We start from the raw sequence: 121896 nt of genomic DNA, 5'->3' as shown, positions 1-121896 counted from the left end.
CAAAGACTTCTGCTTGAAAAACACTAGCAGTTAAACGAGATAGACAAATTCGCTGATTTAGGGAAAACCCCTGCTCGGACTCCCGATTTCATCTTAGAACTGTCAGTTAAGGCGGAGGTGCAAGCTTCGGTGCAAATTTTCCCCTCGATCCAATCCTGCCTATTTGGAAAGATTGCCCTAACACCGCCCTCAAACTCTAGTTTGCGGCTAGAGAGATCTGTTCGAAGTTCGGTGAACTACGGCGAAATACGGTGTTAAAAATGTTACCATGTCTCTTGAGAAATTGCCTCCAGAGGTCAACCCGTTACTCCTCCTTTAATTGGGGTGTGTTCGCCGCATTCAACAATTACAGAAATATTGCGACCCTTCCACATTTTTGATTGCCTGTTGCTGATACTCAGCTGATTTGCAGAGGTTATTTCGCAATTTAATGTTCTATTTTATGATTATTCTTCTTCTTCTTCCTCCTTGCTTTTATCCCATTTCACTTGGGGTCAGCTCTCCTAGTACGTAATCTTCAGATTTCACGAACCTGGCTCTTCTCGGTGTTTAAGTTCGGGCGTTTCGTATCACTTTCTATTTGCTTTGTGCATGTATGCTGTTGCCAACCTAGCTTCCTTGGCGCAGTAGCGAAGTAAAACACGTGTTTTATCATATCTGATTCAGGCTTCCTCTGGACATGCCCATACCAGCGAAGACGACTTTCTTGTATTTTTTGCTCAATCGACGCGATTTGAAGACTTCCTCGAATTAATCGATTAGGCACTTTGTCAATCATTGTGACCGATGCTGACCATTCCAACATTTTCATTTCTGCCGTTTAGAGTTCTTTCTTTCGTATGACTTTTTTATAGGCCAGCACTCGGCCCCATATAACAAAGTGGGACTTTTTTATATTTGCCTTTTAGGTGAAATGATGTTCCTTTATCACATAGCACCCGGGTTAGAGTTTTCCATTTTAAAAATACCGATTTAAACCTGCACGTCTTTTTTAACTTCTCCAATATTCGTTATTACGAAGCCTAAGTATTTAAACATGAGGACCTCATTTCGTGTAAGTTTTAATGTGCGTCCAACATAATTGGTGTTAAGCTTATTACTGTTGAGTTGGTGGAAAACTCGCAGCGCAAAACCTCTGCCCTTTTCCTGCTTATTTTAAGCCCATTCGGCTCAAGGAATTCAATGAAATATTCCTTCCAATTGTTCCTTTTTCTTATTATTATTATTATATACTTTTAAGCGGTAATCTGTAAAATTGCAATTACTTTCACTTCATCCACAATTTTTTTATTTCAGGGCGTAAGGTCCTTCGCTAAACGAAGAATGTGTGATAAAATTTCATAGCAGAATACAATTTACACAACAACGCAGTTCATACACACTTTTGCTCTTTGTTTTTCAAAATTTACGAACAAATAAACTATAATTTCTGGCTTCCGGTTAATACAAGATTTCTCTAAATTTGCACTCGAGCGGCATCTACGCTTCCAATGCGACAACTAAATATGCTAAATACTTTGCATTTGACAGCCGACGAATAGCAGCCAACTTTCGTGGTCTACGTGGAAACGAATGAATAGCCGAATAGGAAAAACAACGAAAGCAACGATAGTGAGCTGTCATACTCACGGCGAAATCTTTTGGCAAGACTCAATTCGTTCGTTGTGAATCAATTTGACCAGTTGTGAATACGTGTTTTCATAGAAGCTGTTCAAAATTTGTTAAATAATTTGACAAAAAAATGGTAAATTAATAAAAAAAGTGCAATGTGTCTAAATTATTGCTTTACCTATTTGGTTTCTACAATTTCAGCCTGCACCAGCCAGTTCAACGTCCGTGGGCAGTGGCTCACGTTCGCCAACGAAAATGTCGGCGCCCCGCAGTGCTGGCGCTGGAGGTAGCAACCTGAAGCAGCGTAAGACCACAAGTAGCACCACAGCGGCCAGAAGCCGCACCACTGGTGCTGGTACCGGTGGTATGTGGCGTTTCTACACCGACGACTCTCCCGGCATTAAAGTGTAAGTTTTAATGTGCCAACAAAGCATTTTTATTCAGCATAAATGGTGTCACATTAGCAGCATTACCCAATGCATAGACGCGTACTTTCTCTTTTGTGTAATCCAAATGAACGCGTTAAATACTTTATTTTTTGTGTTATGAAATCGTCGTGTGGCTTAATGCTCATGTTAAAAAAAAGATTGTTAGACTATCTTCATTCTCATTCAATATTCAGGAAGCTATGTAAATAACTAATTCAAGTAATACGTCTTTTATTTTGTAGCGCTGAACTTTTTAAGACCTAATAATTGTGTTAGTTCGTTTTTTTTTTACCATTGCCTCTGTTTTACAATGCGAAACAATTCGAATCAAGTTAACTGCCGCCCTTAAAGTGAATACAACCCGAACGTAGTGCCACTTCAGTTCAGAAATTAATCACTCTTTTATAAATATGAAATTGCATCTTTATTATAAATTTATTTTTGTTTTTCTTTTTTTGTATTCCAGTGGTCCTGTGCCCGTGCTAGTGATGTCTCTGCTATTTATCGCCTCCGTATTCATGCTGCACATTTGGGGCAAATACAACCGTTCTTAAGAGAGAAACAGCAGCAAAAGAAAAGTGTGTGCAACGACTACAGCAACAGCAACAGCAACATATAAACAAGACGGCAATGCGTGTACCTGTTGTTATCAGCATTTTTGGGAGCTATGAAAATGTCAACGTCAGCAGTGTACCAAAACAAGATTAATCCTGACCGTAAGAAAAATACTCAGATTAAACGTCAGTTACGGCCGACTGTTGCTTGTTGCGCACCACTATTTGCAATTAATTTCCAATATAAACCTTCGCTTTTAAGTTTAGTAACTAAGTTAATTTTCTACGGATAAACAAAAATTCCATAACATTGCTAATTAGTTACGAATGTTAAATGTCATTACAATTTGATGCCGCCTTAAAGTATGCAAAGAAAGCAAGTTCATTCCACAATTAAAAGTGGTTTTTCTGTGACTCTTCTTTTGGATAAATAACTAAACGGTCGTTTTTTTAATTCCCATTCGTAAGTTTCGGCATTTAATAAAGCAAACCAATGCTTTTTCTTGTGAATCGAACTATTTGGGTGTACATAGTCAGCGATTTGTCTAAAATTTTCAGCACATCTTCAATAACAAAAAAATTTAAGCAGGAAAAATCAAAGTTACATACATACATATGTGCACTTTGAGCCAAAGTAAACATATAATAAAATAATTAAAATAAAATATTGAAAAAAAATTTAATTCGATTTATTTTTTGCAATGAATTTACGAATAACTTAGAGGTCGTATTTCAGAAAGCAAATTCTTAACATTTACCAACAGTTTTGAATCTTTGCAGCGATTGTCCAAAGCAGCGAGATATATGGACATAATAAGTTGATGGAAGTCACTATAGTTCTAATAAAAGATAAATTTCGATGTATGCAGTTTGTAATAATGTGCGGGAGGACTTCAATTAACTATGAAAATTAATTTCAGTTATTAATAAATTTACATACACTCATTTCAACGAAATACAGTGCCGGACAAAAGTGTAGGTACAATAAGCTTTCCTATACATTTAAGGAGTTACAACATTTTCGTAATGTTCTCCGTTTTCGTTTCAATTACATGTTATACATCCTTTAATTCAATTTTTTAACCTTCTTTTATATTTGTTACAAGAAAGGTGCGAGGTGTGGGAAAAATGTGAGTTTTCATGGGGTCAAAAGTATAGGCACAATTTTTCATTCTTTTCCCATTTCTAACACTTTGTGTATAGCTGGCAACTCTTTTTTTTACAAAATATATGTTCTAATATACCGTTACTTAAATTTTACTACTTTTGTGTGCAAGATCAGTGAAAACTAGTGCATTGTGTAAGATTTTTTTACACAATGATTCCAAAAAGAAAGGAAACCACAGGATCACAGCGTGAAATAATAAAGTATTTACATGAAAAAGGAAAGTCGCTTACGGAGATCGCGGAAATGAAGGATCAAAGTCGTTTCACCATTGTTAACCGCTTCAAAGGGAAAACGAATTTCACAAATACGCAGACCAAACCAAAGAACCAAAAGAAATGGGTGGCGCATGCAAAACAATTTGAAAACCACCCTCTTAGCTACTGCGGCAATGTATTATTTGCAGATGAAAGTAAATTTAATATTTTTCGTTCAGACGGTCGCATAACTGTGGCGAAAATGTAACAGCTTGCGCTGTAAAAAATCAAGCACCAAGTGTGAAGTACGGTGGTGTAGGATTGATGGTTTGGGGTTGCAGGTGTGGGGGAGGTTGTATTTATTGAAGGACTAATGGACAAATCAGTATATTTAAACATATTGAAAGAAAATATAATGAAAAAGTGCAGATCAGTTGAATCTACCAAGCTCCTATCCCATGTAGCTTGCCTATCACACGGCTCATGTTCTGCCGCACCACAATCCTATTGAGCACTTGTGAGAGGAATTGGAACGACGAGTCAGAAGATGTGCGATTTCCACGAAGCCTGAATTGAAAGCATCATTAAAAGAAAAATGGCTTAATATTGGCGAAGAATTTACCAAAAAAATAGTGCACTCAATGCCGAATAGATTGAAAGCCGTATTAAAACAAAAGTCATTTCAACAAAGTACTAACTTTTAAGTGTATCTTTAAATTTTTAACATATTAAAGAACTGTGCCTATACTTTTGTCCAGCAAATATTGCTGTACTTTTACTTTTCCTTGAATTTATGGTTTCAGCGCTGTGTATTTTTAAAACCTAAAACTTTATTTTTTAACTAAAATGTATGAGTATGCGTAACTTATGTGGAATAAACAGTTTTTGTTATCGTTAATTAGAAAAACTTGATTGTTATTCCATTGACGTTGTGCCTATACTTATGTCCGTCACTGTAGTTACTTTACATATTTAATTTGTTATGAAAAAAAATTCAATTTATGAAGCCCCTTTTAAATTATTCAAGTTTTGCACTAAGCACCAAGAATATGTTTATACTTACATCTACGTTTCGCCACGTTAAGCTATAGTCCAACAAGAATTCGTCCAAATTATCCGAGCACAACTCTTTTATATCCACAAAGGTGGCATTCTCTGGCGTAATGCGCACACACATTATATTTTCCACTGGCTCACGATGATGTGCAAAGCCTAATACAATATCGCGACGCTGCGCCAAGCGATTCCAATCGGAGCGCACAAATTTCAGAAACAAACAATGCAACGCCATGCAGGCATAGGTGTGCAACTCACAAGCCAAATGTTTCTCGGAAAAGTAACCTCAAAATAAGAAAGGAATGAAGAATTTCTGCCGCAATACGCAAAATTATGTGTACTTACCATTCTCAATATAGAAACGTGCATCGTGGTTGGAAAATATGTTTAAGAAGCGCTCACGAAAACGCTGTGCAAACCGAGAAGATAATCAAATATTAAGTGAGTGTATATCTTCAAAATTAATTCAGTTTTTATCAACCTTTTTCAATTCTTTAAAATCGGTGATTGGCTCTTTGATGTCCAAATAAATTTTTCGATAGCGTACAAATCCTTTCGTCGGCTCCGTCACATAACCACGATAACCCTTGGCTGAAATGTTAAGGACACATTTAACATATTGGGTTGTCAGCGTAAAAATTACTTCGCCTTCGCTATTGAATTTTGTATGAAAAGATGTAATAGTCTTATTACAAATTGAAATTTTGCAATAAATTTACTTTTCCATGTCTGGTTCAAGAGTCCAATCTTTAAACGGAAAATGCTCATATAGCTTGAATGCAAGTCCAATAGTACCTTAAAAGAAATGAATATGTGAAAAATTTAAAATAAGTTACAGCTTCTTTGTAATGTAATGTAGATTTCATATAAATTGAATATCGTCAGCTTAAATTACATCGGGTGTTTTTTTAGCTGCATGATAACTATCCATATTGATAACTTTGGTTTGGCAGCTAAGAATGGCAAACTCTGTTGATATTTCTCTTCAGTAAGGTTTGAAAAGTCAGCATGAATCGTTTAACGATTCTTATTTCTTTCGAAATGAGAAAGAAGCTGCCGTTACAGTGAATGGCGCGGGCTATCGAGCTATGTTGACTGAATTTCCAGATGTTTCCAAAAATTAATTAGCTAAACAGCGACGACATTTGGTTTCAACAAGACGGCACAACGCAATTAACAATCGATTTATTGCAGAATTCAAGCTACCATTGACGCCAACGGCCAGATTTTAGTAAAAAATGGGACTGATTTAATGGGCCATGTAAACATTGCAGGAAATTGTAAGGCGGATGAACTTGCACGAACCGGTACAACGCTCGAGCTCGAACCGGATAAGGCGCTGATACCCATGCCCATAGCCACTTGTAAATTACTTATAGACAGGGAAACCATCAAAAAAGTAAATACAAGCTGGCAAAACCTCACAACATGCGAACTAAGCAGACAGTCATGGCCGAACTGGAACAGCGGTCGATCGAAGATCTTGCTAAGATTCAACAGAGAATCTATAAGAAAAATGATAGGTGTATTAACTGGCCATTGTTTAATAGGCAGCCAGGCTAGAAGGTTAGGACTCCCGGACTTCGATTTCTGTAGAAGCTGCCTTAATACAGAAGAAGAGGAAACAGTCAGACACCTTTTATGTGAGTGTGAAAGCCTAGCTATGAGAAGGCTGCCCACTCTTGATATAGCATTTCTAACCGATGTAGCGGGCATAACCCATCTAAAACTAAAGAAGCTCTGCTCGTTTTTTAAAGCTACCGGATGGTTTGAAAAGGAGCACGTAGAGTAAGGATAAGCTCCAGTGGTATCACAATGGACCTGCGAAAGGTCTAAGAGTGTCTTATGACAACCACCCTACCTACCTACCTAATGGACCATGTAATTAGTAGACTACATGAAATTATTGAGCAGATTATAAAAAAAATGCATTCCAACAATATTTCTGCTTTGTAAAGGGTGGTTAAATTTCAAGGGCCGATGTTGAATGTGAACTACACCTAAACTTCAACGACACCGTTGGACTTCTTTCTTTGGGGATATTTGAAAGAAAAGGTGTACGTCGATAAGCCAGCAACAATTCAAGAGCTAAAGGATGATATAATCGGCACATTAACGGCATAGAACCTCAATTATGCCTCAGCATCATCGAATATTGGACCATCGGATGGAGGTGTGCCGCCGAGGCCGCGGCGGCCATTTGGCCGATATTTTGTTTTTTATGTAATTGAACCATACCAATATTATCATAATAAAGAGAAATGACAACACTTTCTTAAAAAAATTGTACTTTATTCAAAATTAACACCGGCCCTTGAAACTTAACCACACTTTAGATAAGGAACTATTTGCATTTGGTGGTCTTTGGAGGTGTGCCGCCTAGGCCGCGGCGGCCATTTGGCCAATATTTTGTTCCATACGTAATTGAGCTATACCAATATTATCATAATAAAGAGAAATGACAATAATTTATTAACAGAATTGTACTTTATTCAAAATCAACACCGGCCCTTGAAACTTGACCACCCTTTATTATCATTTTAAGCTCTTAAGGAGTTAGGGGTAGTCCGAATTTTCAAAATATTGCATTTTTTTTTTTGCATTTTCTTAAAATATTTGCATTTTTTTTTTTAAGTATAAAATATTTGTGTGAAAATTTGAAGTGAATTCGACAAATACTTTTCGAGTTATTCAACAATTAACAAAGGGCGCTCGGGCACTCCGGAGCGTTCGAGAGCAAGTAGCTGGATGCTGCACATATGAAAGTGGCTAATAAGAATGCTAACGCTAACACTCGAGAAGGTAGAATGCTATATATTTTGGAAGCTGCTATGACGGCTGAAGAACTATTATATGGCCCAGGAATAGATGACACAGTGTAAGTAATTAAATAATTCGATTCAATAAAACTCTACATAAATCGATAGCAAAACTTTAAATGCATTTTTCTCAAAACTATGTTTTTTGAACTGGTGATCACTGTAACTTAAAAACCGCTTTGTAGATTTCAATAAAATTTATACTGCTTTTTGAAAACAAAAAAAAAAACTCGTGCCTGATCGAAAGATTTTTTTTTTCAAAAATTTCGATATTTTCGGTCGGTTTTTTTCTCGAAAGTCTGAAAAATATTTCCTGAGGCCGCCATATTGTTAATTTAAAACAAAAGCTTCGATCAGGTACAAGATTATCTATTAATAAACTAATTTCTCTTGACCGATTGATTTTAGATGAATCTCCAAGGACTTGTGATGATCACCGCAAGGAACTTCTGGAGAACGGGACTCCACACACAAACAGCGATACCTTTTACAATTAGCAATTTTTTTTTTAATTTTGCGAAAGTCAAGTCGAAACATGATGTATTAATGCGATTTTTTGTTTGTTTTGTAAAATAAAGCAATTGACTAGCATACACAATTTTTTAAAATCATAATTTTTTCGGGCCTCTGACTACCCCTAACCCCTTAAGGAAACACATAAACTTATATAATTGGTGGGTATATTCTTTGTTGGATGTTTGACCGAGCTTCTACTCCAATTTGTAGTGTGCGACTTGATTGATGCTGTTCCACAAAGGAAAGATGGTTTTTTATGAGAAGCTTTTTTATAGCAATGGACGACAGCTATTGGAAAAAAACTTTTTCTATCATTTGATACTTGATGCCCACCGTGGACTCCGACACCGAGCCCTACGAATGGTACTCACACACTTACCCATTCGACTACTTTTAAGTTAATTGGTCAATGTGAAGTAAAATACGAGTTCTTCGATAGGGGTACACAAAAATGTGTGTTTTAAATATTTATACATACAAGGCGAAGTCCAAAATAAACAAGACTGACGTCATACAAATATTTTAATGGCTCCATCTTTTTAATGAGTTGGTGCGTTGGAAGTTACCCCTAGTTGACTTCTAGCGAAAGCGTGGTGACATTCGGTTCAGTGGAAGCGAAGCTATTGCAACTTAAGTGTCAGTATGTTTGTGACATCGGTACAAAAATGAGTTTCGCACAAAGAGCTAATATCAAATTTTATTTTAAATTCCGTAAAACGTTTACCGAAACATTTGAATTGATGAAAAAAGTTTATGGCGACGATAGTCTATCTCGTGCCAGAGTTCATGAGTGGTTTACACGTTTCAGAGATAGGTAGGTGTGAGGACATAAATGACAATGAACATACGGGCCCCCCAAAATCGTTGAAATTCATGGAATCGGAGTTGAATATCTCAAAAAAATCGATTTATCGCGTTTTAACTGATCATTTGGGCTTACGACAGGTCTGTGCACGTTTCATTCCACACAAGGACCAACAATTTCTCAGAATTCGAAAGACCTCGAGACGAAAACTTCCTCTACAACATTGTAACTGGTGGCGAAACGTGGTGTTTCCAACATGAACCTGAAACTAAGCGTCAAAGTGCCGAATGGAAGACCCCAGACGAACCACCACCCAAAAATTTGCGTTTGGAAAACTTGTTTTTACATTTCCAAGGGATTTGTTCGCAAGGAGTTCGTGCCATTGAGCCAAATCGCATTCGTCGAACTCGCCCTGAGTACTGTGAAGGAGGAAGCTGGCGCTTATTGCATGATAATGCACCATCTCATCGATCCACTCTTGTGACTGATTTTTTGTCTAGATATCGCATTTTAACCATCAATCACTCACCGTATTCGCCTGATATGGCTCCCTGTGACTTCTACCTATTCGGAAAATTGCATTTGGCCATGAAAGAAAAAGCTTTAAGATTGCGAAGAACAGTGTATCGAGACCAGTGGGGACTATTTTGAATAAAGAAACTCAAAGTTATCAGAACAAAGCTCTTGTCGTTTCTATTTTACCTCAGTCTTGTTTATTTTGGACTTCACCTTGTAGATCAGTTCGAACCTACCCTAGAGCACCAATTATATAATTACTGTAACGACAAATAATAATCTAATATCTGTAGAACGTGGGCAACATATTACAACAACAAAAGCAACTTAGCCCATATCTACCACATTTTGAAGAAGAAAAAAATGGAAGGAAAAGGACGCACTTTATGCATTTCATTCACTTAACCAAATCATTTATTTCTCGCACTCACCCAATCGATCGGTCCAAATGATAATCTTTCTATTTTGTTTCTCGTATTCTGTATTCTTAATGTATTTAGTCGTCCAGTGTGAATAGCGGAATGTTTTCCGTTTATCTTCTACTTCTGGTTCGGGTACGCCCTCTGCAGCGTCTTCGTTCTCTTCCTCCTCCTCCTCCTCCTCTTCTTCTTCCCGCGCTTCCTTCTCGGCTTCCGCTTTCGCCTGAGCCTCAGCCATTTGTTTACGCAACAACTGCACCTCACGTTCCATCTTGTCTCGTTCTTTATCGCGTTCCTTTTGTTCTTTCAGCTTTGCCATGTCTATTTGGCTCATTCTTGAAATTGATTGTTTTTGCTTCATAGATGCATGCTTTATAGCTGGCACACTTGACGTAGATGATGCCCTTACCGTCAGAGTAACATTCGATGAATCAATCGAGGCTGTCGTCTTGACTGCCTTTTTACGCATAATAAAAATATTAGGATCGATTTTCTTATTAGGCACCATAAGTGTATGCTTGTAGCTGTTTTGATAATCAATCTTGATCTTATCTAGGGTTTGCACCAACTCGGCGAAACTTTTCGGATATCTGGTCCCCGTGTGGGCCGCAGACTCTGTATTTTTATCGCGCTTATAATAATCGATACGCATTTTTTCAGGGCTGGCAAATAAGGGGAAAATACGTTCGGGATTATTTTGACCATCGTATTGAAATTCCTTAATTGTTTCATCATTTTGGTCCACCTCGGATTGACGTTTACGTAGCAAAATACCACCTTTTCCTTTGGACTTGCCGCGTTGTTCTTCGGCCGCTTCGTCTTGCAACTCCACAGGAAACTTGAAAGAGGAAATGATGCGTGGCATGCAATGTCGCCGTATATTACATACTTGAACAACAGACAAGGGATAGTCCATTAAAAAATCTTCAACTTCTATTAACTCTGGTACTTGAGCCGATAGAGTTTGTTGTTGTTGTGACATAGAAATGGGTGGAACTAATGATGCATGATAAACATTCAATAATGAACGCCTCAGGCGTACGGACATATTTACTGTGGATTGTCTTGGCGTATAGGAAAGATCTACGGATGCTTTAGACAAAGATTCCCTGCCATTTTTTACCAATAGCTTATTAAGTTCTTCAGTACGTGGTTGTACGTGATCTGGACTAGACACGCTTTCCTCTAAATACCCAATTAAATCATTCTCGAAATGACACGCTACGGGTTCTCCCCATAAGCATAAATAATCAGGTAGTTCCAATGTGACAACGAAGTTCGGGGTATCAAAATATTGCAATATTTCATAGGGTTGACTTTCCGGCTTAGTACTTTGTCGTTTCAAGCTACGCCTCTCCGACATTGTTGATGAGCGTATAAATGACCCAGAGATTATAGACATACCAGAAACTACTGGTAAAACTTCATCCGCAATTACATCTTTTATAATTTTTAGTTCGCCATTATTTTCATGCCATGTCATATTGAAGTCATTGAAATTGTAATGCGTTGGTTTTTTAACGAAATGCAATTGGTAGATTCCACCGAGTATTGCATATCTCTTTAAATTTATCTGAAATGAAAATTTTGTTGGTTGGCTAAATGACAGTCCAGATTATTGTTTACAAGAGCGCGGAAGCATTTTGCCGAGAGTAAACGCAAAAAAAGGATTTCAAACGTAAGAGTGTGATTGCATTCTATTTGGCTGAAAACCCACAACCAGCGATTGTTCGTGAGCTCGAGCACCTTAAAGTAAATAAAGCCTTTGTGTATCGCACCATTACTCATTACAATGATACATATGATACTAGTAACATCGCGAAATATCATAGAGGTGGTCATCAAAAGACTGCAACGTCACGTGAAATGGTTCAAAAAGTGAAGAAGCGACTTAAGCGAAATCCCCGACCTCCACCGAAAATTCCAATGGCGAAAGTGCCAAATGGCGAAAGAACTAAAATATCTGACCGTAGCATCCGCCCCATACTGAAAAACGATCTCAAAGTCAAGCCTTACAAGATCCAAAAGGCGCATGATCTCACACCAAAGCAGCAAGAAGTCAGACTAGAGAGAGCGAAGGAGTTGTTTCGTTTGGCCGAAAGCGGTCAATTTCCGCACATTGTGTTTTCTGCGGAGAAAACTTTTCAAATTGAGCAATTCGTAAACTACCAAAACGATAGGATTTATTTGGCCGACCGTTCATACGGGAATTTGAATCATTGATTGGCTAACAGGAGGCAACACCCTCCCCAGGTAATGATTTGGGCCGCTGTAACCGCAGATGGGCGTTCTGCGTAAAGTATTGTGGAGGTTGCTTTGAAGCCGTGGGCAGACAAATATTTTGGTTGCAGAGAATGGACTCGGCATCGCCTCACAAAGGTCGAGTGAACTAAAAACGGCTAAAAAACATCGTACCGAGCTTCATAACGTCGGCACCATGGCTCTCAAATTTACCAGACGCGAATCCGATGGATTATTCTCTTTGAGCCATATTGGAGAGCAAAGTCCGAACTAAAAGATTCACCTGAAAAAACCCCATTGTCCGCGTGTGGGCCAAAATACCTGCAAGCCACATTCGGGCAGCTTGCAAATCGTTTCTAGACCGTCTCAAGGCCATAGTCAAGGCAACAGGTGGTCATATCGAGTAAAGTAAATTGATTCTTAATTTTGTATTATATATTTTCACACATTTTTTACTTTAAATTGAATAAAAGTGATTTTCCAAACTAAATTTATGGCCTTTTTAATTGGTTACACTTAGAGTCTGGTGGAAAAAGCAACTTATTTGATTTGACAAGAAATACTAATCTTTAATAGAACGTTTTATAAAACAAATAAAATGCTAAAGAACGAGCAGAGCATCCCTTGGGAGGCTGTGGTTCAGAAGTTAAGGGTTTTCCAATAAGAGGTGTTATTTTCATATTCAAAGAAAATTGCTATTTTTTAATATAAATGATCGGATGTTTATTTCATTACAAAGAGGAAGGTATGCCGTTAATAGTGGAAAATAACATCAGGCAAATGACCACTACGACCACGCTTACAGGAAAATATGCTTCTCATGAAATTTTCCAAAACCGAATTGCAAAGTAGCTGCCCTATGTCCCCAATAGCCTCACGAATTCCATTTTTGAGGTATTGAATCGACCCTGGGCTGTTGGCGTAGACCTTCTCTTTCACGTGGCCCTAAAGAAAAAAGTCACAAGGTGTTAAATCATAAGATTTCGGTGGCTAATTGTGATCACCTCTTCGAGAGATAACACGGTCCGGAAACTTTTCCTGTAAAAGATCAATGGTTTCGTTGCTTATTGAAAATAAACGTTGTTCAGACCAAAACCATCCAATTCCGGCCATAAAAAATCGTTAGTCGTCTCTCGATAGCGCAATCCATTCACCTACAACACCTGTTATTGGAAACCCCTTTACATGCCTCTGTTTCATTGGCCGATTCCTATTTTATATATGACTTCAAATTAATTTTCTAAACTTTTTCTAATAAATATTTACTAACATTCTCTATTTTAATCACCGCTTTTATTTAAATTTACAACTTTGTCTCAACTCGTGAATTTTAATTATTGTGTATGTTTCCTACGCGATCAGCTATATTTCTCCATTGCAAATTCTTACAAGTAAAAATTTATCCAGTAAAAACTTCCAACTTCCCCTCAACATAAAATGTCATTTGGTCTCTCACTTTCCCCTACTATGTAAGCTTTTTGAGTACATGAACACTAAAACGGAATAATTTGCTAAAATTGTTACAAACTATATTTGCTCCATGATCAGACCTATTGTGATACCATAAGGCATATGCAATGACGATGGAGACTCACAAACAATTTTTGATCGACCAGTAAACCTACTCAATTACCTCATCTTCCTCCAACTGTAAAGCGTCCGGATGATAGACAAGGTGAATGAAATTATTAAAACGTTCGTTTTCTAATTGTAAAAAATCATCCCAGATATCCGGAAACATGTCGATCGTTACAATAGGGGGTTCCTTAGGCAATTTAATAATTTTCATTTGCTTTTTTTTATTCTCATCCTCATTCAATTTTTTTAAATTTTCCAATTGTTCTGCTTGGGCGCTGGTATGAAAATTTATAAATAAAAAAGCAGTAAAATACATTAATTATAAAAATAAAAACTGAACCTTTGGCAAATTTTTGTTAAAATTCAAGAATTTTTGTAGTCAATTATATTTGTATAAAAAAAGCTTGCTCCTGTTAATTTTTATTTAAGGACTTACATCACTTTGGTTTCATATTCCACACGCCTTTCTATCAATTTGTTGCGCACTTGATTTTGTAAATCACCTTGCAAAAAATGCTCATGGATCAAGCAATCGTATAGATCTTGATATTATCATTAAAGATTAGAAAATAAGTTAAATACATAACAAATAAAAAAATAGTCTCAAAAAAGCAACTCCGTAGAGTGAAGTGGCAAAAAACTACATACAATATTTTTAACTACAACAATTCATTCGAAATCGCTTACCCGGCATACCAGCCGTCAAATCTTCAACATAATGTTTAATTTCTTGCTTATAACTTTTTGCATTCTCACTAAACGGGTCGAAATAGAAATGTATGCCTCTTATGGTAAGGTTTTCTTGTAGAATAGCTATTGGCAATTGAATTGTAACCTTCATTTTATGCAAAGATGCCTCGATGCAGGGTACACTAAACGAATTAAAGAAAAATTACTGTAATCTCACCAATTTAAGCAAAGTTTCTATATAGTAATATGTACATAAATGATAATTAGTAGAAAATACAAAAGAATTGTAAACCATAATTTGAACCTACGATGAAGATACTAAGCGACGCCTTCAAAAAACACAATCTGCCGCATGAAATATGAACACCCTTGCGAGGCAGAATGGTCCAGCAACCGAGCCTCCAAAATATATTTTATGAATTAATTTGAAAAGTATAATTATAACAATAATAATAATAATAATTTGACCTTAGATCTATTCACACATACATGCGCACAAACAATCATATAGCATATGGCGCAAAATTAATCATCCAATTGTGTGTTTGAATAACTTTTTCACCAAATAAGAAGCATTACTTTGAGTAATGGAAATCTTTATTTCAACCTTTACGCGCTCCATTCCTTGAATGTTTGTATAAGGGGTTATATACAGTTGGAACGCCGAAAAAAAGCGGCTTTTCCAGAACTTTTTCTGAGTAAACTTTTAAATTTATTGCTCTAAAAACTTGTGCACATATTATGTTATCTTTTAACTGTATTTTGAGACTTAGTATTAGTAAAAATATTTATTTGGAAAGGAGCTACAAGAGCTGCTCTCCGGGAGTTCCTTTAAAAAAACACGTTTTGCGGCGACGACTATATCTCTGAACTGGATCCTCTGAAATTAAAAAACCAAACAGATTTCGTTAAAGTAATGTTAAATCTAGTAATTAATCGAAGGAATAAGCAAAAAAAATTTTATGACAAAATGGCGGTTTCTCAAAAAAAAAAATCGATTCTTACCAAAATTTCGGCCTTAAATTGTTTATAAAAAAAAATTATGGGTGAGAAAAAATATTCATTCAATTACTAAAAAATATATTTAAGAAGCTCGTGTTAAATTTGAGACTAATCGGTTTAGCCGTTTCGCGTAATGGTGGTCACCGACTTTAAAAACACCATTTCGAGAAAAACGCGTTTAAAGTTTGAAAAGCACTTTACATAGGAGTTGTCTATTCCAGGACCATGTAATACACCCTTCGCCGCTTGGGCAGCTTCTAATAACTCGAGCTGATGTTGTCTGCGGGCCATTCTGCCATCTCAGGTGCTCTCACGCGCTCTGAGATCGGAAAACCTTTCTTTCTTATAAATTCTCACTGCTGAGATCTATATAAATCGGAAGTATACATTAGCAGGGAAAATTTATAATATTCAGGTGCATAAAGGGACAGCGTTCCAGGTAAGCGCTGCTGCTCTGAGCACTTTGAAACGCCTTTTCAAATTTGCGTGTAACTTCGTAAATATTCACCGGGACGATATTAAATTTTCTGTGTGTATTCTTAAATATACATATGTAAGAGTAGGAAAAATAAATAAAAAAATCGATTTTTTCAAAATTCTAACTGTATATAACCCCATAATGCATCTATCTATATATAATAATTCACATGTGTCCAATACGTTTGACGTACGACGCCATTTGCAAAAATTATAAATCTACCCATAGGGCGATTAATATTGCGCCACCTTGTACATACTCACTCTAGAAATCGAAAAAGTATGGGCACATTTTTTAACGTCCACATGTGTATTTCAAAATTTTCACACTCATAAGCATATTCAGCCGTGGTGGCATTTACCGACCTTTATATCGAGATGAATGTAAAATGTACAAACACATGCATATGATTATTATCTACAAATAAGGCCTTACTCCATATAGGAATCTTCAGATGATAATATGCGATAAGCATAACGATCGAAGAATTTGTCTATTTCGCGATAAGCCGCTTTCTTTTGCTATAAAATTGATAATTTTTATACTTTTTTATACAATAATTTACATTTTTGTTTTTCTTTGTACCTCCAATATATCTTCTAAAACACTCGGTTCGGCTCTTAGTGTTTTTTGCTCGTCATCCGCATAATATTCTATACTCTTTACCACCTAGATTAAAGAAATAAATTGGCAGAAATTACTTTAACTCGTTCCACACATCCAAGATGAAGCAGGCATTACCTTTAGCATCAGATCTACATTTTCTTTGTACTCATCGCCGTAATTGGGACGTAGTTCTTTAACTAGTACTCTGCGCGTCTTATCTTTGCTGAATATATCCTGAGTCAAGATACTACGCTCATCCACCGATAACAGCCAATCGATAGTTTTTTCAATATCCAAGCTTTCAAAATGTTTCAATTTTTCAAAAAACAAACGCACATCGGGTGGTATGTAAGGTTTTGGCAGTCCATCGCAACGCAAATAGATATTCCACTATGAGGAAAGAAATTATGCAGGCTTTGCTTTTACGTTAATCCGAAAATATTTGGTATACTAACTCTCTCTAATTTATCTTCCTGGTCTTTTAATTCATCCACGCTTATAAATGCATCTATTGAAAATATTTGTCAAAAATAAATAACAACAAAGTTATATAACTTTTGCATATTTTCGTAATTTGTGGTTGTTGTTACTGGATATTGTGTTGAGAAAAAACTGTGTTAATGGTTTGAGGAGTACTTAATGATTTCAAAACCCTGTACCTAAACTCAACATGTGATAAAATACCACATCCGACTTTGAAGTATGGGTCCCTGTTTTTTATTTTTTATTGGAACATGAAATTTGCGGCGAAAAACTTTCAGCAGTACGTTACTAAGGTCCTTAGCCGCGACACTGATACAGTGTGAAAGGATATCTACATTTTCACTGATAGCCAAGCGGCGATAAAATCCCTCATAAAACAGTCGACAACCTCTAAGGTAGCCATGAAATGCCGCACATCTCTTAACGAGATGGCTGAGACATTTCACCTAAAGGTAACATGGGTTCCTGGCCATCGCGACATTGAGGGTAACTGTAGAGCCGATAAGCTAGCGAGACTCGGCACTAAATTGTCTGATGAGTACATAAGTAGATAATGACATAGGGATACCCTTACAAACATGTAAGCTACTCATCCTTGAAGAAATTTTAAAGAAAGCAAACGAAAAATGGCGTAATGAAGCCACCTGCAAAATCGCCCGTCAACTGTGGCCGACTCTAAATGCTAAACGCACAGAATCTCTGCTAAGCCAAAATAAACACAGTCTTAGCACATTGATCTCAGTCATAACGGGGCACTGCCTAATAGGTAGACACACCCAAAGGATGGGTGTGCAAACACATGACTTCTGTAGAATTTGTCTAGATGAGGACGAGGAAGAGACAATCTCGCACCTACTGTGCCACTGCCCTGCTCTACCCAGACGCAGGTTTACTATTCTGGGTAGACAATTTTTAAATGAGCTAGAAGATCTCAGTTCTACAGAAATCAAAGATATTTTAAAATTTTTGAAAAGCACACACTGGTTTTAGGAGAGATAGGGACAAGCTTCCCACGCGGCATCACAATGGGCTATGAGCCTGAGTGTCTCCCACAGGACAACCACTTCAACCTACCCTAACCTAACCCACTAGGGTCCTTCGCCGGTTATTGATCATTATTATAGTTATAGCGCATGATGTTTCCATCGTAATGAGATGGCGCCTATCGTGGGACCGTTACTTTGCTCTCAGCGAATTTGACAATGAGTGACATCGTATTAGCACCAGTATGACCAGATTACCATTTTCGTAACTTGATTTAGCATTTTTATTATTTACTTATTTTGTCTCGGAATTCTTTCTTCATGACTTTTTCTAGCCTGTTCTAATTAAAATGTAATGTTTATAATTTTTTAGAATATACATTTTTTTAAATTAGTTCAATAATTCACTCAGTTTTATTTAGCTTTACTTTTTTCTAACATCTGGTCACATTGCCCGCGATTGCGGTTATTGTTGGTGTTCTTCTCCTTTCATCAGTCAAATCTCTCTCTCGCTACTGCAAGTTGCCTGGCTTTGGATATAAAAACGTTAGTGCGTGCCCATTTAAAGAAAATAAAACTCCAAATTTTTATTGAATTATTTAAAGAACTTTGTATGCGTGACAAATTGTCTTTAAAATGTGAGTTTTTTTTTAAATAAATGTGTTATCGTTATGTACAATTTAACTTATGAGTTTTTTGTTAAGGGAAACTTTTTTGTTAAGCGAACAACTTTTCTGCTATATTTCAGGTTATGTAACAAACGAAGAGGTACTCTTTTTTTGTAAAAATTTCGTTTTGATTTCTTCAGTATTTTCTGGTATTTTTTTGCTTATTCTTACTATGAATACACCTCTTGATGCCCTATGTCACACTAAGGATTGAGGACCGAAAGAAACGATTGCACCTCTATGGTTTTAATCCGCATTCAGTAAATTCAAACGCCTTTTAAAATGTGTAAAAAGATGGTCAATGTTAAAAAGAGTTGAGAGCAGAAGATTTAATATTCTAACATAACCTTAAAAGATGCAAAAAAATAAATTTGCACTTTCAAAATATCAATTTTTATAAGAGCCAAAAAAATTTTCATTAGCACTAAAATCTTCTCAGAGTGACCTTTTTTAACCTTTTTTTGTTGAATAATGCAGTTTTTTTAACTTTCAGTTTCGGTAGCTTTAAATTGAAGAAAAGAAACAAACACCAAACTTAAAATTTATCGCATTTTGATATGTAAAAAATCAATAAATTTATTGCGAAGAGCAAATGGTTGGTAACACTGCACAACTCAGCCAATGCGACGTCACGCACTCTCTGATGGGCGCAATCTTGTTTCTATCATTCTGGGTTATGGCGTACCGTTGAACAACTTTGCTACCATTGGAATATTCTTCACTTACCATCAATAAAGCTAAGGCACGTTCGCAAATCTACTAAACGCATCGCATATTTAGCATCACGCGCTTGTTGTTCTTCCAAAGTCAATATTTTGTATTCTTTTTCTATTTTTTGTGATTTACTCCCTTTTCCTCCTTTACCTCGTTTTCCTTTTGCCATTTTTCGCACCTTCGTTTATTTTGACTTTTAGTTACAGTTACTTAAAAAATCACGCACTTAAATTTACTTCACTTCAAGTCTTTTGCGTAATATTTTGTCATTAGTTATAAAAAAGTACATCCAATATCGAAATTATATTTAATTATTTGAAGTAATGTTACAAATTCAAATTTTGACAATTATTTGTTTCAAAAGGAAATGATGTTTTCATTAGTAATTTTCTAGCCCAGCAATCACTTGCAATGGCACGCGCAGTATAACAATTTGCCGTGTTGTATTTAAAATAATATATTGTTACGAATTTCATTACGTTTAAATCCAAATAAATCTCTCACAATAATTCCTTTGGCTTCGATCACTTTATTGTCAAATAAAAGTCACAAACTAATGGCAACATTATTTGCTTTACTTTATTTTCAACATTTTACTTTAAATTATACACTTTCAGCTTAAGACGGAATCACTCTATTATAATACATTCACATATAAGTAGATGATCTACTTGTTTGTGCTTAACTCCCGATCAGTAATTAAAAAGCGAGATTACCCATACAAAATTTGTCTCCCGAAATCTGAGACTATAAAATAACCCTAGATTATTACCACACTTTTTTACATACAACCCTGTGTTTTCTGTGTAATCTTCTTCTTCTTAATTGGCGCTATAACCGCTTACGCGATTTTGGCCGAGTTTAACAAAGCGCGCCAGTCGTTTCTTTCTCGTGCTAACCGGCGCCAGTTGGACACACCAAGTGAAGCCAAGTCCTTCTCCACCTGATCTTTCCAACGCAGAGGAGGCCGCCCTCTTCCTCTGCTACCACCAGCTGGTACCGCATCGAATACTTTCAAAGCCGGAGCGTTTGTATCCATTCGGACGACATGACCCAGCCAACGTAGCCGCTGGATCTTTATTCGCTGCGCTATGTCTATGTCGTCGTAAAGCTCATACAGCTCATCGTTCCATCGTCTGCGATATTCGCTGTTGCCAACGTGCAAAGGTCCAAAAATCTTACGCAGAATCTTTCTCTCGAACACTCCAAGCGTCGCTTCATCGGATGTTGTCATCGTCCAAGCTTCTGCGCCATACGTTAGGACGGGCATGATGAGAGTCTTGTAGAGTGTTAGTTTTGTTCGTCGAGAGAGGACTTTACTACTCAATTGCCTACTTAGTCCAAAGTAGCACTTGTTGGCAAGAGAGATTCTACGTTGGATTTCAAGGCTGACATTGTTATCGGTGTTAATGCTGGTTCCTAAATAGACGAAGTCTTTTACAACCTCAAAATTATAACTGTCAACAGTGACGTGGGTGCCGATACGCAAGTGCGCCGACTGTTTGTCTGAAGACAGGAGGTACTTCGTTCTGTCCTCGTTCACCACCAGACCCATTCGCTTTGCCTCTTTATCCAGTTTGGAGAAGGCAGAACTAACAGCGCGGTTGTTAAGGCCGATGATGTCAATATCATCGGCATACGCCAGCAATTGTACGCTCTTATAAAAAATTGTGCCTGAGCGATTAAGTTCTGCGGCTCGCACGATGCTCTCCAACATCAGGTTAAAGAAGTCACACGACAGGGAGTCACCCTGTCTGAAACCTCGTTTGGTATCAAACGGCTCGGAGAGGTCCTTTCCAATTCTGACGGCACTGTTGGTGTTGAGCAACGTCATCTTACATAGCCGTATTAGTTTTGGGGGGATACCAAATTCAGACATCGCGGCATACAGGTAACTCCTTTCCGTACGGTCGAATGCAGCTTTGAAGTCGACGAAAAGATGGTGTGTGTCGATTCTCCTTTCATGGGTCTTTTCCAAGATTTGGCGTATTGAGAATATTTGGTCGATGGTAGACTTTCCAGGTCTGAAGCCACACTGATAAGGTCCAATCAGTTGGTTGACGGTGGGCTTCAGCGTTTCACACAATACGCTCGCTAGAACCTTATAGGCGATATTTAGAAGACTAATCCCGCGGTAATTGGCACAAATTGCAGGATCGCCCTTCTTATGGATTGGGCAGAGCACACTTAAATTCCAATCAGCAGGCATGCTTTCATCCGACCATATTTTGCATAGGAGCTGATGCATGCACCTTACCAGCTCCTCGCCGCCATGTTTGAATAGCTCAGCCGGCAGTCCGTCGGCGCCCGCAGCTTTGTTGTTCTTTAGCCGCGTTATCGCTATTCTCACCTCGTCATGATCGGGTAGCGGAACGACAATTCCGTCGTCAACGATTGGGGTATCGGGATCTTCACTTTCTCGGTGACATGCGCAGCTGTCACTGTTTAATAGGTTCGAGAAGTGTTCCCTCCATAATTTAAGATTGCTCTGTACGTCGGTCACCAGTTCGCCGTCTTTGTTCTTACAGGAAAACGCCCCGGTCTTAAAACCTTCTGTAAGCCGCCGAACTTTCTGGTAGAATTTTCGGGCGTTGTTCCTGTTGGCCAGCGTCTCAAGCTCTTCGCACTCACGTATTTCGGCCTCTCGTTTCTTCTGTCGGATAATACGTCTCTCTTCCTTTTTCAGCTCTCTGTAGCGATCCCACATGGCTCGCGTTGCGCCCGATCGCAGCGTGGCTCTATAGGCGGCATCCTTTCTTTCTGCGGCAGCATGACATTCCTCGTCGTACCAATTGTTTTTTCGGGCTCGCCGGAATCCGATTTCTTCTTCGGCGGCGGTACGTAGAGAACGAGAAATGTTGCTCCATTGTTCGTGGATGCCGGTTTGTTGGGCAGTACTCTCTGAGAGCAGGAGTGAGAGTCGAGTGGCGAATCTTCTGGCTGTCTGTTGTGATTGCAGCTTTTCGAGGTCGAACATTCTTTGCGTAGGTAGATGCACGTTTTTTGCTGCACAGAGGCGCGTGCGCAGTTTGGCTGCAACAAGGTAGTGATCCGAGTCAATGTTGGGTCCTCGGATCGTACGTACATCTAATACACTAGAAGCGTGTCTTCCATCTATCACAACATGATCGATCTGGTTTCGCGTTTTTCGATCAGGGGACAGCCAGGTAGCTTGGTGTATCTTTTTATGCTGGAATCTGGTGCTGCAGACTACCATGTTTCGGGCCCCGGCGAAGTCGATCAGCCTCTGTCCGTTACCGGATGTTTCGTTGTGTAGGCTGAATTTTCCGACTGTGGGACCAAAAATTCCCTCCTTGCCCACCCTGGCGTTGAAGTCGCCAAGCACGATTTTTATGTCGTGGCGGGGGCAGCGCTCATAGGAACGTTCCAGGCGCTCATAGAAAGAATCTTTGGTCGCATCGTCCTTCTCTTCCGTCGGGGCGTGGGCGCAAATTAGCGATATGTTAAAAAAACGGGCTTTGATGCGGATTGTTGCGAGACGCTCGTCCACCGGAGTGAACGACAGTACTTGGCGACGAAGTCTCTCTCCCACAACAAATCCGACACCGAATTTGCGCTCCTTTACATGGCAGCTGTAGTAGACGTCGCAAGGTCCTATGGTTTTCTTTCCTTGCCCCGTCCATCGCATCTCTTGGATGGCAGTGATGTCAGCCTTTACTCTCACGAGGACATCAACCAGCCGGGCAGAGGCACCCTCCCCATTAAGGGACCGGACATTCCAGGTGCATGCCCTCAAATCATAGTCCTTAGTTCGTTTGCAGGGGTCGTCATCAGTATAGGGAGGTCTCATCCGAGGCTTTTTTAAAGTTTTCATTGGGGGCGATTTTTAAGTGGTGGGTCCCAAACCCAACGCACAACCAGCTATCCTGGAATGTTTCGCCTTCTCACTTTAGCTCACTCCCGAACGGGTGTTCGAAAGCTACCCAGAGGATACGTGGGCTAATCCCGGCCGTTGTGAGCTGCTTGAACCATATGCAGAAGAATCGTCCTGGCCACTCCCAAGTGAATGGCGATCAGTAACTTTCCCCACTTGCGTGGACTTCTACACATGGAACCATCCTTCTGTGTAATAGATCATTATATTTACGCGTGTAAAGAAAAACGTCAAAGTAAAAAACTAAATAAAATAGACGCCGGCAATGAAAACAAGTTTGTAGATGTAATTCTAATAAAATGTTTGTTAAATATTATTAATTATGCATTCATATTACAGAAAATCTTGTGTTCATAAACGCTTTATCCTCTTATTACTTATTATCAAATGCAATATCGAAATTTGCATGCGTATTGCTGGTATAATTTTTTGAAATCTCAGTAAACGTACTTTACGGATTTCCTCTAAATGTCTATTACTACCAGAAAATTGCGTAATTAAATTAACTATAACTTCTCCTTGCCTTTTCTTCATATCGTCAATAATAATTAAACAAAGCAAAAACTCTAAAATTATCCCACCAAAGTAATTTGAAGAAAAATCTTTCAAAACAGTATTGACGCTGGTTGTCAATTTTGCATATGTGAACGGGCAGATTAATTTCGTCGATTTATTGCTAATTACTGTATATGTGAACATACTTTTACAACCCCGAAATCAACCCATTTTCAATTAGTGTGGCAATTATTTGGATAGTCTTCACCCAAGGCGAATGCATGCAGGGTGACTTCGGTAAGGCAGCTTATTTGATTTTTTCTTGCGATTTGCTTTTTTGAAAGTCGAAGTGGTACTCTGTTATGACATTTTTTGTTTTTTTTAGCGAATACAAAACCACGTAAATTCTATTGTTGCTCTATTCGTTTGTTTCAAAAAGGTAATAAGTAAACAATAAACAACGATCGCGATCTGCAATGCTATGGCCAACTTACTGAGGAAGAAATTATTCAAAGCTTGGAAGTGTTAATTTGCAATTCCATAGAAGAGGAAGAAAGCGATGATAAAAATAATGACGTCACTATTTCTACAAAAATAGAGGTCCTTTGCGCATTGGATGTGCTGCTACGTTACTTTAATGATTATGCAAAATATTATAATTTGCTGTATGAAATTGAAGACGTAATCTTAAAAATGTCTGTAAAAGACTTAAACGAAAGAAACCAAATAAGATTTAACCAAATATTTTTATTTCCACTTATGTTATTACATATATTTTAAATATTGAAATGAATTCTGTTTTGTAACTAACTCTGAATAAATAAAACTGCAATAAATAATAATTTTGACTTGGATTTTATTTTACTATACTTTGATTAAAAAAAAACTTTCTGATAATTGACTTACATATTTGTGCAGGTAAAAAAATCCGGATAATTGCACATTTCTCTTAAGTGCGCAAAAATTCTGGCATCAAAATTCAGTGAAGCTAAGCGAATTTGATTGTATATCATATATACATATGTCAAACTAAATCGCTCACACTCATCAACGTAAACGTACGCCCGTATCAGCTGACACGATTAAAATAATGAAAGCCCCATGTAAATGAATCCTCAACACCGTTCCGTTCCGTAGTATCGTACGTTTACATTGCTGAGTGTGCACATCATTCTGCAATAAACACTTTATATCCTTCGAGGGCCAGCGAATAGGGTTTTGAGTGTCGTTTATGTTGCAATAATCAAAAGTACAATTCGGCCCGAAAAAGTACTTTTTTGAAGACTTAGTACAATTTAAATTTTCAAACATCAACACTGGTTTCGACTGTTTCGAATTAAATTCGCCTTGCTTGAAACTCGTTCATTTCGCTGTCGGATTTTGAACAAACTACATCAAAAACTGCGCTCTTCATTGGCCGCAGTTGGAATAGAAAGTTAGAAAAACTAATTGAATAAGAAATGTGCCAAAATATTGTTAGAAATTCAACCGTCTGAATATTTGGCAGCTAATGATTGTGCGAAAAAGTGAAATCCGAAGAGGATGGCCGTGAAAAGAGCTGATAAAGTTTGGCATCGTAAGTATTTTCGTTGTTTCTTGTCTTTGCTGGATAGAAAATTTGATGATTGTTCTCGTCCTGAAAAAAGTGTTGTACATTTAATGTTATAATTAATTTGTATGAGCTTAAATTTTTTGCGGATAGATAAGAACGGCCAGCTGAAAAATATTTTCTGTAAAGATATATTGTCTTGATTGTGGAATGTATTTAAATTAAATGCACGTTTTACAGATTGGCAAACATGGTGTTACCTTGGTACTTAATATGGAACAGACTTGATCCCCAGAAAACAGGTAAATATCAAAAATGTGTTAGAGAAATTCTTTTAATTTCCATCTTAAAACTGTACAAATGCCCTAAATTATTATTTGGTGTATTTGCACATTTAAGTCCAAGTGATGATAAGTTTAATCATAAGTTAAATAAATTGCTGATTCACAACTTAAAATTAAACCAAAAGGATTCTGAAATGTATATTAAGTAGCACATTATTTGAAACATTTTTAAAACGCTGCTACAAGGGTTCGTCTTTCCTTATTTTACAGATCTCGTTATCTGGTTGTGAGGAAGTCGAAATGTAAGATGGCTGACGTTCCCATATCAGTCGGTGCTACATAACCTGAACGACGCGGATTTATGTTCGGACAGGGACTTTCTCCTTAACCGCATTCCCCTTATGTGAATGAGGAATGTCTATGTTGCTACAACAACAGCATGCCTGTCAGTAAATTGGCTTCATGCTTATAAAGGTTTGTATAGTAACTATTTTCATTTACATTATTTCTCTATCTGATGAAAATATTAAGCTGATTTGAAATCATGCTGATAATCACAATTAAACCAAAAGGATGCTGAAGAAAAATAAAAACAGCAAGCATTTTTAATTGCATTATTCTGTATATTAATATCGCTTCCCTTTTATTCCTACAGCTGCAACGTTCTCGCTATGATCAAGTCTACGCATTCGAAAATTCTTTACGAGTTTGTCAATTTTGGACTAATTTTGAATCCACTATGACGCTGAATCTTATGCTGTTAAACTTTGGACTGGACTCGTACATGAAAGGTTAGTATATATACGCAAATTGAGAAGTAATGCAAACATGATGACTCATATAGTATAGTTCATTTGAAACATACATGTAACAAATTTTATAACTGAAGTTTATAGAACAGACAAATCCTTTCTCATTAGCTCCGCTCAAGCTTTAATATTCCAATTAATCTTTTCTTTTTTAGGTTTTCTGATTGAAAATATTGCAGATCTTGCTACAATTGCACAGTTAAATTCTTCAATGGCGGAAAAGGTATGTGTAATTCGGGTCACCGGTTATATTAACGCTGCATTGATGATTTATCCTAACTCAGGATCCCTCTACTGAGTCGAACCCTAATTAAAAATCATGCTGTCGTCTACTAACTGATTTCATATGTCGTGTACATTTAGAATTTGCCTTCGGTATGTTTTTTTAACATATGATTTTCTTCATCATTACAGGCAAAAGTCGTTGGGAGCTTGGTGTATTATTTATTCGTATTCAATTAAGGTGAGTTATAATATTTAATAAAAAATGTCAGAATTTTAAATGATGATTTATCCTAACTCAGGATCCCTCTTCTGAGTCGAACCCTTTACAAAACCATGCTGTTCAATTTTTAACTGATGCATTATTTAAAATGCATTGGTGATGACTTAAATTCTCAAAATATTAATTTCCTCTATTTTGTTTTGCAGGTGTATGCAAGTCACGTTGCATTCTGATGTTCTATTTAAAATCAATTCGGGGAAAATAAAGAACTCTAAAACTGTAAGCCTCCAGCAGCTAGAAGAGGTTATATTTGAAGAGGGCACCACATTTACCACCAAAATCGGCTGTCTTGTATCAAAACAACCCATCAATACTTATATTTTGCTGTAATCCAAGTCAAATAAAATAAAAAATGAGATTTTAAATAAATTTTCTGTGTTTATTTCAATTCTCCACATGAGTAAATCACAATTTTCTGTGTTGTTGCGCCAGATTTGCTGCCGCAGCGTTCCATCTTTCGCACTACGTCGGCGCCGCTGATTACATGGCCGAAGACGACATGTTTATTGTCCAACCAATCAGTTCTACAGAAAATATAGCACATTACAGAAACATTAGTAATTTTAATCCGCAAGTATCTTACTTCGTCGTGCAGATGAAGAATTGTGAACCGTTAGTGTTGGGCCCTGAATTAGCCATTGATAAAGTACCAAAACCATTGTGCTTGAGCGTAAAATTTTCATCGGCGAACTTCTTGCCATATATAGACTTTCCGCCAGTACCATTGTTATTTGTAAAATCGCCACCTTGACACATCTACCAGGAAATATTTGTATGTTTTAAAGTCTTAAAGGGAAAATTATTTAGTTTAGTTTACATACGAATTCTGTTATGACTCGATGAAAAGTGCTGCCCTTGTAGCCGAAGCCCTGCTCATGGGTGCACAGCGCGCGAAAATTTTCCGCCGTTTTTGGCACCACATCTGCACGCAGCAGCATTATAATGCGTCCGACATCATGACCACCGATACGTATATCAAAGAAGACTTGCGGGTTGCGTTGTTCCGCTTTTTCGATAACCGCCGGCCCGCTCGGTTTGCTGAAAGTTTCCTCTCCACCCTCTGCATTAGCACCGCTTTCAGGTATTTCTGCTTCATCTCCTTTTAATGTTGCGCCGGCATGTTTTTGCAACCAATCATCGTCCGCCCAAACAGGTTTGAAACTGCCCTCCTTAATGCGCACCGGCTTAGCCAGATTTACACGTATCGTGCGGCCGCAAAGCTCCGAGTCGTTCTATGAAAAGCTTATATTTTTGACTATCCTTATTTCGATATTCAATGTATAACCTACCATATTGTCTATCGCTGCAGCCGCATCCTCGGACATTTCATATTCGATGAAGGCGAATCCACGATGCTTTTGTGATTCATAGTCCACAGGCATTTGTATGTCGGCAATATCGCCGAAAGGAATGAATGCATCGTTCAATAGCTTCTCAGTTACTTCATCGGCTAATGCACCTACGTAGATAGTGCGTTTATCATTGGACATTGTGCAAAATATAAATAATTTCACTTAAAAAACATTGAGTATGAACGTAAACAAAACTAAGTGAAATAGAAGCAGTTAGAAGTGTCAAACAGTTGTCACTTTTATTTCGAGACTCGAATTACCGCTGATCGGTGCTGCCACCATTTTATTTAATTACCGGAACGACCCGAACTTATGCATATCTTCAAAAATTGATCGGAAGTGTTAAATGACGTTACACCCAGAACAAATTTTTTTTAAAATGGCCATTTTGGGCGACAGCAAATATGTGAAGACATTTCTTTCGTCACATTACTTTTTCTCCAAAATTCTTGCTCCAGTAAAAATATATTTAGGACAATAAATTTGCATGATTCAATTATACAAGGTTAAGTAAAGTTTGACAACTGATTTCGGATGCTACTTAATCCATTGATGCAATTTGGAAGCAAGGGGAAAAGGGCATAAGTTTATCCCCTTTCTGAAAATGTAGTAAAAAATTTAAAAAGGTCGTTGTAAGCCATAGAATAATTTTATGTTATTTTATAACTGGTACTTAATTATTTATATTTTTTACTTAACTATTCCCATGGATTTGTGTCATATATATACAATATGTATTTTGACCATGCATCGGATTGGAATCTATATGTGCCACTTGTAAACCTACACTGAAGTAATAAATAAAACAAATAGTGGAAACTCTTAACAAGGAAAAACCACTTTTATTTCGTCACGTCCGCTAATCATACATTTGATTTTTTAACGAGATTACCTGCAAAGTTACAAGTATAAAATCTGTGTTAAAAAAGATAAATTTATATATACGCAGAAACACAAGTAGACGCCCAAACAATAAAAGGGTAGCTCCAATTATAATCAAATTGAGCTCTGCTGCAGATCGCTCTCAACTGCTGAAAGCTGTAGCTAAATACTGCAAAGATAAGAGACGAGCACTTTCTCTTAGTGATGTCGGCGTCAGTATTGAAGGGAAGCTATTTATCCACGAATGTCTTGCAAGAAAAAATCGCGAACTAATGCGTTTGGCTATGCAGTATAAAAAGCAAAAGCGTCTAACGTCAGTTTTCTCAGTTCGTGAGCAAGTGTTTGTTAGAGCTCGACCCCAAACTGATGCTGTAATTATAACTGAAAAAACGAGTATAGAGAGCATGGCAACTGCTAATATGTAAAAACAAAAACATTTATGCGTTATATTATTAATGTTATGTCTGCGTTAAATTTTATTCTCTTATTTATCATTTATGTTTTTCAAACTCTTTGCTTTGCATTGTAATCATTTTTATTTTAGTATCATTTCTATTTCGTTCATCTCATTGTTACTTTTCATATTCTTGGCTTTACAATGTAATCTTTTTTATTTTGATCTCATTCCTATCTATCTCATTATCCCCTTGCTTTATTTAAACTCCTTCACCGATTTAAATGTAGACCTTCTTTGTGATAATTTTTCTTCGAGGTGTTTGATAAATCGTTTCCAATCATTAGGAATTTCCTTAATCAATGAATATGCTACTCGCTTTGCACCCCACTTCAAACCAAGTCTTTTGGATGTATTTTGCGTCAGTGACAGAGATTACGTCAGTCATATTGATCAGCTTCCTATGGCTGGAGTTTCCGACCACGAGTTGATATTCTTATCTTACAACATCCAGTTCAATAGACACAATCAAGTAAAGGAGATATTTTTTAGAGACTTTAAGCTTATTCAGCATGATCTCTTAAATAAGGAGGCTGCCGAGCTTAATTGGAATATGTGTCGGTTATTCACAACAGTGGATGAAAAACTGCATGTTGATCAATGCTTTAGTCAGCTATCTATTTGATAGGTTTGTTCCGTTGCGTAAAGTTAAATTAAAACTTGTTAGATCACTCATTGTTCCTCATGTATCATACGCTGAATTAGTATATTGCAGGCTTGATAATAATTCGAAGCAAACATTGCAAATCGCTTTAAATAATGCAGCGCGTTTCGTGTTTGAAAAAAAAAATCAAATAAATTGAAATTGAAATTGAAAGATGCGAAAGTCTAAGCAAAATGGAATAGGCAAAACAATATTGCCTGCTAACTTTTTCAGCAAAAGTTTTAATTTCTACGCTTTTGAGTACTTTTTCTTTAGAATTTGCTCTGAAATAAAAAGTAGCTTTTCCAAGAGGACAACACGGATTTATTAAGTAGCTTCAAGATGGCTAACACAGGGTGAAATTAGGCTACTTACATCACCTTTAATTATTGCTTCATGATAAATTTGTATTGTTGTTGTTTTTGGGAAATAATTTTTATACAAAAAGAAAACTTAAGCATTTAATTTTTTTTAATGTGTATTTGCAAAACACTTAGAAGCAAAACACGACTTAATAGTAGAAAATGAAGTATAAATAATATTTACCAATGTAATAATACAATAATTAAACTAAGTACTAACTATTTTACTAAAAGCTATATGTTATGATGGTAATTCCTTTCTACGAAATTCTCTCGACTAGTAGACTATTCTGTGGTGAATCCTGCAACCAGTTTCCATATAGCGCGAATGCTACCAGTGTTCTTGTAACTGCAGGTACATAACTAACGATAAAAATGACAATCGTAGCGCCAAGTAGCAGTAGAATATCTATAAGAAAATAAAAATAATAAAAAAAAAATGATTAATGCCCACGTTAAATGAATTTATTTCCGCACGTCATTAAAAAATTGCCATAGTTAAATACATTTTTGTGCTGAAAATGAAACCAAAGACGTGGATGATCTCTAGTTTCATGGCAAATGGTACACCATGCCATATGAGCCACCAAACAATCACTTGCAAGAAAAAAGTAAGAAAGAAAACCCAAAATTGGATATAACCGAAAGACGGGTTTTAAAAAAATGAAAAAATATTAATATAGAAAACTTGAGTTTGTTAATTTTATTTTTATAAGAAGAATTTTGCTGCTAAGTAAAAAAATATATATTGGCATGCCTCATCAAATGATTCAAGTATTTTGGACATGACCATCAATTGTTCCAAAAATTGTTTTGATTGCAAGCTTGAGTATAAAAATAAATTAACTCTTTGAGAACTTTTTTTTTTTTGTGTTAAGAATTTTGTCTACATAAATTTAGATACTCAATATTTAAAATAATGGGATAGATATATTTGAAGTGAAGTATGTTAGGTTCTTTTTAAAATTAAACCTTTTTTTTAATTATTTAGGAAAAAAATACTTATATATTTGAAAAAAAAAAACAATTTTTTTTGGTTTGTTCAAAATTAATTAATTAATTTATTTAAATTAATTTTCCTTTTTGGTAATTTGATAGTTTGTTTCTTTTTTATAGTGAAATATGCTCTGAAATGTCTGTAAGTTTTATATGGAATTCCCATTTTTCGCGCTTATTTAAATACAGGGTGGCTGATGAAAGGCGCTACCAAAAAAAAAAATTGAATAACTTTTTTTCTTTTTAAGTTATCTGTTCCATTTTTATTTTAATTTGCAGATTGATCTTTAAAATTTATTAAAATGGATAACTGGGGCACGCAAACACCGCTATCACGCACTGGAGTCCGTAGTTTTGGTACAGACAGAGTACAGGCGGATGTTTGGCGGCGATCCCCCGAGCAGATGGACCATAATGAGACTGGTGAATAATTTTGCTGAGCAAGGACCAGTCGCAAGAAGGCCTTATCATCGAAACCCACCAGTTCGGACGGAGGAAACGATCGCTGCTGTAGCTGCAGCTATACAAAGCAATCCAAGGGCTTCAACAAGAAGCTTATCTGCTCAACTTGGTGTCCGCCGACAGTCTTTGCAAACAATAATGCACAAAGATTTATACTTATTTCCCTACAAAATTCAAATGGTTAACAAACTGAATGCAGCAGACTTGCCGATTCGCTTGGAATTTTGCCAGAAGATCCTGCAAATGGTGGAAGAAGACCAAAACATGTTAAACTGCCTTTTCATGTCTGATGAGGCCCATTTCGATTTAAACGGCAATGTGAACAAACAAAATTATCGAATATGGAGTACTTCTAACCCACAGAAGTGGGTTCCACGAGACGGAATTGCATCCTCTTCGCGTGACAGTGTGGTGTGCGGTTTCTTCACGCTGTATTGTCGGGCCTTACTTTTTTTGAAGAAAATGGTCACACCGTTACGGTTACTGGAGACCGTTATTTGAAAATGCTGAAAGAATTTTTCTATCCAGAACTACGCCGAAAGAGAATTCCTTTCAACTCTGTGTGGTTTCAACAAGATGGGGCAACGTCTCACATAGCCCAGACTGTTATGACGAGTTGCGACGAAAATTTCCCAATAAACTGATTTCAAGAAACTCCGAATTTCGTTGGCCCCCCAGGTCGCCTGACCTTACTGCACCTGACTTTTTCTTGTGGGGTTTATGTAAACAAGAAGTTTATAAAACAAAGCCAACAAATTTGGATGAACTAAAACAATCCATTCGGGCAACAATTGCGGCTATTCCTGTCGCAACTCTCAAAGCAGCAATGAACAACTTTTTACTAAGATGCCGCACTTGTGTCAACGAGCATGGAGGGCATTTAAATTCAATTATTTTTAAAACTAGTTAAGCTACATTTAATAAAATTTAATGACCTTCAACTTGAAAAAAAAATAAATGAATTCCATACACCAAAAAAAAGTTATTTGAGTTTCTTAATGTAGCAAAATTCATCAGCCACCCTGTATATATGGAGAGTCAGTGAAACAGACCACGCTACCGAAGCGCGAACGTGTCAAATAAAAGCCTTCTGTAAGTCGACGTTGTGTAAACATTCGGGCATCGAATGATTATCGACCGAACAATTTTCCAGAAAGCGCAGAAACTTAGTTTTGGAAAATTAGAAAAATTGAGAAATCTTAAATTTTTACTTGATCTTAAATTGTAAATTTATATTTGCCCCTTTTTTCCGAAAGTTTCAATGGAGTTATCAACTTTATGAATTGAAAGCCATTGATTTTTAAATCTTTGGACTAAAAAATTATTTTTTTAGCCTTGCCTTGTATGTTAAATTCTATGTAAATGGTTACAAAAAACAAAATTATATGACACACAGTACTACTCTGAGTTTCCAAATTTTTTTGCACAATTTTAACAAGCAATAATCAACACGCGATGCAATAAATATATTTCCAACAACACTTTTATACTAAATACAAGAGTTTCTGTGTTTCCTTCAATGCAAACAAGTTTTATGTATTTATTTTTCCAACTTACGCGCAAACACTCGCTCCCATGGCTCACAAATCGAAATTTGTGTATTCAATTCGTAGAGCATAAACAGCCATTTAATGTAGTTAATTACTCTTTGGAAAATATTCTGTGCTTTCAAAAACATTTTTACGCAATTATTTTTTGGTGCGCAGATTTTGATGCGACTCAACAAATATTTTTAATAAAAAATTGCGCCCAAATTTCTTTTGAAAGTGACGCCAAATCACAGAAAATTCTTCAAATAAAAATTAATAACGGAATTTATTGCTTCGGCACTTGGCTAAATTTGCGAACTAAAATTTATTTTATTTTTTCCCATCCGGTGCTCTTCGAGGTTCTTATTGTTTTTTAAACAACCTCAACTGCCAAAGCCCATCACGAATTTCACATTAATGCGTGGGTATAGTTCGCTCGCACCCTTTCAACTGTCTCAACTGATAGCTGATCTGATAACTGTGAAATATTTTATAGCCAAATTGAAAAAAAAAAACACTTTTTTTGATTCTCCGCTTATCAAAACATACCATTTATTGTGCTCTTAAGCGCATGTGCTATCATTACCGGCTTTCTGGTGCACAACGTTCAATTGGCGAAATAAGAATAAAAATAAAAGATAACCAAGCCTGCAACGGTAACGCCATCGGCAAATCAAGGCGGCTTTGTGTTGTCTTCTCACATACACAGGTGCATACGTCGTCTGCATATTAATGTGTGCATTTGTCTTTGGATTAAGCCAAAATGAGGTGTTTCCTGAATCGCTTTAATAGAAAATACCTTATCAGTTTCATTGAACTTTTTGAAGTGAAAACTTCTTTAGCACTAAACCTACCATGGACGGGTCAAATGACCCATTTTAAACTTTTTGTCAGAAGTTCTTAGAAATAACATTATTAAATCGTCATTTGCCTTAACGACTTTTATTAAAAAATACATCGAATGTATTTTTCAAGATTTACTCTTCTCTTGCTAATTGTTTACCGAGAAATATATGTGATCTTAAAAATATATATAATAATTTAAAGACGGGTCATTTGACCCACATTGGTATGAATAGGAATACATAAAATACCGGTAGGTTTAGTGTTAGAATCGTTGGGAGTGATTTGAGAAAAAGTGAAACGAAAAAAGCGACACTCTTGGCTACGAATATTACATATAAACGTAACGACGAACTAAATAACTTTTAGGCCAGCGCCGACAGCATGGGCCGATAGCCGAGCGGCTAGCAATGTGAGCTTCCGATCCAAAATTCTTGGTTCGAATCACAAGAAAAAATTTTTTTTTTTTGAAATTTGCATTGTAGGACATTTCTGATTATTTATTGAAAACAGTTTTTTATTAAAATTTATTATAGAAGAAAATTGAATTTTTTCCAAGGTGAATTCATACACTAAGCTAAGTAAAACGTTTCGTAATTCAATTTTGTGTTGACATCCAAATGTACACGGCGGAAGAAAAAAATAACAAATCAGCTGTGTTATTGCTACCACCTTCAATAGATTCGTCTTGATTTTTCATATAAAAATTATACATATCATCACTTGTGACAACTGTACCCAGTCGGTCGACAGTGTGTGAATCATCTTTACATTCTGCAAGAATACAAACACACTAACGTACATACATACATATATACGCTCGAATCATGATGCAAAGAATAATGAGATGGCGCCCATCGTGGTCCCGTTACTTTGCGCTCAGCGAATTTGACAACTAGTTACGTGATTTTAGCTCCAGTATGGCCAGATTACCATTTTCGTAACTCGATTTATCATTTTTTTTTTTGTTATTTTTATTATTTTGTGTCTCGGAGTTTTAGTTCTTTCTTCATGACATTTTTCTAGTTGTTCTAATTAAAATGTCATGTTTATAATTTTGTAAAATATACATTTTTTAATAATTATTTAAACAATTCACACAGTTTTATTTAGCTTTACTTTTTTTTAACATCTGGGGGCATTGCCCGCGAGTGCAGGTGTTGTTGGTGTTCTTCTGCTTTCGGCAGTCAAATCTCTCTCTCGCTACTGCAGTGTTGCCTAGCTTTGGATATAAAAACGCATTAAAATGCCTATTCAAAGAAAATAAACCAACAAATTTTTATTGAATCACTTAAAGAACTTTGTATGCGAGACAAATTGTCTTTAAAATGTGCGTTTTTTTAAATAAATGTGTCAAGCTTATGTACAATTTAATTTATGAGGTTTTTTTTAAGCGAGACTCTTTTGTTAAGGGAACGACTTTTTTGCTATATTTGAAGTTATGTAACTAGATAAGATACTCTCTTTGTAAAAATGTCAGTATGGTTTCTTTAGTATTTTCTGGTATTTTGTTGTTTATTTTTACAATGAATATAACTCTTAATGCCCTATGTCTCACTAAGGATTGATGACCGGAAGAAACGATTACACCTCTATGGTTTTAATTCGCATTCAATAAATATTCAAAGGCTTTTTAAAATGTGTAAAAAGGCTTTCAATCTTAAGAAGAGTTGAGAGAGGGGCATTTAATATTTTTGCATAACCTTAAATGGAGCCAAACATTAAATTTGCACTTTCAAATTATCAAATTTTATAAGAGTAAAAAAATTTTCATTAGCACTAAAGTCTTCTCAGGGATCTGGTCACATTGCCAATGATTGCGGTTATTGTTGATGTTTATGAATATTCGTTTCTTCTTTGAAATGTGCGTTAATAAGAAGAAACGGTAACAAACGTTTTAGTGAATATTTACGCAAAAATAAGATAATTCGTGAAAGTGTACTCGTATGAGTGAAAAATAAGAAAACATGAAATGTGCAGTGAAAAATTGTGCTAGTAAGAACCTCAGTAAAGCATACATACATATGTTTATAATATTTCATTAAATTAAAGTTAAATGTTTTAAAATATCTATAGGAATAGTAGCTGAGCACCGATCCACGGACTGAGTACACTGCCTCCGCCATCCATCCAGGGGCACCATCCGTTCAAGGCACTTCTCCTGGCGCAACTCCATCAGCACTATTAAAATCCACATTCACACATTGTTCAGTCTTATCAGCGGCTGTGCAACAATATTAGACACTATAAAATGTGCAGATCCACGACTTGGTTGAACAATTTAATATGATTTGCAAAATATTTAAGATTTTCCCCACCATTTTTTCAAAATACTAAATTTTATAAGAATCAACTAATTTTCATTAGCACTAAAACCTTCTCAGAGTGACCTTTTATAACATTCTTTCTTTAATAATACAGTTTTTTTTAACTTACAGTTTCGGTAGCTTTAAATTAAACGCAAAAAGAAACAAACACGAAACTTCAAAATGTTCGCATTTTCGGTATAAAAAAGCACTAAATTTATTGCGAAGAGCAAATGGTTGGCAATACTGCACAACTCAGCAAACGTGACGTCACGTACGCTCTGATGGGCGCAATCTTGTTTCTATCATTCTTGCGCTCGAATACATTTTCTTACTGTGCTCAGCCAAGGCTGGGAGTCATGCACTGTGGCGATATGAACGCACAAATGCACATACACAGGCACGAACATGAAATCAAACAGCTCGCCGTTGCTTGTTGGCTTTTCTATTTTTGGTTTAGATACTGAAAGTCAGTTTAAGTGAATCGGTATAAATATTTCGTACATTAATTTTTGTGAGCGTGTAATTCTCAAAAGGTTTATTAGAAAATGTATTGACAAGGTAGTTTGTTGGTTGTGTATGGTTATCGCCATGATGCAAAGGATAATGAGATGGCGCCCATCGTGGTCCCGTTACTTTGCGCTCAGCGAATTTGACAACTAGTTACGTGATTTTAGCTCCAGTATGGCCAGATTACCATTTTCGTAACTTGATTTAGCATTTTTTTTTTTTGTTATTTTTATTATTTTTTGTCTCGGAGTTTTAGTTCATTCCACATGACATTTTTCTAGCCTATTCTAATTAAAACTAATGTTTATAATTTTGTAAAATATACATATTTTAATAATTATTTAAATAATTCACTCAGTTTTATTTAGCTTTACTTTTTTTTAACATCTGGTGGCATTGCCCGCGATTGCCGATGTTGTTGGTGTTCTTCTGCTTTCGGCAGTCAAATCTCTCTCTCGCTACTGCAGAGTTGCCTAGCTTTGGATATAAAAACGCACTAAATGCCCATTTAAAGAAAATAAAACACGAAATTTTTATTGTGTTACTTAAAGAACTTTGTATGCGTGACAAATTGTCTGTAGAATGTGCGTTTTTTTTTAATAAATGTGTTATGCTTATGTACAATTTAATTTATGAGTTTTTTTTGTTAAGCGAGACTCTTTTATTAAGGGAACGACTTTTTTGCTATATTTGAAGTTATGTAACTAGATAAGGTACTCTTTTTGTAAAAATATCAGTATGGTTTCTTTAGTATTTTCTGGTATTTTGTTGCTTATTTTTACTATGAATACACCTCTTGATGCTCTATGTCTCACTAAGGATTGATGATCGGAAGAAACGATTACACCTCTATGGTTTTAATTCGCATTCAATAAATTCAAAGGCTTTTTAAAATGTGTAAAAAGGTTTTCAATCTTAAGAAGAGTTGAGAGCGGGGCATTTAATATTTTTGCATAGCCTTAAATGGAGCCAAAAATTAAATTTGCACTTTCAAATTATCAAATTTTATAGGAGTAAAAAAATTTTCATTAGCACTAAAATCTTCTCAGAGTGGCCTTTTTTAAACTTCTTTTGTATAATAATACAGTTTTTTTTAACCTAAAGTTTCGTTAGCCTTAAATTAAACACAAAAAGAAACAAACACAAACAAACTTAAAAATTGTCGCATTTTCGGTATAAAAAAGCACTAAATTTATTGCGAAGAGCAAATGGTTGGCAATACTGCACAACTCAGCAAACGTGACGTCACGTACGCTCTGATGGGCGCAATCTTGTTTCTATCATTCTTGGTTATCGCTTCTCGGCCTTATGGCTAAGATCCAAGAATGATAGAAAGAAGATTGCGCCCATCAGAGCGTACGTGACGTCACGTTTGCAGAGTTGTGCAGTATTGCCAACCATTTGCTCTTCGCAATAAATTTAGTGCTTTTTTATACCGAAAATGCGACAATTTTTAAGTTTGGTGTTTGTTTCTTTTTGTTTTTAATTTAAGGCTACCGAGACTTTAGGTTGAAAAAAACTGTATTATTATACAAAAGAAGTTTGAAAAAGGCCACTCTGAGAAGATTTTAGTGCTAATGAAAATTTGTTTACTCTTATAAAATTTGATAATTTGAAAGTGCAAATTTAATTTTTAGCTCCATTTAAGGCTATGCAAAAATATTAAATGCCCCTCTCTCAACTCTTCTTAAGATTAAAAACCTTTTTACACATTTTAAAAAGCCATTGAATTTATTGAATGCGAATTGAAACCATAGAGGTGTAATCGTTTCTTCCGGTCATCAATCCTTAGTGAGACATAGAGCATCAAGAGGTGTATTCATAGTAAAAATAAGCAACAAAATACCAGAAAATACTAAAGAAACCATACTGACATTTTTACAAAAAGACTACCTTATCTAGTTACATAACTTCAAATATAGCAAAAAAGTCGTTCCCTTAACAAAAGAATTTCGCTTAACAAAAAAAACTCATAAATTAAATTGTACATAAGCATAAAACATTTATTTAAAAAAAACGCACATTCTACACACAATTTGTCACGCATACAAAGTTCTTACTTAACACAATAAAAATTTCGTGTTTTATTTTCTTTAAATGGGCATTTAGTGCGTTTTTATATCCAAAGCTAGGCAACTCTGCAGTAGCGAGAGAGAGATTTGACTGCCGAAAGCAGAAGAACACCAACAACACCGGCAATCGCGGGCAATGCCACCAGATGTTAAAAAAAAGTAAAGCTAAATAAAACTGAGTGAATTATTTAAATAATTATTAAAAAATGTATATTTTACAAAATTATAAACATGACATTTTAATTAGAACAGCTAGAAAAATGTCATGAAGAAAGAACTAAAACTCCGAGACAAAAAATAATAAAAATAACAAAAAAAAAAAAGCTAAATCAAGTTACGAAAATGGTAATCTGGCCATACTGGAGCTAAAATCACGTAACTAGTTGTCAAATTCGCTGAGCGCAAAGTAACGGGACCACGATGGGCGCCATCTCATTATTCTTTGCATCATGGCTAAGATCAAAGTGTAGTCCTTATCTGCTTAACATCTGATAGATCCTCCATCGGAGGACAACAAATGTTAAACTGATTTTTGGAAATGGGCGGAGTGTTTTACGGGCCTGCTCCACCTCTGCCACGGGTTGGCCCGGTATTGCAGTACCGCCGGTATTTCGGCCCAAATTATTGAATAAATACAAGAAGAAATATACTAATACATTTAGCTTTGGTGGGAAGAGACATAAATTTTTATATGAATACAAGTAGACGAAAATGGAAGAAATTTGTAAGTTTGTTTCTTCGGTCCGTTTGGGTATTTTTTTTATACAGTTATTTTATTTTATTTTATGATATGTTTATGAGGAGCTTTTTTTCATGGCAGAAATACACTCGGTGTTTTGCCATTGCCTGCTGAGGGGTGAGCGCTATTAGAAAAATAGTTTTCCTTAATTTTGGTGTTTTCACCGAGATTCGAACTGACGTTCTCTCTGTGAATTCTGAATAGTAGTCACGCAGCAACCCATTCGGCTAGGGCGTTTGTTTAATTTTACTGATGCAAAAATGAGGAAAAATATATGAATAAAGTTTGCTTACTGTTTACAAATTTTCCAAAGGTGACGGAGAACCAAAAAAAAAAAAGTAGATTTTCAAACAAATACGAGTGCATATGTATGTGTAATTGTGTTAGAGTTTCGGTCACACCCCAGCAAAACCTGCGTGCATATGTGTTTGTAACATTCAAAACAATGTAATTGTGTTAGAGTTTCGGTCACGCAGGTTTTGCTGGGGACGCTCATAATAGCAACCGCGTGTGTATTTTTATATTCGTAAATATTTTCATTTTTAAATATTTACCGCAATTATGCCGAAAAATAATACAGAAAAGTGTCGTGAGTATCGACAGATAAAAAAATACCAGTCTAACGGTTAGACGCGATAGAAGTGAAACCTTCCGTAAAACAAACTGAGAGAGAATGAGATCAAAAACAACAATTGACGCGGTATTTCAAAGATATGTTGACAACATCGAAACCAAAGCATTTGTCATGATTCAATAATAAAAGGTTTGCTCAGTAAGCAGCTTTCTCATTCCCTCTTGACAAATCGGCTCCCTTAGCAAGACACTGGGTTGCTAGCTCTAGAAATTTTGACTAAAAGTGGAGGAAAAGTAAAATTTGTAGAAAAAACATTTCATTTTCAAAATGGACTGCTTACGAGCAACAACTCGCTCAAGAGTTTTCATCGGTATGTTCAGGACTATGGTAGTATGACATGGAATACATACCGTCATAAGTCAGGACATGATAGAGTATTTGACGCAATCCGAGATCGAGATGGAGAATTTACGAAGCTTTATTTCTTATGAACTCATGTTTTGCAGCTAGCGTTTGCTAAAGAGTTACAGCAGGGAGAATTATTGAATAGTCCCGACGCAATCGATTACATTGCAGACCTCATTATAAAAAAGTTGCCAGAACTTGTTGTATGAAAGGGCTTCTCATAAAAAACCATATACCGGAATCGGCTTAAAACTGTAGGGCCTTCCAATTGTGGAACACGCGCTACAAATAGGAGGAGGATCTCGGCGAAACACCTAACAGAATTGTACGTGCCAATTTTTATTTATTTTTAACAAAATAGTTTCATATTGGCGAAATTTCGCGATTGGTTTTAAATTTAAAAATTAATTCACAAAGTACAATAAAATCTTGGATTATGTGAAATAATTTCTTGTTTCAATATTAGACTTGACAATTTCCGCTAATCACTTCTATCTATACCATTATTTACATTCAAATATTAATTAAAATTTATTTTTTAAACCGTTCGCCGTTTGTTTCCATATAAGTAACAAAATACTATTTTGCTACCATTTTTCCCAAAAAGGATTTAATTTTTTCCTTTTTATGCACCTTCTTAAATACAACTTTTGGAAGGGAGTGTCAAAAATCGAATGTCACTAGTGAGCAAACCTTTAATAATTGAATCATGAGCATTTGTATCATATTTTAGCTATCCTAAGCCACTCGTATCATTTGTTGAAATTGAAAACATTGAGGATGAATAATAATAAAATGAAGAAAATAAAATATGAACTTTATAGCAATATTATAATGAACCTATAATTATCCCGCTCCTAATGCTGCTTTCGTCTCATTCTCTCTCAGTTTGTTTTACGGAAGGTTTCACTTCTATCGCGTCTAACCGTTAGACTGGTATTTTTTGCTTATAAAAAGAGTTTGGCGCACACATTCTTTCTGCCGTAGCCTTTGCTTTTATAATATGGAGTTACTTATTTGGCTTAAGAACGCTTAAAAAATTATAGATAAAGATTGTTTAAGAATGGGAATTGATATGATACTCAACGTTTGGCCATCTGGTTCTTAAAAGTTGCTTCTAACTTTCAATCTACATAGTTTCACTATTCTTCATTGTGACCTCAGTTAAAAAATCTTATTTTTAGCTGAAAATAAGCTCTTAAATATTTAATTACTTGCCTGCGGTAGATTTGAAACATAAACTTTTCTCTTGGTTTAAGTTTTAGTTAAGCCGATTTGGTATTAATGATATGAGAAATATCCACACTGAGAGCACATTGTTGGGGTAGATGTGTATGTGTGTTGCCAAACAAAATTCCACGCGTTTATCCGTATTCAAATGTATGCCAGTTGATTTGATGCGCTCCGAAATGGAAGTTAGATTTGTGTAGGCAAAGTTGAGCGCATAGCCATATATCTGAAAGTAATAAAAGTAAGAGTCAAATTTTTACAGTTTTTTTTTTTTGTAATTGAATGAACTTTGAGTGTGAAAATAATATAAAAGTGTGTGTTAATAGGCATATGTTTTTATAATGCATTTTAAAATGCGTTGGCAGTTCACATTTTCGAGGCCGTATAAAATAAAAATTTAACAGAATTTTTTATATTTTTAGCCCAGTGACGCCGCCTATGTATTTGCAATACAAAAAGAGTAATTAATTAAAAAATAGAAATTAATATTGCAACATGGGTATCAATACAATTGCTTTCAGAAAGCTTTAATAAAAAAACAGTTGTTTTTTAAAACGTTGCCATCTAATTTTTTGTTGAAAACAAAGTTAAGTGAAATGGTTTCAGGCAAAAAACGTTTAAAAACATGTTTTTCAGGGTCGCTGCCACTTAATTTTTATTGAGAAATTCGAACTTATAAGATAACTTAATGAAATTGTTTCAGGGGAAAACGTTTATGACACTTAAATAAAAATATATTTTTCAGTAGCGTTGCCACCTAATTTGTAGTGAAAAATAGGAGATAATTAAATGCAATGGTTTTCTGGCGAAAAGTGTTTTTGACACTTTAATAAAAATATAGTTTTGTATGGTGTAGCCCCCAATTTTTATTATGACATAACTAAACGTAATAGTTCCAGGCGAAAGGTGTTTTTAAGAATATAATAAAAATATACTTTTGAGTGGCGTTGCCACCTAATTTTTCATTGAGAAATAGGAAGTTGTGAGAAAATTAAATGTAATAGTTTCAGGCAAAAAGCGTTTATAAAACTTTAAAAGGGAACGCCACTGTGCGGGGTCAAAAAATAGTCGATTTTTGGGAATTTTTTTTTGTAAGCAGTAATGATTATTCGAGGATCGGACAAAAGGCAAATTATTATATATGTATTAAACTATGTTGATGTAAATTTTCATTAAAAAATATTTAAAATTGACTAATTTATGTAAATAAACGTAACGAGTTAAAAAAATGACGTCATCTGGTGGCAGCGATACAGCAATGAATAATCATCTGAAATCAAAAAACCAAAAATTTTATTAATCTACACAATAGTGGCTATCGTTGTACGTATCGGTTTTTTTTTTTTGTCAAAATGGTGGTGATTTGAATTTCGATGTGTGATTTTCAACAGGCCCAAAAAAATAGTTATTTTCAAAATTTTGAAAATCGGCTACTTACAACGATAGCCAATGCGATAACAAACATTTTGAAAAAAAAAAAAAAATTAAAATCGTTGCCACCGTATCAAAAAAAGTCGTTTCGAGAAAAACGCGTTTGAAATAAAGCATCGTATCTAAGCGCTATGGGGCCGAACCGACGGGCGCTCACTTAAGTGTCCATACCATTACCACATTTTCTTGAGTGGTTATACTAACAATTTATGAAAAAAAAATCAATTTTTTTGAATTTTCACAGTGGCGTTCCCCCTTAATAAAAATATTGTTTTGTATGGCGTTGCCACCTTAATTTTAATTAAGAAATAAAAACTTATGGATAACTAAATGAAATGGTTTCTGCTGATTTAAAAAAAAAATGTAGTAATAATATATTTGATATATTGTACATTTAATAAATATTTTTTGCGGAGTGGCGTTGCCACATAATTTTTAATGGGAAAACATTATATAAAAAAATTACAAAACAGAGTTAAATATAAGAAAGAGTATGAGTATCAAACTAAGGACGTTAATAAGTAATTTTATGGAGGTACCTCTCGCTTGGAAGCTTCCTATTAAGGATGCACTAATCAGTCCTGCAAATCAAAGATGGATTAGGGTCAATACCTGTGAAATTGCTAGGCAAACATGGCCAAAGCTAAATCTACGTCTGTCCAAGAGTATTATAAAATTGAGTAGACTTCAAATTAGGATCTTAGTAGGGGCCCTCACAGCATATTGTCTCATAGGAAATCATGCAAGGAGATTAGGCGCATGATTTCTGTCATAGCTGCAAAAATGAGGAGGAGTTGGAAACAATTCAACACCTTTTTTGCACATGCCCAGCTCTAGCCAGAAGGAGGAACTGATATTTAAGATCCTACTTCTTAACGAATATAGATAATCTATACACTTTAGGTATCAACAACCTTTTACGCTTTGTCAGAAGCTCAGGATGGTTCAATATGGAAAGGGAAATGTAGCCCCCCCCCTTCCGTGGTCTAAGTGGCATCGTTGTCTCTACGTGCGATGCGGCTGCCAAACCTAACCTTACCTAAGGACGTTAAAGAAAGAAATATTTATGAAAGGCGAGTCATCTTACTTTTAATTGAACAAAAAAATAAATACAAATCAAATTAAATATCAAGATATGTGTATCAAGTGAAATGTATTTAAAAAAACGTGGAAATTTTTAGCTTTCAACAATTTTGTATGACGTTTCCACGTAATTTTTACAATGGCAATTCACTACCAAGTTAGCTTAGAAAGTATTAAATTTGCCTTCTAATCTACTTATACAACATATCTACTACATATACACCATATAAGAATATTAAAATATTGCAACCTGAAGCATGAAAAGCTTTTATAAGTAAACAAATATATAAATTAGATCAAAGTTAGCATTCCTGCTCACACGAGGAGTAGAACTGTTTGTTAGCATAACTTCACCATATTTCATTTTTTTTTTTCTTAATGTAAAATAAAGCATATACATATATGTATGTATTTCAGCGATATCGAGCCACGATTATCATTTTTGGCCTGCTCTTACACACTGTGGCTGTATAAAAGTATCATATTACAGAAGTGAATAGGCTGATTTCTAAAGAAATTTCTTTAGTGCTCTTTTTGATTGTTGTTGTTGTAGCAGTATACTTGCTCTTTTTGATGATAAGTTTTTTCGAATTCTATCACTAATAGACCAAGTTAATCTTTAGGCAAATACCGCCATTTCTTTCAATGAGCCTAGATGGTATAAGACTTTAAGATCCTCTGAAAATCTAAGGCGAGCTCTTCGTTAAACCGACGATGCTATTTCTTTCTCCTCTGAAATCATTGTGCCGCATCACGAACAGGGTGGTTATATGATAAATGTTCATTGAGAGAACGCAATACGCATAGTTCTAACGCTCTTAAAAACTTTGATATTCTTCTTCCACATTAAAATCGAGCTATGCGGCAACTTCTTTGTCAGGTCATTTGCAAAACACTACAGTGGCTTGCGAACGTCCTCCAAAATCTATTCTTGATCTAACCGTAAAGGTAATCAGCATCTCATCTACTTTCGGGTGGAAGAATACGCTGGGATTGCGGTTAGAGCATATATTACCATATTTGATAAATTATCGTTCGTTCTAAATTAGAGTTAAGATATGTATTTGATACCCGCAGCCTGTAGGCCGCTTCTGAGTCTAAGGCGCTTAGCCGCAGTTTGCAGACTACTTCAAGTTTTCTATTTCAAATTTTGCAAAATATATTTACCTTATAATTTGGAAACTCGGCTGCTATTTGGTCAGAATATTTGGCTTCGGTTGATGAACCGTTTCCGGAAGTACTTAGTTGCTCCAGGCTTAGAAGAATGCTTTGAAGACGTGGTTGAAAAGCGCTTTAATACGTTAAAGAAATAATTTGAGGTTATGGCAATTAGTACGAGTATTGGTAATAGAAAAGTGGTTTTAAACGTATTCATGTTGTACGGTATTTCCAACGGATATTAACTGAGCAACTGGAAAGCTTTGTTGTGAAACTTAGCTGCAGTTAAGTTTTTCTATTTTATCTGTGGACACAAGCAATAGCCACCTAAGTTGATTTAAGGAAGATTTGAGTTACAAATGCTACCATATTACACCAACAAAAGTCTATATCTTCAAGAAATTCTTACCTCCCTGACATCCTTTTTTTTATTTATTTATTGATAAAGGCATATTGACTTCAGGCATGGGGTTTTGTATAATTTAACTGGAGCCGAATGGTTTGGTGCGGAACTACCGCGACGTAAAATCATAGGTCCCTTCATTTGTGAAGCAACATCAAGACGCACACCACAAATAAGAGGAAGAACTCGTCAAATACCCAAGAAAGTGATTTTTTTCGAGAGTATGACTTTCGTTAGGCGACCGCCGTAGCCGAATGGATTGGTGCGTGACTACTATTCGGAATTCAGAGAGAACGTAGGTTCGAATCTCGGTAAAAGACCAAAATGAGTGTAATTCTGCCATGAAAAAGCTCCTCATAAAAAATATCGATCGTTCGAAGTCGGCTTGAAATTGTAGGTCCCACCATTTGTGGAACAACATCAGGACGCACGCCACAAATAGGAGGAGGAGCTCGGCCAAAAACCCAAAAAGGTTGTAAGCGCCAATTATATGTAAACATTCTGTGTCAGAAAAAAGAACCGCCATTATTCATGAAGTATAAAATACAAAATTACAAAACTACGAGTCGCAATTACTCAATAAGCTGTGTAGTCTCCATCGTTGTCAAGTATAGCCCGGCATCTTCTCGGCATGCTTTGAACCAGCTTTTCTGCGTAGCTCGTCGACCAAGAGGACCAGATTTTGCGAACTCGACGCACGAGCTGCTTTAAATCGTGGACTAGCCTTCTGACAAGATGCGTTTTCACAATTCCGCACACATTTTCAATGTGTTGGCGTTTGGGGACTGGAAGGCCAGTCCATTACTGTGACGTCATTTTCTTGTTTCCATAAAAATACCGCCTCAAAATGCTGCACGCACTTGTCACTCATTTTTGTTTGGTTGCGTTTACGGGAAAGTCTCGAACGACACTAACCTGAGTTAGCACTGGCGTCGTAGCCCTTGAGGGGGACTATTACGCAGCAAAAAGTAAAATGAAATATATTTTGAAGTTACAAAAAAACCGTTTTTTTCGTATGACGCAGACTGTATATATGATTTTCGTTATTGATTGTAACCACAGATATATAACATAGTTAAACAATTTTACTTTTAATTTAAGGAAAAAACTTATTTTAAAGATGAAAAATGTTTAAGTAAAAAAACTCTTACATTTATATAAAGCAATTTTTTTATTACTTAGGAAAAGACTTAATTGTAATTTAAATTAGTTAAACTGTTTTAAGGCGTTTTTCAATAGGTGCGCTTCAACTTTTTTCCGATAGGGAGGGCGAACGAAGCAATATTTTTTTATTTTTCGCTTGTTATTTGTAAACTTCATTAGTGTACATTTCATCATGGAATGCTACACACTTGAGCAACGATTGCAAATCGTGCAAATTTTTTATGAAAATAATCGTTCTGTTGCAGCTACTTTAATCCAGATTTTTTCCAAAAAATCATCTTTAGTGATAAAGCTCCCTTTTGGCTCAATGGCTTTGTCAACAAGCAAAATATGCGTTACTGGGCAGAAAGCAATCCACATGTGATTCATGAGGCACCGTTGCATCCCGAAAAAATCACTGTTTGGTGCGGTTTACATGCCGGCGGCGTAATTGGCCCATATTTTTTCGTTGACGAGAACGATCGCCACGTTACTGTGAATGGAAATCGATACCGCGACATGATAAACAATTATTTTTGGCCGCAATTGAATGGTATGGAGTTAGACGACATGTGGTTTCAACAGGACGGGGCCACAAGCCACACAGCACACGCTACAACTGATTTGTTGAAGAGTAAGTTCGATGAGCGCATTATTTCCAGAAATGGACCGGTCGAATGGCCGCCGCGCTCGTGGGATTTGACGCCTCTAGACTATTTTCTTTGGGGTTATGTGAAGTCATTGGTCTACAGTAACAAGCCGGCGACGATTTGTGAGCTCAGAGCCAATATTGAACGCGAAATTGCTGGAATTTTGGCCGATTTATGCAAAAGAGTGGTCGAAAATTGGGTTCAACGGTTGGACTTCGTAAAACGTGCACGCGGTGGTCATGCAAAAGAAATCGAATTTCATACTTAAATGTACATACATATATGTTCAAACTCGATAATAAAAAAAAAATTAGTTAAAAAGTCAAACCGTTTGTGCTTTATTCAAAAAAAAAGTTGAAGCGCTCTTACTGAAAAACGTTTGTTTGCTAGAGAAAAGTCTAAAATTTGCTATTTTATAAAACCAATTTTTTCTAAATGAATCTTTAAACAATAACGACAGGGACTAGAGGCTCAATTTCCAACTCACCGATTCCAAATGGTTTTACGCATTGTTCGCCACGAATTCACTTTTTTCATTATCTTGCGTTCAATATTTCGCTTCAATTCGAAAGTGTTAAAAGAGAGCTGGTAGTTATAGTTCAATTTTTGTATGCCGCCCAAAGGAGCCGGACTGCGTTTGCTGAAGGCGGGCAGCCAACAGGACGTGTCGTTCAAGTTGAAATTGGTCATTGTTACACGCGATTCCGCCTGAATGTTACAATATAACTGCATATAATTGACAAAAAACAAAAGAAGAAAATTCGTTTTTAGACATAGTTCCGCCTTTTCATATCCGTGTATATGAACACTCACATTGTCCTGCGCCACCACAAGGCAAATCTTATTCAATGGACAGAATACGTCTCGTGTGCCATAACGCTTGCCGTTACAGGGATCGATTAGCTGCAGCTCACCCTCTTCACTTCTATATAATACAAAGGTGCACTCACCATATGGTATGGCGTGACCAAGTACCAACCAACAGTTCATACCAATGCTGAGCAGGAAATTGCATAGCAGCACACCCAAATCTTTTACCGTACCCCAGTTGGTATCCAAAACACTTTGATTATTCAACCAAACGCCTTCGAAGGGCAGGCAGGCATCATAGCCCTTCAGCACATTCAATAGTGAGACGAAACGGCAAGCCAACTCCAATTGCTGTTCGCTCGCCTCCAATGGCAGCGGCACTGGCTCTAAGAGACGCGTCAAACATACACGTTTGCCTTCCGCCGTACAAACCAATGGTTCAATGTAACGTTGGGGACGCAGCTCCTGCACTTGCAAACACCACTGTTGCAGATGATGACGCACTTCCTTCAGTTCAGCACACTCCAGGCAAGTGATATTTATGCGCGGCAGCGTTACAAGCGGCTCAATGCTCATGTAAAACCAAAGACGTACAGTTTCTTTTATTTCTGGGAATTGTTCGATAGTTATATTCACATCGGCTTGAGAGGTGAGGTGCTCCAACGTAGGCTGTTTGTAGCCGAGCAGCACTTTGGGTGTGTTGAGCTCGATGACGCCCTCAAGCTGGAAATTAAGAGAGAATGCAGATAGTTGTTGCATCAATGGCATCTCAGCCTCACACATCCTAGATACCTTTTGTTGCACCAGCAGTGCGTGGATTGGGAAGCGATATTCTCCCAACCAATTTGTTTGTATGCGCTGATAAATATCCACATTCCGGATGCTAAGATCGTCGTTAACATGATTCTCGATTACTTCATCGAAGAGCGAAATCTTGAGATCATCGCGGAGATCAGTTAAGCTACCGCTAATATATTATGCATATAAGATATAAGAGGACGTTGGGTGAAAAAGACAAAAATAAGTTCAAGTGGTCGGTAAACTACCTCAACTGCAAAATGAGCTGCTCATTCCATGTCGGAGTTGAGCCCTCGACGGTAAGTGAGCGGCAAAATTTATCTTTGTAGCTTAAAGCGATGAAAGGACGGACGTTGGAGTATTTATAAACTGAAAGCATAAGATGTACGACTTTTTACTATATTAGAAATTTACAAACCCTAGGTTAGGTTACAACCTAACCTTGTGATGGTTGCCCAGAAAGTGGGTCCACTTGGACGAAGGAAGTTTGGTTCATCCTTTGTGATACCATTGTAAGGGAAAAAAAAGAGGTGAAAACGATAGGACGAAAAGGAGAGGGGTGGGGGGGGGTTGAGTATTTATGGACTATGAACGGTGACTAATTTGCGGCTGTGTTAGCCGTTTTATGCTGCTAATGAAGTTCATCAGATTTTTGATATCAAGACCTGCTATGTCAGCAGGCGTAGAAAAGAAGTGAGAACCAAGATGCTTGAATCTTAGTCCTGCGAGAGCGGGGCAGCTAAAAAGCAGGTGCTGAGATGATTCCACCTCATCCTCTATATACCTGGAGCAAAAAGGACTCGAGTAATTCCGAGTCTCACGGCATGTATGAAACAAAATTTGAGAGCTGAGATTTTGTCATCCTCAGAATATCTATCCCTCGAACGCCTCCGACCCAAATATGGCCAGAAGGATTTGGCGACATTACGCGTTCGTGTACTTGCCCAGCTCTCGCTGAGTTGGTGCAAAGCCCATCCTTCCAGGAGTAGAGCGCAGGTTGTCAAGGGGATACCAGCCCTAGGAAAAATAAACGCCTTTCAAATAGCAGTAGTCAAACCGAACATATCAAAGTCATCGTCTTATTCGGTAGCTGTATCCGTTAATCCAGCAAGCATCGGCTTGCATCATAACAAATTACGGCATTCGCACTCTGTTGGATACCTTTTTTAAAACCTTCGGTTGAGCATCCGGGTCTGGCTTTATTTCTTCCTGTACGAAGATTCTTTTTAATGGATTATATCCATAAAAAGATAGAAAATTGAATTTTAGGAAGCTATATGGAAGCTGAAGCCGTTAGTTAGGTCAAGTCTGGCCAGTCCCGGGTGCCCAACGGAGGTTAACGAGCATCAGTAAGAAAACCGCTGGTGTACAGGGTGGTTCATCTAGCGTTTGGAATTTGAACGATCGACTTTTTTGACTTTGGTAATGAAAAGGAATACTAAGTCTTAGAATGCAGTTAAAAGATAACAGAATATGTGTACAAATTTTTAAATCAATAAATTTAAAAGTTTTCTCAGAAAAAATTCTGGAAAATTCGCCTTTTTCGGCTGCGCAAACGAAATATCCCACCCCGCAAAACTTACGCTGAGTCACGAACATATTTGGGCTCTCGTTGCTGCGCTCTTTACTCTCATTATCCATTGAGCTCGGTATGCGTACTGGTATCCCGGTAGCGCGCACAACGTTCAAGACGATTTTGAAGTTTTGACAAATATCCATATCCAAAGCGAGCGCATGCGCCGTCGGTGACTGATGGCTGAGTGGCGCGCTCAATGAGCGTTTAGGATTAAAAATCAAACTCAAAGCTTGAAAGAATGTGCTGTAATAAAAGTGAAAAGAAAGTTATTTATTTCAAATTTTCATAGAACCCCTTTTTCATAAAGTACCTCCAACTAGCCGGCACATCTCCGATTAGCAGTTGCTCCGTGCTGGCCGCTGCTGTGCTCAAACGGGCACACTGACTTCGTATCGCTTCATAGAGTTGTTTTAGATATTTCTTTCCTTCATGTTTGTGCAGATCTATAGGATCCATCCAGTCGCCCGCTTCGATAACGGCCGCCTCCTTATCGGACCAATCGAATTCAATCTCAGTATCAAGCGCCGCAATAAAGCGCAAATCACGTGTACGCGCATCATTTTTTAAATAACGCGAACGCAACAATTTGAAGCGTCGATTGTGTTCCAACTCTTCGATGGCACAGAATTGCAGCAATTCCTCTTCAAAGGTGCACGTTTGGGGCAATTTCTCTGGGGACGTCTCAGCGGGTTCGGCTGCATCCATTGTCATATCCTCATCAGTGTGCTGCGCATTTTCATCTAAGTGAGCAAGCAATTTCTCCGCATGCCATTCTCGAGCTCTTGCTAGACTTCTGGTTGGGCTTGGAAGTGAAACAGCGGTTCTTGGAACATGCCAGTGAGCACCGAACTGTGTTTGCTCCTCGCAGTGAAATCGTATGGTGAGACGCCCACTGATATTTATCGATTTTTGTGTTTCAAACGCGACGCGTTGCTCCTCGGTGTCGGCAGTTTGTAGCGCGTGCGGTATTGGCACCTGGATGTCGACGACTTTGCGCGCTGCATGCAAGCGAAATTTTTCGTAAAGCTGCGTAAAAAAAAATGCATTAAAAAGTAGAAACATGTATATATATCTAGGCAAGGCCGCCCTTTTTACCGCGACTCGTATATCTTCCGGCATGCGCCGTTCCAAAAATATCCCAAACACTTCGTTCATTGGCAGCCGCAAATCGGGTTCAATCCGATAACTGCCCGTGGCGCCTACAAACTCGCCATCAAAGTAAATTTTCATAAAGAAGCTTTTGAGGCGCCGTAATCCGGGCAAATTGTAGAATTCATCTTCGCACACGCGTTGCAGTTGCACGTCGATCTTCGGCTCATCCGGCGCACCCAAGCATTCGGCCAGCTTTGCGCGCAGCTCCGTGGATAGCTGTGTAATGTCCGGTTTGCGTGGCTTGATCGGCAGCTCCGCTATGTCTGCCTGCCGGTCACGCGTCTTCCACAGTCGTTTTGTACGATAGTAAATCTCCAGTTCCTCACGATAAATCTCATTCAAATCCGTTTCGAAGCGTTCCGCCCAGCGTTGACTTTCCTCCGCCGCGTTGGTCGCATCCTCCACCCTAATGCGCAATTTGAAACGCGTGCACTGATATGCTTGGGTTTTGCGTAATTGCTTCAAACGCATCCAAGTGTCGAGTATTTCTTTGAGTAGCTGCTTGGAATGCGCCTCTTCCTCATAAAGAGTGTCGCGTAGTGCGCGCACACCCAGCAATTGCTGCTCTATATGACGCGCACGTCGCTCCTTTGTTGCCGCCGAATCTAGCTCAGCGTCGCTGTTCGACTCGCGCTGCAACAGTTCATTGACTACACGACGCTCCGTTTGCAGCTGTGCGCGCAATTTCTCACAAATACGTTGCTGTTGTCGCTGTGCATGCTCCGCATAGAGCTCTTCCAATGCATTCGAGAGCTGATGTTCCTCCAGCAGCTGTGGATGCGCGGTGAAGAGTAGCTCTTTCAGGAAAATGCGCACAAATTTACGTGTGGGTATCTCAACTGGTTGCCGCGTCGGTTCGCAGAAGATCGGATGGAATTTATGCGCGCAAAAACTGCGATAAAGTGTACGATCTTTCATGTAAAGTGATCCCATTGATTGTGCGCGCTTGAGCTGTTCTACTAATACTTTGGAAATCGGTTTATCTCGTGCGCGTTGCTCTACCTGATGACGACTCAGCATGCGACAGGTGTTGGCGCGCAAGGGCTGCGGTTTACCGTCTTCTAACGCGTCGCCAACACTACGTGCAAGCAAGGCGACATCCGGCGTCAATTTGGAGGTTGGTTTGAAGAGTAATGCGGTGTCCGGCATGAATTTTTCACCCGCTTGCAGTCGCACCAACACATCGTTATCGATTTGTATATATGTGGAAGCAGTATGCTCGCGTTGCTGCGCAGATGAAGGCGACACAGTTGGTGCGCTGTCACTAGTCGCTTCCTCATCATCGTAATCGGTGCTCGTGAGCTCACCCTGTCGCTGAATGACCTCCTCATCAGCTCCCTCGTCGAAACTGCCGTCCTCAATAAGCGCTTGCTGTTCAACGAGTTCTCTTTTCAAGGCCATCTTACGCATTGAGCTTGCCGAAGGTATCAATTCCTCCTCGCTGGTGCGGCAAAAGAAATCCAAGCTGCGCGTTAACTCATCTGTTTGTCGGGACTGTGGACTGTTGTCGATCGAAAGACTTGTGTTCTCCAAAAGCACCTGCACTTCACGTTCATTATTCTGGTACTCGCGTGTGGGTCGCGATTTGCGGCGCTTCGATTTGGTGCGATTTATATGCGTCTGATTCTTCGGACGATTACCTTTTGGTTTCTTCTTTGTGCGTTGGGAGGGACTACCGCTCATTTTGTTTTTGTTTCGTTTTTATTAGAAATTTATTGTAAATTTAATTTAATTTATTGCACGCGGAAGCTTTCACAATCTTATCTTTGTGTTTGTTGTGTATGGTGAACTGTTTACCGTTTTAGTGGGTTTCCAAGGTAACATTGTTTTATAACTTAACGCAAGTAATCGTAAGGGTTGAGTAATTTTTTCCTAAGGCAGCCTTTTTGAAATTATTCATCAATTTTTGTTTTTGAGGAATTTTACTGTTGTTGTGCAAACCAACTCCCTCCACTACAAGGATCCAGAGCAATCCTGACATTCCCACGAGAGTCGGTGCTATGTTACCGGAATTACCCGGATTTATATCCCGCTAAGGGCTTGTCACTCGGTTGCGGTTGCCGTAGCCGAATGTGTTGGTGCGTGAATACCATTCGTAATTCGGAGGTTCGAATCTCCGTGAAACACCAAAATGAAGAAAAGGTTTTTTTCTAATACCGGTTGCCCCTCGGCAGGCAATGGCAAGCCCCCGAGTGTATTTCTGCCATGAAAAAGTTCCTGATAAAAAAACCATTTTTCGTTCGGAGTCGGCTCAAAGCTGTAGGTTCCTCCATTTGTGAAAACAACATCAAGACGCACGCCTCAAATAGGAGGAGGAGCTCGGCCAAACACCCAAAAAAGGGTATAAGCGCCAAACTTGTCACTCAGACACCATTCCCCGCACACGTGCAACAACAACATTTATACTAATACAATTTATACTACTGCAACAACAACAAGAGCAAGCATAGAATCGTGTATTCGCTTAGATTTTAGAGGTCATAAGGACCTACTGTGTAGTCTTATTTGAAGGATTTCGATTTGCGGTGACATCTCAGACTATATTTGTTCTAAAGAAGGTTGTGTAACGAGTTTGCCCCACAGTTGAGAAAATGAAACAATCTGCCTTTGTACTCCCGGTTGGGCTTTCAATAGACTTCGCTGGACGGTGTTGGCAATTATTAAGTGGAAATGTACCAAGTCAATCTATTGCTTTGTTGGTGAATATACAATTTATTTTTGCTTTAGTAGTTGTTGCTGTTGTAACAGTATACTAAACCCTGTCAGTGCGTTGTGTTCGTCTACCATCAACCTAACGAAGTTACTGCTACAACAACAACAACAACAACACGGCAGATCCGGGGGAAACTTGATGCTTTGACAGGTTGAGTCCAGAGGAAGAGAGGTGTCAGATGGGGCAAGTGAAAATGTGGTTAGTATCGTGCGGGAAGCCTTCCAGTAAACTAGCCTTGTCTAGTGCAGCGTACCTTCTTTGTTTTAGTTCTTGCCAGCTGATGATCTGGGGCATCTACGACATCCACCCGATATAAATCCCTTCGTTCCTGCAACCTAAGCCCTCCCTTCTGACTATTGTGGCAATGAATTGCAAACTGTGGATATACTTTTTTTAAGTTCTAAAATGGAATGGCATGTTACCTTAGCGTTTAAATCAGTAGAATAGCTTTCCGATTTCGTAGGCATTCCAAAAATGTGTAAATTTTGATAAATTTAGTAAATTACAATTAAAAGATTCTTCAAAAAATTTACTTTTTGCGTGTATCACCCTTATTAGGTCTTGTTATTGTTGTAGCAGTAACTTTGGTGTTACAAAAATTTGCTTAACAGTAAAAATAACAAAAAAAAAGTGTGTGTTCGCTCGAAAGTGGAAGGCTTCCAGAGCGCAGAAACTTCGTAATGCTAATGCATCTGGCACAGGTTATTACTTTTATTTATTCCACCTAGACAATCTTATAACATTTTAGTGAAGAATATTTTAATTCTAACTTACATTTATAAAATTTTTAACCTGTTTCAAACACTTACAGAAATCATTCTGCTCATTTCGTATTTCATACCCTTTTTTAAGCAAAAAATTTGCAGTTACTTTCACCTTAACGAATATCAGCAACTCAACTCTCCCTCTACAGTCTCACACTTGCCTTTCGCATTTCGTCTTTCTTCACGCCATTTGCATACTAAATAAAAGATTTACTTTGTTTTGTTTTTTTTTTTCGTTTTTCTTTTGCTTAAGGCATACAAATATAATGCAAATTTATATTTAATTTTGTTAAAAATTATCATAATGAGTACAGCATAACTACAAAGGGAGACATTTACTAGATGTTCTAACATTTTTGAGAAAACTGCATTTATATATATAAGTGTAAATGTATGTATATGTGTACTGATACGATTCATTCGTATTGAAATAAAGTTAATTACAAAGAAGAATAAAATAATAAAATGTGTTTGTATATATATATATTTTTAGTTAAAATGAATTTCAATGCTTTATATTGTAAAAATTACTATACAAAACAGTGTTAAGGAGGGAGCTGCGTAAAAACGCCTGAGAAAATTGCAATTCAATTTTGATAAATATAGTATCGAAAATAGTTTTAAGTGAAAGTATACAAAATGGGACGCAGTTGTTGTTGTACGTAAATGCGCCAGTTACGCGTGCAGCGTTTAAATTGAGTATGCCAAATGCGTCTGAAAGAACTATTTTAGAAGTATAAATAATAAAAACAAGCTCGTTTAGCGTTTATTATCTTTTTTTTTGTTTTGCTAAGTATTGATGGCTTGTTTCGCTCTTACTTTGTTTGTTCAATCAATTTTGATGAATAAATATTGTATTTTATATTTTTGAGCTTAAACACAAGGTTTGTTTTTATGTATACGTAATGGATATTTTTGCCGTTATTGTTGTTGTTCTTTTTGTAAGTCGCTACGCCTTTGTAAGTCAATTGCAAAGGCGTTTGCTTTATTGGAAAACTGCGGAAATATTGTTCGACTACTCGAGCACAGTTACTTCTTCCTTGACTAAAAATTCAACGATCTCCTCATCAACTTCTTCAGTATTTAAATTATCAGTGTCAATATCTGTAAAGAAACAAAACGTATTCAATTGATATAAACGTTGTTGTTTTTTTGTTTTTGCATATGTTTGGCATATTTTATTCTTACGATTTCTGAGCTGCAGGCGGCGGCTCTTTTGCTCCTTCCATTCGGCAATGCGCTTGTTGCGGTATTCCATGAACTGTTCGCGTAATTGTGACCGTTTTTCCAGCAATTCCTTAGATGCGCGTGTAAGGCGTAAGCGATCCTTTTGTTCGAATATTGGATAGTATTTCTTCAAATTTTTCTTGATTTCCTTTTGTTGTGCTTCAGTTAACAATGTGGGCAGGCGTGGACGCCATAAGAATTGCACGAAATTCTTCAGTATTGTACGTCGTATGATACGTCCTTGGAAGGTGTACATGTTGAAGCCAGTATCCTCCTTTACCTTCCACGCCGAAACTCCAGTCACAACATAGCGACCAGTTGGATCCCATTCGACTTCAGATGCGCGGAAATGATCAGGTGATGCAGATATAATGAAATCGTTATTGGTGTCTACAAACTCAAAGGTGCCCATAGAAAGGTTTGCCATTACAATGAATTGGCCTCGTGGTGACCAGAACAAGTGCGTGCATGATTTCTTTTCCAACTTCTTAACAAGTGTTGGCTTCACACCTTTGTTCACCTCATAGAAACTAACGTTTGCGTTACTCTGTTCACCATGGATAATGGAGAATTTATTACCTATAGGCTCCCAAGCAAAGGCGAGAATCAATTCACGAATTTCTACTGAATCAACTGGGATTTCCTTCTCGCGCATGTGGAAAATTTCGAAATTGTAGAACATACCGAGGAATTTCACATCCAATTCTTTCTTATCCTTCTTTAATTTCGAGTAACGATCGACTTTAACGCAAAGATAGTCACCAGATTTCTGCCAATGTAACTTACAGTCAGCCACATGGAAGAGGTTTTTATTTCGTATTTCACGTTTCTTGGGAATCTCCATAAGTGTGACACGGGCGGGTATCTGGTTTTGTTCTTCCACCCAGTATGCGATAACATTGTCCGTTGGGGACCATGAAAAGCCGCGAATTCCAGGAATTTTGATCGACTTAAGGTCGAGTAAGTAAAATGATGGTGTTTCGTAAATGTGAATTGAATTATCACCCAACCGTGCGACGTACCTATCGTCGTGAGACCAGCGGAACATCGATAAAACAGACATGCCATCGGCGACGAATGAACGTTTTTCAACACCGGTACGTATATCCCAAATAATGACCTTTTGACCAGTGGGTGTAGGTCCGTAGGTGACAAGGTAATTCTCACAAGGTGAGAACTCCACAAATTGCGTGTTTGGATGCGGGAATTTCTGAATTTTTTGGAAGCTACTGCCGCCCCAAATAGCCACACCGGGTTTGTGGAATGTGACTACATAGGTTCCAAGTGGCGACCATTTCACAAATGTATCAGTAAAACGTTCACGAGCCTCCAATTCATTGGGCTCAGGAAGAGTGTTTTGCCAGAATGAAACTTGCACGGAGTTTGGAGCTGTTTCAGCGGCTACACTGAATTGATCGTAAGCGTCCGGATCTGTGACGAAATTGTACAAATCATTCTGAACTTTGAAGGGTTGTGGAGTAGGAGGTTCCCACTTTTCGGGGATGTTCTCATACCTAATAAAAAGAAAGTGTACACGTAGCAAATCATTTACAACTTCAGTTCAGTATTTTTTTAACTTACTTCTGAAAATCGGTAAACAAATTAACGGCGAAAGTATGGTTTTTATCAAGGCGATGGTTATTCAAACCTTTTACGGCCTCCTCAGCCATGCTTGCGTTTTTGTATTCCATAAACGCATATCCTTTCGTTTTACCTTCATCGTCAACAGGAAATACAACATTCACTATCTCACCGCACTGTGAGAATAATTTTTGAATAACGGATTTCAATTTTTCCAAACGAGATGGCTCTACTTTTGGAATGTTGTCGACAACAACAACACTTTCAACGCCATCCGTCTCCAAGGGGCGCTGGGCCAACATGTTGGCCAAAAGTTCTGCAAATTAAATAATTTCTTTCTTACAATAATTATAAACAATGAATACCGCAAAATGTCATTTCTTAGTCAAATTTGTTGCACAATTTTCCAAATGATTCAATTTTCTGCGCTCATTGACCATTTTTGAGGTTATGTTGCATATACGGTGCTTGGCGTGCAAATTCATTCATCTGCAGCGGCAAAACGGTGCTGCGCTGGCACTTACCTTCATCAGGGATGTCGTCCACATATCCCTCTGGATCGTCGAAATTTGGCTCCTCTTCATAATCGCCATCATTTCCGTCGGCTCCGTACTCCTCGCTTTTCTTTTTAGCCATATTGAAAACACAAATTTGCAGTTTTTCTAAATTACCGACCGCCTTAAGTCATCAAATGTACGCACATCGAACGAAAAAGAAATTGTTGCTGATAGGTTGGCTGCACTGCAAAATGAAATTCACAAACTGACAGTGGAGTTGTCAAACAGATAAATATGCCTTAAGGGAAACGAAAGAAAAAGCAAGCATAAAAAGAAAAACTGCGATATATACAAGATGGGTGTTGTTTCTTTATTGTCGCTCAAAGTGTTTGAGGTTTGCTACAGATGGTCTGGCAATTAGTTAAAAGTGTTAAGTTTTATAAATCTGATATTAATAATTAGAAAATGCATAGTTTTTCGATGCGAGCATGTATCCTATTAGTGACTGAACGTCAAATTTGCATACTTCGCTTACAAAAACAAAAACAATTTTCATTGAGAAATAGATATGACAGCACATGCGTATTGCTTCAGACTCTCAGTCTCTGTATGCGAAACGATTTTAAAAGGGAATTCATTCAGAAAATGTTTGGGTTTGGGGTAGCCGTGGTTTTGATAGTATTAACAATAAAAAAGTAATATTAAAATTGTATTTTGTGTATATCCTACATATAATAAAAATATAAATTAAGTTACGGTTACTTTTTTTATATTAGCAAACAAATAAAAATCATATGGTTTTTGTTTTTATAAGATTTTAACTTATTACCATTGGCTTTTGATACTCAATGCTCAATAGGATGATAAGTTTCATAAGCCCTAAATTTCGAACGATACCGTTTCAATTCTATTAACATTATTTACATAGGAAAGGTGGTTAAAATAAAACGAATTTGATATACATGTGTTAAGGAATTTTTAAGACAGATTTGATGTATAAAATCGGAAAAACTTTTACCCCATTTGCAACCCTGTATGTTGTGTGCGAATCCAGCGACTAGAATGGAAAACGCAAAAAGCAAAAGCAAACGAAAATATGAGAAATTATCCAATGAGCAACGACGAGTAACGACCGCGACCGCGACAACGAAAACGAAAACGACAAGCAGCGGTGCAGTTACGGCGTTACGTTGCAGTCACAGCGGACAGACGGGACGTATACACGGATCAAGAATAGTAGTGAAGGCGAAAATGTCCAGGAATTTTTTTTTATCAAGGAAAAAATAAATAAATAATGTTAAACTAATAATGTAGAGTACGTCGCATTAATCCTGACGATGAATAAAGTGAATGTTAGGTATGAAAATCGGAATTGAAAATGAAATGAGGTGATTGAAAAATCTGCAGAAGCAGATGAAAATTTGAAGAAGAAGAAGCAGTAGTAGAAGTGGAAAAGTTGGGAAAATTCATCGGTGGTGTCTGTGCAAGTGCAAATACACATATGTAGCTCAAGTGTACGTGTGCGTGTGCGTGCGTGAAAATTTTCAGTGCTCTTCCAAAACCGACAGTTCGCGTTATCCAATATAGAGAAAAAATTCCGATACACGCTAGGGATTGTTGCAGGCGTCGCGCCCAGCAGCAATGGCGTTTTCCTATGTACCACATACTATGTACTTTCAAAGCTATTTGAACAATTAGTTGCAAAAAAAAATCAAATCCTTCAAATAAGATGTTGATAAATAAATGACTTTTAACAATGAATGTATTTACATTTACACTACAATTGGGAAAAACATAGTGTGTACAAACTGAGGAAAATTAAATACTTGAGATAAGTAAATTTATGCCCAGCCCAGAAGTGTGTTACGAAGAATTAAAGGATAGCGATGTCCGAGGTGTACCTAAGAATGAAATTGGTGATGAGGCACAAAAAACAAGCTCGAAAGATATGTAATGGTTAAAGCTTTCTATTATGTAGTTCCGCTTTAAAAGTAATTCAAAAACGTCTTAAAAAATCTTTACTAATGGGCCCTAAAAATTCTTAAATTGTTAAATCTTTTCCACTCAAAATCATTGAAGATTCTTCTTAATAACAACAAAAAAAATATTCAAACGCAAATTGAAAAGGATGAGCCGAATTGCGTGCAAAAAATCGCGCAGAAGTTTTTTGGCCAACGAAGGTTGTAGCAGTAGCGGCAGTAGCATTTGCTCTCTCCTCTGCAAAAACATGCGTAAAAAGAGAGCCAGCAACAAACTTTCTTGTGTGTACATAAATTTCATTGTGAAAAAATTAAGGCAAAACTGCTGAGCACAACGAGAAATTGGAGCGAGCAACAACATTGATAAAAGACACGCAATATAAGTACATATGTAGATATGTACATATTTATATATTTTCAAGCAACTCCAGCAACAGACGCTAAAACATAGCAGAAACAACAAAAAACCTATATCCACGAAATAGCAGTAAAGGCAGAAATAAGAGAAATCGCCCAAAATCTACCTTGTTCTTATTTCTGCTTCTGCTGCTTTACTCTTGTTCATCTTTCATTTTCTGCGCTTTAAAGCGTACAGCAGTACAACACAGCAGCATTATTTTGCACATGTTGATGTGGTTGTTGTTATTACTTTTAGTGCTGCTGTTGCGTGTGTTTTTAGTTGCTGGAGCAACATTTCATTGCTGTATCTACCATTTGCTGTTTGCTGCTTTCTGTTTTCTGTTGGTTGATGGCTGCTGTCGCTGCTGCTGTCTGTCTCAATTGAATATGTGTGTTGGAGTCGTCGGCACAGAACGGTCTGTCTGCCTCTTCGCATTCTGCTTGTTACGAGTATTGATATTGTTGTTGGTATGAATGTAGCACAGAATTTTTGTTTTTTGGCTGTCAATTTTGGTCAAAACCACTTCTGCATCGCCCACAAGTTTGAAGGCGCCGCCAACAACAATTACTGATTACTGCAAAGCAGAATTTTTCAATGAGGTGTTGCGCTGAGTTGTCAAGTGGCAGCACCAGAATTGAAACGAATAGCAAAACTGAGTGTCAATTCAACAAAATTTTAAACAGTTTTATTTTGTGTTCTGAAAAACGATTTTTTAGGCTGAAATGTGAATCATAAATAAGCTTCCATGCAGTGGTTTTATAGAAAGATAAAATCGCAGATGTTCAGTGTGTAAATTATTGTAGTTGCGTACGAACAGTGATAGCGGCGGCCAAAACACCACCTTAGCAGAGGATGTCCAATGTCTTCAACTAATACGTGCCAAAAAAATACATTTTAGTGAACCATTTCATAAAATAATAAAAATATAGAAAAATCAGCGAAGCGCGAATCTCTTCTATCCATCATCACAATCACATCATATCAAATAATTACTGAGCAACATACTTACAACTCTACGTTAGGCGAGGCCAGTCGGTCGGTCACTGGATCCATCGATCGGGCGATCGTTGGTCAGTCACTGGGTTCGTTCGTTAAGTCCTTCGTTTGGTCCGTAGGCAAAATTCCCGCTGTAACTTACTTTCAATTAGTTACATGGTTTTGGGTCTGCAGTGAAGGCGTTCGGTCGGTCCAGTCGGTTGGGTCCAGGCGGTCGGAAGTTTATGCAGTTCTGAATGTCTTTATGCTTTAATCATGGTGAAATTGACCACCGACACAATACGCTACCATATTAGAATCTTTCTGATTACAAATCATGACAGAAGGACATGAAAGGTAATTGTTTACATTCACTTTATTTATTTTGTTGTATGTATTATAGATTTCAAAAACTAACTGTACTTTATAAATTACATGCAATATTTTTATTCCGTATTACTGCAAAAATTTCACTTTAGTATTTTAAATATCTGTGTCCGCAGGCCGAATACCCTTGGCTTGCGCTAAAATACAAAACAAAGGAAATTACATTTCATATTAAATTAATAAGTAAATATTTAAGAGTAAGAAGTAATTTAAGTTAAAAACTGGGAAAATCCCACACTTCATAAAGATGACAAGAGCTACAGAAAAATCTTTAGGTGCTCAAAGAAAATGGGGAAAGTGCCATTAAATAAGCAGTCAATCCAAAAACAGAAGCGTAATTTTTAATACAATATAATAATAATAAAATCAAAGGCAAACCTGTATCACATTAAAAAAGATAGATATGTTGCGACTTCAGCCCTCAAAGAATATTGTTTGGATGTATTTCTGGGACTAGTCGATAGTACAGTACCAGATTAGTTGTTACAGCACCATAATAGGTCGTACTATCAATCACTCCCTACACCTCTAACCTTCGGGCACTAGACAATGCTGGTTGGGGTGCCATAAAGTAGGCAGGTTGTAGTTGAAACCTGACGGGCAGAACAATCCCACGCGCAAGAAGTAATTTAGCTGTGTAATTGGGTAACAGATATAGAACATCATCTCCATAAGCCGGTGAACGACGACACATACTATCTGAAAAGATTTTACACAATCCATGGCCAGTGGCGGTTTCAACCGCGAGCACAAGTATCTAAACCTCAAGTATGGAGAGTACAAAAGTTTCGGCACCTATAGAGCTAGGTTGGGTCATAGCACGAGATTAGATTAGTACAAAATAAAAACTAATTCCTATCCATTGTCTGATAACTTCATGAAAATACTATAAAATTATTCCGGAATAAATAAATGGTAGTGTTTTTTACAGATACATGAATGTACGTTAAATGACAAAGTTGTACTAGCCTCTAACTAGTTTCGCGATTCTTAATGGAAGTATGCCAGGCCACTCTGGAATGAGTGACGTTAACTCTTAAGGGGTTATATACAGTTAGAAGGCCGAATAAAGGCGAATTTTCCAGAATTTGTACACTTATTATTTTATCTTTTAACTGTATTTTAAGACTTAGTATTAGTAAAAATATTTATTTGGAAAAGAGCTACAGCTGAGCTTCTTTAAAAAAACTCGTTTTGCTGGGAACACTATATTTCTGAACTTGTTTCTCTGAAATTAAAAAGGCAAACAGATCTCGTTAAGTAATGTTAAATCTAGTAATTAATCGAAGGAATAAGCAAAATAATTTTTGTTTTGACAAATGGCGGTTTTTCAAAAAAAAAAAAAAACGATTTTTGACCAAAAATTCGGCCTTAAATTTTTAATAAAAAAAAAAAAATTATCGGTGAGAAAAAATATTCGATTAATTACTAAAAAATATATTCAAGAAGCTCGTGTTAAATTTTGAGACAATCAGTTTAGCCGTTTTCGAGTAATGTTGATTACCGGCTTTGAAAACAACATTTTGAGAAAAACGCGTTTAAAGTTTGAAAAACACTTTACATAGGAGTTGTCTATTCCAGGACCATATAATACACCCTTCGCCGCTTTTTTTGGGATTATACAAGAATGGGCCAAAATACCTCAAGATCACATTCGTGCAGCATGCAACTCATTTTTTGACCATTTGAAGGCTATAGTCAAGGCAAAAGGTGCTCATATGGAGCTAAAGTGAATATATGTTGAAATTTTAATCATTTTTGAACAATTTTGTCTTTGAAATCAATAAAAACTAATTTCACACAAAAAAATTATGGTATTTTGAATAGGTACAGGTCGTTCACCCTCTAAATCGGAAGTATACGTTAGCATGGAAAGTTTACAATAGGCTGGTGCATAAAAGGGACAGCTTTCCAGGTAAGCGCTGCTGCTCTGATCACTCTGAACGCATTTTCAAATTTGCGTGGAACTTCGAAAATATTCACCGGAACGATATTAAATTTTCTGTGTGTATTCTTAAATATATGTACACTAGCTTTAACCCGCGGCCCCGCTCGCGTAGGAGTAGTTTTGAGGGATTTAGGATATGTATATAAAAGAATTACAAACAATAATTTCATAGAAAATAATTTTTTATTAATAACCATAATATTACAATACCCGGCATCCGTTGCTATGCCTCGTTGAATTAAATCAAAACAACCAATCAGAAAAATATCAAGCAAAATTATTTTTATTAATTTTCTATCTCAAACCGTTTTTGAACTTTTCATTTGGGTCATAGTTGAACAGCTTATGCGGATTATGAAGTCTAGAGTGTGCTATAAATAGTGGGAAATAGGAAAAACTAAGATTTTTTAGATTAAATTTAAGCAAATATTCGATTATTAGTGACGAATGAGAGTGGTGGCGCGGCCTGGGGGCTGTGGAAAGGAAGTTCCATCATAAAAACATGCCTATAACCTTCATTGGGTGAAAATATGAATGTATAAAATTTTTTACGTCATTTGGTGTTGTCGTTTCGTAGTGATGCGCGGACAACGTACAGACATTCACCTTTATAGTATAGATGAAGAAAAAAAAATTAAAAAAAATATATTTTTTGAAAATTCTAACTGTATATAACCCCTTAAATGCTGAGTAACTGAAAGTATTTGATATTGTTATTAGGTTTTCATTTCCTCAAAATATGCAAAATCTCAAGGGCAAGTAAGGTCACTTTGTAGTCTCTCCTTTTAATTTATCTATTAATGACACCATAAGTACTCAGTTTATTTTTCGATATTTTTAATTTAAAATAATTTGTAGGCATTTGAACGAATAATATAGGTAAAAGCATGGTAGAAAACAACAGACATTAAAAAAATACTTAACTTTTCCAACAAAAAAACATACGCTTTCTTTACGATCAAGAATCGTTGAAAGGGCATCAAACTACTCAAAATGGCCATTCAAATATGCTTACATACATATAGTATGTACGTCTATTTGTATGTGTGCATTAGTGGGCAGTTGGGTTTGTCAGTACGCCTTAGATATCGTGGCGCTTACACGATGTGTCGCCCATCCAAATGAGTCACATTATGCACTATCCATAAACATACTGCGTCGCGGATCGGCTGTGGAAGTGCTGAAGTGTGCCATTGAAATTCAATAGAATGAAATCAAAAGCCACTTCCGCTCTGTATATGCCGATATCGCTTTCATTTTATTTTTATTTTCAACAAATAACGAATTAAAATTCAGAAAACACTTGAAAAGTTCGTTCGTTCGCGTATATTCATTCATGGTTGTTTCGGTCGTTAATCAAATTACGCACAAGTTTACGAAGCCATAAAAAAACAAATCGGCACATTATTGGATTTTCGCCGCCAACGCTATGGAATAGACGACAACGACGCCTAAATTGAAATCGAATTATAGCTTGAATAGGAATATGATAAGCTACAGCAATGTCCGCCAGACAACATGTAAAATAATGCGCGATGGAGATCGCGTCACGCCAGTGCCCATATCCAAGCACTTAAGCTATTACAATTTCAATTTCGATTTTCGGACCGAACGTGATGCACTTTTGCTTGTTTGTGTGGCATGAGGCATTTAAGAAACTGAAAAAAAATTTAGGTTAGCTCCATTTATCAATTTTATGCCGAACTTTTTAGGTAACCCAATAAAAACTGTTTATTGAACAAAACGACAAAACAACTGAGAACTACAAAAGGAGCCATGAGGTCTTTTAAAAAGTTGAATATACCATTGTATTCCGTAACTTTTGAACACTAAAAGAAAAAGAAAAAAAATTGAAAAAAAGAACCAAATGGAAATAGCAGAAAAAGTGGCTATAAAATCATATCATATGTATAGTAATAGCTGTAAAACGAAAAAAATCAAAAAGAGTTTATTTTTCCTCTTCCAGCCATTTAATAATAAGGAGGCATAAAAAGTAGAGGTGAAAGCTAAAAAAAAAAAAATTAAGGAGTGTAGGCAGAGTGTCTGGAAAGAATGCCTATTGTGTGATATGTAACTAAGTATGTATGTGTGTATACATATACCATATACAATCGAAGGCGGTTGCATGAAGTATCAACCATCAACTTGTAATATAAGCTAACCTTTATTTCATAATCTATTGTGCTAGTTAGTACATACTAATTCACATACTGTAATACATAAATACATACATACATACAAATGTATGTATATAGATCATCTATTTGAAGCGAACGCCCTTGTGTTTATTTGATCTATTTGAAAACACATATATTCATATGTATGGATGCATGCATGTAGCATACATATGTGTGCATGTAAGTATGTTTGTTTTATCGCGCGCACACCCACTACCATTCTGAGGTTTTCTCAATCAGCCGCGCGAAGCCAGCCAACTTTGCAAACAATCAGACAGTCAATCAACTTGCCAGTCATTCAATTCATTCTTTTTATGCGTGTTTTTTTTCTTCGTCTTTACAATCATACAGTGACATCATTTCGTCCGTTTGCTTGCCCTCCAATTCATTCAAAAACATTTCTTTACTCTGGTCTTTGTGAAATACAAGCGAATTCCTTTGCTTCCCCAAAGCTTCTGTGCCTATGCCAACACTTAATTTATTGCTATTAAATATTTTATGGTTTGTATAATGAATAGTGTTCGACTTCTGCCATAATCGAAAGTTTCATTCATAAACTTGTTTCCTATTTAAGTTGCGCCAATCTATGCACTCACACATTTTACTATGCATATGCGTTTTAGCAGTTTCAGTTGCAAATGTATTTAATAGTAGGTTTCCAACGCCATTGATTGGAATAGTACTGTAAAAATTAGGGAATTTGTTTTGTATTTTGGGGTTAATTTGAGGAGTTTGAATTGTATATAGCCAAATAAATTCTGAGTAAATATGAGCAGCATTGTACCGCTTTTTACCGCTGAATGTTATTTGTTTATCACTGCGGTAAAGCAATTGCTGCACTTGTCAGCGTAATCATATTTTTACAATACTTGCAGAGCAAAATGCAATGAATGAATCTTCATTTCGTAGGTTGGCGGACCTTTTCAACATTGTGTGTGTGTGTATATGTACATATGCATATGCTTCCTACTCACTCTTAGTGCTTAACAGCACTATAGACTAGTTGATGTTGGCGTTATAAAGACAAAATTTCATTTTCCTTTTTTCACATTGTCATATTTCTTAATAGTGGGTGGCAGCGATAGTATACAAATAAATGTACCTGAAAGTTAATCGTACAAACTATTCAAGCACTGCCGTTTCGCTGTTTTCTTTTCCCTGTTACAAACCCCCTACGCACGTCTTATATTTTCACTATCATTCAACGTCGTGTGTTTGATGGCATTGCTTTTGTACAAAAACTCGATGGACGCGCCATTGTTCTTGTAATCTAAATCCTCGAAACTTGACATACACACATGCATTCACTTGCATATACACACTCGTACACTCAGGTGTTCGTTCATTCATGATTATTGTAAAAGTTTATACAAAATATATGTACATACTGGTACAGATGTGTGTATGTATGTATGTATGTGCGATGAGTGGGTCGGTAAATTCGTGTAGCAATCGGCAAATCGTCTGGGAAATGTTTTGAGGGTTTGTCTTCGTTCGCTCTTAACATCTACACACATTAATTTGTGGATGAATATGTGTGTGAGTAGTGCACTTAGAAAAACTTTCAGAAAAACTTCGACTATGCAGATTTAAAACTGTTTCAATTTTGGTATAATAAAGAGCAAATTCGAAGTGACTCTAAAATCGCGTTATTTTAGAATTTTTTGTTTTTTGCGGGCGGTCGTGTGCATTTTCTCCATATAAAAAAAATTCCAGCCTTTGTGGAAGAAAATGCATAACACTTGAACAAAAAACAAAAAACAGTATGGAAACTCAATGCGAATTTGTAGCCACGTTAACCTAACACAATATTATTCCACAATTCAATGGATTACAAGACTGCATACCTAAAAAAAGACTGCAAACCTCTAAAAACTAACTAAAAAGTTTGAAATTTTGATGAAAATTGTTTGAATTTGTTCACATTATGTATATTACAATGTATAAAGCTTTGACATACTTTGTTGTAGTAAAAAAAAAATAAAATTAAAAATATTAAATAACAAAATATTGTGAACACATATACATACATATACGTGCATACTCCCATGCATACACTATTGTTCAAAAATTAAAAACTTTCTAATATACATATATATATTTTGATAAGTTCTTTTTATTAAATAGATATTTTTAATTATACTACTTAGATAGTTGAAAACTTGGAAACCTCGAAAGCTAATCGCATTTTTCGCAACTTCGTAAACTATTGCGAAATTCAATAATTTGACAGTTCAATCAGCATTACATACATACGAATCAACTCAAACAGACATAACATTAAAAAATATTATTGAATTTATTTTCTAAAATTACCACCTCACTTGTCTTCAACTTCAAAATTAGTTCTGTTTACTATATTTTTTAGTCTAGACCAACAGAGTGGGTATCAGGACAATATGAAAGTAATACAAAATTCTTAATCAACATCAACACATAGCGGTTATTTCTAAATTGAATTCGAATTTAAAAATAAGTGAGTTTGCAAAAGTATTTGTTTAGTCATTAAATCTTCTTTTATCTACATATAATATTTGCCAAAAACTTCTTTTTTGCCAATAACAAAGATAAGAATAAAGAAAAAAATACAAAATATATGCTATAAGGTCGATTTCTTAAGATAATTCGGATATTAAAAAATATGTATTCATATGGATGTATAAATGAAGGTGCTTAGATTTTGGTTAATACTGTGTATATGCGTGTCTACATTCAAGTACCCCACACCTTTGTTCAGCTCGTTTTTTGACACAACACTTCGTTTCGGCTATTTCAACGCTCTCACTGCATTAGTTATTGGCCTAGGTAACCTATCACCCACATCCATTATTTACCACCCACCACCCTTGAACCGAACTGCCACATCGGTTAGGCAGTTGTTGGTTGTGTTTTGCTTTTAAAAGATGGAGTAAAGGAATTTTTTTTGTTGTGTATGGAGCGCGAGAACGTAAGTTTGTGCAAAACGTGCGTTATGAGGAGAGAGCCAATGTGATGGAGAGAGTGTGCGCTGCACATTTTGAATGTAATGAAAAAAGAAGAAAACATATTTATTTGGTGTTTTCTTTTCAACTTCTGTTGGACAGGATTGCTTGTGACACTTGGAAGTGGGCAGGCGAATCTCTCTGCTAGTGCTTTAAGGATGCATGTACATTTTTATAATTGCACTAATTTCAAAATGAGCAGTACAAAAACGGTGAATAATTAATAAAACAGAATTTGAAAAGTGTGTTCAAAATTGATATGAATGAATACGCGCACATGCACAAATATATATGCATTCATGTATGTAAGTATACTTTTGTGCCTGGATTTCGCTCTCCAAAGCCGGGAGAACACGAGATCCCGAAACGAAACGAAAAATGTTCTTGCCCTATTTTCCATATGCATATGCACATATGTAAGTAGAGAGCAAGATTACTCAACAAATTACTCCGTAAAAGAGATCTTTGTACATAAGTATGTATGCCAACTCAATACAAACTCTGGTTTTTTTTTTTTTAAATAAAAAAGGTTTTATTTGTGTTTTCAATTTCAATATATGTATATAAGCCGACGGTTTGTTTTGCTAAAAGGTAGTAAAAGATATCAAGCAATAAAGTTAAAACAACAATGGCGCATATTTTGTTGTTGCTTGATTTTTCTGTAATATAAAATTCGAAATATTCAGTGGCATGTATTTTGTTGTTCCTTGAACTCTCCAGACAACAACAAAGTAAAAAGTAAGCAAAGTTAGACAATTTAGAGAACAAAAAACTATTAAAAATTCGAATCAGTTGGGATCTACTTCTACTATTTTGTGGGTGTGCCTAATGATACATATTTCGGTTCATAAAGTGCGTGCGTTTCTATAGGAAAGAGCAAAACTATTTATTGGGAAAAGTAATCAATGATAAGATTACCTCTTGAAATGCACTTGTTTCCACTTGTTGGGTTTCCAAAAAACCCCACCAAGCATAGTAAAGTCATTATTCTTCGTCGTCTATCTCATCTAACAGTTGGCCCAGAAAACAGGCTGCTTGGACAGGGTGGGTGCAGTTGTTGTTGCATGTGTTACATGCCAGATATTTTATATGTTGAGTAGTGTGTGTGAGTCAATTTTGGATAAGTAGGAGTTCAACCTACTACAAAAGGTAAAGGTGAAAAACAAAATTGCGAGAGTAACTTCGGCTGCCATATCATCGGTAACTCGGTAATGTTTTCTCATACTCCTTCTCCAATCATGCGTTATTCATACGGCACCGAAGTACGATTGAAGGAAGGTGCTGTGATTTTTTTCGTATATTACCAACACATTCTCAGTTATACCAGCCAATCAGCAGATTCTTTCAAATTCACTGAGAGCCGGTTAACGGTCTGATCTTGGCGACACCACTAAAAATCTGTTCACCATTGGTGTAAGTAGTGTGAAGTAAGGTACTTACACTTGATTGGAGAAAAGGGATCTAGGCTGGAGAATTTCTTCAAGTCATCCCCAAAGGGCACGCTAAGGATTCTCAAGCGCCTAGCCGCCAGAGCCGGACATTTGCAGAGAAAATGTCCAACAGTCTCTTTCTCTGTAGGATCCCCACAGCTTCTGTAATAGGGGTTGTACGGAATTCTAAGCTTCTCCGCATGAGCACCGATCACCCAATGACCAGTGAACACCGTAATGAGTTTGGAAATTCAATGGCGGGGGATTCCCATCACCCTAAGCGTTGTGTTTCTATCGTATTGGGGCCATAGTGTTTTCGAAATAGCACACGATGAGACAGACTTCCATCTGTATTGCGCTTTTTTAGAAAGAAATTGTGTAGTTTCCCTTTAACAACTGACAAAGGGACACCGATGTCTGAGAGGGGGGGACAGCTGAAACCGGTTCTGTCGACCCCTTCCTGGCAAGCTCGTCGGCAATTTCATTTCCCTCTATATTTCTGTGCCCAGGAACACAGATAAGGGAGAAGTTTCCTGCTCGATCGAGATGTTTGAGTTCCTCCTTATAGGAGTTAACGAGAAGAGAGCAGCAAAACGGCGACGACAGTGCCTTGATTGCAGCTTGGCTATCGGAAAAAATATGAATGTCTCCCTCCCAACAGCGATCCCGAAGCATTTTGCATGCCTGCAGGATCGCGAAGACTTCTGCTTGTTTCCGGCAGTTTAAAGGAGACCGAAATGCTGGCTGATTTAGAGTAAACCCCCGCTCCCACTCCAGACTCCATTTTGGATCCGTCAGTGAAAACAGAGGCATCTATATCCGTACCGACTCTCCGCTCTTTCCAATCTTGCCTGCTCGGAAAGATAGCCCTAGCACAACCCTCAAAGTAAAGTTTGCGGATGGAGAGGTCGGTGCGAATAACAGAGAAGGAAGGGGAGATCTGCTTCAAGATGCTACTATGTCCTACAGGAAGTTGTCTCCAAAGGCCAATCTCCTTCAGCCTAATAGCACTCTGAGCAGCAATGGATTTAACCTGCAGATCCACAGAAATTAAGTGAAGAATAACGATATTTAAATTAACATCAATAAGTACAGAGTGAAGAGGCGTGACTACGGAAGTACACACGTTTGATTGAAACACCGAAACACCAATTGGTAGAAGGTTGAAGTTATTTCTAATAGCAGTCGTACTTCGGCAGCCCATGGCCCCCAAGCGCAGTTCCACCATGAAAAAGGTCCTCATAAAAAATATCAGCCTTAATGAGTCGGCTTAAAACTGTAGTCCCCTCCATTTGTGGAACAACATCAAGACGCACACCACAAAGAGAAGAAGGAGCTCGGCTAAACACCAATAGAGGGTGAAAGCGCGAATTATATGCCACAAATGGAGGGACCTACAGTTTTAAGCCGACTACGAACGGCACATATTTTTATGAGGAGCTTTTTCATGGCAGAAATACACTCGGAGGTTTGCCATTGCCTGCCGAGGGGCGACCGCTATTAGAAACATGTTTTTCTTAAGCGCGAATTATAAATAAATAAAAATAATTACAGAGTGGGCTGGTCTCTAGGCTTTTGAATTGAATTTAGTTCAACTGTAAATGAAAGATGGAATAATATTTTTAAGATATTTTTTATTGGAATGATTAAATATTTTCATTGAACGCTGAACACGATTTTCTTCAAACAAATGCCCGCGATGGACTATATAGTAGCCCATTCCATCAATACAGTTTTTGAGTATATTTTCGCGGTTTTCTTCACTTATCTCTCTAATGGCAACTTCGATTTCATATTTCAACTCTTGAATCGTCTCTGGACGATTGACGTAACATAAGCTAATGGAAACAATTAAATCACAACTTCATGACGTCGAATTGATATCAACGTTTCGGCTTATTACGCGACTTTCAAATATTTACTAAATTTTCCACCTTTGTTCAAACAAAAGGTGACCCGATTTGTAAATCACTCCGTAGGAATGTTATTTTAGCTGCGAAAGTAAAAACCAAAACGATATTTCCAATCAATAAACATGCAATTATTTTATACATTTTTAAAGTTTTTGCTGCCTTTATTCTCTTCATAATCTATTTTCTTTATTTGTTAAATCGTTCATTGTTTCGTCCACTCACATTACTCAAATTTTTATTCATAAATTTGCACGCTACTCGTGCATTTCGTACATTTGGTTGTATTCTCGTCCGTATCATTCAATAACTTGTTCCATTCATAATACCATACAACAAGCAGGTCACCTAGATTCGTTTATTTGCCGTTGCCTCGGTAGTCATTTTATCAACGACTAATCTACTTGCCATTTTTTCTTCGCTCATCAGTTTGTCCGTCCATTCACACAATTATTTTTATATATTTTGAATAATATTGTACTTCTTTTTTTGTGTTTGTGGTGTAGGTGTGTTCTGTGTGGAAAAGGCTGGGCTGCTGATAGTGGCACTTCATATTACACCTACATACGTATGTATGTATTACCTCGCTGGTTGGTTGGTTGGATGGTTTATTTCTATGGCTGCTGCTGCTGTCGCTGCCGCTGCTGCTCGCTAACTGACTTGCCGCCGCCTTTTCCGCTGCTTACTGACGCTATTACAGCAATCAAGCAGCCGGACGTTGTACATTCATTCAGCCAATTCTTGTGTTTGCTTGTTTATATACATGCATATGTATGTAGTATATATAGCATACTTACACATAAAAAAAATACATATCTAAACTATGTCAACGTTGCCTTACTGTTGCAGCACTGAATGAAGGTCTCCAACGACACACCATTTTACCCCATTCAGGGGAATATTGATATTCTTTGAAGAGCAGGGGTAGTGGTCGGATAAAAGATTTTACTAACTACAAAAATAGCATTATTTAATTATAAATATGAGAATAAATTAGAATATTGATTATAACTCAATATGCTCTGAAAATAAATTTTGATGGCTCTAAAACTAATTTGTTATCTGCCCTGTACCAAGACAATCCAGCTTGCAATTAAAGCTATTTTTAACTATCTATTTATTTTATTTTTAATATTTATGGTGCTCAACAACGTATCGTAGTTCCTTTCCGTTGCCCGTAGGATACACACTTTTTTTAAATTTTTTGTTTTAGTTTTTTCCAGTTTAGTAGGTACATCTGCCAACTTTCGGCACTCAGTAATTTTTATAAAAATGATGGAAATATAAACGTAACATTAAATCATTATTTAAAGTACATTTCTTTTTACAGCATAAGGTTGTTGTTCTTGTTTCCTAATCCTAATTACCGACCAGCACCGTTTTAATACCACTCTTCTCGTGTGATGATGTCTTGCTTTTTTTGTTTTTTGTCAAATCCTTCTTTTAAGTCAGACCCATTTTGTGAGATCCAAGTATAACAGCAAATTCTTTATGTCGATGTCCGAGATCTCATTAATTTGCTGTAGGAACGGCTTACCGAAAGAGCGAAGTCGTGCCCTAGCTAGCCCTGGACATTCACATAAGTAGTGGAAAAGACTTTCCCTTCATCCCTTCCGCTTGACAGCTTTTGCAGATGGGGTTGAAGGGGAAGTTGAGTCTGGCTGCATGATCCCCTACCTTCCAATGACCTGTATGTAAGGGTTGCAGTGATGCGTGAAATGTATGGTCGAGAGCATCCTAACAGATCCTTTGGATTTTGTACGACGGCCATGTGTTTTTTGTTGTAATACATGTAGTTAATTGCTTCCACATTCTTTCGACTAAAGCACAGCAGTGTGAAGCAATGGATGTTTTTATTGTGTTGAGTGGGGTGGAGACTGCCACAGCCTCTGCTATGTCTAGTGTCGAAACTTTTCTTGCTAAGAGGGGTAATGCATATAAGAATTACATGATACAAAACGTAGAACAGCTTGATATTTATTTTAGGGATGAAGTATCTGCTAGGGCTGTCGGAGTTATTCGTTTTAGTCTTCGTTTTTGCAGTTCCGAATGTGGAATTTTCAGCATTTCTTCGTTTGTGTGTGTTAGCAGTCTGTGAATATGATTTGTGCTGCATTCTCGAATGACGTCTTCCATAAATTTAATTTTGAGGTCCCTGTTTATAGTATATCGTCATTGTTTATGTACCAGCCTGCGTTTGTGATAGTCCTTAGGATTTTTGATTGCAGTCGTTGCATTATTTTAAGGTTTGACTTGCCTGCTGTTCCCCATAGTTCGATGCCTTATTTCCAGATTGGAGTTATATGAGTTTTTTACAATAGATTAACAATTTACAATACACAAATAGGCAACACAGGTCTGCGGAAAAAATGAGCATATTTTTGAAAATTTTATTAAGTGGTTGGAGTGAATTTTTTTTTATAATCTGCTCGATAAATTCAAGGCATTTATTTTTTGAATATATTATCCGGCATGTGACCGTCGCGGCTACGAGTTACATGACCCATTCGACCAATCCAATTTTTAACTACTTTTTCCAATAAATCTGGCCGTAGGACGTCAATGGTGGTTTGAATTCTGCAATAAATCGATTGTTAAGCGCGCTGTATGGCAAGTTGCGCCCTCTTGTTGGAAACAAATGTCGTCGATGTTTAGCTGATTAATTTTTGGAAAGAAAAATTCAGACAGCATGGGTCGATAGCGCTCGCCATTGACCGTAGTGGCAGCTTCTTCCTCCTTTCACAAGAAGAAAGGGCCGCGTATAGATTTATTTTTTTCAAAGTAAATTTGCACAATTTGGAAACGTTGTTCTGCAGTTAAACGATTTATGTTTACTTGACAAACCTTACCGAGCAGAAATGCCAACACACTTCGCTTTTCTCTGCTGTAAACAGAATTGTCAAGGACCTCTCCGAGCCGTTTGATACGAGGTTTCAGACAGGGTGACTCGCTGTCGTGTGATTTCTTTAACCTGATGTTGGAGAGCATCGTACAAGCCGCAGAACTTAATCGCTCAGGCACAATATTTTATAAGAGCGTACAATTGTTGGCGTACGCCGATGATATTGACATTATCTGCCTTCTCCAAACTGGATAAAGAGGCAAAGCGAATGGGTCTGGTGGTGAACGAAGACAAAACGAAGTATCTCCTGTCTTCAAACAAACAGTCGGCGCACTCGCGTATCGGCACCCACGTCACTGTTGACAGTTATAATTTTGAGGTTGTAAAATTATTGAAAGTTCTCATGCAGCTGAAAAAAAAACACTCGATAGATGCCATAAACTGTATAACTGTTTCTTTCTAAAAAATATAATTCATTGTTTAATAAAAACCTTATAAATCAAAGTGCTAAACTTTGTACGAAATTCACTAAAATATAACAGATTTCAAAAAATTGCATCAACATTTACAATTTTAAAATTTCTCTTCTTTAGATGAGGTTTATGTGGAATATAATTAAGAATATAATTGCGAGCACATAATTAAAGTCTGACGTAAAAAATGTAGTTTCGAGAAAATATCGCTGTAGAACACGATTTTTGGTGGAAATTATCAAGCGGCGTGAAACATATTTTTATTACATAGAAAAGTGTACATGTCTGTGGCATGGGAATTAATGTAGGATCCTCGTGCTTTCCTTGTCCATTTTTAAGAAAACAATGTGATTGAGGCATATTTTCGTATGTATGAAATTGCTTTGATAGGTGGTATATTTTTTTAATTTTTATTTTTTAAAATTTTTATTATAATTTTTATTTTTTATTTTTTGCTTTTTAATTTTTTTTTATAATATTTAATTTTTTTTTATATTTTTTTATATTTTATTTTATTTTTTTTATTTGTTTATTTATTTGTTTTTTTTTATTTATTTTTTATTTATATTTTATTTATATTTTTTTTTTATTTTTTTTTTTTAATTTTTTTTTTATTTTTTTTTTTTTAATTTTTATTTTTCTTTTTAATTTATATATTTTTTCAATTTTTTTTATATTTTATCTTATTTTCTTATATTTTATTTAATTCTTTTATTTATTTATTTATTTTATTTTTTATTTTTTATTTTATTTTTTATTTATTTATTTTTTATTTACAATTTTTGATTTATTTTAAATTTTTTTAAACAAAAAGTTTTTTGATTTTCATTAATTTGAAGTTCTTTATATTTTGAATTGGAAATTTGTATATTTTTCATGCAATTAGTTTGACTCCCAAAAATGTTTATGGATTTAAATAAACATATACACACAAACATACATACGCAAAACATGCACGATTGCCATACCACACGCTCGCTACTAGTCGGCGCTCACGCTTTTCTTCAACAACCTTTCGCGAAATTCATTCATTCATTTGTTCTGCACAACACAAAGCATATTGTGAATGAATTTCTTCGTCAGAAGTGTTTTGCACAGTTTGTCATTCACGATAGTTGTTTGCGAGCTTGCATACGTTTGTTCTGACCTTCGTTCTTATGTACGGAATGCGATGTTTGTGTGGATATATAGATATGTGCGTAAATTTTGTTCTCACCATCGAGTCGGGCATAGTTGCATAGTTGAGCATAAAAACGACATTGAGCAGCATTTGTTTTATAGGCAGCGTGGCCGAGCGGTCTAAGGCGCTGGTTTTAGGCACCAGTCCGAAAGGGCGTGGGTTCGAATCCCACCGCTGTCAGTGAAATTTTTGTTTTTTTATTTGTCGTATTTTTTGGGAAATAGCATTAAATAAATATATGTGCTATGTCAATAGCATTTCAATGTTAGTTGTGTTTACTATATTTTATATAAATTTGAAAATTTAAAAATGCATATCTACATATCTGTGGTCGTACGGCACAGAGTTGTGAGTCGAAAATGCTTCAATAAACACTCTTTAACATAAATTCTTTCTATTAGTTTTGTATGTAGTTTAGAAATAAAGATAATAAATAGAAAGTTAGAAAATTATGATAACGGTTTTGTATTTAGAACGTTATTATATTAAGAAAACATTTTTTTATCTCAAGTCGACTTAAGCTGCTATCGTATCCGACCACGACAGTCAGTTGTAAAGGGTTTTTCAATAAGGGCGGGTAGATGTTGAAATGGAATAAAATGGCGTTTGCTGTGTGTCACGTAGCGCCGTCCTGCTGGAACCACATGTCGTCTAGGTCCATATGGTTCAATATGGGCCATAAGAAATTGGAAGGGCCACCACGTCTACCGAAAAATGGGCGCAATGCGCGCAACGTTTGCGTTAATGAACACTCATTTTGATAATAAAGTTTTATCATTTGAACGTGCTGTTCAATCGTGTAACTTGCCATGATAATTTGGCATAAACAACTGAATAATAAACAAAAGATTTGACAGATGTCACCAAAACAAAATGACTGCCACAGGGCGCCAAAACCGACCCGCGCCAATTGAAAAACCCTTTACATTATAGTAACGACCCGGATTTATATTTTGGGCCAAGGACTGTTGCTTCAGCAGTATTCCCCGTTCATGTATGGTAAGTGTTTATGCGGCTACAACAACAACAACAACCACATATTATGTGTGTTAAAACGGTAGCCACTTTCGAGAGTTTTCATAAAAATAAATGCAGATTTGGAGTTTCTTTCCTGGGGTACGGTACACTAGAAAGGGCTAGTTAACTGGGGCGGCAGCTCTTCGTCGGGAAAAACCCGAGTCATTCTCGTAACGTAGAACCGGCTGCCATGTTAATGGAGTTTCTTTCCTCTACGTTTCTTCTTCTTTATAATTGAATAATTTTTTATTTATTTTATTTTATTTTCGTTTTACGTTTATTTCATTTTATTTTGGTAAATTTTTTTCGTCTTATTTCGTTATATTTTATTTCATTTCATTCTCTTTTATTCAAAGTTTTTATTTATTTTTCAATAATTTTTTTTATCTCATTTTAAGCTTTATTTACATAAATTAAATTTTATTCTGCTACATATTTATGTATCAAAATATTTATTAGAAATTGCATTACTCTGTACTTGAGATGTGCACATATGTATGTATATTTGCACATACGTACATATGTATTTATAGTTTTGCACATTTTTTCATTCATGCACTTGCGCATCTAAATTTTCATTGATAATTTCCCCCTTTCACAATTCTAGACATGTTTGTACGTACGTATGTATGCGTGTCGATTTGGCAAGGTATATGACCATGAGGCTTTAAGCGGAGCAGCAGCAGCAGGCTAGCCCATTCTGAGCATGGTATATAAATTTATATACATGCACACATGACCATGCACATAGTCAATAATCGAGCAATACATCCACTGGCTGTTCACTTAGCATTGACAATATTATCAGGGGCACACGCCTCTTTTTTTCCACAATAACATACCTGCTATATGTACACTATTGCACGAATATCCCATTGCAAATATCTATAATGCAGAATAAACATTTTTAGGTACAAACAACTGCAATGTAATGTATTTAATTTAGCAAGCAGAGGGTAAAATAACACTGTGCAACAAATTCAGGTTAGCAAAAATTAGGTCCATTCTGAGAGTGGCGGGTGAAAATAGAGGCGAAATTAGAAGACCCGTATCGCGCCGTTTTTTTATGTTAGTTCGAATTTTTTTTTAATCGGCCTTCGAAGTTCGAAATCGGAGCAAAATTGTTTATATGGTTTTTTGGCTATAACTCGTCGACTAATAGATATTTTTTCAATCTGTAAAAGCCAAATTATTGCTAGAGACCTGTGCAACAATTACAATTTTTGAAAAAATTGATTTCGAAAATTTTTGTGGTACTTATGAAACAATATACTGACTGCAAACTTCGAAGGCCGATTAAAAAAAAATTCGAACTAACATAAAAAACCGGCGCGATACGGGTCTTCTAATTTCGCCTCTATTTTCACCCGCCACTCTCAGAATGGACCTAATTTTTGCTAACCTGAATTTGTTCCACAGTGTAATGCAATTAAACACAGTAGATTCTGTTTTTATGCGGTATATATGTACGTTCCGCAAGAAAGAGCATAAAAAAAACAGCTTAAAAAAAGCTACCAGTTCTATAGTAAAACTATAGATACGTTTCAAAAGTGCAAAGAACCGCATAAATCTGAAATAATGTAATAATATCGCATAAAAAAGGGTACTAGTCCCATATTATAACTATAGATACGTTCCATAGACCGCATGAATCTGAAATAATTAAATAAAATCGCATAAACAAAAAATTTGAAAAAAATTTTTGAAAACTATATCTTTATTTAAGAAACGTCAGAATCGAAAAATAAATTTACATCGTCAGAAATAGAATCAAACAATACCCGCATGTTGCGCATTCGTTTGGGATTTGGCGTAAAATCACTTCCGTCACTTGAGGAAATGTACACGTCTGATCTGGATGGTGATGCAGGCCGTTCCATACTTGTAGGGTTAGCATTTTTGATATAATCTGTGATGAGTTTTTGCTTAGCTGGTTTAGAATCTTGTTTATATGTACAATTCCCGATAGGTCGACATGCATTTTTTAATAAAAAAAAAAACCGCATAAAAACAGAATCTACTGTACTTGGTTATATTTTTATTTTTATTTTAGTAAGCAGTCACCTCCTTAATGCCTCTGTTTCAAATAGTGTTGACAGATTGTGGGTAATTTCCCTATTCTAGGACTATTTTGAACCAAAAATTATTAAAAGGGATAAAGGGGCATTTTTTACATTTAAAGAGATTTTCTTCTAACATTTTTATCGATGCACAATTGAACAGAATTCAGCTTCCATAATTAATTGTTCGTTGTGCTCACTCGTACTGTACTATCAATCAATATTTTCATTCGCAATGTACTTCGATGACAATTACTCCTCTATAAATCAATAAAAAATGCATGCGAGAAATATGTTAAAGTTTGATTTTTTACAATTCCTTGGAAATCCGATTAAAAATTTTAGAATGTTTAGCTTATTTGAAAAGGTTTGACTATAATGATAACCAACGTTATGGGTCATGAATGCGAAGAAATCTTGTAAAATTTAAATTTGGAGGATAGATTTTTATTTAAGAAAAGTCTTTCTATTTTTATAAAGATTCTGTTTTTTTTTTATATAATTGCACGTCTGCCTTTTCATGATATTTTCGAAGAATAGAAGAAAGAATAGCGTTAAGGGGTTATACGCAGTTATGAAGCAAATAAAAGACGGGTTGTCAAGGATTTATCCTGAAGAAACTTCAGAATATTTTAATTTGAAAATTTTTGGCGGTTATAAAAGCATCCTTCAAGAACGTAACAAAATTTTTTATTTATGAAAATGTTGATTATAGAGCGCGCTGCAGGCGATTTCTGGAACCTCCTTTAAAAAAAGACGATTTACGGTGTACATCGTAACTCAGGATTGGATTATCTGAAATCAAAAAACCAAACAAATTTTGTTAATATATTAGACGGCATTTTTCAAGTCGGTGTACACGATATCTCGAAAACGGCTTGTTTGATCGGTCAACCGTTTTAACTCGAATCTTTAAAGATACATTTTCTAGTAATTAATCGTTCGGCTAATCAAAATAGTGAATTTTCACAAAATGGCAGCTTTTAAAAGAAATGATTTCGATTTTTACGTTAAAATTTGGCCGTAAATTGATTATAAAATGGAAAATAAGTATCAGATTTACAAAAGGAACGATTAATTACTAGAAAATGTATCTTTAAAGATTGAGTTAAAACGGTTGACCGATCAAACAAGCCGTTTTCGAGATATCGTGTACACCGACTTGAAAAATGCCGTTTTGAAAAAAACACGTTTAAAGTTTCAATACCTACCTTAAAACGTGCCGAGGCATCTCTACATATTTAGGTATAACTCCGAAAGTATTGCTTAGATCTACTTCAAATTTCGTGCGTATACTTTTGAATATATGTACATTACGAAAATGCAATAAAAAAATCGATTTTTTTGAAAGTCATAACTGCGTATAACCCCTTAAGCTTTAGCGATAGTCGTTTGAAGCAAATTTATGTTATGCATTGAATTGTTTAAAGCTGAATATCTAAATTAGTGGCACACGTTAGGTGAAGTGCAGAGAAATTCACATTCTGGAGTTGCCACAGTCATCGATCATGGAGTTGCTAAAGATATCGATCAGATCAACATTGGCTTATTTGAAGTAGACGAAAAAACAGTTCGTTTTCCTAGACACTCAGTCATCAAAATGGTAACTACTTCACTTAAGACGTAAAGAAAGAAATAACGGAATAGGGTTGGCTAAAGGGAACGCGAAATATTATTTGCTTTGTTTCTTCTCGAATCCCCAGTTTTCTTAGATGGCTGTGTTGCATGGATGGAGCATAGAGAATATCGTTTGCTGACAAGAATGACAGATTACCAGACGGCAGTGATGTAAAAATTTGGTAAACAAGAAAGAGAGCAGCGTAGTACGATAAATTCACTCGTTAATAACAATGAGAGTGGCAAACGATACAACAATAAAATAAAAACAAATGCCCAATTAGCTAGCGAAATACAGAATATTTTCTAGGTTGCAGTGCCTCTCTTTTGCTGTGGTATCCAATGTCTTATGTTACTCATCTTTACATAAAACAAATATTAAGGGGTTAGGGGTCGTCAGAATTTTCAAAAAATTGGATTTCTCAAAGTATAATATCTTAAAAATATTGTGTGAACATTTGAAGTGAATTTGACAAATACTTTTCGAGTTATTCAACAATTAATAAAGGGCGCTCCGGAGCGTTCGCATAACTTAAAATGCCTTTTTCTCAAAACTATGTTTGTTGAACTGGTGATACTGTAACTTAAAAACCGCTTGGTAAATTTCAATAAAATTTATACTGCTTTTGAAAAACATAAAAAACTCGTGCCTGATCGAAAGATTTTTTTTTTTTTTTCAAAATTTTGATTTTTTTTTCAACAATTAATTGTAGGTTTTTTGGCCACTCCCAAGTGTATTAATTTTGAAAAAAAAGCTTCGATCTGTCACAAGATTATCTATTAATATGATAAAACTAATTTCTCTTGTCCGATTGATTTTAGATGAATCTCCAACGACTTGTGATGATCACAGCAAGGGGCTTCTGGGGAAACGGGATCCACACCAACAGCGATAACTTATAATTATTAATTTTTTAGTTGAAATTTTGCTAAAGTCAAGTCGAAACATGATGTCATGACACATTATTGCTACGTTTTTATTTTTGGAAATACTTTGCTTTGTGTATTTTTTGTATATTTTGACTGGGAAAAAAAATTATTGAAAATCATAATTTTTTCGGGCCTCTGACTACCCCTAACCCCTTAACAATATATAAAACCAAAAACAAAATGTATCCTCTGTTGATTTCGTTGCTGCAAAGGCTATAACTGCTTGTACAAATTTCGCCGACAGAAAATTAGAGCAAATTTCATTAAATCCATCGATGCAGAAATTTCGTATATGCACATACTATGTACATATGTATATCTGCTTCACTTGCGCCCAGGTTTCCATTCCATCACATTTCTCGCCATTCATAACCACCACTTTCAAATTTCCCATTTCATTCAGCGAACACAGAACATGGCTGCATTGAAGTTACATAGAAACAACGTTATGAAAATCCTTGAAATGGCAGTAAAGAAATGTTGAAAAAGCAGCAGTAGCAGCAGCAGCAGCAGCAGCAGCAGCGCCATAAGGGGTAGAGGAAGACTTTCAAGCGCTGAGCTAGCCAAATGCCACTGAGGGCCGACCACTGCCAATGCCATTGCCAAAGCCAAACCTATTTTTTCGTTATTCAGTATATAATCACAAAAAACTCCATTCATAAAGTTATAGCAATTTATTACGTACGAATATGTATTTGGTTGCTGCGCATATCAAACTCTCCCTTCCGTTCTCTCTCCAAACGCGCTCAAAGTTTCCTGTGTATGCATGTGAAATGTTTGTGCGTTTGAGAGTTTTGAAGTTGTACACATAATGTAATTTGAGTTTGTGCAGGACGCACGAAAGCGACAGGAAGTCGCACAGACACGAACACACACAAAAGCATACATACATACATACATATATACGTTTATATTTGAATTTAAGCGCATACTCCAAAACTCCAATTGGAACAGCTCTTCCCCTTGACATTTGCCAGGAACTGGTTTGGCTGCAGCAAACTGCGCTGCCACCTGTTTGTGTCTACCTTTTTTCGTCAATATTTTATACATACATACATACGCACGTATATGTATATGTATTTGCAAATGTTTCATGCAGCCAATGAAGGACATACTTGCAATAAAAAAAATGTGCTGCTGTTTGCATTTGTTGAAGGCTGTCTAGATATAATTTCTTGCCATGCAACAACGACGTTATTTTTAACAGCAGCTGTGGGTTTAAAGCGCTCAAAAGGCCCTTGCTTTAATAATTTGTTGCGTTTATATTAATTCTAGAAAAGTACTTCGTGCTTATGTGATTAATGCCTGGCATTAACCTGTTCGCCTGCTGGTTTTATATAAATACTTATATATGTATATCTGGATGTATGTGTGTATGTGTGTTTAATGCTACCGTGGCAGATTTACACCAGATGCCACTGTTAGTGTATTTGTTATTGTTATTTTATTTTTTCAACATCCTGCTTCTAAAGGCAATGCTGGTTGCTACTGGGCACAGTCAGATCCGACCGGTTACTCATACACTGGCCGATGGGGTTTTGAAGGACACCTGTCATAAGTGTTAAACCGATGAGCGGAATGAGCTGAAATTTAGCACGACTATAGCTTAAATTACACGGTGCGACAGTGAAAATATACTTTTATAGAGACCTAGTACAACTTGTAGGTATAGTAAAACTAAGAAACATGGTATAGGAGAAATTTCCAATACACCCCCAAAATCTTATTTTATGGCCATAAAACCGTTTTTCAGTAGGTTGATGTGAACAATCACTCCTAACTTCGCCAATTTCCATCCGATTTCGAATTTGTTTTTTTTTAGTTCGAAAGAACAAAAACAAGCCTTTTTGACAGTGTGTTGACAATTTTTCTAAAATGACAACTGACGAGACTGTAGACGGAAGTATTTGGAATTTTTTTATTTTTTCTCTATTTTTTCAACTTTGACATAATTTTTACGATATTATCCGATATTGAGGACTTTTTTTAGTACACTGCTGTTATAGTAAATTTAATTTTGCGTCGAATGAGCTATATTTGACTGTAATTGAATTAAAATTAATAGAGTTGTGTGGGTTTTAAGATTTTTTCTTTTTTTTTACTACAAGATTTGGTATGCGTTTCGAAGCATGAAAATGATAACAAGTGTCATTATAAACACATAATATTTATTGGAGTATTGTGCAGTGCAGCACTGTACGGTATGGTACGGTACGGTACGGTGCAGTACACAACGGAACTGGTTCCAAACTTAAAAATGCATCGGAAACGGCCCTTTGGAGTTTAGTATGGTACGGTACATTTGTCATTCTCTTCATCAGTTTTGAATACTTCTCTGTAAGAAATTCGATCATCATCATTCATCTTAAGTCGTCATCAATTAAATTCCATTGTTTAAATCGAGAAGGGAGCGTTTCAGATTGTCTTCCCGATAGAAGTAAATCACGAGAAAGATGCTGAAAATCTGAATTTTATACAATGTGTCGTTCTGAAGACTTAGAACCAGACGGAAAGTACTCTTCATCATCAGGTTTATTGTTATCAGTTTGATCATCATCAGCAATGAGTTGTACTTCCTTCAGTTCATGACTTGCAGTTGAGTCAATCATATCGTCCAAGACTACGGGGTTCTTAACAGTTGCAACATCAGCATACTTTATGTGCTTTCGAGTTTTATAATGATGACCGTTTACGTCCGTTTTACAAAAATAACAATCATCTGGTTTATGATAAGGCTGATGATGCCACATCATCGGTGAATACTGAGAAATTCGACTTTTCTGGCAACGTTTTGATTTATATCTCTTGAATTTCAATGAAACAAACAATAAAACTTTGACGTTTTAATAAGGTTAAATTATAATAACAAACTTCTTTTGTTAATCAATGTACAGTGTGAACTTTGGTACACTTGGGAGCTTTTTCATATTTCTATTGAAAAAAAAATGTGCTATAATATGTCAGATATTTTCGTAAGTTCTAACCAGTTCTGTTGTATGCAGTACAGTGTACTCTTATGTATACATATATACTCCAATTAATATTACGTATCTATAATAACGCATCAAAGCACGTCCTTATTCCCATTTAGCGTAAGCTATACCTACATACCAAATTAGTAAAAAAAAAAATATTTAAAATCTTAAAACTCACACAACTCTTTTAATTTTAATTCAATTACAATCAAATATAGCTCATTCGACGCAAAATTAAATTTACTATAACAGCAGTGTACTAAAAAAAATCCTCAATATCGGATAATATCGGAAAAATTATGTCAAAGTTGAAAAAATAGAGAAAAAATAAAAAAATTCCAAATACTTCCGTCTACAGTCTCGTCAGTTGTCATTTCAGAAAAATTGTCAACACACTGTCAAAAAGGCTTGTTTTTGTTCTTTCGAACTAAAAAAACAAATTCGAAATCGGATGGAAATTGGCGAAGTTAGGAGTGATTGTTCACATCAACCTACTGAAAAACGGTTTTATGGCCATAAAATAAGATTTTGGGGGTGTATTGGAAATTTCTCCTATACCATGTTTCTTAGTTTTACTATACCTACAAGTTGTGCTAGGTCTCCATAAAAGTATATTTAATTTTTTTTTTTTTGTCACACCGTGTTATATGTACATCGACTTGTGTTTAAAAACTAGCTGCTGCTGCGGAAGCGATATAAAACTGTGAGGGCCTCATCGAGTGTTGTGATCGCCCAAGCTTCTGCGCCATACGTTAGGACGGGCAGGGTGAGAGCCTTGTAGAGTGTTAGTTTTATTCGTCGAGAGCGGACTTTACTACTCAATTGCCTACTTAGTCCAAAGTAGCATTTGTGCGCAAAGAGAGATTCTACATTGGATTTTAAGCCTGACATAGCTAGCGGTGTTAATGCTAGCTCGTAAATAAACGAAGTTTTTTACTACCTCAAAATCATAGCGGTCAACAGTGACGTGGATGTCGATACGCGAGTGCGCCGAATATTTGTTTGATGACAGGAGATACTTCGTTTTGGCCTCGCTTACCACGAGACCTATTCACTTTGCTTCCTTATCGAGCCCATTATCGGCATACACCAACAATTGTAGGCTCTTACGAAAAATTGTGCCTGAGCGATTGAGTTCTGCGGCTCGCACGATCTTTTTCAGCATCAAGTTAAAGAAGTCAGACGACAGCGAGTCACCCTGTCTGAATCCTCGTATGGTATCAAACGACTCAAAGAGCTGCTTCCCAATTCTGACAACGCTACTGGTAACGACTGAGCAACGTCATTTTGCCGTATTAATTTTGCGGGGATACCAAATTCAGACATCACGGCAACTCCTTTCCGTACTGTCGAATGCAGCTTTGAAATCGACAAAAAGATGGTGTGTGTCGATTCTCCTTTCAAGGGTATTTCCCAAAGACTTGGCGTATTGTAAATATCTGATCGTTGGTGGATTTTCCAAGTCTAAAGTCATACTGATAAGGGTTGGTTTATGGTGCGGTTCAACCTTTCACGCAATACGCACGGTAGAAACTTATATGCGATATTTCGAAGACTTATCCCGCGGTAATTGGCACAGATTGCAGAATCACCCTTCGTATGGAATGGGCAGAGCACACTTGAATTGCAATCGGCAGGATCCGATGCTTTCATACGACCATATTTTATATAGGAGCTGATGTATGCATGTTTGAATGGCTCAGCCGACAGTCTGTTGGCTCCCGCGGCTCTGTTGTACTTTAGTCGCGTTCTCGCTATTCTCGCCTCATCATGGTCGGGTAGCGGAACGACAATCCCGTCGTCAACGATTGGGGTATCGCGATCTTCATGTTCTTTGGCACATGCGCAGACGTCACTATTTAGCAGGTTTGATAAGTGTTCCCTCTATAATTTCAGTACGCTCCGGATGTCAGTCACCAGATCGGCGTCTTTGTTCTTACAGGAAAACGCCTCGGCATTGATACCTTCTATAACCCGCTGAACTTTCCTGTAGAATTTTCGGAATTTTTTTAATAACTATTAAATAAAAATGTAAAAAAAAACAAATATGTTTTAGGAACCTTGATATTTTTATATACTATAATATTCAATTTGAAATACAGGGCGGGTTGATTATGCTCCAAGTAATGCAAAATATTTGAAATGAAATTTATTAAAATTCATTATTTTAAATATGATTGCACAGTTATCAGTTAAATCAAATAAAATTATGGTACGTTGCCACGTCCGCCGATTCCAGCCAGCATTGCCCGTAGGTTAGGTGAGCAAGGTTGCTTGTATATGAAAAGAAGAAAAGGTGGTCCTAAGACCCATTGTGATACCTGCATTTGATATTCATCCCCTGAGTTACTTAAACCATTTAGATCTTATTAAGAAGGTAACTAGTCCCTCCAATAAGACACTAGCGAATTTCACAGGTTTTCAAAGAAAAAGTCGCCAAAACCTTTAGCACGGTTTCTTTGAAGATGAGGCCATTCCCAGATAAGGTGTTGTACCGATTCAATTTCATCTTCATCTCCACAACTCTTACAGAAGTCATTTTTAAGCACACCCATTCTACTGGCTAGGGTACCGATAGTGCAGTGACCCATTATAACACCCGTGAGGACGCTGGTAGTTGATCTGTTGAATCCAAGCACACATTTTGTCCTTTTAAGGTTCAGTTTTGGTCAAAGCGCTTTGGAGACCCGGCAGCTAAAAGCCAGAGACCACCTTCTATGGGTTTCCGCAATTGGGGTCAAGTCAATCGCAGTGTATAGTTAGAGGAATGTGTATGTCCTCTACCACTCGCTGAAGGTTTAGCTCAAAGCCTTTCCTTGCACACGAATCCGCTCTTTCATTTCTCTCCACTCCAGAGTAGCCGTGGACCCAATAAGGTGTAGTGTTGTGTTGTTGGATAAGCGAGAGCGACGACCTTCTGCATTCTTTAAAACGTCTGGAATTGATGCGTGTTGAGGCCAGTGCTTTGATCGCTAGTTGACTATCAACAAAAATGGAAAGATTTGCTGCAAATGTTTGGGGAATGTTTATGCTGCTACAACAATAACAAGAATTCTAGTAACTCGTTTTAGTATACAATTATGAACATAGTTGCCACGGTTTTTGTTATTAAAAATATTGTTTTAGGGAGTAAAATTGAATGTTATATTTCGTGAATAAATATTTATGAACAGGGTTGCCAAATAAAAAAATTCGTAAAATATTGCAGTCAATGTACGAGTACACAGATATTTAAAAATAGTTTATTTAAAAAAATAGTTCGTATATGGTTGCATATTAATTAAAAATAAAAGAGTTTATCAAAATTATATTCAAAAATAATTTATGTAAAACATCTTTGATAGGATCGTCACATGGATTTCAAAAAAATTGTTGCATCTAATTTTGATAATTTACTTTGAATAGGGTTGCTTTTTAATTATAAAAAATAGTTTATCAAAATTATATTCAAAAATAACACTGTGTGACAAAAAAAAAAAAATTAAATAAACTTTTATGGAGACCTAGCACAACTTAAGGCTACAGAAAAACTAAACAAAATGGTATAGGAGAAATTTCCAATACACCCCCAAAATCTCATTTTATGGCCATAAAACCGTTTTTCAGTAGGTTGATGTGAAGAATCACTCCTAACTTCGCCAATTTCCATCCGATTTCGAATTTGTTTTTTTAGTTCGAAAGAACAAAAACAAGCCTTTTTGACAGTGTGTTGACAATTTTTCTGAAATGACAACTGCCGAGACTGTAGACGGAAGTATTTGGAATTTTTTTATTTTTTCTCAATTTTTTCAACTTTGACATAATTTTTACGATATTATCCGATATTGAGGATTTTTTTTAGTACACTACTGTTATAGTAAATTTAATTTTGCGTCGAATGAGTTATATTTGACTGTAATTGAATTAAAATTAATAGAGTTGTGTGAGTTTTAAGATTTTTTTTTTTTTTTACTAATTTGGTATGTAGGTATAACTTACGCTAAATGGGAATAAGGACGTGTTTTCATGCGTTATTATAGATCCGTAATATTTATTGGAGTATATATGTATACATAAGAGTACACTGTACTGCATACAACAGAACTGGTTACAACTTACGAAAATATCTCACATATTATAGCACATTTTTTTTTTCAGTAGAAATATGGAAAAGCTCCCAAGTGTACCAAAGTTCACACTGTACATTGATTAACAAAAGAAGTTTGTTATTATAATTTAACCTTATTAAAACGTCAAAGTTGTATTGTTTGTTTCATTGAAATTCAAGAGATATAAATCAAAACGTTGCCAGAAAAGTCGAATTTCTCAATATTCTCCGATGAAATGGCCTTATCAGCCTTATCATAAACCAGATGATTGTTATTTTTATAAAAGGGACGTAAACGGTCATCATTATAAAGCTCGAAAGCACATAAAGTATGCTGATGTTGCAACTGTTAAGTACCCCGTAGTCTTGGACGATATGATTGACTCAACTGCAAGTCATGAACTGAAGGAAGTTCAACTCATTGCTGATGATGATCAAACTGATAACAATAAACCTGATGATGAAGAGTACTTTCCGTCTCGTTGTAAGTCTTCAGAACGACACATTGTATCAAATTCAGATTTTCAGGATCCTTCTCGTGATTTACTTCTATCGGGAAGACAATCTGAAACGCTCGCTTCTCGATTTAAACAATGGAATTTAGTTGATGACGACTTCAGATGAATGATGATGATCGAATTTCTTACAGAGAAGTATTCAAAACTGATGAAGAGAATGACAAATGTACCGTCCCATACTAAACTCCAAAGGGCCGTTTCCAATGCATTTTTAAGTTCGGAACCAGTTCCGTTGTGTACTGCACCGTACCGCACCGTACCATACCGTACAATGCTGCACTGCACAATACTCCAATAAATATTATGTGTTTATAATGGCACTTGTAATCATTTTCATGCTTCGATGCCTACATACCAAATTAGTAAATAAAAAATAATAATAAATCTTAAAACACAACTCTATTAATTTTAATTCAATTACAGTCAAATATAGCTCATTCGACGCAAAATTAAATTTACTATTACAGTAGTGTACTAAAAAAAATCCTCAATATCGGATAATATCGTAAAAATTATGTCAAAGTTGAAAAAATTGAGAAAAAATAAAAAAATTCCAAATACTTCCGTCTACAGTCTCGGCAGTTGTCATTTCAGAAAAATTGTCAACACACTGTCAAAAAGGCTTGTTTTTGTTCTTTCGAACTAAAAAAACAAATTCGAAATCGGATGGAAATTGGCGAAGTTAGGAGTGATTCTTCACATCAACCTACTGAAAAACGGTTTTATGGCCATAAAATGAGATTTTGGGGGTGTATTGGAAATTTCTCCTATACCATTTTGTTTAGTTTTTCTGTAGCCATAAGTTGTGCTAGGTCTCCATAAAAGTTTATTTAATTTTTTTTTTTGTCACACAGTGTAATTTATATAAAACATTTTTGATATGGTCGTCACATGGATTTAAAAAAAAAATTGTTGCATCAAATTTTGATAATTTAAAACAAACATCAAAGTTGTGCTTAAATAGCGTTTTCGCTGTTCAATAAAAATGTTGGAGCATAAAATGGGAAAAGCAGAAAATATGTCTGCTTGTTAAGATTACAAATATAAATAAACTAAAAACTATAGAGAATTCTCGTGCTTTGCACTAGAAATCGATATGCAGCCCGTAAATCAAGTTGTCAGCATTGATCTCTGCCGGCTTCGAAATTATTGCCATTTAGATGGATTCGCTTTCGCCTTGAAATTATTGCATGTTCCCACGGCACGTAATTCGCTGTCTCATTCCTAATTCACTTACCAATCACATCTCGAACTACGTAATTCGCCATACAAAATTTTAAAAGCGAATTTCTTCATTTGTAAGTAATTCAGACTCAATCACAAATCATTGTCATCCCTAATTTTTATCGGAAATTTATCAAAATTAGCTGTCACACAAAGGCGAAAGAGTAAATCAAAATAAAATTAACAAATGTTGAGTAATAACCAGAAAGAGTTAAATTTCAATAATGGAAGCAAAAAAGATAAGTCGAAAAGGTTGTTGAACACCTCAATAATTACGGAGGAGATCAAATTGTACACTAGTATCTTCAAAGCCTCTGCTATTTCTAATAGTATTGTTGTATATGGCTGTTTTTCCGGTAGCCACCCAGCTCATTTATCTTCCCGCCTAATATTCGAATAGCCGCACTTTTGCCGGCCTGCTGGCACTTTCTCTCATTGCTGGCTAATGGAAAGAATAAATTAAGTAAAACTTTAGCTTTAAATTTCTTTTTTTTTCTAATTTTTCATCAGCGATAATCTTAACAAATAATAATAATAGCCAAGAACAAGAGAGATAGCTGCCAAATTGAATTATGAATGTACCGTAAAAACACTTTAAATCGTGAATTGCTTAAAAGGCGAATTACGTGCCGTGGGAACATAGCAGTGGGAGCCATGATGCAAAGAATAATGAGATGGCGCCTATCGTGGTACCGTTACTTTGCTCTCAGCAAATTTGACAATGAGTGACGTCGTATTAGCACCAGTATGGCCAAATTACCATTTTCGTAACTTGACTTAGCATTTTTTTTGCTATTTAGTCTCGGAGTTTTCGGTCTTTCTTTTTCTAGCCTGTTCTAATTCAAATGTATTGTTTATATTTTTTTAGAATCTACATTTTTTTTAAGTAATGAAATAATTCACTTAGTTTTTATTTAGCTTTACTTTGTTTTAACAGCTGGTCGCATTGGTTGGTTGCCTAGCTTTGGATATAAAAACGCTCTAAAATGCCCATTTAAAAAAAATAAAATATCAAATTTTTATTGAATTACTTAAAAACATTGTCTGCGTGACAAATTGTCTTTAAAATGTGATTTTTTTTTTAAATAACTGTATTATTGGCGGCCGCCGTAGCCGAATGGGTTGGTGCGTGACTACCATTCGGAATTCACAGGGAAAACGTAGGTTCGAATCTCGGTGAAACACCAAAATAAAGAAAAAGCAAACCTCTGATTGTATAGGCCCCCCCATTTGTGGAACAACATCAAGACGCACACCACAAATAGGAGGAGGAGCTCGGCCAAACACCCAGAAAGGGTGTATATATATATAGCTATATTATGGTTACGTACAATTTAATTTATCAGTTTTTTGTTAAGAGAAACTCTTTTATTGAGAGAACGACTTTTTGCTACATTTCAGGTTATGTAACAAGATAAAATACTCTTTTTGTAAAAATATCGTTAGGCTTCTTAAGTATTTTCTGATATTTTCTTGCTTTTTTGCTATGAATACACCTCTTGATGCCCTATGCCCCACTAAGGATTGAGGACCGAAAGAAACGATTACCCCTCTATGGTTTTAATACGCATTCAGTAAAGCAAACGCTCTTTAAAATGCGTGAAAAGGTGTTCAATGTTAAAAAGAGCTGAGAGCAGAAGATTTAATATTCTAATATAACCTTAAAAGGAGCAAAAAATTAAATTTGCACTTTCAAAATATCAAATTTTATAAGAACCAACAAATTTTCATTAACACCTAAAGCTTCTCAGAGTGACCTTTTTAACATTCTTTTGATTAATAATACAGTTTTGTTTTTTACTTACCGTTTCGGTAGCTTTAAATTAAAAAAAGAAACAAACACCAAACTTAAAAATTTTCGCATTTTAGGTATACAAAAGCACTAAATTTATTGCGAAGAGCAAATGGTTGGCAGCACTGCACAACTCAGCTATTGCGACGTCACGCACTCTCTGATGGGCGCAATCTTGTTTCTATCACTTGAGTGCGAGCCACATTTTTAATAATTATTTTTTTTTATCGATTCTTAGATTTTTAAACGAAACAAACATTATATGTATTTTTTAATCGAAATGTATCTATGTATTTAGTATTTTATTAATTTAAAAGCAATGCATATTTTATAAAAACCTTTCTCAAATTTAACGTTTTTCATTTATTATCCTTGCAGCGACTTCTTAGTTACAGTACGCGCACAGGTTATGACCAGAGACGAAAGCACCGAGGGTTGGTTACCACTCGCTGGGGGTGGTTTGGCAAATGTTTCAATACGCAAACGTGCTAGGCTATCCCCTGGCGCTGCTGGACATGAATACATCATCTACGGCCAAAGAATCTCTGATCAAAGTGTGAGTACTAAATTGAAATTCAAAGTAAAAAATATTTAACAAAAATCAAAATTGGAAACTTAAATATAGAAATTTAGATCAAAGTGTGAGTACTAAATTGAAATTCAAAGTAAAAAATATTTAACAAAAATCAAAATTGGAAACTTAAATATAGAAATTAAATTTGTCAAATCTGTGTTTTACTTCTTCATCGCTAAATTCAACAATCAATTACCGTAGTTTATTGACTTCATTACTGCCGCTAATAACTGTTAATATTATCAACTTTTTAATAACCCCATTTACCATGCTTGCCTTTTAGGTAATTTTAAGCTGTGTCATAAATCGTGATCTGAAGTATTACAAAGTGATGCCCACATTTCATCACTGGCGTGCTGGTAAACAACGCAATGGTCTCACTTTTCAAACGGCTGCCGATGCGCGCGCCTTCGACAAAGGCGTATTGCGCGCCTACAATGAATTAATTGATGGTAATTATCACTCGCTGGCGCAATGCAATTGTAATTTCTACATTTGTATGTATGTGGAGAACCAGCTGCAGTTCAAACAACAACAATAGAGATCATAAAGGCAGGCACACTGTCTTGTTTGCAATGCTTGCCTGTTTTCCATTGTTTGTTTGTATAGATGTGTGTGTGTGTGTGTGTGCGTGTATGTGCGAGTTTTTTTCTGAACTGTTTTCTTTTTCTTTCCTCTTCATTTATTTTCTTCTTCTGGAACTGTGTTGTTAATGCTTGATTTCCGCAATTTTCCTCAATTAACAATTTTCCTTTCGTACATATTTTCATATTCATTCAGACCATACCATATTTGTTGTATTTAATGTTTATGTACATATGTATATACTTACATATATATTTCATTCAGCATTTCATGCATTCAGTTTTCGAACATTTATGAACTTTCGAACGCGGACCTTAGCGTTTTCTCATTTCACGCATGAAGTGAGCTTTACAAACCGAGCTGATAAACAATTTCTTGTCATTAAGGGGTTAGGGGTAGTCAGAGGTCCGAGAAAATTATGATTTTCAATCATTTTTGTTTTTTTGCTAGTCAATCGCTTTATTTTACAAAAATAAAAAAAATGGCATTAATACATCATGTTTCGACTTGACTTTAGCAAAACTTAAAAAAAAAAAAGAGGTTGTCTGTAAAGTCGGTTTACTGACGATAGTTTAACGTGATAACGTCATAAGAAAATACTGATTGAATGGTTGCATTTTTCAAAAGAAAATTTTAATTTTATTTGTTTGATAGATATTTTGTATGGATATAGAGAATGAGTTAACATTAACATAACATAACATAACATAACACAAGACAACACAACACAACACAACACAACATAACATAACATAACATAACATAACATAACATATCATAAAGCATTCACCAACAGCTTTCATTTGATACCCATATTGTACGTACACGTCCGAAGGTTACCCGTGTCCACGTTTTGACCTATATCTCGAGACCCTATCTACCAATAGGTATTCAAACTATACGGAAATCATCTTCAATACCTACTTAACAATGTGTGTAAGTTTGGTTTAATTCGGTTCAAAGACACGGCGGGTCCACGTTTTGGCATATATTTCGAGACCCTAGTCATCAATAGGTATGAAAATTACCCCGTATTAAAGCACTTATCAACAGCTTTCATTTGATATCCATATTGTACAAACACATTCTAGGGTCCACGTTTTGGTCTCTATCTCGAGACCCTAGTCACGGAGCGGATGGAAATACTCTGGACTAAAGCATTCACCAACAGCTTCCATTTGATACCCATATTGTACATACACATCCGAAGGTTACCCGGGTCCACGTTTTGACCTATATCTCGAGACCCTATCTACCAATAGGTATCCAAACTATACGGAAACCATCTTCAATACCTCCTTAACAATGTGTGTAAGTTTGGTTTAATTCGGTGCAAAGACACGGCGGGTCCACGTTTTGGCATATATTTCCAGACCCTAGTCATCAATAGGTATGAAAATTACCCCGTATTAAAGCACTTATCAACAGCTTTCATTTGATACCCATATTGTACATACACAACCAAAGGTTACCCGGGTCCACGTTTTGTTCTATATCTCGAGACCCCAGTCACGGAGCGGCATGAAAAATACTCTGTACTAAAGCATTCACCAACAGCTTCAATTTGATATCCATATTGTACAAACACATTCTAGGGTCCACGTTTTGGTCTCTATCTCGAGACCCTAGTCACGGAGCAGCATGAAAAATACTCTGGACTAAATCATTCACCAACAGCTTCCATTTGATACCCATATTGTACATACACATCCGAAGGTTACCCGGGTCCACGTTTTGACCTATATCTCGAGCCCTATTTCCAAAATAAAATATAATCCATGTTACTCGTGGAGGATGTAGCTTTCGAATGGTGAAAGAATTTTTAAAATCGGTCCAGTAGTTTTTGAGCCTCTTCATTACAAACAAACAAAGTTTTCCTCTTTATAATATTAGTATAGACAACATATCTTATAAGGTATATGGTAAATATTAAAATACATTTTTTCCTTCATATATAATAAAAAAATTAATAATTATAACATTAAAACAACAGGTATGATTAACAAACTTGGTTTTATTTTAAATTCTTCAAGTGAATCAAATTAATAATAATCAATAAGAAGGCATATGCAAATACAAATACGTGAATTTATATATGTACATATGCGCTTTCGCTTGCAGTTCATGCAATGCAATGAGCAAGGTAACGACAAATGAGCAAGGTAACACTAATGAGCAAGGTAACACTAATGAGCAAGGTAACACTAAAGAGCAAGGTAACACTAATGAGCAAGGTAACACTAAAGAGCAAGGTAACACTAAAGAGCAAGGTAACACTAATGAGCAAGGTAACACTAAAGAGCAAGGTAACACTAATGAGCAAGGTAACGACACATTTTTTCGTGCGTGCAGCCTGTTAAATCGAATTATAAGACGATATCACGTCAAAAAATAATAATTGTAAAAGTTATCGCTGTTTGTGCGTGGAGCCCGCTTCCCCAGAAGTCCCTTGCGGTGATCATCACAAGTCCTGGAGATTCATCTAAAATCAATCGGACAAGAGAAATTAGTTTTTTAAATAGATAATCTTGTATTTGATCGAAGCTTTTTTTCAAAACTAACAATATGGCGGCCTAAGAAAATATTTTTCAGATTTTCAAGAGAAAAACCGACAATTAATTGTTAAAAAAAAATCGAAATTAAAAAAAAAATCCTTCGATCAGTCACGAGTTTTTTATGTTTTTCAAAAGGAGTATACATTTTGTTGAAATCTACCAAGCGGTTTGTAAGTTGCAATGATAACCACTTAAAAAAACATGGTTTTGAGAAAAACGCGTTTAAAATTTTGCTATCGATTTATCGAGCGCCCTTTGTTAATTGTTGAATAACTCGAAATAACACAATATTTTTAAGAAAGTTTTTTAAGAAAATGCAAAAAGAAAATCCAATTTTTTGAAAATTCTGACTATCCCTAACCCCTTAAAGCAAAGCAACCTTTTAAGTCCTTTTGGTGTTCTCATTTGCATGCCGAATTGCTAATTCCGAAGCTATGGGAAGGAAGTAAAACTCCTTTAATGCTGATAACCAAAATCAGCTGTTTTTTTTTAACATCACATTAATAAATCTCACTTTACTTTACTTGAGCTTCAACGTAACTACAATTTTGAAAATGCTCATCAGCCAGCTAACCATTAAATAAAATATATTAACCCGAGAGTTTAGCCAGATTTTGAGCGAATAAAAATATGCTTATCGACATAATAAAATTAACTATTATTTTAGGAGTTACTTGCAGGTAGTTTATAAGTCTCCCATCAGGCGCGAGCCATTGTATGGGACAAAAGCTTGAAGGATAAAAACAGCTGATGCGACGGCTCTTGGCGGTTAGTTCGCGCGGCAGTCGGTTCTAAGTTAACGGAACCAGCCGGATTGATAGCTGGCCAAAGACTAGCACTCCAGCATCATTCTTCGTATGTGCTTGGGGAATTTTTATGCTGTTGTAACAACCGTTCAAGGACCATTGAAGTTTTCCATAGTACGATTCTGTACGCAGTCAGCGCCGATGGCTAAAGGGGCAATTAGTGATGCCATAACCATAGCAATTACCTGTTCTGATCAAATATATGGGTATCACTTTAAACCATAGTGTGCCGCACCATAGCGTCATATTCATAACCGTAGCCGTATGCATTTGAATTTTGGGTTTTCCCCGTAAGTTTCGAAGTTACACGCAAATTTAAAAAGGCGTTTTCGACTTAGACTCAGTGCTTTTGAAACTTTAAGCGCGTTTTTCTCAAAATGGTGTTTTCAAAGTCGGTGGCCAACATTACTCGAAAACGGCTAAACCGATTAGTCTCAAATTATTGTATAACACGAGCGTCTTAAATATAGGTATTTCTTAGTAATTAATCGAACGATGAGCTGTATGAGCTTTACGACGACATAGACATAGCGCAGCGAATAAAGATCCAGCGGCTACGCTGGCTGAGTCATGTCCGAATGGATACAAACGCTCCGGCTCTGAAAGTATATGATGCGGTACCTAGCAGAGGAAGAGGAAGGCCTCCTCTGCGTTGGAAAGGTCAGGTGGTGGACTTGGCTTCACTTGCTTTACTTGGTGTGTCCAACTGGCGCCGGTTAGCACGAGAAAAGAAACGACTGGCGCGCTTTGTTAAACTCGGCCAAAATCGCGTAAGTGGTAATAGCGCCAATTAAGAAGAAGAAGAGAATTGATCGAAGATAACACCTTTTTTTTTTTAATTTAAGGCCGAAATTTTGGTCAAAAATCGATGCTTTTTGTTTTTTGAGAAACCGCCATTTTGTCAAAGAAATTTATTTTGCTTATTCCTTCGATTAATTACTAGGTTTAACATTACTTTAACGAAATCTGTTCGGATTTTTAATTTCAGAGGATTCTGTGCAGAGATATAGTGGTCACCACAAAACGTCTGTTTTCAGAGGAGCTCCCGGAGATTAGTTGTAGCTCCTTTCCAAATAAATATTTTTACTAATATTAAGTCTAAAATACAGTTAAAAGTTAACATAATATGTGTACAAATTTTTAGATTCATAAATTTAAAAGTTTTCTCAGAAAAAATTCTGAAAAATTCTCTCTTTTTCGGCTTTCTAACTGTATATAACCCCTTAATTCTACTTCAATATCGGCTGTTTATTGCTAAGGCATGACTAATCGCCACGTGCTGTAATGTTGCGGCTATGGTAATGGTTACGGCTATGGCGTTGTGGCTACGGCACTACTAATTGCGGCTTAAGTGATGTCGTACAAATGCTCCGGCTTTTGAGAAAATGGCAATTTTTAAGTTTTAAGTCTATTACCATAAATCAGTAATTTTCAAGAAAATTTGATATGTTCTAACTAACTAAATAAAATGTGCTGGAAAATAGTATAGGCAATGATATCAATGGAATAGAAATACCACTACAACAAAATTAAAATAAAATATACGGGCTCCCCTTACTTTCACAGAAAATACGCTTTATTTGAAATTAAAACGCACGAAGGATGTATAAACCCATGATTCAATCATAAAAGGTTTGCTCAGTAAGCAGCTTTCTCATTCCCTCTTGACAAATCGGCTCCCTTAGCAAGACACTGGGTTGCTGGCTCTAAAAATTTTGAGTATAAGTGGAGGAAAAGTAAAATTTGTAGAAAAAACATTTCATTTTCAAAATGGAATACTTACGAGCAACCACTCGCTCAAGAGTTTTCATCGGTATGTTCAGGACTATGGTAGTATGACATGGAATACATACCGCTTAAGTCAGGACATGATAGAGTATTTGACGCAATCCGAGATCGAGATGGATAATTTACAAAGCTTTATATCTTATGATGTGGTGATTTAAACGGAACTCATGTTTTGCAAAGAGCTAGCGTTTGCTAAAGAGTTACAGCAGGGAGAATTATTGAATAGTCCCGACGCAATCGATTACATTGCAGACCTCATTATAAAAAAGTTGCCAGAACTTGTTGTATGAAAGGGCTTCTCATAAAAAACCATATACCGGAATCGGCTTAAAACTGTAGGGCCTTCCAATTGTGGAACACGCGCTACAAATAGGAGGAGGATCTCGGCAAAACACCTAACAGAATTGCACGTGCCAATTATTTATTTATTTTTAACAAAATAGTTTCATATTGGCGAAGCTTCGCAACTTCGCGATCGTTTTTAAATTTAATAATAAATTCACAAAATAAAATCTTGGATTAAGTGAAATAATTTCTTGTTTTAATATTTGACGCAATTTCCGCTTATAACTTCTGTTTGTACCGTTATTTACATTCAAATATTAATTAAAATTAATTTTTTAAAGCGTTCGCAGTTTGTTTCCATTTAAGCAAGGAAATACTTTTTTGCTACCATTTTTACCAAAAAGGGTTTAATTTGTTCCACTTTATTCACATTTTTAAATACAACCTTTTGTAAGGGAGTGTCAAAAATCGAATGTCACTAGTGAGCAAACCTTTAATAATTGAATCATGGTATAAACCTAGACTTTTCCGTGCATGCTTCATTTAAAATACTAAATTTTAGTACATATATACATATAAAGTTCTAATATTTATATATGTATATATATATATATAATTTTTTTTTTGTTAATTTCGTTTTTAAAATATGTATTTTTCATAAAAAACTCACTGCTTTCGCTTACTGCATTTTGTATGATTTTATATACTACTGCTTCTTTCTTTCTCTCTCCTACTCTGCTTCAATGAAATAATTGGGAAATATTTATCATAATATAAAAACAAAAATAAATTCTAATTCTACAAAATTATAATATTTCAAAATTCTAATTCTCCAAACTACTTACAAATTCGTGCTTGGTAAGTGACAATTAGAATAAAAATAAAAAATAAAAAATCAATGAATTCAAATGTCTAAGTTTTTGGCTCCCCAAATATTGTAGTTTTGTGTACTTACTAACCAGAAGAAGAACAATTGTTCAGTGTTTTTCATGAGACGCTTAGAGGGTCATTCATTTCTAAAGAAATCAAAGATTTTTGTAAAATTAAAAAAAAAAAACCATTACAAGCCTCTGAGAGTCCCATATTACACTTCATCATGGCTTTTTTATTTACCTTTTCGCCTATTTTCGTTTGCGTTAAACGACTTCATTTCTAGATTTTTTGTTAATGAAACTAATTTTTGGAATACAATTTCCCAAGATGTATAGTAGATCTAGTACCCATTTAATATTAATGTAATATATTAATATAATTTACACATACCTACATTCGTTTTTTATACTTTTTTTTACCTTTTTTTTTGAAACTTTTTTTAGTTTCAACAGTGATTTACTGTACAATTCAGTACACTTTATTAATTGTATGCAAATAATATATGCCATTTCTTCATCCCATTACTACTTTTAGGCCTGGCTAAATCGAATCCATCAATAATATGTCCACCCCTCACCAAATACGACTCTGTGGGTGAAGACGACGTTTTTATGGTGTGTAGACAATTAAAAAAAAAAAAATGAGATAAATTTTAATACAATGCCAATGTTTTCGAATACAGTAAATGCAAACGATTATTGTAAATAATTAGTTCTTTCTTGTTTATTTGCTCAAACAGACCTTAGATCTACCCGTGGAAACTGATTGCGTACATAAATCACATTCAAGTCCCGAAGGCAGCGAAAAAAGTCAGAGTACGTAGCCCAAAGATTTCTCCACCTTTTAATTGCAATCACTAAGTAATTGTCTCTCTCCACTAACAGAAAGTATTAGTCTCGATCGTGGTGAGCGCATCAGCCAGAAAAGCGATTTGGATAGATCCACGGATGGTAATGTCACACAATATCCGAAGGCCACAATTCACTACATATCGAACGAGAAATCATGCAGCCTGCAAGCGCCACCACCGCCACCATTGCTGTCCACTATCACTGCGACCTCTCCAACTGCCGGTGGTAACGGCAATAATGGTGGCAATAATAATAAGAGCAACCTGATCACTACCACCGCCGTGAGCGCTGCCATCATATCGCCGCCTATCACCACCGTCTCGTCGAGTCAACTTGAAGCGCCACCGCCGTCGCTACCAACCGCCATTGCGACCAGCGAGAATTACTCCTACGTGCAGCTGACAGCGGTAATGAATTCAGTTTGTGTGTCTGCAGTCCAATTAATTCTAATCTTTTCTTTCCATTTCCATTTCCAATTCTACTCTATCGCTCTCCTCTACCACTTCGAATATTTCATATTTTCCCAATTCTCGCTATTTCTTCTATATGTTTCTATTTCTGCCGCTTTGTTTACCAACTTCCAACCAACAGGTGCACGACTACAATTATCCGGTGGTCGAGCAGCCGGCTGGTGCGCAGGTACTCAACGCACGTCGTGAATCGATTAGTGCGTTGAAGAAGCGCAATGCTTTAGAAGCGGCACAGGCAATTGCTGCTGCTCAGTCGTCACCTATCGCCGCCGGTGTGATACTCAAAGATCCCACTAGCAATGTGGTGGATATCATCAAGAAGAGTCAACGAGCGCGTTGTCGCTACTGTCACGAACTTTACAATGACGAATGGAATCGGAAGGGTGCCTGTGAATTTGCACCCGATCGGTTTCGTTCGGCACTCGAGTGCATTTCCGGAATGGGCTGTGCGCGTTGCATGATATATCATTGTATGAGCGATGCTGAGGGTGAAACGCCACAACATCCATGTGAGTGCGTCAACGAAGGGGGATGCATTAAGCGGTAAGTCCGTGCAGAATAGAAATTAGTTGTGATATTTCAAATTTGAAATCAATTCAATGAAATAATTATTTCTTTCACATAGTTGGCTCGGGTTGACACTGTTATCATTGCTCGTACCCTGCCTTTGGTGTTATCCGCCGCTGCGTGCCTGCCATTGGCTGGGAGTATCATGTGGCGTGTGCGGCGGGCGACATAAACAACAAGTCTGACATTTGGAGGGACGGTTCCAAAAACAATTCGATAATGGCTACGTTTACGGTTACGAAGTGGAAGCTGATATGATGAATTCAGACAGCTACGATTATGATGGCAATGGCATCGGCGATTTCGACGATCTCTACGATTGCTATAATTACAGCTACAACTACAGCAACTACAACCAATACAATTACAATAATTACAGCTACAATTACAATACTTACAATCAACAAAAACAGCATCAGACTACAAACGCTGGTGGCACATTAACAGGACAATTCGAGCAATGGCATCTTAGCGACGATGCCATAATAGCGAAGGAACAGGAAAAAATCAACAAGCAAAGATTGAAGCAGCAAAAGAAGGAGAAAAAAAAGAAACTTAAAGAACAAAAACAACTACAAACGCCATTACATTACGCGCTGCAGCAGGCACGACCCACAGCACAACAAAACGACTATGGGCGTTTGCTGTTTTAATTTAATTATGTTTTGTATGAATCGACAATTTTATTTTGGCACTTAGAGAAGTTAAATAATTAAATTGATTTTGTTATCATTATTTTCATATTCGATTTGCAATTCATTAAATTTAAATTATTCTTAAACTACGTTTCGAAAGAGGCACAAATTACTTTTTTTAAGCTCAAATGTTTGTGATTTTTTTACAATGACTTTATCTGTTAAGGCCTATGAATGGTGTATTTGCTTTATTATGAAAAGTTAATGCCATGTTGTGAAATACTAACCAACCAACTAACGGCTTTCTGCGCCGTTTCAGCTGTAGTTCGGATATCAAATCCGTCTCATAGGAAAAGTCTCCACTGTCTGTGCGCATAAATGAATTTTTTAATCTTAAATTTTCAAATGCGTTGAATAATTATTTTAGGTACCTTATACACATATGTTTAAAAATAAATTATAATACACAAATTGAGTTTAATGTACATTTTTTAAAATAGTTTAAGCATTTTTGTCTGATTTGAGAATTAAGTTTAAGTTGTAAATAAATATGTTGCGGTAAAACTTGCGTCTTAAGCTGTGGTGGCAGTGTCTAAAAAAAATATATATATATGTATATGTATATGAATTTTATTGTTTTGTTAATTGTAATAAGTATGTTTGTATGATTTCACGAGCTATGGACGCTGTATAGTGTTGTATATATTATTTTTAATTAAGAAAGATGTGCCACTTATGATTTTTTGTAATATACATATAAGTATTTAATAAATATAATATTTTTTGTGAGCAGCGCGCACAGTATTAATAAAAAATTATAATCTTACAGTACAAGCAAAAAATGGCAAAATAAAATCGTTTGAAAAAAGATAACCAAAAAGTCGCCCAACAAAGAACAAAAAAAAACACGTTTTGTAAAATGAGAATTGGAAACAGTTTGTTCAAAAATTGCATGAATTGACAATGGAACTTAGTGGCTACTTGGTTTGAAAAGCATTTAAATGCATAATATCCCTAAAAAAACTAGCTTGAAAAAATCAAATGTACAAAAAATTAGCATCTCTTAAGATTTCTTTTTTTTCAAATAACAGGTACTCTAATTTTCATATTTTTACAAGTACAAGTTGTGTCTATGTAAATGTTTATTATGCATATTTTTACATGTTAACCTTTATACAAAACAATAGTATGATTTTCTATGCTAGGTGTTTTCCCTTCTTTGGCATCAATACTTAATATTTTTACTCGAAGTTTTAAAAATTTGTTTCACACATTAATTAAAAGTTTACTATTTTAGATATGTGTACAGTACTTGCTTGGCTGCTTCGACATTCATAACTAAAACATTAAGAATTGACTAACATTGTACGCATTGCGCGTCCAAAAAAGCATTTTTTCAATTTCACTATATCAAAGAAGCAGCAAATTTATATTGTAAACATATCTGAAATAATTTGAGATTAACTGTATGGCAACAGTGACTAACAAAAAACAAAAAACATAAGATATGCTACAGCGAATCGTGAAAAAATTGAAAAAAAAAAACAAAAAAGTGAAGTCAGCGCATAGCTACTATTATTACAAAATAAAAATATGAGAAATTCTGCGTACAAAAATTATTAATGTAAATAAAATAAAAAAAACAAAAAAAATTAAATGAAATTCATAAAAAGAAATTAAAGGAAATTTAAAGTAAACCTTGAAAAACAGTGGTGTTGAAACATGTTAAACGCACTTTGAAAAAGCAGTCAAATTTAAATTTGTTACAAATTTCAAGTGGAAATTCTGCAAAATTTTTAAAGTGTAAAAATAAAACTTAATTAGGTAAGAAGCGTACTTTTGCAATATTCGTCGGCACCTTAAATGAAAGACAGCGCCACTTTTGCCTTTTTTCACTTTAAAAATGCTGAGCAAAAAACAAAAATGTCCAAATTAAATAACAAAAAAATACGTGTTTCATATTTTATGTAAAAGAATAATTTCGACTCTTCCTCGGGCTCATGAAGACTCAAAATTATATCTTTTGTTAATTTCAAAAACACACGTTTGTTGAATATTAATGCAATACAAATCCGTTAATCTTGAAAAAAATTTGTTTTTAGCAAAATTACAAATGAAAATAAAATTTCTTTTAAAATTACAGGCATTTAAAATATAAATTTCTGAATTGTTAGCAAGTTGAATTTATTGATAATGCGTTTTTTGTTCGGTATATGGCCGCAACTGAATAATGTGGCTATTGGGCAAAATTTGCGCTTCATTTGCTAGCGAATTAATTGCATAAGCGCGTGGAAAAACAGAAAATAGTGAAAGCTAGCAGCGGTCAAATGCGAGGTTTACAAAAAGTGAACATGTTTGTTATAAACCTTTTGACTGCCATGCTTTGCTTAAATGTTTACATATAAAAATTAAATATTAGTAAATACATGAAAATTATATAAAGAGTCGTACTACTAATAAATAATAAGTGAATGTTGACAAAACATGTATGTAAGTGGAAAAATATGCAGCTACTATATTAAAATAATACTACTATTGTATACCTACTTATTGCAAAAGTACTAAAAATCTTAAAAAAACATGAAAGGTCATACTACTACTAACTGTATGGATTAAAAGCATACACTTAAGAATCCAGTCAAAGTAACTTAAAAACAAAATTATATCCAAAAACTAAAGAAACCAATAAAATTTACATAAAACTTATTAATATGAAATGTATGTGCAAGCATTACAAATCTTATTATTTCATACAATTCTCTATTTTTCGTTTTGAAGTGAAAAGAAAAAAAAAAAACAAAAATCATTGCAAACAATTTATTATACTACTAATTATTAATTCTGATTATTACTTAAAAATTACTGTGTTTATTATTATAATTGTTGTATTTAAGTAAATATAATAGATATATGCATAAACAGTGTCTAAAGAAAATTAAATAAAGAAATATGAAAATAATTGGCATTTGCGTGAATTAACATTGATATGGCAACTTTTCGATTGCAGCCATTAAAGGCCAGGAAATGACGCTCGGCTGTGCCAACTGTCATTTGACAAGCAGTAATGAAAAGTGCAGAGGTTGTACAAAATAGCAACAAATGCAGCATATAATTAACAAAAATATGGTATTGCAAAGGGCTTAGGGCAGAGGAAGAGAGGGGGGCATAGTAAATTATACAACATTTGTTAGAAGAACATGCGGGTATGTTCAACAATGCATTATAATGCGCAACATACCATTTCAGAGTGAGCAGTGCCTTCAAAAATGCAAATATGGCAGTACTGCAAATGCAACGCGTTCTTAAACGTCATTTTTGTATCAAAAGTCGTGCATTATTTGCAGCAAAAATTTTCACACTGCCAATAAATACGCTAGTACAATGTCTGATGAAAAGTGGGTATTTAATTATTTATTTTAGCTTTTAATACAAAAAATGATGAAAAATACGATATTTAAACTTTATTTTATTATATTTCTTGGTTTTAGTGATTACTTTAGTACATCGGAGATAAAATTACGGCTCAGAGTCCGACTAAGCATGGAGAACGAGTTCACATCGGGAAGGAGGAAAAAGAGCGTGCTCTGGGCTAAGGTCGTAGATGAAGTAAAAAAAGTTAATAAAGATTTAAAAAAAGATAGCAACATCGCCCAGCGAAAATTTTCTAATTTACTCATCACATATAAGCGAATAAAAAAAAAGATATTAAACTTTTGATATTAAACTTTTGACAAGATATGTCCTTTTAAGCTTTACACGGTTTTTTTTTTTTTCTTAAATTTAATAAAAGACTATCGGTTTTTACATCGTCCATGACCAAACTTAGTAACAATTCCATTTTACTGCACCGCGCGTTCATAAATGCAACAAATCTATTTGCAATTTTTCAACAAATCTATCAGTTGCATGAATTGTCACATTGACAGTGCTGCCAGCGCTGCAAGTACTGCGCATTATAATGCGTTTCTGAACATAGCCTGCTTCACATCAAGTAAAGTCGTCTAGCGCTAGCATTGTGACAACCGGAAGGAGGTGTTCAAAATCTGTTGAGTCATTAAAATCACCCTGTTGTGATTAAAATCACTCTACGACAATTTGGGAATACTGCGACTATCCCATGCCTTCTTCACTCGCTGTCTTGTCTGCGCCATGCTGCTAGAAATTAATAATAAGTTCATTATTGGGTGGCAAACAGATAGACGGAACAGAGCAAAATAGACAATGAGTTATTCAAAATAAAAAAATATAAATCACCGAAGATTCACGTTAGTCAAAGATAAATATAAAATGTATTTTCAAGAACATGTTATTAGTGTCACCTTTTTGACGTATGTACATGTTTGTCCTACGAAGGCTTTGCAATAAAGCCAGAGGTGTGCAGTGCATCACCATATTCAGATATAACACAAAATTAACACTTTTAATAAGACTCATAAACTGGTAACAAAGAAAAAAGTATTATTTTTATTTTTATTTGCGTTTACACTATACATTAAAAAATTGACAGCAGTGAATTTTTTTAATGCAGATATTCAAATGAAGGCCTATAAAACAGAAATACTAATTAATGCGGTTAGAAGTAAAACAATTTTCGCTCTTGATTATTATAGCTATATTGTAATTATTACCAATAACACTTGTTATATAACACGGTGCTACAGTGAATCAGAACTTTTGAAGTGACATGATGAGCACTGTAGATCTAGCCGAGAACGACGTGGAACCGTGTTCAAAAAATTGTTAACACCCTCAATTTTTTTATTTATCGTTAAAAAACCGATTTTGGGTGTTTTCCGACACTTAAAAATTTGTAGCTCGTCTGCATTTTATCCGATTTCCAATCTTGAAACAGTTTTGTTGAGGTAAATGTTAGTCCTTCTGACGTATGTCTTCTATTTTTCACGCTAAGCTAAAATAACCACTGATTTTTCAACACAAAACTTAAATTTTAGTCAATGTTTCCAATTTTTGCGAGTTTAACGAGCTGTTGTCGATAATATTGAAATGAAAGGTTTATTTATTATTATTAATTATTATGTTTACTTAATACACTTAGGTAAGGTTAGGTTAGGTTAAGTTAGATGCACTTATGCTAAGTTTTAATAGGTCTTGAGCATTCAAGACTGATGACTTTTCACACTCATTAAATTGTACATGCTTACCAGCAAATTGCAAATTGTTCTGCTGTGTCATGCAAGCTTCCGTTGGTCAATTTGGATTAGGTAAGCTTGGGTTATAATGAGTTTTGATATGTTAGATGTATTCATAGTTATGTAAACTGTCTTTCAAAATTAGCCGCAATGAGCAGTAAAGCACTATCGGTCATGCGGTATTGTGTCGCAGTCTCGGTTCAGCTGGATTTTTAAAAATGTGGAATAAAACTTTTTGAAGTGAAAATCGTTGGGAGTGATTTGAGACTAGATGAAACGAAAAAGCGACACTACGAAGCGTTATATGTTGATATACGTATATATATGTGTGTGGCTGCGTACTGCTGAGCCACGCTAGTATATTGAGTATTGTAGTATGTATACTACACACTTGCTTTGGTGTTTAGTTCAAGCGTCGTACGTATGTATGTTTGTATGTATGCTAGTACGTATGTGTGCGCGCCTTTGTATTACGGAGCCATGGTGAGCGAGAAGGCATTATGTATACCTATACTACACTACCTAATACTTGCTTAGACCAAGCGTCCTACGAATGTTTGTGTGTATTTTAGTACGTCTGTGTAATATACGCGTTACGACGCTCATAATAGCAACCGCGTGTGCTGTATTGCGTCTGTATTTTTATATTCGTAAATATTTTCATTTTTAAATATTTACCGCAATTGCAGGCGGTGTTGCAATATACCACAATCTGACCAAATGACGGTGCTCGTATTGTAACTCCACAGATAGATTTGAATGCACAGCAACTAGAATCACTGTCTGTTCAGCTCTCTAAAGTGGGAGAAATATGTGCATGCGAAACCAGATTGGCAATGGAAAAACAGTTTTAATTGTGGCAATTTATATTTCACCGAATCAATCAATAAATAGCATCACGGAATTCATTCACGAAAATTTAATAAAGTACACAACCGGACTGGCTTCTGGTCTATCGGAGAACAAGCCGCCAAAATGGGCATCCCTCACAACACATACTGTCACAGTTGTAAACAACCGGAGAAAAAAGAAACAATCTTCCATTTTCTCTGTGAATGCCCTGCCCTTTGGAAGGACAGAATGTCAACCCTGGGCAAACCGCTGTTCGAGAGTCTCGAGCAGCTGTCTGGCTTAGACGTCAACAACCTAATAAGGTTCCTAAACCGCACAGACTGGATATAGTCCTGCTGTAAATAACTGTTAAACAATTTGGTAACGAGGATGTGGCAACAAAATGGTGCGGAAGCGCTAGTTGGATTCTGGATGAATCACCACTCTAACCAACCAACACAACCGGAAGTATCGCGGATACTTAGAAAAGATTACGATAAAGTTTCAATGATTTTAAGTGGCGATTTTAACGTAAATTTTGCATTGGACACAGCGGTTCCTTTAATTGACTTTCTCAATACAACATTCAATTTAAAAATGTGTAACAATCGCACTGAATCGACAACACGATCAAAAACAACAATTGACGCGGTATTTCAAAGATATGTTGACAACATCGAAACCAAAGCATTTGTATCATATTTTAGCTATCATAAGCCACTCGTATCATTTGTTGAAATTGAAAACATTGAGGATGAATAATAATAAAATGAAGAAAATAAAATATGAACTTTATAGCAATATTATAATGAACCTATAATTATCCCGCTCCTAATGCTGCTTCGTCTCATTCTCTCTCTGTTTGTTTTACGGAAGGTTTCACTTCTATCGCGTCTAACCGTTAGACTGGTATTTTGTTTTTTAAATCGTAATTTTTACAGTTTTCAATGCATGCAGATGAAAAATAGCTTATTTTGAGCACATTTTATTGGAGTTAAAAAATATGTATATATTTGTGGTACCCGTTGGAGAATAGTGGCCGAAAAATTGCATCACATTGAAAAAAAGTGAAAAAATTGCAAAAAACAGAGCTTGTTACTGAATATTTCTTTTGAACGTCAATCGTTCAATCTTAGAATTATATACATACATTCATAACGCACATACACTCCCCTTCCCAAGACCATATTGAAATAAAAAATCGGTTGAAAAATGGGTTAGTTATGCATTTTTACTTCATCAAAAACACCATAAATCGGGTTTTTAACAATAAATAAAAAATTTGAGAGTGTTTTGAATTTTCTAAACACAGTTTTGTGTTGTACTGGTCCTGACCTAAAACATGCAGCATATCACTTGAAGAGTTCTTTCGATTTTCTTTTATTTTGTAGCACCGTGTAATGTTTACAATTATTTATGTGCAAATTTTAAGATACAAAATTCAAAATAATGACCATAGGAGGAAATAAAATATTTAAAGTTGCATAACTCCTACAAGTGTTAGTGAAGTTAGAATAACACCCATTAACCTGCGGCAAGACGAGATGACATTCCATTTGATTGAAAGAGAGAACACGGAAGTAAATGTAAAAACAAAAAAAATGTGTATACAGCATTAATAACAATAAAGGCAAACAACACCTTATAAAATTATTCACAAAAACACAAATAAATAATTTAAATGGAAAGGAAGTAATAAATAAAATATTAAATAAATAAGACTTAATAAAACCTAAAGAACAGAAAACCAAGGGAAAATTTCTGTTTCAGTGGAAATAGTAACAGAAAAGGCCCATATGGTGATGCCACGAAATTGAAGGCGTGGCGATAAATGTCTTACAGGGTGTAAGATTTATATTTGTATATATATATATGTATATATGTATTGTGTATTCATATTTTTCTAGTGGAAATCACTGTACCTGTTCATCCATATTTCAGCCGGTTATAGTTTTTTGACGTGATAACGTCTTATAATTCGATTTAACAGGCTGCACGCACGAAAAAATGTGTCGTTACCTTGCTCATATGTAGTTACCTTGCTCATTAGTGTTACCTTGCTCATATGTAGTTACCTTGCTCATTAGTGTTACCTTGCTCATATTACTGTAACCTTGCTCATTAGTGTTACCTTGCTCATATTAGTGTTACCTTGCTCATTGCCGTTACCTTGCTCATTGCATTGAATGAACTGCAAGCGAAAGGGCGGAACGAACGACAAAGCAAACAAAGCAAACGAACGGCAACGTTCGACTCCTTGCTCTCTCCTACTTAAGTGAGCGTATATATGTATGTATGTATATGCGCAAATGTACATATATAAATTCACGTATTTGTATTTGCATATGCCTTCTTATTGATTATTATTAATTTGATTCACTTGAAGAATTTAAAATAAAACCAAGTTTGTTAATAATACCTGTTGTTTTAAGGTTATAATTATTAATTTTTTTATTATATATGAAGGAAAAAATGTATGGTAATATTTATCATATACCTTATAAGATATGTTGTCTATACTAATATTATAAAGAGGAAAACTTTGTTTGTTTGTAATGAATAGGCTCAAAACTACTGGACCGATTTTAAAAATTCTTTCACCATTCGAAAGCTACATCATCCACGAGTAACATGGATTATATTTTATTTTGGAAATAGGGCTCGAGATATAGGTCAAAACGTGGACCCGGGTAACCTTCGGATGTGTATGTACAATATGGGTATCAAATGGAAGCTGTTGGTGAATGCTTTAGTCCAGAGTATTTTTCATGCTGCTCCGTGACTAGGGTCTCGAGATGGAGACCAAAACGTGGACCCTAGAATGTGTTTGTACAATATGGATATCAAATTGAAGCTGTTGGTGAATGCTTTAGTACAGAGTATTTTTCATGCCGCTCCGTGACTGGGGTCTCGAGATATAGGTCAAAACGTGGACCCGGGTAACCTTTGGTTGTGTATGTACAATATGGGTATTAAATGAAAGCTGTTGATAAGTGCTTTAATACGGGGTAGTTTTCATACCTATTGATGACTAGGGTCTCGAAATATATGCCAAAACGTGGACCCGCCGTGTCTTTGAACCGAATTAAACCAAACTTACACACATTGTTAAGTAGGTATTGAAGATAATTTCCGTATAGTTTGAATACCTATTGGTAGATAGGGTCTCAAGATATAGGTCAAAACGTGGACCCGGGTAACCTTCGGACGTGTATGTACAATATGGGTATCAAATGAAAGCTGTTGGTGAATGCTTTAGTACAGAGTATTTTTCATGCCGCTCCGTGACTGGGGTCTCGAGATATAGGTCAAAACGTGGACCCGGCTAATTTTTGGTTGTGTATGTACAATATGGGTATCAAATGAAAGCTGTTGATAAGTGCTTTAATACGGGGTAATTTGTTATGTTATGTTATGTTATGTAATGTAATGTAATGTAATGTAATGTAATGTAATGTTATGTTATGTTATGTTATGTTATGTTATGTTATGTTATGTTATGTTATGTTATGTTTTGTTATGTTATGTTATGTTATGTTATGTTATGTTATGTTATGTTATGTTATGTTTTGTTATGTTATGTTATGTTATGTTATGTTATGTTATGTTAAAGTATATTATGTTATGTTAATGTTAACTCATTCTGTATATCCATACAAAATATCTATCAAACAAATAAAATTAAAATTTTCTTTTGAAAATGCAACCATTCAATCAGTATTTTCTTATGACGTTATCACGTTAAACTATCGTCAGTAAACCGACTTTACAGACAACCTCTTTTTTATACTGCGCGATATCTTAAACGGTTATATACAGTTACAATTAAAAAAAAATGTTTTTTTTTCTTTTATTTTATATTCTTAATGTACTTACATATATTTAAGGATACACACAGAAAATTTAATATCGTGCCGGTGAATATTTGAAAAACATTTTTTTATCCTATGTAAAGTGCTTTTCAAACTTTAAACGCGTTTTTCTCAAAATGGTGTTTTCAAAGTCGGTGACCAACATTACTCGAATATGGCTAAACTGATTGTCTCAAAATTTAACACGAGTTTCGTAAATATATTTTTTGGTAATTAGTAGAAGATTTTTCTCACCGAAAAATATTTTTTTTATAAATAATTTAAGGCCGAAATTTTGGTCAAAAATCGATTTTTTTTTTGAGAAACCGTCATTTTGTCAAAAAACAAAAAAATGATTCCTTCGATTAATTACTAGATTTGACATTACTTTAACGAAATCTGTTTGGGTGTTTAATTTCTGTGGATCCAGTTCAGAAATATAGCGGCCACCGCAAAACGTTTTTTTGAGAGGAGCTCCCGGAGATCAGCTGTAGCTCTTTTCCAAATAAATATTTTTACTAATACTAAGTCTTAAAAGTTAACGTAATATGTGTACAAATTTTTAGATCAATAAATTTAAAAGCTTTCTCAGAAAAAATTCTGGAAAATTCGCTCTTTTTCGGCCTTTTAACTGCATATAACCCCTTAAAAACTCTCGTAAAAACTTTTTTGGGCAAATTCTGTAAAGAGGCAATTTTTAGGCGTATGAAGGAAGGTCCCGACCGGCCTGCCGGAAAACGTCCAAAGTTGTTCTATCTGTCCTAGTTGTGTTCTGTGTTACGTTGTTGCCTTTTTGTTGAATTAATGAACCCGCGTAATTAACCGATATTTAAGTGTGAAACATTTAATTTATATCACTGTTATGATACTTTAGTTATACAGTTGTATTGAACAACAAAAATAATTAAACGTTTAGCCCATTCATCTCCGGTTATTTCAATTTTCAAGGAGATATTCTGCGGCTATTTTGAAATATGCCATCTGGTCACTCTACAACTCTGAACAACAGCTGTGAGTCAAAACAACAAAACACAATTAAGTTTATGTTGTCACTCTACGAAGAAAGTGTTTTTAACAATTCTTCAATCATTTGCAAGTATATCCTGAAGCCATGGAAAAATTGGAAGCTTTGAAAATGTCATCAATGCGGCCACGTACAAACATTCTTGATCGACCACTGTCCAAGGGCAAAACAGAGGTATCCCAAAGCATCGTAGCATTGCTATTTAGTGAAATTGTGCAGTACTGCCAAAGCCAAGTGAGCACTGTGCAAGAACTACAAAACAGGTGCGCTTACCGTTCATATTTTCCTTGAATATCATATTCTATTATCCTGGTTTTTATGTTCCCTTGAAAAGGTTGCATGAGCTTGGCCAAGACGTGGGCACACGCGTTATTGATTTATATTTTGTGCGTGAACGCAATGCTAAACGTGAAACAAAGTTGACACAAATGCTATTGTTTGTGAAAACAACTGTTTGGAAGAATTTATTTGGCAAAGAAGCTGAGAAGCTAGAGCATGCAAATGATGATGAACGCACATATTATATTATTGAAAAGGAGCCGCTGGTGAATACATTCATAAGTGTGCCTAAAGACAAGAGTACATTGAACTGTGCAAATTTCACGGCTGGCATTGTGGAGGCGGTGCTAACGCATTGTGGATTTGTGAGTATAATAATGAAGTAAAATATGAACTTGAATTCATATATTTAATTTGGATTCTTATTGTAGCCTTGCAAAGTGTCGGCGCATTGGCATAAGGGCACAACGTACATGGTCAAGTTCGAAGATTACGTTATTGCACGTGACAAGCAATTGGAAGAGAAGTAAATCTTTTCGCAGTTTTATTTTTAAATTGATTATAATCTTGTGTTCGAATTTCCATATAATTATACTAAGAATATTCGTTAATAAAAGCATATGCACTCATTTCCAACTCGACCATTTTATTTCTGTTAAACCAGTTTCATTACTGGCTTTCAGTCATCCGACTTAAATGAATTTGAATTGACGATCTTTGTATGCTACTTGTCCAGTGCGGTACTTTTGTTCACGGCCATCACGTTCTGATTTCAAAGCCCAAGCATAGAGGACAATAGGCAGTACGACTGAGAAGAAGCCGGCGCGGAAAGCCACACCAGTTGGCTTGAAGTGTTCAAAGTTGGAAACACGCATCGATTGGAAACGCGCCAAACCAGCATCGAACTGTAAGCAAGGAACATATCATTTAATTAGCTTAGTACGTCAAATAAATATCTCGGCTGTTGATGACATAACAACGCGCAAATAGTTAATATATTTACCAAAGTACCACCTTCGCCTGTGGCATGTCTGTGGGGATTCGAAATCTGTTTCAAGTATTCGGCACGCAATTTTGATGTCTGTTCATGTTTGCGGCGTAGGAAATCCTTCTCCGTTGTTGATAATTCAGGCATTTTTGCGGATTGTTTTCGTTTTGATACACACGGTGAAGTACAATTAATTCACCTACCGAATTTTTGCCGTCAAAGTGAAATGTCAAAGTTTTGGCATATGCTTATGTGTTGGCAATATTGCAAAGTATGTTTTTGTAATAGATTAGTGTCAGCCGATCGGAAGTTGTTAATTTTCAGGGGTTCCGGAAACTTTTGTAGGTTTTTCTTAAATGTAATGCACTTATTTGAAAAAGCTGAAGGGCAGTTGAGTAAATGTAGTTGTATGTTAACAGTGAGTAGATTACTCTATGCTTTTGATTATGCTTTAATGATATTTTCCAAATGTACAAGGTATCAGACGGCGGTCACCGTAGTCAAATGAAACTATGTACAATTACAATTAAGGGCTAGGGTACGAAATTCACCGTGGAAATGAAAGAACTCGTTTTTACCAATGCGGTCGCTCCTCGGTAGGTCATTGAAAACTTCCGAGTGTATTTCTGCCATGAAGATGCTTCGCATGCAAAACCATCAGACGTTGAAAGGGGTAAGAAACTGCAGTCCCTTCATTTATGGCTCACCACCATGGCACACCCAATAAAGCATATACGCACAATTAGATATACATATACATATATGCATATAAGGGGACGTTGCCTTAGCAAATAAGCAGCATTGGAAAATTTGTGCAACAATAAAGAAGGATACATTGCAATCTTAGGAAGCTTAGCTTAGTCAATTTACATACACATAACTGTCGAAGCTTTAAAAAAGTATTTACCCCACTGAAAAAAAAAGATTATATTTAGAGGTTATAAAGAAATTGACCTGATTGTGATGTTCTAAATTATGCAGCGCCTGTCTGGTCGTTTCGCACAATGCCCCAGTCAAGGAGGGAGTGACTGTATTCACGAACATACGTCAAGCACGAACGCGTGAGGTAAAACCTCTACACCATTTCAAACAGACGACAAGTCGATTTCGAGTAACGATATTGCAACTTTCCGATGCGCCATTGGTCATAAAGCAATGCAGGCTATCGATAGCGTATAACCCCAACACGCAATTAGGAAACGAACCTGGACGCAGGTACCTGGTGTGTCTAAAAGGCATAAACAAGGCTCCATCATGATGAAATGCTTTTAGCAGTTCCAGGGTGGAATCAGCTGACAGGGGAGGAATGTTATAGGGTTAGCGGGGGAAAAGAAGTCAAGGAGCACAACAAAATGCTCAAAAACCGTACTACAATGACGGGATCCAGGACAAAACACATTTACAACTTCTGGACCGGACAGTATACAGACAAATACTAAACGACATTCATCGGGAGACACTTACCCCCTTCCTAAACAACCGAGCTCTGAATGCAATCACCACTATTGCAGACGAAGAGCTTCAGCTGCTCCGCGAGAACCGCGTAACCTTGGCCCAGTTGCGTTCTGGATACTGTAGCAGGTTAAACGCCTACTTATAGACTACTTCAACCTTATAACAGATCCCGCCATACCCAATAAATGTCCAGCATGTGAAGCTACACCGTACGACAGTAATCACTTATTCACGTGCCCTATCGAACCTGCTCACCTAAAACCCCTCTCCCTCTGTACCCAACCTGTCGAAGCAGCACTTTTTCTGGGTCTACCGTTAGATGAGCTAGACGAAGACGATGTAGTTACCGCACTGACAGGGTTTAATAAGCTACTATAAAAACAACAACAACAATGTGATTTTTTGTTGTTCTAGTACATTTTTAATGCCGATGTAGAGGAATAAATTCATGTCGTTTCAGTAGCTTACAAATCAATCGAAGCGTTCCAGCTACTATGCCTGATATATTGTGATGATCTGTATAGCATTTTGACGCAAATATTTCAGGAAAATCTATGAGACGTTTTTTCCAATTCGTATTAAAGCTGAATCACCATTTGGAATATTGTCAAAATGCACATTTGTAAGTGTATGCGTAAAATCGACCTGCATAGAAAACACTTCAGTGAGCAAATAAATTTATCAACTAAGCAAATGCACATGCACAGTAGCCGGCGAAAGGACATCAAAGCGCCATATAATGAAAAAAGCAAACAACACATAGCCATGTGAAGCAACATCCTCCACCCCTATGTGCTGACTTATTTTCCATCATCACGCGCGCACCAGCGTACAAATTCTAAACAGCATTTAGTGTTGGAAGTAAGGGGCGGTGGCTGTATTATGCATGTCTATCACAAGGCACGGGCGCATGTTGCCAGCAAAAGAATAATATGTATGCCTAAAACAGAAAAGAAAAAAATGAAAAAGTCGATGCCAAGTGATGAGAAACTGAAGACTGCGCATGTGCAGCAAAATGTTATGCGCAGATTTGCGATTATTGACTGACTGGCTGCTCGTACAACGGCGAACATATAGAGGATGACTGCGGCAGCTGCTTCGGTTGCTAGTAGGTTTATTGTTGTTGTTGCCGCTGCCATTGCCACTGCTGTCGTTGGACTTTTCTAGGCACCGCGGAAGTGGTGAGCGCGTTGTTGTGAGTTATTATTGTTGTGACATAAACTACCCTTGACTTAATTTCACATACATATTCTCCACTTGAATGTTTTTGCATTTTTGCAGAAAAGTATTGAATTTGGTGTGAAAATTTGTAGGATGGTACGTCTATGATTTGTGGTTCATTTTTAAGGTTTTTGAGTGTGGGTGCTTTAAGGTGAAATATTTAAATTTAATATGATTTATATTTTAGTAATGAACAAATTGAATGAAAGTCATGCAAAGGAGGAAGAAACTGATAATAGTTGGAAGACCGTTACGTGTGCATACATACATCCAAATAATTCGTCAATGCCTGTATGTGTTAAGTTTAAGTTGCCTTACTCGGTGATTACTTGTATTAGCGTAAAGGCGGTAGATATATGTATGTACTTAGATGAACATACATACATATAAATGTACATATGCTAAAATTCACATGTTTATATACTTAATTCTGCCATAAGTTCTGTTACAAGTTAAGTCCTTTATAGATATGAAATTATATGTGTATAGATATATTGTATAATTGCCGCGTACACCCTTTTTGGGTGTATGGCCGAGCTCCTCCTCCTATTTGTGGTGTGCGTCTTGATGTCGTTCCACAGTTTTAAGCCGACTCCGAACGGCAGATATTTTTATGAGGAGCTTTTTCATGGCACAAATACACTCGGAGGTTTGCCATTGCCGATTCCACCGAGATTCGTACTTATGTTCTCTCTGTGAATTCCGAATGGTAGTCTCGCACCAGCCCATTCGGCTACGGCGGCCGCGAAATTATAATACTTTTTTTTAATGAAATTAGTTTTATTTAATAATATATAATAAATAAATAAAAAAAAACTACTTACATCTGTTGAGTCGAATTTTCTTCGAGCGCGTTGTCAAAAGTTGACCAGTTGAGCGACGGAAGGCTTTCATGTGGAGATCATCTCTAATTAGTCTTGACATGGATTTGCTCCATACATTCATTCACCTGGACATGATTTTCTCTCCGGCCTCCGAGTCAGCTCTGACAAAACGGAGCTGGTGCTATTTACCGGAATATATAAAACTCCACCCTTTCGACTTCCCAAATTAAACAACCACGTTCCCCCGCTTTCATCGGAAGTTAGGTATCTTGGAGTGATATTTGACTCCAAACTCCATTGGAAGCTACACATTGAAAATCGGGTAAAGTAGGCCTTTTAGACCTTTTTAGGTAAAGTATAGCCTTTTACTCCTACAAATCTATGTTCGGTAAAAAATGGGAACTCAAGCCACTGGTCGTGGTGTGGATGTACAACGCAGTGGTTTTGCCAATTTTAACGCATGGATGCCTGGTTTGGTGGGATGCTCTTCGGAAGGGCTATAATGTCACTAAACTGGGGAGGCTGCAAAGGACTGCATACATTGGCATCACCGGAGCATGTAAAACCTGCCCCAGTGCTGCCCTGAAAGTCGTTTTGCACTTACTTCCCAACGACTTTTACGTTACAGGTATTTCCATCGCAGCTCAAAGTGCAATCAGCTTAAAGGAAGTTGGCCTCTCGAGGCAATCTGTCAAGGGACATGGTAGCATTTGAGGGCGGTTAACACTGTATTTCTGCGAACTTCGAACAGATCTCTCTATCCGCAAACTAGAGTTTGAGGGTCGTGCTTGGGCAATCTTTCCAAATAAGCAGGATTAGATCGAGGGGAAATCTGCACCGAAGCTCGCACCTCACCACATTTGGTCTCCTCGCCATTCAATTTACAAACTCGTAGCTATGTTTACCGGTCACTCGACGATCGGCACACATGCGAAAAAGCTAGGGTTGCCATTTAACCCCCATTGCAGAAGCTGTGGGGACCTTTCAGAGAAGGATACTGTTGAGCACTTTCTCTGTAAATGTTCGGGTTTGGCAGCGAGACGATTAAGGTCACTGGGTGCTCCTTTCTTCGACAGCCTGGGGCAGTGCGCCAACCTACATAAATCCCATCAATCTTCTCCATTACATCAAAAGCTCTGGCTGGCTGTAGATATCTTCCGGTTGGAGGTCTCATAATGGTATGGAAGCGGCGCTTTAGTGCTACTTGTTGAGTGCCAGTTCAACCACTTCAACCATTTCACCTATCTACCTGCACGATTTTCTGCTTTCTAAAGGGATTTCTGCGAATTCTATCTCGAACGGCTTTTATGGCTGCACTGATTCGAACCACGCGAGGCCGACTTCTTTTTGGGTCTGTCACTTCAGACATTTGGGAAATACGATTGATCGTGCGGTAAACAAACATTCTCGAAATATTTTCAGGAATTTGTAAATCTCACTTGCACTTTTACCGCATTTATGTAATATTATGGTTATTGTTGTTGTAGCAACTTGCTAAATCCTGTAAGTGCGATGTAGTTGCCGATTGTCTTCGTCTAACTCATCTAACGGTAGACCCAAAAAACCTGGTGTTTCGACAGGTTGGGCCCAGACTGAGAGGGGTGTTAGGCGAGTAGGTTGGATGGGGCATATGAAAAGGTGGTTATGTTCGAGGATGTCGGGGTAAATTCTGGAGTTAAGTAGGAGTTTAGTCTGCTACAGTATCCTGAAAGTAATTGTGTCAAAGTTACGCTGGTCTCTTGGGGTAGCTGAAGCTCTTCATTTGTTGTGGGTGGTGGTTAGACTCCGATTACGACATTCACAGGTCGGGAGTTTAGGAAGGTGGTAAGTGTCGGTAAGGTAAGTGGCGGCCGCTATAGCAGAATGGGTTGGGTCCATATCTTTGTTGAAGAGATGCCTCTTGCCCTGCCTGGGAGACGGTTCAAGTTCTAGCAGGTGTCTACAGTGGAAACCTGCGGTGACACCCGAGTA

The 121896-nt window shown here is 36.2% G+C and overlaps 9 protein-coding genes and 3 non-coding genes across 14 annotated transcripts; 6 read left to right on the top strand and 6 right to left on the bottom strand.

The window, feature by feature from the left end:
* The first annotated feature begins 1588 nt into the window (after window positions 1-1588).
* On the top strand, window positions 1589-3108 carry LOC128866764 (protein transport protein Sec61 subunit beta). Its single transcript, XM_054107736.1, has 3 exons — window positions 1589-1744; window positions 1813-2018; window positions 2506-3108. The coding sequence occupies exons 1-3, from the start codon at window positions 1742-1744 to the stop codon at window positions 2591-2593; spliced, it is 297 nt and encodes a 98-aa protein (XP_053963711.1). The 5' UTR covers window positions 1589-1741; the 3' UTR covers window positions 2594-3108.
* A 152-nt stretch (window positions 3109-3260) lies between these two features.
* Window positions 3261-20030, bottom strand: LOC128866763 (uncharacterized). 2 transcript variants are annotated; one of them, XM_054107734.1, is made up of 15 exons: window positions 19542-20030; window positions 17137-17189; window positions 16817-17071; window positions 16661-16744; window positions 16511-16596; window positions 16339-16440; window positions 14593-14777; window positions 14342-14447; window positions 13961-14180; window positions 10099-11659; window positions 5731-5806; window positions 5493-5664; window positions 5357-5420; window positions 5019-5296; window positions 3261-3432 (listed from the first exon to the last, which is right to left on the bottom strand). In XM_054107734.1, the coding sequence occupies exons 1-15, from the start codon at window positions 19696-19698 to the stop codon at window positions 3301-3303; spliced, it is 3531 nt and encodes a 1176-aa protein (XP_053963709.1). In that variant the 5' UTR covers window positions 19699-20030; the 3' UTR covers window positions 3261-3300. The 2 variants fall into 2 exon arrangements, with proteins under 2 accessions (XP_053963709.1, XP_053963710.1); XM_054107735.1 differs by lacking the exon at window positions 16339-16440.
* Window positions 20031-25866: 5836 nt separating this feature from the next.
* Window positions 25867-25951, top strand: LOC128868964 (small nucleolar RNA Me28S-Cm3227). Its single transcript, XR_008455182.1, has one exon. It is a non-coding gene; the product is annotated as a small nucleolar RNA Me28S-Cm3227 (small nucleolar RNA).
* Window positions 25952-27424: 1473 nt separating this feature from the next.
* Window positions 27425-28642, bottom strand: LOC128867482 (peptidyl-prolyl cis-trans isomerase E). Its single transcript, XM_054108711.1, has 4 exons — window positions 28356-28642; window positions 27888-28298; window positions 27650-27822; window positions 27425-27590 (listed from the first exon to the last, which is right to left on the bottom strand). Exons 1-4 carry the CDS (start codon window positions 28554-28556, stop codon window positions 27446-27448), a joined length of 930 nt encoding a protein of 309 aa, XP_053964686.1. The 5' UTR covers window positions 28557-28642; the 3' UTR covers window positions 27425-27445.
* Window positions 28643-30850: 2208 nt separating this feature from the next.
* LOC128867500 (uncharacterized) lies at window positions 30851-34260 on the bottom strand. The gene is made up of 2 exons (XM_054108759.1): window positions 33775-34260; window positions 30851-31168 (listed from the first exon to the last, which is right to left on the bottom strand). The coding sequence occupies exons 1-2, from the start codon at window positions 33893-33895 to the stop codon at window positions 31020-31022; spliced, it is 270 nt and encodes an 89-aa protein (XP_053964734.1). The 5' UTR covers window positions 33896-34260; the 3' UTR covers window positions 30851-31019.
* Window positions 34261-39910: 5650 nt separating this feature from the next.
* Window positions 39911-40102, top strand: LOC128868969 (U2 spliceosomal RNA). The gene has a single exon (XR_008455186.1). It is a non-coding gene; the product is annotated as a U2 spliceosomal RNA (small nuclear RNA).
* Window positions 40103-42347: 2245 nt separating this feature from the next.
* On the bottom strand, window positions 42348-54818 carry LOC128867499 (coiled-coil and C2 domain-containing protein 2A). The gene is made up of 9 exons (XM_054108758.1): window positions 52573-54818; window positions 51788-52503; window positions 51485-51720; window positions 50150-50270; window positions 49896-50070; window positions 49107-49826; window positions 48781-49019; window positions 46107-46230; window positions 42348-42651 (listed from the first exon to the last, which is right to left on the bottom strand). The coding sequence occupies exons 1-9, from the start codon at window positions 54310-54312 to the stop codon at window positions 42457-42459; spliced, it is 4266 nt and encodes a 1421-aa protein (XP_053964733.1). The 5' UTR covers window positions 54313-54818; the 3' UTR covers window positions 42348-42456.
* Window positions 54819-56033: 1215 nt separating this feature from the next.
* LOC128866583 (eukaryotic translation initiation factor 3 subunit B) lies at window positions 56034-59666 on the bottom strand. The gene is made up of 4 exons (XM_054107423.1): window positions 59439-59666; window positions 58915-59230; window positions 57295-58847; window positions 56034-57210 (listed from the first exon to the last, which is right to left on the bottom strand). The coding sequence occupies exons 1-4, from the start codon at window positions 59548-59550 to the stop codon at window positions 57122-57124; spliced, it is 2070 nt and encodes a 689-aa protein (XP_053963398.1). The 5' UTR covers window positions 59551-59666; the 3' UTR covers window positions 56034-57121.
* Window positions 59667-60554: 888 nt separating this feature from the next.
* LOC128865744 (sprouty-related, EVH1 domain-containing protein 1) lies at window positions 60555-105953 on the top strand. 2 transcript variants are annotated; one of them, XM_054106060.1, is made up of 9 exons: window positions 60555-60768; window positions 62507-63122; window positions 94692-94869; window positions 95171-95339; window positions 102314-102393; window positions 102519-102594; window positions 102664-103034; window positions 103222-103643; window positions 103726-105953. In XM_054106060.1, the coding sequence occupies exons 2-9, from the start codon at window positions 63103-63105 to the stop codon at window positions 103850-103852; spliced, it is 1443 nt and encodes a 480-aa protein (XP_053962035.1). In that variant the 5' UTR covers window positions 60555-60768; window positions 62507-63102; the 3' UTR covers window positions 103853-105953. The 2 variants fall into 2 exon arrangements, with proteins under 2 accessions (XP_053962035.1, XP_053962034.1); XM_054106059.1 differs by having other exon boundaries at window positions 102664-103037.
* Trnal-uag (transfer RNA leucine (anticodon UAG)) lies at window positions 78194-78273 on the top strand. The gene has a single exon. It is a non-coding gene; the product is annotated as a tRNA-Leu (tRNA).
* A 9186-nt stretch (window positions 105954-115139) lies between the features above and the next one.
* Window positions 115140-116073, top strand: LOC128865998 (trafficking protein particle complex subunit 5). Its single transcript, XM_054106450.1, has 3 exons — window positions 115140-115421; window positions 115493-115802; window positions 115869-116073. Exons 1-3 carry the CDS (start codon window positions 115246-115248, stop codon window positions 115965-115967), a joined length of 585 nt encoding a protein of 194 aa, XP_053962425.1. The 5' UTR covers window positions 115140-115245; the 3' UTR covers window positions 115968-116073.
* Window positions 116065-116647, bottom strand: LOC128865999 (uncharacterized). The gene is made up of 2 exons (XM_054106451.1): window positions 116441-116647; window positions 116065-116342 (listed from the first exon to the last, which is right to left on the bottom strand). The coding sequence occupies exons 1-2, from the start codon at window positions 116570-116572 to the stop codon at window positions 116130-116132; spliced, it is 345 nt and encodes a 114-aa protein (XP_053962426.1). The 5' UTR covers window positions 116573-116647; the 3' UTR covers window positions 116065-116129.
* Between the last annotated feature and the right edge of the window lie 5249 nt (window positions 116648-121896).

Source organism: Anastrepha ludens, chromosome 6, assembly GCF_028408465.1.
Source record: "Anastrepha ludens isolate Willacy chromosome 6, idAnaLude1.1, whole genome shotgun sequence".
In the NCBI taxonomy this organism is placed as follows: domain Eukaryota; kingdom Metazoa; phylum Arthropoda; class Insecta; order Diptera; family Tephritidae; genus Anastrepha; species Anastrepha ludens.
The sequence above is the reverse complement of the archived record's forward strand: the minus strand, read 5'-3'. Positions and strand labels throughout refer to the sequence as shown.

Excerpts from the sequence above, each read along its gene's own strand:
- LOC128866583 (XM_054107423.1), bottom strand. The coding sequence starts at position 59,550 with ATGGCTAAAAAGAAAAGCGAGGAGTACGGAGCCGACGGAAATGATGGC. Across the intron at positions 58,848-58,914 it reads TTGTTTACCGATTTTCAGAA|GTATGAGAACATCCCCGAAA; the intron begins GTAAGTTAAAAA and ends TCTTTTTATTAG. Across the intron at positions 57,211-57,294 it reads CCGCCTGCAGCTCAGAAATC|ATATTGACACTGATAATTTA; the intron begins GTAAGAATAAAA and ends GTTTCTTTACAG.
- LOC128866763 (XM_054107734.1), bottom strand. The coding sequence starts at position 19,698 with ATGGCAAAAGGAAAACGAGGTAAAGGAGGAAAAGGGAGTAAATCACAA. Across the intron at positions 14,778-16,338 it reads ATACTTTTTCGATTTCTAGA|TGTACCCTGCATCGAGGCAT; the intron begins GTGAGTATGTAC and ends TAATTCGTTTAG. Across the intron at positions 5,297-5,356 it reads ACGTTTCTATATTGAGAATG|GTTACTTTTCCGAGAAACAT; the intron begins GTAAGTACACAT and ends TCTTATTTTGAG.
- LOC128865998 (XM_054106450.1), top strand. The coding sequence starts at position 115,246 with ATGGAAAAATTGGAAGCTTTGAAAATGTCATCAATGCGGCCACGTACA. Across the intron at positions 115,422-115,492 it reads GTGCAAGAACTACAAAACAG|GTTGCATGAGCTTGGCCAAG; the intron begins GTGCGCTTACCG and ends TCCCTTGAAAAG. Across the intron at positions 115,803-115,868 it reads TGCTAACGCATTGTGGATTT|CCTTGCAAAGTGTCGGCGCA; the intron begins GTGAGTATAATA and ends TTCTTATTGTAG.
- LOC128866764 (XM_054107736.1), top strand. Across the intron at positions 2,019-2,505 it reads GACTCTCCCGGCATTAAAGT|TGGTCCTGTGCCCGTGCTAG; the intron begins GTAAGTTTTAAT and ends TTTGTATTCCAG.
- LOC128867500 (XM_054108759.1), bottom strand. The coding sequence starts at position 33,895 with ATGTTTTTGAAAGCACAGAATATTTTCCAAAGAGTAATTAACTACATT. Across the intron at positions 31,169-33,774 it reads ATGGGAGCGAGTGTTTGCGC|ATATTCTACTGCTACTTGGC; the intron begins GTAAGTTGGAAA and ends ATTTTCTTATAG.
- LOC128867482 (XM_054108711.1), bottom strand. The coding sequence starts at position 28,556 with ATGTCCAATGATAAACGCACTATCTACGTAGGTGCATTAGCCGATGAA. Across the intron at positions 27,823-27,887 it reads ATCGAGTCATAACAGAATTC|ATGTGTCAAGGTGGCGATTT; the intron begins GTATGTAAACTA and ends ATTTCCTGGTAG. Across the intron at positions 27,591-27,649 it reads TTCTTCATCTGCACGACGAA|AACTGATTGGTTGGACAATA; the intron begins GTAAGATACTTG and ends TATTTTCTGTAG.
- LOC128865744 (XM_054106059.1), top strand. The coding sequence starts at position 63,103 with ATGACAGAAGGACATGAAAG. Across the intron at positions 102,595-102,663 it reads AGGCAGCGAAAAAAGTCAGA|AAAGTATTAGTCTCGATCGT; the intron begins GTACGTAGCCCA and ends CTCCACTAACAG. Across the intron at positions 103,038-103,221 it reads CCTACGTGCAGCTGACAGCG|GTGCACGACTACAATTATCC; the intron begins GTAATGAATTCA and ends TCCAACCAACAG.
- LOC128867499 (XM_054108758.1), bottom strand. The coding sequence starts at position 54,312 with ATGAGCGGTAGTCCCTCCCAACGCACAAAGAAGAAACCAAAAGGTAAT. Across the intron at positions 52,504-52,572 it reads CGGAAGATATACGAGTCGCG|CTTTACGAAAAATTTCGCTT; the intron begins GTAAAAAGGGCG and ends TTTTTTACGCAG. Across the intron at positions 50,071-50,149 it reads CAGCTCATTTTGCAGTTGAG|CGGTAGCTTAACTGATCTCC; the intron begins GTAGTTTACCGA and ends ATAATATATTAG.
- LOC128865999 (XM_054106451.1), bottom strand. The coding sequence starts at position 116,572 with ATGCCTGAATTATCAACAACGGAGAAGGATTTCCTACGCCGCAAACAT. Across the intron at positions 116,343-116,440 it reads CAGGCGAAGGTGGTACTTTG|TTCGATGCTGGTTTGGCGCG; the intron begins GTAAATATATTA and ends CCTTGCTTACAG.